The sequence below is a fragment of the Corvus cornix genome, chromosome 1A (genome assembly GCF_000738735.6).
Source record: "Corvus cornix cornix isolate S_Up_H32 chromosome 1A, ASM73873v5, whole genome shotgun sequence".
NCBI lineage: Eukaryota > Metazoa > Chordata > Aves > Passeriformes > Corvidae > Corvus > Corvus cornix.
In genome coordinates, this window is record NC_047057.1 from 54,517,612 (window position 1) to 54,661,790 (window position 144,179).

The 144,179-nt window shown below is 42.7% G+C and overlaps 3 protein-coding genes across 4 annotated transcripts; 2 read left to right on the forward strand and 1 right to left on the reverse strand.

The window, feature by feature from the left end:
* Positions 1–15,639: 15,639 nt before the first annotated feature.
* On the reverse strand, positions 15,640–18,270 carry ASCL1 (achaete-scute family bHLH transcription factor 1). Of its 2 annotated transcripts, none has more exons than XM_039570160.1 (2): positions 17,199–18,270; positions 15,640–16,885 (listed from the first exon to the last, which is right to left on the reverse strand). In XM_039570160.1, exon 1 carries the CDS (start codon positions 17,875–17,877, stop codon positions 17,221–17,223), a length of 657 nt encoding a protein of 218 aa, XP_039426094.1. In that variant the 5' UTR covers positions 17,878–18,270; the 3' UTR covers positions 15,640–16,885; positions 17,199–17,220. The 2 variants fall into 2 exon arrangements, with proteins under 2 accessions (XP_039426094.1, XP_039426093.1); XM_039570159.1 differs by having other exon boundaries at positions 15,640–16,982.
* An 8,515-nt stretch (positions 18,271–26,785) lies between these two features.
* On the forward strand, positions 26,786–62,447 carry PAH (phenylalanine hydroxylase). Its single transcript, XM_010410456.4, has 13 exons — positions 26,786–26,931; positions 31,064–31,171; positions 41,432–41,615; positions 47,034–47,122; positions 49,287–49,354; positions 51,594–51,790; positions 52,167–52,302; positions 53,247–53,316; positions 55,463–55,519; positions 56,527–56,622; positions 56,943–57,076; positions 59,170–59,285; positions 59,867–62,447. The coding sequence occupies exons 1-13, from the start codon at positions 26,890–26,892 to the stop codon at positions 59,908–59,910; spliced, it is 1,341 nt and encodes a 446-aa protein (XP_010408758.1). The 5' UTR covers positions 26,786–26,889; the 3' UTR covers positions 59,911–62,447.
* A 2,248-nt stretch (positions 62,448–64,695) lies between these two features.
* LOC104696496 (tyrosine 3-monooxygenase-like) lies at positions 64,696–99,490 on the forward strand. Its single transcript, XM_010410877.4, has 12 exons — positions 64,696–64,884; positions 65,772–65,946; positions 67,860–67,948; positions 70,075–70,142; positions 71,349–71,399; positions 74,976–75,121; positions 80,148–80,283; positions 80,916–80,985; positions 82,674–82,730; positions 85,724–85,819; positions 91,095–91,228; positions 92,813–99,490. Exons 1-12 carry the CDS (start codon positions 64,696–64,698, stop codon positions 92,970–92,972), a joined length of 1,371 nt encoding a protein of 456 aa, XP_010409179.1. The 3' UTR covers positions 92,973–99,490.
* The last annotated feature ends 44,689 nt before the right edge of the window (positions 99,491–144,179 follow it).

The window sequence follows — 144,179 nt, forward strand, 5'->3', positions numbered from 1 at the left end:
CCCGTGAAAATGGTGTTTGCAGCTGTCAGCCACTGTTTGCTAACAGCCAGTGTGATTGTCTCTTACACCCATTTTGAATAAATGATCTATTAGCTGAGAGAGTCACTGCGTGTTAGTTTGGTGACTACTCATTGACAGATATGCCAGTGCTTGAAGTGATTTTGGGTGATTCTGGGGCAGATTTTCAGCTTCTGATGAAATTCAGTTTTCTCATCTCACTGCCATGTGTAAAATTACACATCTGTCCACATTCTTGGGGGTACAAAATTTACTTTCACCGAAGGAGAAGTATGACTTAAGTCATTCTCATATCCCAAAACATGTTAGTTTGTGCCTTGCAGGCACCTGTAAAAGTCTCTAACTTCCTTAAGACTTGAATTCCAGCACTTGAACTCTGGCCCTCCAGAAATGCTGAGCCATCACTGAAGACCACAGTCTTTCCCCCTGAAACACCTGGACTATGAAAAGTTGCCATGAGCAAAGCTGGAGTGATTCTTATTTCTCTTGTGTCCATATGCAAGTCATTCTTGGAATATAAACTGTGTCTCTTGCATACCCAGACACCATGGTCTTCAGCCACCCAAGATCTCTGGAAATCTCTCTCCGGTTCACCTTTAAGCAACAGTTCAGACTAAGCTAGCTAAAGAGACAGAGGGTGAGAGGTGTGAAATAAGGCTGAGCTGATCACACTGCCCAGCAGGCAGCTGGCTGTCTCACAGGAAGCACGTCCCACCTGTAACAGCTGGTTCCAGTAGAAAAGCCAAGGACATGGCTGTGGTGGAGTCTCTGTGTCCCTCTTAGTGCCATCCTATACAGAGGGTGGTGGAGGTCTGATGCAGTGGGGACCCTTCCCTTGCTCCCATCCAAGTTATTATCCATATGGATGTGAATGTGCGGAGGAACTTTCACACATAGGAAGCAACTAAAGATGCTTTTAAATTAGCATTAATTTTTTGTTGACTTTTTCATCTTTCTCAGAATCACCTGTGGGCTCCCAAACAAAATATTTCCTCTGTAAAGGTGTGCTCTGATTCTATTTTTATTGTGAGGAAATTGCATACTTTTGTTGCTTCCTGACTCCAGTGAAGTCAAAGGAGTCCCAAGCAGACTTGGAGACACCATCTACCTGAGAAGACAGTCACTGATTTTCAGAGGCATAGGCAAGGCTGGCAGCCAGAGGCCATGGCATGCTGAGAGTGGAAGGGCTCCCTGCTGCTGCCTTTGCTTCACCCCCTGACTCAGGAAAGTGTTTGTCTCGCTCAGGCCAATGATCCCACTGCAGCAGCAGGTTTCTGCCTCTCTGAGGCAGTATCTTCCAGCTACCAATGGTCTCTGTCTGTCCTGCCTAACCCCTACTTTGGTGCTGATAACCACAGGCTAGAAGAGCATCACTGAAAGGCTGTTGACCCTCGTCTAGTCCAATCCTTTGCCCTGAAGGCAGTGTCAGCTACACAACCATTCATAGATTAATAGACTTATATGCACAGCAACACTATCATGGCTGTACAGCAATCTGCTCACAGCTGATTTTATTTATTTATGTACATATTTGAGGCAAAGATTAGTTTAAAACCTATAAAACAGTAGGATATCCACAGTGCATAGCTGTGGGTTGACTCTTGGCATAAGGCTGAAAGCCTACAGGGTAAATGCTGCTTTGCTTGTTTGTGGTCCTAACCGGATTTTTCTTACTCCTGTTCCCTGCAAGTAGGAAAGGAGTAGGAAACTGTGACTGCTCTGAGTCTTCAAGTTGCATATTGTATTTTTCCTATTTGTGTTATAGCATAAAAAATGTTTCTTTAAACAGGTGCTCTCTAACGCAACGGGCTCTGAGGCTTGATGTTGCCTACAGTGGAATCAGAAAGGCCTTCTTCCCAAAGGCTTGGAGACATCTGTGTCTTCACTCTGGACACAGGCTAAACTGTGATGTATTTGCTTAAGCCTGGATGCAGAGAATCACTTGTACTTAAATCTAGGACCATGAAGGCTTTTTACAATCAGGGTCTCAGGGCATTATGTACAGGACTAGGAGATATCTTTCTTCAAGAGAACTCAATGTTATTATGAGGATTCAGTATCAGCACAGTGTTTAAAGCTCCCAAGCACTTTAATAATAATAATAATAACAACGATAACATAGACATGGATGTACATGGGTGCAGGGACATGCTATATGCGCTTCTAGTTCGCATCTCCTCTTGCCTACAAAAAAGGCAGAAACTAAAACTAGATGAATTATTAACCTAAATGTGACTGCAACCCAGCTAATATGAGAACTCTTTTTGGTCATGGTGGAATTATTTGAGCTTCAGCTAATAATTAATAATGGAAACAGGGACATATATATATATCATTCTAAAATTATTTTGCTTATGATAACTTTTGTCTGAAAGACAGACTCCATTGGTAGCTGTCTTCACTTTTCCTTTTCACGTTTACTTTTATTGAAAACAACCTTATAAACAGAATCTGGATTTTCCAAGATCACCCTCATCTAGGCCTATGCTTTAAAAAAAAGTTTATGAACTAGTTTTCTACGGACAGTTTTTATCTGGATACAGGTCCAGTTGCATTCTACAAATAAATCCTACAACCTATTTCTGTATAGAAACTGAAATGGAGACAAAGCTTTCATTTCAAAATCTGCTTGGATTTTCAGATTGCATTTATGGCATGGGTTTCCAAAGATTAACTTTTTTGCTTTCAAACTGCATTAATAGCATTAGGCCTCAATTAATCAGATTCAAAATTTGGAAACAAAGAAAGTATTTTGTCTGTATAATCACTGAGAGGCCATATACCAGGATCTTTTCTTACCAGCCTTTTTAATGATTATTTCAGTCCAGATTTATTTTTTTTTTTAAGGAACCGCTAAAATGTAGGCTTTGAATTTTGTAAAGGAGCCTGCTGCCCAACGCACTTCTCAGCAAGATAAGAGCAGAATGGCATTTGCAGAAATGTTTAGCTATCTCTCTAACAATCCTGCTTGGTTGTGGGCCCCTTGGTAACAGCTTGGCAAATCTGCAAAAGGAATGCGACTATATAGTTTGTGTGTGGATTGTTGAGTCATTATAGCCTCCAAATTGCACAGCAGATCATTAATCATAGGCCAAGATAGGCAATCACTGCAGAAACCTGATGAAAAGGCTCCAGAATAATGCCTGCTAAATCATGTTTAACATGCAGACCTTGCCTGTGCAGATATGGAAAGGGGGAGGTAAGGAAAAAAATTATTCCCCTTTTAGGAAAGAAAACTTCTACTTATCTTTGATTTGCATTCAGCCCTCCCTCAATAGTCCTTAAGCCTGTTATTTAATTCATTTTGGTGCCAGGTCCCATCACAAAGCGAAAACCCTAACCAGGACCTATGCAGTCTATGACCTCCAAACCCCCTGTCTTTTCTTGTCAGTTCTATGTCATTTGTGCAGTTGAACTCCACCAATTTGAAATGCTGACCTCTTCCATAGACAACCTTATTCTCCTTGAGTGAAAGAAAGGGCCAAGGCCTACAAACCACTCAAGCGAGAGATGGCAAGAAAAGAGAAAAGTGGTTGACTCGTAAATCAATTTCCACAGCCCACCCAAAACCCACACGAACAATAACGATGGTATTTTTTAAAAGTTGTGCTGTTGTGGTTTTCTTAATTGAGCTTATTCTTTTTAGAAAAAGTTTTGAGCAAAGCAAAATTGTTTGTTCAGGGTGTAAAATTAGACCAGATCCTGCTCCAAATCCACTTCAGACCAGGGTATATTTATATCAAACCTCCATTCCCACCTGTCATCTGCACAGAACAGGAGCATAGCCTCACAACAGGTCTTTGTCTGCACTGGAAGAGGTGGCAATACCTAAAGAAAGGGAAATGTTTGGGGTATGAATGTGAGCTCAGTCTGTGCAGTACCAGTATGCAGGCAGAGCGATGGTACCTGTCTTTGTGCCGCACAGCCTGCCCATATGGAGGTAGTTGTGCAGCTCTGTCTTTGGGCCCTGCCAGGCTCACGTGTGTGTCTGTGGCCTGTCTGAAGCCCCTGGTGTCCTGTGAACAGTGGAAGAACATGCACACATAAGGGCTGCATCAAGCGAAGCACATGCACCACGCAGTACGGACACGCGAGCGGGCGCGCAGGCAAAGAAGCCAGCGAGAAACCTGCCACCACACAGTGAGGCAAATTTTTAAAGACCTATATTACACTCCCTGGGGGTCTGATCCTGCCTGTGTTGCTCTCTCAGGAAGGTTTCCTACTCCTCAGGTGGTCTCATTGGATTCAATAGCTGTGTCTTTGAAGAGCAGATGCAGAAATTGCCTGGAGCACACCATGCCCCAGGCCCCCATCCACATTAACATCTTTCTGCTTTTCAGGGGCCTGGATCTGGCTGTGCTATTTCTTACTGCATAGTCACATCTCTTGGTTTAAGTCTAGGACATCCTTAAAGAGCATTACCCATCTTCTCAGATGGAAAGAGCCCCTCTTCCCTGCCAGACTGGTGTTTCTCAGTCCTGCTCTCCCAAGATCTTCTGCCAGTTATGACTAGTTAGTCTCTGTCAGCAGAGGCAGGTCCAACCCTTAGGTTGAACACAGCAAATTAATCTTTTAAATTTCCTCAGTGACTGGGTATAGTTCTATATCCACCCAAAGCTTAGAGTCACTTACAACATATTTATACAAACCCACGGCAGAAAAAAATCTCCGGGAGCAATTAAATACAATGTCGCTGCCTTGGCTACTCACATCCTTGGAGCCACTGAAGGTAGTATCACCATGTGCTTCTCTTTTGTTATTTTTTTCCCTCTACCTCTGACATTGGCCCTTTCTGAACTACTCAAACCTTCCCTCCAGCCTCACTTTCTTGAAACAGAATGATGGTACTTTGTGATCTGAAAATTCTCAATACCTTACAAGCAAAATACGATGTGATGTGCTGTTATGAAGGTAGGAAAGTTACTCCATCAGAAAAGAAATACCTACAATGGCAGACTAACTCCTCCAAGGAACCTGGCCTATTGCATGGGATTTTCTCTAAATTTCTGTGAAAATGCTGGTAGGATATGGTCAATGGGAGGGGTTCCTCATCTGGGAGAACAGATGCTCCAAAGGAATCTGCCTGTGGAGCCTGCTTAGCCACCATGCCCCCATCAGGTCTGTGCCTGCTTGCTGTGGGGCTTACCAGCTCCGAGCCCTTGGGCAGAAGGGAGATTTGGAGCTGTTTATCCCACTTGACCCTCCATACAGATGACCTTCCATCATCTGGGGCCAGCTGATGCTAAGCAGTAAATTAAATTCAGTGGCATGCTGTCTCAGTTCTCAATGGTGTTTTAGTGCGAGTGTCGGAGCCCGTAGAGCAGGGCTCATTACACGCTGCTGCAGCAGCTGGAGCTGGGGGGAGTGTCAAGCTCATTACCTTTTATAATATGCCCACTGATGGAGCTAGGTGTGCTCTAGATGGATTTGTCAGAGGCCAGCACTTTTGTCTGGGGGTGAAGCATTGCGTTAATCTGACAGGCAAGTCTCCACATTATGCAAAAGGAAGAATTCAACAGGAAACAGATGCGTGGGGATAAAAATTAATCAATGTTTTTGCAACCTGCACCTCTGAATGCAGCGTCTGTAGCAGTAGAAAGAATATATCCTCTCCTTCCTCATCTCTTTTCCTCAGCAAATGAAAGCTTATGGTAAGCAGTTTGCAAAGTTTGAGTCCAGTTCAGTGAAATCCTCATGTGTTACTGAAGTTTCCAGCAATAATTTTGTTGGCTTTCTTGGTCAGGTCTGTGTACATCATTGTCAAGCAGCCCAACAATTCAGAGATGATTTTGCTCCTGAATTTGTGAAGTAATGTGCCAAAACCTTTATCTGATTGCTCTTCTTACTATTCTTGCATACACTTCCATGCAAAGCTAACCTTCTAACACTGTTTTGTTTTGAATGCATTGCAACATGTTTCAATAGTCAATATGCATTCACCTAATTAGTTGTACTCCAGAAAAAAATGTGACGTGCCTGTAAGGAAGACACAATGGCAAAATTAGAGAAGAAAACTGGTGGTGGCCAGACTTCCTGGATAGATAAGGCATATCTTGGATCCATTCATTAAAATCTAGATCTTTGGTGAAAAAATACCTCAAATGTATAATGATGAAGTCAGAAGAACAGGGCCTGCAGAGAGTCCCTTGCTGGCTACTGTCTATACACCACAGCAGTGGACAGCTGAACTGGAAAATTCAAGAATAACTCATTTGTCATTGCAGACTGTATTCCTGGGGGCTTTGTTTCTTAAGACTTCTAAGGATAAAAACCTCTTTCTGTAATTCTCAGCTCATTAGTACTTACTGTTTGCAGCCACTGGGTTACTGATGGTGTACAATGTCCCTGCTAGAGGAGCAAGAAAAGTTTACAGAGGTAGGAGGAGGTGAGCTCAAGGGAATGCACTGACATTGTACACCTTGTCCTTCCAGTGCCCCTTGATTCACATTTCTCACATCCCTGTTAGAAGAAGTAGGCTGCTGTATCAGGTGGGAACCTTACACAGGCCCATCACTGGGGCAGACAATTTTAATTTCCTGTTTTCTTAGAAAGGGAGATGGCAAGGATACCTGTGAGTGGTCTGAATTACAGCAGCAGCAGCTAGCAGGCATGCATTTAACAGTGGTGTTAATAAGGCTCATGCTCCTGGTCGTGTCTCACAGAAGTAGCTGTCCAGCCCCTGCTTCCTTTCATGCTGTGGTGTCATCTGGCACAGCTAGATCCTTGTTTGGGTTATTTAATTGCTTCTTTGCCTGCCTAACGCAAACTCCATTTGTAGCTGGGCTTTTGGGCACTCGGACCCATGACTGCAGTGCATTTAGTAAGCACTCTGCTCTGTCTGTAGGCAGTATTTCACACAGTAACCCAGTGACTTTATTCAGTTTGCTGGTCCCCAACATTATTGTCACTCTGCATCATTTACCAATACAATTTTCACAAACAAAATTAGTCATTGCAATGTAGGTGTATGGAAGCTGTCCCACTCTGGAAGGATTCATTAAAATTCCCATAATAGTCTCCTTGTCAGGACTCTTGCCTGCTGTCTGGGAAGTATTTCAACAAGTCTGTCCTACTGTTGTGTTAATTAAACATTGTTCTATTTATGAATGCTCCATTGGTCAGTAGCAGTTCCCCACACAGAGAGAGAGGAGTAGTGGTAACTAGAAGTGAAGTGCCAAGAAGATGGGGGTTGGCCATGCAGAGAAGCCAAGGGACAACCCAGACTGAGTAAAGTGCCCCTCTTGGATCTGTCATTGTCCTCATCACCTGCCCGGGGGCTGCAGTGGTCTTCTGAGGTTAAACTTTGGAGCAGGGGAGGAGGGAAGGAGGTTTGCTCACTGCTTTCTCCAGCAGCTATTTTATTTCTGTTTGTCTGTACATTGTAATCTCCTCACAGTGATAGCCACAGGGTGTTGGAGAAGATGAAAATATATCTGAAAATACATCTGCCTTCAGAAAGAGAACAAAAAGGTGAATTAAGGACAAAGCCATCATCCCCCTTTGTTTATTTCACACTCCTGCCAGCCTTCTCCACAAGATTCTTGATTTGCACTAACACATCTTTTCTGACATGTGCATGAACACAAGGAGAGGGACCTGCAGGAGCCCTGGGGTGCTGCTGACTGCTACAGAATAGTCTCCTGGGGCTGGCACTGCCAGGGTGTCAGGAGTATCTGCTCAGCATTGCTCTTTCTGTACACTCCCATCTTACTCATCAGAGCCCTGCTCTGTGCTGTACATGGCACTGCTGTTTGCTAAGACCCCCTAAGACCCCCTCTCCCTGTCATGATATCTGTGACTTTCTGCCACAGCCTCTTGCACTGCATCCTGACACTGCAGGTCCATTCCATCCTCCTTTCCTTGCACATGAAGAGAGAATTGCCAGCATTTTTACCCAGCATTATTTTCTACAGGCTTGCTGGTCTCAGAGGCAGAAGAAGTTGGCCACCATCCTCACCCACAAGACCCTAAGGGGCAGAACCCAAACATTTGGTGAAGACCAGGGGGATTTGGGATTCCTGTAGGTAGTACCTGCTTATTAGATCCTTCTGAAGGCTTCATCTGTGCTTTCTTCTTGGTTTTCTGGTCTCCTTCCAACCCACACTTATTCTCAATATGCTGTGCTAGTGAGAGATGTGAGAATGTCTACATGAAGATGTTTGCAAATGGATATTTACCCTGGAAGCTGGTTCAGGCATAACTCTCAAGTTGGTGCAGCCCCAGATATGAAAAGCAGGAGGCCAAAGAGGTAGAGGAGAAGGAAACAAAAAACTGAGAGCAGAAATTATAAAGTGCTGCCAGGCTCATCCATGGACATACATCTGTCTAGAACCTTAATTGGCTACTGAATTCCAACTTCAAATCATCGAGCGTGCAAAATCTGTGAGAACCACATGAAACTCTGGAGTTCATCTGAGCAGCAACACAGCCAGGAAGAGATGGAAGTGATACTCTGGCAGTATGGAAGTTGTGCCTCCTTCTTTTTTCATAGGCACTGTAAATGTCCTTGCTAAGTCAGGGGTCATAACTAGGTAGGCCCACGTGGTGTGCATCAGAGTAACCTAAAATGTGCTTTGCTATGAAACTTAAGGTGAAGTAAAGTATGTCCCACTGCCTGTATTTCAGACTTTTCGATCAGCTGCTCCAAATGGAGTCTGTATGGCATGGAGGAATTTATACACATACATATATGTGCAAGTAAAAGAAACTGCAAGTAAACTCTTGGGTCTTTAAACAATGCCTTTCATCTGAAAGTTTCAAAGGGCTGGTTATTAATGGTTAAAGTGACCCTTTGCTTGTAGACCAACAGTCTGCTATTATTCCATTTATTGTCTTAAATCTACTGCTATCCCACAGAGACACAGTAGTGGATGTAAGCAGGACTGTGGGTTTTGTATCAGCTGGTTCTACCATCATTTGCTGCTGTATCCCCTGAGATGCAAAAGCAAAGATCTCCAGTACAGAGACACTAAAGTATGTGCTTAAATGTGACTGCCGTTTAAGAGGCAGGCTGCCTTCCTGCCTTGCTCACAGAAACCTCCGTCACCCTCTTGCAGGCCCTTGGCAAAGCAGGGTGGGGAACCTCCCTGTGCTGTTGCCCAGGCTGTGTTTGTCCTGGATGCGACGCAGGACTTTGCGCTCCCGCACTGTCAGTCAGGTGCCTTTCAGGAGCACTGTGTTCACATCTACAAGTGCACACATGAATTATTGTTTACTCAATAACCAATCAAACAAATTCTCTCCTATTCAGAGCAAACCACAATGATAAAAGAGAGCTGATTTCCACTATTATGAGCACCGATTGATGTCTTCCCTTCTCTTGACTGTCTTTATTTCACAAACAGGTGGCTTTTTTTTTTCTTTTTATCTTTTTCATTTGGAAATGTCATCACCACTTAATTAGCAATGTGTTGTTACCTGAAAGTAAGAACAAACCTATCTTAGGCCATATGGCAGGGTTTTAATCTGCACTGTCACGGTATAATCATGTCGAAATGGCTTCCCTTTTCAGTCAAAACTGCATTTCACACTTTACTAATATGGGGCTTTTCCTTTCCTGTTCCAGAGTAATATCATCCTGCCAGTCCAGCAAGTGCAAATTAAAAGAGCTCCAAGCTGTGACCAGCAGCAGGAGGGGAGAGTGAGCAAAAGAATGGTGTGACTGGTGGGGAGGGAGGAGGACCCCATCCCAAAACTGGAACCTGTGGTCTTTCTGTGATCTGCTTCTGTGAAACTAGACCAAATGAGTTTGGGCTCCATTTCAGAAGAAAGTTCCCCGCCCCTTTAGCAGAGGCCTGGATTATGCCACTGGGGCTGGTTATAGGGTGTCTTTGGGAAGTTTACCTTTCCTTCCCCAGTGCTATTGGGACTATATAGAAGCAGAAAGCAAGAAAGCTACATGTTTGTGTAAAGCAGGAGTGACCAGTGGAAAACTTTGCAACTTGACTGCTGCAGTTGTTTACAGGGTCTAAGAGAAGATCGAAACACATTTTTTGTTGGGTGACATTTTCAAAGGAATTTTGCTCTGAAGCAACTTGCAGGTAACATATTGGGCAACATACAGATGTTTACTCTGATGTTCTAGGATATGTAACTGTCATTTTCTGGGTAGTAGGTGAAGATGAAAAACTGGCTTGAACTGTGTTTGCAGTGGGATAAAAGGAAACATGGGTTGTCTGTCCCCCAGCAAAATAAGGCAGACTATTAGCATGCACTGGCTCTTCCCACAGCACCTTGCACAAAGCAGAGTCTGGATCAGAGATCCCCTCGATCTTGCCAGTTTTCTCATGTTCGTCCAATGCTGCATATCCCCAGGCACCTGTGAGAAACTACTTGTGGTGTCTGTTTAGCACTTGTGGATCTCGGGCTAAAATGCATTGAGTTAGGACAAAGTCACAGCCAGCAATGAATCTAGATAGCTTCAGTCCAGGATCAATGCCCTTAGTTTACCATCCCTGCATTTTTGTCCATCTTACCCCTCTGCAATTAGAATAATAAGTACCAGGTAGCCAGATAGAGGGAGAAAAAGTATCTCTTGAGACTTCTCCCCTCTCCTAATGGCTGCCTGTGTTTCTCCAGGACAGAGGACTCAGAGCCAGTGAAAGTCCCCGTGCTCAGCGAGGCTTTTCTTTCGCTTACATCCTTCAAGGGACATATCTGGCTCCAAAGCCACAGGAAATCCCTGCCTTCTCTGAAGGAGAGCAGCAAGTACCATTTTGCCTGGATGTGCTGTGCTGCTCCAGGGTGTGCGTGGGATGGAGGGCTGGGGCTCCTGTCCCCAAGGTTAGTTTCTTCCCCACAGGATATTTAGGAATCACACAGCTCTCTAACCATGGGCAAAGTCTGATGTCTTTCACATTCTGTCTGAACTGTGTTGCTGTATCCCTTTACAGATATAACCCCTAGAACACCTCAGATTGGAGCGTTGGAGATACTCCTTTCCTTCAGTCACTTTGTATTTTGCTGGAATTACATTTTTTCAATCCACGTATCAATGCTACACTGCACAGCAGTAATCTCTTCCACACTTTCCCACCCAGCAGAAGGCTGAGTATAGAAGCTGCAGAGTACTGATCTGCTCCTTATCAGTTATTAACATATGCACGTATTTGCAATGAGACAACAAAGGCAACAAGGGCAAAAGAAAAAAAAAGAATTTAAGTGATGGTCTGAGGTTTTGCTCACAGTAAGAGAAGAACCAGAGCTCTCTTGTTATTTAAATGACTGGTAAAAATCTGTGCTTTGGCCAGGAAAGTCAAAGTCTAACTGTTCACTTACAGCAATGAACATCAGTGCAGGGGAAGCTTTAAATATTTTAGTATCCTTGTCAATAGGTATTTAACTAGGGAAAAGGACTCAAGCATATGGGTTGTTGATCTGGCTAGCTAAAGCTGTACATTTAAAACACATTTTCCTAAAAATTTCTAAAGAGTAAGATGGCTCTGGTGCTATACATGAGCACATCTTCTCTGACATGAGGTCCTTCAGCCCAGCTGCAGGCTGGCCACACTGGACATCTGCATGGCCACACTGGACATCTGCATGGCCACAGACATGGAAACTTAGAAATGCCGTGCTGCTATTTCACCAGGTACCTCATGTGTTTTGCAGGGCTGGTGCAGGAAAATGTTGAAGGTGCAGAGGGACAGTGTGAGTGCATGTGTGTGTGTGTGTGTGTGTATGTGTGTGATGGTCCTGAGAGCAAATATAATTCTGGAACATGAAACAGAAAGATGAATATCAAGTTAGAGCATCCAGCTGCAGGTCCTTTCCCCTTCTTTTTTCAGCTTTTGGATGAACTGCAAAGCTGAGGGGGACTGTTAACTGCCCGGGCCTGTCCATTTGTATCTCTCTCTTTACTTCTCTGTCCCTAACCCAAGCCCCCCCCCCCACCCCCCCCCTCCCTCCTGCAGCTCCGGAGGGTGGAGGTGCGATTCGCTATGCCCGTTTTTTATTTCCAGCACGCTTGACAGGCTGGGCGAGGAAGGCGTTAATGTTTTCTGACAGGCCCCCTCTAATTGTTGGAGCTTTTCTTCTCTGCCTTTTCTGTGAAATTCTGACTTAGGCGAGCAGCATAACAAAATGCTCTGGCATTGAAATGTGCGCTTGCACTACACTGGGCTCGGGGAAACAGCATTATTCATGAAGATTTTCAGCTGTTTTTGTCTTTTAACTAACCTTTGAGTTTGATCAGAGGCTAGCCGGGCTCCCTTTCTCAAAAGGCGGTCTTGGCAACCCGACAATGGAGCCAAACTGTTTTCCCTGTTAAAGAGATAACTATGCCGTTGAGTTGGTACATGGGGGAAATTAATCTTCAGGCGCATACAAATGATAGCTTTACCTCGGTCTGCAATCGCCTGCATGGGATTATTAATAGGACGGGGGTAAGGAGCAGGAGAAATTCAGACTGGGGCAGGGAACTTTAAAAAAAAAATATTCGCAACCCTAAGCCCATCATCCCTTTTGATTGTGTAAAGCCTGCGATTGATTCTTCACCACTTGCCTTTTGCAGCAGGAATTAGCCCCGCATTGTGCGGCCTGACACGCTAAGAGCTCGCTCGCTTGGGAGCTCGAAGTTGCTGCGCACTGGGACGGACCAGGGGGGTGGGGGGCGACCGGGGGGCCGCTTCTCCCCTCTCCCCTTTCCAAGAGGCGAGAAGCAGGGAGACGCAGAATCGCCCCACACTTCAAGCCGGGCTAATCCCTGAATGCACTGAGTAATACGCGCTGCATTATGGAGCGGTGAGCCAGGGCGTCCCGTGTGTGTCCCCCCCGCCCCCGCCCGGCCGCGCCCGCCTCGCCTTGGGCAGGTGCCCGCTCCCCTCGCGTGCTGCCGGCCCCGGCCGCCGCTCGGCCCGGGCAGCGCGGAGCGGAGCGGGGCGGGGAGAGCGGGCGGGCGGCAGCTGCGGCGGGCGCACGCCGCCCCCGAGCCCGGCGGGCCCCCGCCGCGCCGCCGCCGCCGGGATAAAGGCTGAGGCACGACACGCGCGGGGACAGCGCTGCCCGCTGCCTGCCCGGCCCCCGCCGCCCCCCCGCCTGCCCCTGCGAGCCCGCACACAAAAGGCAGGACCTGCGCCGCGGGGAGGGGCAGGAAAGAAAAAGGAAGAAGGAGGGGGAACAAACAAACAAACAAACAAATAAAAAAAAAAAAAAAAAAGGGAAAAAGAGAGGGGGAAAAGAAAGATTTTTAAAGCAGGGAAAGAATCCCCGGGCTCCCCAAAACCCAGTGCTAGCGGGGCTGGGTGCGGGTCGGCGCCTCTCTCTGAGGGGAAGGTGAGAGGAGGGCTGGGGGCAAGAGGAGGCTCATAGGGGTGCCCACAGGCCTTCCCGGGGACCGGACCTAGGGGGCTTCCCCCTCCATTCTTACCTGTGCGGGAGGGGTGGAGGGCGCGGAGGCTCCGCGGGGCCGGCGCTGCTCCCGCGTGCGTAAAAAAGTTTGGGCATAATATAGCATCACAGGGGAGGCTGTGGGGAGAGGGCAGCGGAGGAGCAGGAATGGGGAGTGAGGGGAAATTCCACGCCGCGGGGAGGCTCCCCCCGACTCCCACCCGGCTCCGCGGGCGCGGATCTCGCGGGCCGTGGTGTGGGGAGGCGGGGCAGCGCTGCCTGCCTCCGCGGGCCTCGCTGTGCTACCTCGCCGCTGCCCGAGGGTCTTGGCTTGGGGGAGGGCACACACCCCGGGATTGGCATGTGTTAACGGGACACTTTTCCTGCATTACGATAAATAAACACACAGATAAATTAATAAATCCGTGGCAAAGCAACCTTCATCTGCACACACATCCCCTCTCCGCTCCTCTTCCCCCCCACCAAATCCTGAGTAGTTCTAAAACTTATACTGCGCCCAAAGAAGTCCCTGATTTATGGAGTTTACTAATGCTAACTGAATACTGTCTGTCAGGCAGCGCTGAAAGGCTCTCCGCGCTAATACAAGAAAAGGCTTTGTGTTGCTAAGCGATTAGAGCAGATGTAATGAGATTTACCCCAATCCTGCTTTGCCCTTTCCCTATCTTGAGTAAAATTGTGTGTGTGTGTTTTCTTTCTTTCTTTCTTTCTGTCTTTCTTTCTGGAGGGGGCTGAGGGGAAAAGGGAGGGAGGAGGTGGTGAATTTCTGAGCCTGTCTTATACATTGTAGCGAACAACAGCGTAACTTTGCCTTTAGTTTAATGAGTCTGGATATTTACTATTCAGAAGTGAGCAAAAAAGAACACCTGTCTACACAAGGAAGAGAAATTTCGCCTTTGTAACAGAATGAAACATTATCCTAATGTTATATTCATAGCTATAAATTACTCGCTACACTTTCTTTGCATACCTTATCTGTGCACTTGCAAAAGTGGGTAAATAAAAAGGGAGATGCTGTAAAGGGAGAGCGGATGGCGGCATATAACGGTTATTATTTTCATAACTAAACATTAGTTCCACGAGCGGTTAAAACAATGAGTGTTTGTGCTAAAGTAATGAGGGATTTCGTGACCCCACCGTGTCCCGTCCTTCCGTCCCGTCCTCCCCCCTCTCTTCCTCCCCCCCCCCCCCCCCCCGCGATTAAATCACGTATTGATCATTTCAGGGCATGGGGGGAGGAGGCGAAGGGGCAAATATATGTATACTTTTAAAGCAATGCAGGAAGGACATTGACATACACACGTATAAACATCCATGTGTGCATATGCGTCCTTGCACATATCTATCTCTATCTCTATCTCTAATCTATAGTTACACATACGCACACACACAGAGGAAAGGAAAATTCCGGGCTCCTTCACCAAAGTTTTTCCCTCTTCTTTTTTAAAAATAGCTCATCCCTCACAACTCGACGGCACATTTGTAGCGGAGCAGGCTAGATTTTTTTTTTTCTTTTTAACTCCGTACGACACACTGGCTCTCCCCTGTCTTTGTTGGTTTTTTTTTCTTTTTCTTTTTTTTTTTCTTTTTTTTTTTTTTTTTTTCTGTAAGATGCATTTTGCGCTTTGCTTTCCGCTTGGCTTGGTGCACGCAAACTGAATTTGCAAGTGATGCAGGAGCCAGGCGAAAAGAAGGGGAATTCTGGTCACGTCCTTACTAACTGACAACAAGCGGGCTAGCCAAAAAAAAAAAAAAAAAAAAAAAAAAAAAAAAAAAAAAAAAAAAGCGGGGAATGGGGGGAAGAGTACAATTTCTTTTTGAGTCTTGGTAATGGGATACTTTTACAGGCAGATCACGCTATTTGGGCAGAATAACAAGTTTGGAAAGACCGATATCTCTACGCTGCCACCTATTTCTACTAGTCAATTTATTTATTTAATTTTATCTCCCTTCGCCTCGCTTCCCTTCTTTCCCGCGACGGTTTTATTTACCCAGCCACTGCCTCCGCAGAGGCAACACAGCGCCCCATGTTTTGGGTGGCGGCGGCTGTGCCATCCCCCGTATTTTTCTGTCCCGTTGGGTCAGAGCCGCGGAGGAGGACAGGGTCACACCGCCGAAACGCGGCATGGAGCGCCCTCTTTTTTTAAGAGTTGGGCTTTGGGGAGAATTCTGTAATGTGCAGTGATTTCAGGAAGGACAATGCAAGCATTAATCATCCCCTCGCCTTTTGATTTGGATACACATTTGCAACACAGAAGGGCAAGAAAACAATGGTGATAGCGCTACATCTTTGCATATTTATATAGAGATAGATAAAGATATATATGTTACATCCATCAGATACAAACACTTCATATGCAACTTAGCTCCGGTATAACATCAATTAACATTCTGTCCTTACATTCATCGTTGTCAACAGCAGAAAGAAAAAAAAAACTGCATGCGGTAGGCAGCTGATCATTTTAATTTTAAAAAAGTTTTATTACGAAACTAGTTGGTATAAAATAGGGTTATACAGGACCTTTGTAAGTTTTTAATAAAACAGTAAGAAAAGGCAGTGGTGTCGGGGTTTTTTTTTGTTTGTTTGTTTGCTTCTCTGGTTTTTCTTTTTTTTCCTTTTTTTTTTTTTCCCCAAAAGGCAGCATATGAAAACAAATGGCTACCGTTTTGCGTTTGGACAATAGCTGCATAAACTTTGTTCACTTTGAACATTGTTTAATGACATTATTAATACATTAACAAAGTTTCTATAAAGTAAGACACATTGGTGCTAAAGTACATCTGGAGGAAATCCAAGTCCTTTACAAAACCACATACAAAAATGGCAGTTGTAAGGTAACGTTGACTACGAGTCTAAACATGAAGAGGTAATAAGCATTACATATTAAAAAAAGTATCAAGATATACACATTTTAAACCATTTGTACAAAACCTCTATAAATCTCTCTCTCTCTTATGTACAAAAATAGCTTAATATATCCCCAACGGGGTTAGGATAGATACAAATAGATTTTCTTATCATAAAAAAATTCACCAAAAAAAAAAAAAAGATTGGAAGCATTCTATGGTGGAAACGAGAGGAAAAGCTTGGATCGAGGGGAGGGAGAGGCACGGGTACATGGCGGGTAGACGGGGCTCCAGGGACTTCTTTGAGTACAGCATAGCTTAACTTCAGCATCTCCACAGACATCGGGAAACTAACTTTGTCCGCAGACGATGAACGCCAGTCTCTGAAGGGCCGCGGTGGCGGCGAGGTGCGGAGAGGGCCGCCTTTCTGCTGAGGAGGAGGAAGAGGAAGAAGAGCTCCTCCGCCGGCCGAGGAGCGCAGCGCCCTTTCCCGCGGCCCGGGGCTCCCCCGTCGGACACCCGCTCCGCCGGGGCGCAGTCCGTGGCAGTACGACGGAGTGCAAAGGCCGGCCGGTCTCCAGGGCGGGGGGCGACCGCCCCGACCACCCCCGCGGCGCGCAGCGCTGTGCCCACTCGCCGAGAGACGTGCCCGCACCGCCCTCCGACGGCAAGGGAGCTGGAAATGCAACAGGTGGATTTTTGTCACTCTGTGTGTGATCTGGTTTTGCGTGGTTTTTTTTTGGTTTTTATTTTTTTTCCCTTTTGCAACTGTCCTGTAACAATAAAAGAGAGAGGAGATGAGAGCCGCGCCGGGACCGGTGCAGCTCCGGGCCGCAGAGCCGCTCGTAAGTACCGCGGGACACGCGGTGCCCGCCCGCGGGGGCAGCCCCAGCTGCGCCCCTCCCCAGGGGGCTGCGACCCCGCCGCCCCGCGTCCGTCCCCCCGCTATCCCCCCGGCATCCCCCGGCCCTCGGCGGGCGCCTACCCACCTGCCGAGAGGGCGGCCGGCGTTCAGAACCAGCTGGTGAAGTCAAGAAGCTCCTGCTCCTCGGGGCTGAGTGGGTCGTAGGAGCCCTCGTCGGAGGAGTAGGAGGAGACGGGGGAGCCCGCCATGGAGTTCATGTCATGGGAGTAACTGGGCGAGATGGTGGGCGAGAGGACGCCTGCCTGGAAGGCGGCGCTGACGGCGTCATGCTCGTCGAGCAGCTGCTGCAGGGCGCGGATGTACTCGACGGCGGAGCGGAGCGTCTCCACCTTGCTCATCTTCTTGTTGGCAGCGCCGTTGGGGACGTGCTCCCGCAGCGTGGCGAAGCCCAGGTTCACCAGCTTCACCCGGTTGCGCTCCCGCTCGTTGCGCCGCGCCACGGCGGCCGGCTGCTGCTGCGGCAGGCTGTACCCAAACCCGCTGAAGTTGAGCCTCCTCTTGCAGCGCATCAGCTCCGGCGAGGCCGAGCGCTGCCGCTTGGCCGCCCGCGGCGCCGAGGGCTTGCCGCCCGGGGAGGGCTGCCCGCCCGCCGGGCTGAGCTGCGGCGGCGGCGCCCCCGGGGGCGGCCCCGGAGGGGCGGCGGCGGCGGCGGCGGCCACCGCCGCGGCGAAGAAGCACGCCGGCTGCAGGAAGGGCGGCTGCCCGGTGGCGCTGGACATCCTGGCGGGGCTGCCGCTGGCCATGGGCGCGGGGGCGTCCTGCGAGGCGGGGGCGCCCGAGTGACGGCCGGTCCCCGTCCCCCCACCACCACCACAAAAAAAAGGAAAAAAAAAAATCAAAAAGAGAAAAAGGAAAAACTTGCGACGTTCGGTTTAAAATTAAAAAAAAAAAAAAAAAGAGCTAGGAGACAGACGGCAGGGGAAAAGGACAGCGGCGACCGACGGGAGCGGACGGCGGAGCCGGGCGGGCAGCGGGGACGGCGGGCGGCTCTGCCCGCCCCCCTCCCTCTCGCCCTCCGTGCGGCGGCCGCGGGGAGGCTCGTGGCGCTCGCGTGTGCGCAGGCTGCTTTGCAAAGCCCCTTTTGCAAAAAAGTGGCTGAGGATTGTGTCTCTTATAAGGGGCGGACGGGGCTCGCCCCCCCCCCCTTCTCCTACACGCACACACACACACACACACACACGCACTCTCCCCCCGCCACCCCCGCGCTCACACACACGCACACCCTGCACCTTGCGCCTTCCACGCTCCCCCGGCTTTACCGGCCGCGATGCGCGGAGCGCCGCCGCCTTTTCAGCGCGGGACACACAGACACACACACACCCAGAGACAGACAGACAGACGGACACACGGACGCACACACACGAGCCCCCGCGCCCCCCGCCGCACACGCGCTGGCGGCCGCGCCGCCCCGCCCCCCCACCGCCCCCCGGCGCCGCTCCCCCGCCCCGCGCGCCGCCCCCGCCGCTCGCGGGTTTGTTGTCGCAAGTGCGTGCGCCCGGCGCGTGCCGCGCTCCCGGCCCTGAGCAAACACCCGCGCCGGGGCGCCGCGCGGGCCGGGGGCGGGGCGGGGGCGGCGCGCGTGGGCGGCGCGGGGGGGGGCGGGAGGGCGGCGCGGGGGCGGGAGAGCGTGAGGGAGAAAGGGAAAGGGGGGAGCCCTGCCCGCCCGCCGAGGGGTGTCCGAGATGGGGTGCGGGCCGGAGCGCTGCGGCGGCGGGCTGAGGGAGAGGCAGCGGGTGACTCCCGGCGGAGCCCCAGCGTGGGCAGGGCATTCTCTACTGGGGCCACCTCAGCGGCATCTGCCGGGGTTTGGAGGGGGGCAGAGCGGCGGTGCGGGATGCGTAGGCACGGGGGCGTCCCGCGGCGTGAACAGGCAGAGCGGTGCGCCCCCGTGGGAGAAGCGCCCTTGCCGTTGCGGGACGCGGCGCGTTCAGGGGCCGCCGGGAAGGGAAACTTCGTGTGCGGGACCTCGGTTTCCCGTTGTGCCTAGAGAGCACCGGGACGCCTGGTATCGCTCCCTTCGCTCACCGAGCGCTGCCAGGCTGAGCTCCGTGAGTGTCCCAGACCCACCGCCGGGGGCTGTCGTCCCCCCCCGCCCGCTTCCAGCGGCCGACGCCGCGTGTGCCCGGCCCCGCACACGCCCCGCGGACGGCCTGATGGCTCTATTAGCCAGCGACAACGGCGGGTGAGCCGGGCTGGGTGATAGGAGGAGGACGGCTGAGAGCAGGGCAGGGTAAAGATTTCTCGGGTGAAGTCACCTCGAATTACCCCTCTGGAATGCTGAGCACCATGGGGTGAGCCTGTCAGGAGAGGAAAAACAAACCAGTCTTGAGCACGTCCCATAAGGTCCAGCACAGGGAGAGAGGAGGTTTGTCTCATAAATTATGGGTGTGCTGGGCAGAGCCGGCAGGTGTGCAGCCAGCCCGCCCTTCGCTGCCAGATCCCATTTCCCAGGCCACACAGTCTGCTTGCTGGTCCCGGGGAACCCACTGATCCCCTGCTCCTCCCACTGCACCCCACAATGTGGAAGTAGGTCACCAGCTTTCCAAGCAGGCAATGGCATTGGCTTGTAACTGGGGAGTCAGGATGGACCCGGCCTATGCAGGGGAAATTATTGCTCCTCCCAGGTGGAGTCTCACTTGTGGTTCAGGACCAAATGAGGAAAAGCAGCACTGAGGTGCTGAGAGTTTGAGGCTGGTGTGCCTTGGGGGTCACACTGACCCTTGGGGCTGCAGGGGTGTAGGCAGCCTGGGAGACATGACCAGGCTCAGCACCGGAAAATGATGATCTTGGCATTCTCTCCCTGCCCTCCTGCCTTTCACATATCCGTGTTTTTCTGAAACCTTTAACACATTTTCTTCAGCTCTGTCTCATTTCCACTTCTCTCTGCACCTTTCTATTCTGCAAACTCATATGTGTGCTCTCTAACCCACTAAAAAGAGCAGAGCCATGGTATGACAGTCTTGCCATGGTCATATTAGAGCTCTAGGAAGTCCCTGGCAGGTGGCTTTAATCCCTGGTTACTCACAGCAGCTCCAAAGCATGGAAGGAGGGGACCTGGAGGGTCCATGTTCAGGTTTCGGTGGAAACTACTGCAAAAGTAAGCCCTGTGCTGTTGTTGACCTCAATTACAGCAGCCTGGAGCTGCAGGAATCACTTCTCATCTGCCACTGGATCCCTGACCCTGGCTGTGTGTGTGAGTTTAAACAGTGATAACCAGAAACATAGCACAGGAGAACCTTAATGTGCACCTGCTAACTAGTGTTTTAGTAGTTTTTTAACATGTTGGCTTTTAATGCAGGTGTGATGAAAAATGTAAAGTAGTTCTGTGTGGTAATATTTATTTGGGGCCTCTTCACTGATCACAGACCAGTTTCTGACTTCTAGCCTACTGTCTCATCACATGTGAAATGTTTTAACTTATTTTATCTGCTCTTGGGCAGGCCAACCAGACCTTAGCAGGATAACGTATTTGCTTGTATTTCCTGTTTGGCCAGCTCTCCCTTTTCCAGGCAGTTCCAAGTCTTCTGGATGGTTTGTTCAACATCCCTTGTCTGATGTCAGAACTGACTGCACTGGAAGCAGTTGTTGCATCGCCAGCTCCACATTGTGACTTTGGGAAGTGCTAACAGAAATATCAAATTAATTGCAGCCCTGTAAACTATAAATATATTTAAACAGACTAATTCTTCTGGAGCAGCCCATTTCTAGAACTGGTGTAGAAACAGCACATAGGGACAGCCCTGCCCTTTTTCCTGGAAGTGGCAGTATGAGACTGGAATTTCCGGGTCCCTTCTTCTCCAGTCTCAGAGGGCTCTTAAAAAGGCAAAACCTATGAGTCCCAGAGGTCACCAAGTGTAACTCATGTAATTGTGCCTCCGTGGCCCTGTACCCATTTGGCTACCCTGGGTCAGGGTATGTGTGTGTGGGGGGGATGGATGAGGGGGGCCGAGCCTTTTCCTCCCTTGTCTCATCATTGTCCTTTTCCACTCACTGCCACCTGGGAACAAACTCACCCCTCATGTCTGAGATGATTCCAATCTCATCAGCTCCTCTGTGTGCTCACTGCGCAGGGTAAGGGCTCTGGGGCTCTGCTCACTGTGCAGAGTAAGGGACCAGATTCCTAAATAATAAATATTGTTCCAAGGTCCCCTGCCTCCATCCAGTCCTATGCACAGTCCTGCACCTGCACCTTAAAATTCTTAATTCTAATATAATGATAAATAGCCCTTGCCCTTTTCATGTGGCACTTTTATTTTGGTCTTATTTATTTATTTGTTTATTTATTTATTAAATCTTGAACTTTCCTTATGTTATAGTGACTTTCTTGTGTGCCTAAATTGTAGCCACACTCATAAGGTCTTTTGAAGTCCTTGCCTTTTTTAAAAAATACCTACTCTGGTATGCTTTTTTTTTTTTCTTCCCACTTCTTTTCTTTTTTAAAGGCCATTTACGTTATGATTAAATGCTGTCTTGGAAAAGCAGAACGAAAGTCGTTAATCTATATAGATCTTCAAAGAATCGATACATTAGGGACTTCTGTAGGATTTGTTACACTCCATTTTGTTACAGTAGGCAGCTCGTCTGGATTTGGGCACATGTGTTTCTCTCCCTCCCCTCGCCCTCCCCCTCTCCTTTCCAGCTTCCCCCCCAAGAGTGAAAATAAAGTAAAAGGTCTTTCATGGTAAACAAAACCAGCTTATTCTCCACATAGAACACATGAATAGCTGGAAAAAAACTTACAATAAATGGTGCATTTTTTTCTCTGCTGGGTATAGCATTCAAGATCAGTCCAGTATTCAAGAAGCAGTCCATTTTTTGCTCAGCAAGAGAGTTTAGAAAAGAAGCGTGGGGTCTATTCAAGGATCTTTTCCCCCTTCACAATTGCTGGGCTTTATGAAACCTATCTTCCATGCCTTGTCAGAGTATTTCTGGGGACCAATTAGTGCTTTGTTGCAAGGCTTCTTTGCTGAATCTTTGAGCAGCAAGAAAAAGCTCTCTTGAGTCTCCCCTTATTTTGACTATTTCAGTCATTACTCAGTGTAATAATTAATATGACAACTGGACGCTGAAGTTTGTATAGAAACACCTCGGCTGCAGGAGAGAGCGTGCAGTGGGTGGTAACAAGCTACAGATCAGACCGAGAAGCCACACACACAAGGAAGGGGGGAAAAAAGAGAGGGAGAGCGAATAATGAATGAAAAGAAAGACAGAAAGAATAAAGATAAATAAATAGTTGGTGCTGCCCGAAGAAACATAATACAGACTTGGAAGGAAAAAAAAAAGAGGCACTTAGAAGGGAGTGTGGGGGGGTCAACCCCAGAGAGGTAAACTTATTTTGAAACAGTTTCCACGTGAATATAATTTTCAAAATTTGCTACTTTTAGAAGTCAGGAAAGTGATTTTCTCCTGAAAAGGCGAGATGTTCTTTTGGGTAAGTAATTTTGAAGGACCGTTTTTTTGCACTTTTGTATACTTGATAAAATTTAATGCCTCTTCCCAAGCATCCCTTTATGGAAATAAGAACTTTAGCGTTAAACCTTATTCTTGAGTAATTGTTGCCCATCCTGCCCAGAGTGGAGGAGGCTGTTTATCGGGATAGCAAGTTCGAGTTTTCTTGGTGTTGCATCATCTACAAGAGCAATAAAGCCTGTGCCCCAATGAAGAACTAAAAATGACGTTTGACCAGGGACACTGCTGAATTCTCCTCAAAAGGCGTCTTGGGATGAACACTCATCACTTCGCAGACATTTTTTGGGCTGCCAATTAGCGCATAATAAATAATTAGAGGTTTTAAGCATATTAGATACAGCTCATGCTAATGAGCTACATCAGGTCTTGCGCTAACCTGAAGTGACAGTTTGCATATAGGGCTGCAAAAAAAAAACCCCAAAAAAAACAGAGAAAAACCCCCCCAAACCAAGCCAGCCGCCGAGGCAGCTTTTCCTCCCGCGGCCCCGTCCCGCTCTCTCCTCCGCAGCTCCCGCGGGTCCCGCCGCTGCTCCCCTGCCTTCCGCGCCCGCGGAGCGGGGTCCTTCGCTGCCGGCTCTGCCGGGTGGCCCCATTGTGCGGCCACGAGTTGTACGTCCGTCACAGCCCCGGGGTATAAATCAAACCGGACTGCCCCCCCGCATACCCCCATCGCCCCTTTTTGGAGAGCTGAATTTTTTGGGTGGGGGGTAGTTTGTTCCCCTCTCCTCCGAAGCAGTGGTCCCCTGGCAGGAAGGGTAGGAGAGGGTTTGGGTGATGCCTGCGCAGGCTGGGAAGAGGATCCCCCCCTATTCCCGGGGAGGCCAGGCAGCGGGGACAGCCGGGGTCCCCCGCGCCCGCCAGCCGTCTCTGCCGCGAGGACACAGTGCCACCTCCCGGCCACCCGTGCCCCGGCGGCAAGGAGTCAGGGAAATCCACCGGGGACGGGATGGATGGGGTGCAGCCAAAAAAGCCTTGAGGTCTCGGGGAGCCCGGCTCTGCAGTGAGAGGGGATATGGCTGGGCGGCTTTGCCACCACGAAGCAGAGGGAGGTGTGAGGAAATCCTGCGTGTCTGGGGTGTAAAGGAGAGCTACAGCACCCTGAGACCTCTGGTAAATGCATTCACGATACTGATAAGCAGGATGGCCCCCTGCCGTGCACACACGCACACAAACCACCTGAAACATTCATGGAATCCTCATTTGGGAATTTTTCCCGCCAGCTTCTGTTTTCACTAGAAAATTCCTCTTCCACTGCTCACTGCTCCCTCACATTCACTGGGACATCCTGAACCAGGAGGGAAGGCAGGGAACTGCAGGCCAAGGATAGGCCCAGTGTCCTGGCACAGGAAGGGACATCCTTGCCCAGACACGAAGACTCACAGCTCCAGGGAAGCTGCCAGTCTGCAAATACTGGCTAAAGGCAAGGGCGGCAAAGAGCAGTCTGAAAAGCAGCCAAAGTCCGTGGCCCCTTGAACTCGCATCGTGCTGGCCAGGAGAGCCTGCCAACTTCAGCGCGAAGAGCCCTGTGAGCTGTGGCTGAGAGCACAGCCAGAAAGGGATGCATGTGACACGTGCGTGTGTGTGTGTACCCAAAGAAATTGTGTTTCTGAGGAAGAACGTATTTTTAGGCAAACGCAAGGTGGGACATCAGTGCATATCTGCATATGGTTGAAAGGAGAGGGGCTGAACAGCGCTGCAGCAAAAGCCCAGAGCAGGACAAACAGACTTAAAGCTCAGGTGCTCACACGGGCTGGAGAATCAGGCACATGAGGAAACTTGAAACCCAAGTGGGAAAACCTGGTTGGCAGTGTCACTGCAGGGGGATGAACTGATGCTTGGTATGCTGAACTAGTACTTCAAAGAGGACAGGGAAGCTCCAGCAATTTGGACTCCGAAATGGCCCAAGGTAACAGACACTGATGCAATTGCATATTCCTAGAGTAAGGTCACTGAGCACACACACACTCACACACCCCCACACACCACTTTGCTCCAAAACAGGAGAATTTTGGAATTCCTCCTGGCAAGATGGAGCTTTGCTTCCTCCAGCCAGTGCCTTTTGCTACCAGGCAACCTCTGACAGTGCAGACTGAGTGAACTGGTGGCAATACACCGGCAATATTATTATGGTTGTATAACAATGAGGGTAAGAGAGAAACTTGCAAAATAAATACAAAAAAAAAAGCAGGGGGTAGGAGGAGGCAAAATACATAATTACAGTGATTTGGCATGAGCATTATTTTGGGTATTTGATATTTTACTTTGTCTTGCCATTACCGTTAGCTAGAGTGAACATACATAAGAAAAGGGATGGAAAAAGAGAAAAACAAAGAGCATGTAAAAGCCACAAAGAAGTAAAAGAGAGAGATAAAAGTTTAGTGAAAAGAGAAGGGATAAGGAAAGAAAGAGGAAGGCACAAACAGATGAAAGAATAGTTTATCTCACTGGAAAATACACCAGGTGGCAAGGCATGGTGGGTGGGGAAAGTAAACAAGACTAGTTGCTGGAGTCTGTCTTGTCCTGCACAGGGACTATAATCAGTGTTGTCACCATCCTCATCTCACTGTTATTTTTTTCCAAGGTGGCCTTCAGTGTCCCTATCGTGGATAGGGCTATGCCTTGTGCTGCACAAACACAGGATACAAAATACTGGCTACTTTAATGAAGTTACTGGCTGAGTAGTTAAACAGTAGTTTATATGCTGCTGGCAATTACCGGGGATATTTTCCCCTACTGCTCCATCTTTCCTTGCCCTGTGCTACTGCCATGTCAGCAGGGTCCAGTGTATTTAGTGTGCATCACATTTGGCTGTCTATCTTTGACCTGCCAGCCCATACCACAGGCTTGCTGATCACTTCAGAAATTAACTTTCTATCCCTACATGCAGTTTCAGGATGCACAAAGAAGCAGCTCTTCTGAAAAATGTATGTATTTGCACCCAAAACTCTGAGTTACTTCAGGTGCATGTTATATAGTTGATCATTTCAGTGGGATGGATGCTGGCTCCACAGTCATGGGGTTCAACATGGATTTGGACCGAGAACCATGAAAATGGCTCCACTCAGTTTCCCCACTGTAAGGCTACTGGATTTTACATGTATGAACAATTCACAGTAAGTCTTTGCTAGTGTTCACCAATCTGAGTTTCCACAGGTGTGTGTAGTAGATCTTCCTTCAAGGATAAAAGAACTGTAAAGACAATTTGTCTTCATCAGGAAAATATAGCAAGATCACCTGCCTTGACACAGTTTGTCTAAGACTTCATCTTCCCAAAGAGCAAGAGAGATACTTGCCTAGTTGCTTCATTTTTTCACCTGCCCTCTGATATCAGGCTACAGCTTTCCAATTTCTCTTACCCCATTTCGTGACTCTTATTAAACCAAATCTGGGCTCTTTTGTATCACTACTTTACTAACCTTCCCTGAAATCATTTATGTGCCCCACCCTCTTCCCCTTGTGCTTTCCATGGCTGACACTATATGCAGGCACACACACACCATCTGCAGTTCTACATCCTCCTACCCTAGAGCTCTGACCTACTCTTGCCTGCTCCTTTCCTTCCTTTACCTTCTTCCCTTTCCCCATGTTCTGGCTCATATCCCAGTGTGTGAAACTCCTGTTTCATGCTTCCCTCGCACTGCGTCTCTCTCCAATGTCTGGTGAGTGGAGTGATGTCTCCTGCTCTCTGACCTCTTTGGAAGCAGACCCAGAGACCCTGCTAAAGGACAAAACCCTCAGCTGTGTTTTGCCAGAGCCTTCCACGCCTGGCGTTTGACATCCAAAGAGCAGATCCTGGAGAACGTCTGATGTCTGTTCAAGGGGAGTGACCCCGAAGGGAATCCCACCTGAGGCTGAGCACGCAGCTGCAGCGGGAAGAAATGGGCAGGAGGCTGAACTGAAAACGATGTGTTGATGTGAAGAAATGAAAACAGCTGATGTTGATCAGGAGGAGGAACGCTGTTAATTCAGAGCATGCTGCTCATCCACGTTGAGTGCAGATAGAAACAATCTGCTGGAGAGTCTCTCCACGCAGGCGTGGGACTTGTAGGGGATGGCCGACGTGGAGCGGCTGGTTCGTGTGCCAGGGGTGGGTGTGGTGGGCATGCAGGGAGAACGCCCCCTTGGCATGCCGTCCAGGGGAGGGAGCTGGGGAAGGGGATGGCTTTGCCTTGCTTGCTCCACTTTAAATACCTTTGCACAGATCTCTGGCCACTGCAGTTAGGTCAGAAGGCTTTACCTGCTGTAGTGAAAGGGCCTCCCTGTGTGGGCATTGCTGCCTCTGCAACATGGACTCACAGCACTGCAAAATGAGTGGTGACCCTTTCCAGGTAAGTGATGGGATCTGTGCCTGCTTTTTGCAGAGGTGGAGGGGTGTCCTGCCTCACTCCTGTGCTCCTGTTCTTGTCCTCCACTCTCTGAGATGCAGTGTGACCCAAGAAGGGAAGAATCAAGGTGGCCTGTCTTGATGCTTTTCAGTACCTGAACACTTTTGGCAGCCCCTGTACTTGTCTGCTGTTAACTGTGCTCACCAGAGTGCAGTGAGAATGCAAAGAAACATTGCAACAGTATCCTTGCATACATGGCAAAGAGAAAGAATCAGAAGCTTATTAAAGGTCTTAAATGTATGTGATGAAAGAAATCTGTCTTCTTTTCTTAAAGGAAAACAGATGAAGTTATGTTCTTTTCTGGCGGGGCTTTTTGTTAAATTTTGGGGCTCTGATGTCCTCTTTTTTAATGTTTACTGATTGACTTTGAACTCTTTGCTTTGGGAAATACAGGAAAGTCTGAAGTTCGTGCCTTCTGAATACAGGCACTGATGTTACTGCAGGGGCAAGTGATGTAACCTAAGGCCAGCATGGTTAATTATTAGGACCAAATTCTGCACTTATGTGTCCTATGCAATGCTGCTGAAGCCAGAGACAAGCTGCATAAGATGTGCAAAAAAAGGGGCTTCTATTTTTTTAAGAGCAGAGATGCCAAGGAAGCCTCTATTCCTACTGCTTTGTGTGCTGCGGTTGAACTCCCACAACATTTCTCTAGGGTCTCACCTTGCTGCTTATCATACTTGTGTAATTGCTTGGTTCCAATGATAACTGTGGTGATCAGCATTTAAATGCCTTAAGAAATCTGCCTTGGAAGCTAGTTCTATTTTCACAAATAACTTAGAAATCTTCTAATTTGAAATACTTTTCCCCTTTTTTTCCCCTACTATTTTGCATATCTAGTAAGTTTGAACTTTACAACGCAGAGGTGAAAATTTTATGTCCCTGAAATTGCAAGGAAAACTTTCTCTGGCTTTAACAGTGTTGGAATTCACTCTGAAGGGCTTTAGCTAAATGTCTCAGCAACAGATTAGAAACCTGACAGGATTATGTTATTGACTCCTAATACTGTCACCTGTGTCAGAAAGGCAATATCAATGTATGTGCAAAGTGGTTAACTAAAAATGCAGATTTGTGCTCAGGTAAGCCTATTCTTGCATCTACATGACTTTCTTTGAGATTGTATTAGGTCCAGGAATGGTTTTTCATGCTCATCAACTGGTTCTTATTTTACTTCCTAGAAAAAAACCAGAGCTGGAAGAAAAATAGAGCTGAATTAATTGCACAATATATTTATAAATCACATATACATATCATAGAGACAAAATTTCAACACACAATTTTATTTTCAATGAAATTATTTCTTCAACTCTGAATCATAATCACAATAGTAACACGAAAGTCAAACTACCCTAAAGCTGCAATTCCTTCATGTATGTTGAGGAATGAGAAGTTAAAGTCCAAATTGAATGGGAAATTGAGAATGGGAATGGGAAAGCTGTTTAACAGTTAAAAGTATGCATAAGTAGTAGAAAAAGCTCAACAATAATGTTGTGTTTGTGCTGCTGTGTATCACCTCCAGTGCATGTGTTGAGGTTTGCCTGCAGTGTACTGTATTGATGCACACTGCCCCCATATATACTGATAAGAACTGGGTATCAAGAAAGCAGTAATTTTAGTCTTCTCCCGCTTTGCAATTAAAGATGTCACCTCTCAGAGATGTGACATCACCTCTCAGGTGTGAACTGATGGTTGTTAAAAGACCTTCCAGTGAACTGAGTGCATATGCAGATGTGCAAGAAGTTAAGCGATTACGAGGCTGTTTATGGCATTAGTGCCTGCTCCCTACTGCAATGTGTCTTTCTCTTAAGCACCAGTATAAATCAATTTGCAAGAGTGGGAAAATGATTGTGGACAGATTTAAAGCAGCTGATCTCAACAAATCAAGGCTAGAGACCAATGAGTTTGGAAAAGTTTTTTAAGGCTTTTTCATGTAATCTCGTTGTACAAAGGGATCAATTATTATTATCAGAATTACCTTGCAGGACTTCAACTTTGCATTATATCCCCTGCAAGTATCCAAACCACAAATTCTTCATTTGTCACGCACATTCAAGTCAATCTGTCATATAAGTTGCTCCTCACGGCATGACTTGGCAAGAATATTTAAAAGATATAACTGCATGCCTTTTAGAGCAGTTTCATTGCAGACAGTGAAAACCAAAATCTCAATCCATTGGACAGACAGTGGTGGAGCCAGTTCTGTCCTTAAGATCAGTTTTGGCTGTGGTGGGTGAAAACAGAAGGAAAAAGCAATGCATGGACAGTATTTGAGATGACAGTTTTGGTCACACTATCATAAAATTTCAGTAGTACAGACATTTGTTTTGACTTTTGCCAGACTCCTGTCATGTTTTCCCTTGTGGTTGCTGAGGTGTAAATGGGTTTCATTAGCCAGCTGACACATCACTTCCAGCTGCTTTTCCTCTTGGTCCTCACCATGTAAGAGCTGGGCTGACTCCCTGGCTGGATGAGGACTCAGGAGACACAGAGATGCTGCAGGAAGTGTCACAAGTGAACAGGTGGCAATCTTCCTTCTGGTACATAAAGCCAGCACTTCTACTACAGCTCCCACTAGAGGTCCCTCATAAAGCTGGAAGTCATTTGGAAAACACCACAGCCTCTGGAAACAGAGCCAGATAGAAAAATGTGTGGCCAGTCTGTTAGCAGCAGCCTTGGAGACAACTCGAAGCATCAGCAATTATTTACTTTACAAAAGAAGGCAGCTCTTCATAGCTCTGCCTCAGGACATGTAGGCCCACCAAGAACTTTATGGCTTCAGGGCAGCTGGATTAGATCATTAATTTGTCTTCTACAAAGGCTGTCTTTACTGAGGACAATATTTGGGAACTGGGACTCTTTAAAATCTGATTTATATGTTCAATTGAGCAGTAGCCATAATGAGGACAGACTCTGAGTGAAAATACAGATGTTTATAAAGAATTTTTGAATGGGTATCTTGAACATAGCTTTAGCCCAGCACTTGTTACACCAGGACCCATCTGTGTTGCAGATGTCTGTGTGATCCTTGAAATACCAACCACAGGCAATTTGTCTGAGGCCAGTAGATGGTCAAAAAATAAACAAGCAAATATGACACTAATGTGACCTCCAAAAGTTTGTGATGGTTGTGCATCAAATTTACTCTGATATCAGAAAAATTAAGTGATTCTTGAAATCTCAGCAGCATTTACCTGCCATGCCAAGTACCCAGATTGCTTTTAAGATCTGCTTCCACTCCAGGGCTCAGTTTCCTGTTTCTGAAGTGGTGAAATAGTTCTTCCCTGCTTAACAGGGCTTTTGTGAAAAGAAACACGTGTAGAGACATGCAAAGACATTCTAGTAATGAGGACCATGAAGATAATGAAAATAAACCTTTGAGAGTACTGGAATTTGCAGAGCAGAAAATCAATGAGAGAAAGGGAACAAACAAACAAAACCACATTTTGCCGTGAGTCTACTCATGGTGGGATTTAGGGAAGATCTAAATGTTTGCTCCAACATTTTCTTTTTTTTTTTTCCGCCTTTTATTTTCTTTCCTTGATGTTGTTATTTTGTTTTAAAATCACCTTCCATATCCTTCCTGTGAATACTACTTTGCTCCTGGGGATGCCTGGAAGGTACAAGCAGAACTGAAGGGAAACATAGACCATGGTCTGCACCTCTGCACAGAGCTCATCTACATTGCTCTGCTTAACCCTGAGTGTTGATGAAAAGGAAGCCTGAGGGAAGGAATTTGCACTATAGCTGAAACCAAAGTGGGGTAATATTTCCGGTCATCCCTGAGAGGTGAAGCAAGGCAAAGATAATATTAGGCTATTTGCATGTCCTTTTTGACTACCTTGCTCTCACAAGGGCTCTAGTTTGAGGGAAGGGATTTGTATCTCTACCATCATAAATCAGAGCAACCTGAGATCTGCTCTGCTTCTGGCAGCAGTGGTTGCCCTGATTCCCACTTAGAGCTATTTTATACCCTCTTTGCATTGCTGGTGCTGTGCAAAAGGGGAATGGAGAAAGGCAAAACTCACTAGGGTGAATGTTAATCATTTTTATTTGTGTGTTTTTTCTTTCCTTTCAGGAATCTAGGTACATTGAAGACTCCCCCAATAAAAATGGTGTGATTTCTTTGATTTTCTCTCTGAAAGAAGAAGTTGGGGCATTGGCTAAAGTCCTGCGCACATTTGAGGTAAATATTTTCCTTCAGGTCTTTACAATTTTGTATTGCAGCAACATTTTCTTGGGGTCTTTGAGATTGTGTTTGTGGTTCTATTTCATTGCTGTTGCAGGAGAAAGCAGCCTGCATTTCTTTTCTGGGCTTAAAATCCCTTAAAGTCTTGGAGCAGAAGTAGCTTTTTAAAATGAAAACCTCTATCTTTAACTGACACAAGGGTGGGAAAAATGCATTTTTCCAACTTATGAGGGAAATACTTCATCATAACTGCTTTAGTAACAGGTGGGAGTGAGTTGGGCTGTGATGTGAGATTGACTTTTAACCAAATAATTTGCCTTATAACTTGTAAGGCAAATATACCCTGCATGTGAGCCATGTGACTGACAGTGCATGTTGCATGAGGTATTTCTGCTGGGGGCACCTCTTAGCTCTTGTCCTCCTCAACAAATCTGATATAAAAAATTCTATCAGCTCCCACCTGCAGCACTTCTACAGAGTGGGTAGAGGGTACCTACAGAACAGCATAAAAATGACAGGACTTTTTTTTACACCAAAGGGACTCAGTAACTTATGCTGAGTGATTTGGAAAGCTTTTGGGGAAACAAGGAGCCATTTACCTTTCAGGACATTGTGTGCCTCTTTATTCTTGCAGAAATATTTCCCAGATGTCATGAATGTTGTTTGAAAAGCACAAAATCCTTGAAATGCAGGATGGTTGTGTTGCAACACACACAGCTGTGTTCTCTGTGCTCCCGAGCAAATACACTGTTATATTGGTTCTGTGGCTTTTTGTTTTCATGTAATAGTTGTGCCTGAAAACAGTGATTTCTTTAGAACACTCTAAGAAGTTGTGGCCTGCATATTTTCCATTCATAAATTGAATTTACTGGGAAATGAAAGGTTGTGTGTTATTGGTAAAGGAAAAATAATTATGAGTTACAGGACATATTTGATTCATTAGGATAAAAGGACACTCACACCAACAACAGCAGAGCAAGCCTAAATCTGTGAACTGACCACTGTGATACAGTCCTGGAAAATGTCCATATGTCAGTGATGTGCATGTCTGTAAGTGAATTAAGGAGGCTGTTGATATTATCTCATTAAATGCATTGCTGTCTACTAACTAAAGTGCTATCAGCTCTAAAGAGAAAGTTTTGGGGGAACTAGTATAGGAAAGAGAGAAATATCCAGTTCTTTGGATGTGATTGTTCTTGCCCCAAAGCAGATACTGCAGCTAGACCATCTGAATCATGGTTTTACCCTGTGATCCTGAGGGCCTCTGAGGGGTTGGTTGGTTTCCCAAACTCACTTGGTTTTCCATCCCAACAAAGCCAATGCTTTCTGTGCTAATTTTCAGTCTCCTCCAGCACCAAGGCTTGACAAGAGACCTGGCATAGGTGCTCTTTTATCAGTTTTACATCTGGCATTGTAGTGGGGAGGTGAATGGATGGGATTTAATAGTACAAGAAGCTGTTAGTGAATTCCTGGTGTAAGCCAGAGCAGTCTGTGGGCTGTTCTAACTCCGTTCCAAGAGCTGCACAGAGGTGTAAGTCGTATGTACATGCACAGCTGAGATAACCTCCCCCCTTTTCCACTTGAGCCATAGCCATGGTGCCCCAGAGACACAGACTTTGTGCTCATCCACAGCATAGACAGGGAAAATATGTGCTATGCAGGTGAATAGGAACAAACAGGAAGAGCCTGAGAGAATTTTTTCATCTTGTACTCCTTCACTGCCTAATAACATCAACTGTGAGGTGCTACAGGAGTTAGCTCAGACTCTGTGGGTGGGCTCCTTGGGCAGGGAGATACCCAGCCTTGTCCCCAGGTTTGTGTCACCAACTTGTTGCTGGCCTGTGGAAATGCGGTGGGTTTGTCTCAGAGGGGCATCACAAGAGGAGATATGAGGATGGCTGCTCTGGCTGTTATGGCCTCATGCAACTGCATGAAGTAGGAAAAGAGAAAACTGACAAACCACAGAATGGGATCAGGCTGTTCCCAGGAGCAGATATGGCGCTGCAATTGTTGACCTCATGGAAAGGGTCCACACCTTGTGCAGCTGCTGGTGCTGATGGCCACGTGTTGCATGTCTGTAAACTCTCTGCTCCTTGCTGAGGCTGGGAGCTGCCCAGACTCCTGGAATCTCTCTGGGGCACTCGTGAATGAGAATGCAGGCAGAGAGCACAGCTCAACCCTCTCCTCCCAGCTCGGATTTGGGAGTGGTTTAAGGGACGGTGCCTCCAGCACTGGCTTTGAGGATTTTGCCTCTTGTCTAGACAGTCTGTAAAACTACTCTGGGACATGAAGGGGGGAGGAAGAGGGCTGAGTGAGCTGCAAATATGAAAGAATTGAAAATAAACCCTTTCTACCAGGGAAGCAAGCATGGATGAAAGATCCAGAGTGAGACGCAGGGAACTGAGGGGATGCCTAAAGAAAGGAGAGATCTTGAGGTGCCATGAGCACACAGGATGCCTTTCTGTAGAGGAGGTGTCCATGTTGACCTGGGAAGGTTCGTCCTCTCCTTGGTTTAAGAACTGAAAAAAAATGTTGTTACTCTGGCAGGATTGTTCAGCCACTCTTGAGACCCTCCCTGCTATGCGCTCCCAGGTTCACATCCTGCCCATGTCCTACTCCTGTGCTGGGGTGAAACTTGCCGGACTTTAGCCCCTATCACAGCTTGTTGTGCAAGAGCCCAAAGGGAGCTCTGGTGTGCTCTAGCCTGGGTCTGCACCTCTATATCATGAGGTCTAGGACTTCTGGCTCAACAAGCATCATGGCAGATGGAATCTGTACTCACCCACGGGGCACACCAACCAGGAAAGGAATTAGTGTCCAAACACAGCCCAGATGGAAGGGGTGAGCCCCCATTATGGGAGCCAGGATGGACTGAAGGTAGGGGAAGGCACAAGGCTAAGGGCTGTGAAGTGCTCATGGCACAGAATTCCATCCTCTGAGACACCAAGTTTAAGAGAATTCCAATGTGTTTTGTGGAAACAGTAATGTTTGTCCTACTCAAGCATCCTTCAGGGCTGCTCATGCAGTTGACAGAGTACTGCACGCTCTCACATTTGGTTTTTTGCTCAAAGATCCAAACTCTAGTTTTCTGTTCAGGTCCCAGTGCATACAAGTATGTGGCTACAGTGACAACTGTTGATTTTCCTATGTGGCTTGAAGGTTTTTTCCCTGAGGAATCTCCTCAATGTACTCAGCTCTTTATGTCTGCTGGCTTTATGCCCAAAACATACTTGATTGTTTCCACTTTTTTGTTATGTTTACTCAGGAAGATCCATCTGAACACCAGACCTCAGCAGGCTTCTAAGCTTTTCTGATCCCTGGCTCTTGTCTCTTCTCTCCTTGTGAATCCTCTCCTGACTGCATGAATCTGTTCCTCCTGGAGTGCTCTATGCCACTGCTGGCAGTACAGCTCCTGCAGTTCTTCTTCATCTGTCCTGTGGAGAGATGTGTCTGTAGGGCCAGACTCACACTCTGATGTGCTGTAAAGTGATAGCAGCTCAATCATCCTCACCAATAAGCAGATTGTTAAAACTGAATCCACTTTGCTTCCACCCTACCTGCTCTGTTTGTATATTGGGATGTGGCAGACATTTACTTTTTGCTTGTCCAACCCAATTGTTTTGCACTTGAAAAGCCCATTTGCCACCTCTGTCCCTGTGGCAGGTTTGAGGGTGGCTGTAGAGACAGCACAAACCTACCAGCAGGGTCTTTACACCAACTTCATTTTAATGGGATCTGCTGTACAGTGCGGTACTCCTTGGTGCAGCCATGTGCTGTTTATTTGTGTTGTAGAAGATGACAGCTAGGCAGCCAAAACTTGAATAAATACCTTCATCTGAAACAGAATAGCACACATGAGTAAAATATCATGCTTAAAATCAGGAAGACAGAACAGTCATCATGAAATTGTGTTTCTTTTTTGATTCACTGGACACATCAAAAATGTACTGAGCAGAAGTTGAGGCCAAGAAAAGAGAAATCTTCCAGGTTTCTAATCAAAACTGAAAAAGCAAAGCTGAGCACTTTGGGTTGACCCAAGTGTTACACTTGGTAGAAATACTTATTTGTCTGTAGTGATAAAAGCCTATTGAAATTGAGGTAACTTTTTTAAACAACAAAGTTCATTCTGAAAGGAAAAAAAAGTGAAGAAAAACCCCCACATTGTTCCCCCTCAAAGACTGGCTTTTCTGTAGTTAAATTCATCATTAAAAATACCAGAAATAAGAATTTCCATATACAAAAAGGATTGCCTTCAGTTTCAATTGCCAATTTTCCACATGAATTTGTGAACACATTAATCTTCTCTGAAGTTCTTTTTCTGATGGATTTACAAGTAGCAGACCATCAGATATTTTAAGTGGCAAACATTGGAATACATTACAAATTTGCTCAACCCATTCTCAGAGAGGACCGTTCTATTTTTTTCTTCCCTGATGGGACTTTCTCAGATACAGAGCAGGACTTCAGTACAAGGTAAAGCCATCAGTGGGTGGGGGTCTAGCTCAAAAGCAAAAAAAAAAAAAAAAAAAAAAATTGATTTGCACTGAATACTCCTGCTCCCAGAGTAAGTTACTGCTCCATGGGGGTAAATTACTGCTCCATGGAAGGATGGGATGGGAGTAAGAGGCTGTACTAAATGAAACCTGGCACTTTCAGAGTCAGCAGAGGTAACTGGGCTCTGTTTCTGTTTAGGAACTTCATTCCACAGAAAGTCCTATGTGACTGTCCTCTCTTTGTCCCCCGGGAAGGTATTGGCTCTGCGGTGGTTTGGGTTGTTTCCAAATCAGGGGAATAAAACAGTCACTTTGGCCAGGGGGTGCATTGGAAGTGTCCACAGCAATAGGTGAACAGGCCAGGCTTGCCCCTACCAAGATTGTTTTTTCATTATACTGTACATACGCACAGCTACGATCACTTCATTACAGTGCTCCAAATCTCCATCCTTGGTCTTATCCCTCCTCTTCCTAGGGCCACAAGAGCAGGACTTCTACTAAACCAATGTGGATTTAAAGAGAAGAATAGCCTCTTCACAGGTGCTTGTGCAATGCCACATGCTGTCACATGTTTTTGGTTTGTCTTGCTTCACGTTTTGTAGCCAGACTGTGCTGCAAGTGTCACACCAAATTTTAGGGTTGGAGGAGAAGTGTCGAATGATGGACACCAGGGGCTGCTCCAGGGCCAGCTGCCTTCTGGAGCTGTTTGCTGGCAGGGACCTGCTCTGGGACACTTTTCTTCCATGAGCTTGGAAGGAAGACCCTGACAGATGTGAAGGAGAAGATGGGGAAGCACTGTCTTTAGCTGAGAAGTAGACAGGCCCTTGGCCAGTAAAGCTGATGGTTGCCTTTGCCTTGGGAATCCGTGGCTGTAACTTCCTGTAACTTCCTAAGTCATCTCATCTATGAATATTAAGCACTGAGCTTATACTTGTGCTTTTGAAAGTGTCCTCCTTCAGGAAACCCTGAACTAGCTCATGGCAAGGGTTAAAAAACATCTCACCTTTTATTTTTGGTATCAGGAAGTACAACTAAAATCCTTATTCTTGGATATTTTACCCAGATTCTCACTAAATGTTGATTAGTGGCACCACAGTGTTGTCAAAAGTTGTTCATCTGGTAACAGTGTGGGGTCTCCTGATGAAGCCAAACTTAATGACAACAGTCATGAAAACAAGCTGCAGCTGGATTTCACAGCTGTACTTAGTTTTAGAGCCATGCATAGGAACATTTAGTAATAAGTAAACAGAAGGATGTGTGTGTCATGGGAAGTAGTAACCCATAACATTTCCAGAAAGGATCCATCCTTACTGAAAGCTTCCCTGTGTAGCTTTGAACACACAACTTTCCTTTCCCAGTGGCCAGGCCATTAAACAGAGGGTGGCACTAAGTTCTCTTGGCAGGGATCACTGCAAGACTGCTGGTGTAGTGTAACACCAGTCTGATTACTGATGTGGGGCAGCTGCAGCCTAAGTGGCGCTCAGTCAGGATGGGATAACTGGAATAACCTGGGCAAGGGGCTGGAGCTTCTTCACAGACTCTGAGAGGCAGCCAAGGCTGAGATCCAGCACTGTGAGGTAAGGCAGGGAGGAGCATGGGCAATCTCCGCCCTGTATCCACTACTGTCTGTGCTTTAAGTTGATATTTGTATTGCTACCCCCTTCTGACTTGGTTAGGACTAATTCTAGCTTGATTTTTGAGCTCTGAGAACATGTCTTGAGACTTCCTTCTCTAATGGGCAGTGATAGAGGTACTGTTAAATTGGGTATTAAAATAATGAAAGTTGAGTTCTTCTACCCCTAGGAGTGCGGGTTTTAAGAAAAAAGGCAAGAAATTGGGAGTGACTAACTTCAAGGGATCTGTCAGTACTATACTCCTGTAATTTCTATTAGTTGTTATGCCTAATGCTACCCTCAATCCTCAGTGCAAAATCTGTTCAGAATTGCTAACACTTGCAAAATTTATGTTAGAAATGGCCTAGTAGACTGCTTTGAAACAGAGCAAGGTGAACAGCTACCCCTCCTCTCTACTGACACAGAATCACTGCAGCAGACACGTGGTTGTATGACAGGATGTGTCCACAGAGGAGAGACTCCACCTCTCTATTGGTCATAAACCTGAAGAGAAGGAGCAAAGTACCAGTCTGCTCTCAAAGCTCTTTGCAGCTGCAATGGATGATGGGGTGAATTCAGCAAAGACACATCTAATCTCAACCTATGGGCTCATCTGATTCCTACCAGCTCTGAAATGGGAAGGGCAGAAGAGATCAATATTAATAGTTCAAGTGTGAATCCAGCCACAAACATATGACAGTTGAGATCTTCCAAAGGTGTTAGGCTGGGATTTAGGTTCCATAAACAAAAAATAGCTCATAAAACTGAAATAACTTTTATTAGCTGACTTTTGAAGGCATCCATTGTCAAGATTTCAAACTCTACTAAAAAAACAGATAGAGATTGATAACTGTTCCAAATGTACAACTAAACCAAAAAAATGCCCCCATTCTCCTTTGTTAGGTAACTGTCTGTCTTCAGAAGTTGGAGTTTTAAATAAAACATCAACTATTGTGAGAAAATGGATGTAATTCCAAGCTTTGGCAACATCAAGGCTACAGAAAAGTGAACAATGTGAAACTATGAAGATTAAACACTAGATGGAGTAGTTGGCCTAGAATGAAATTGTGATTTGTAAAGCAACTCTAGTAACAGAGCCACTGTAAATATTTTGAAATCAAGGGCTTAGTAGCAAGGCACAGCACACAAGAACATATTCTTCCAGGAGCGTCAGTTCAGGGAGCTGGACATATGCTGCTGGATTCTTGCTCTAAAAACAGTCACCAGAAGGGTTCTCCCTTCAGCTTCTCTGTTGTGAGGTCCTGAAGCCATGGCACAAAGAAGTAACAGGTTGGCTCTGCACGTTGCTGAGTGGCAGATATCCCTCAAATAAACAGCAAAGCAGCTTGATGCTCTGTGGGCAGCTGTTGTGCTGCTTCTCTCAGGTGTAAGAAAGGAGGTCACTCTCTCCATGAGCTCCTTCCTCCATCTTCTTTTTTTCCCCCATTTTTCTCACTGTCCTAGGTTGTGATAGTTTGAGAGGTACTGATACTCCTGCTGCCTTAAGCATGCCTCACGCCCACCCTGCAGCTTATCTCTTCATTCCCAACCCCTCCATCATTCCATTCATTTTGGGGACACTGCCATCTGTGCAGCTGCTCACTGAGCCTGACTGGAGAGCTGGTACAGCAGAAAGGTCACCTGATCAAAAAACAAAGGGATGAAGTTAAGGAGCCTTCTCTTCCCGAGAAGATAAGGTGCTGGGGTGATCTTATTGTGGCCCTCCAGTACTCAGAGAGGTCCTACAAGAAAGAAAGATGGGGACAGCGTTTTTAGCAAGGCCTTTTGTGATGGTGCATGGGGTAATGGTTTTAAACTAAAAGAGTGTAGATACAAACAAGGCATAAGGATGAAAACTTTTATGATGAGGATGATGAGACACAGCAAAGGCACAGCAGCTCCCTTGCCTGCTCTCTGTCAGGAGCTCCCAGTGCCTCACCATGCAGAGGATACAATGTGCAGTCTGTTTGGGAAACAGGCTTTGCAGGCCTAAAACAAACTGTCCCCAGCGCCAAGGACAGTGGTGGTCATTCTCTCCCGCAGACGGCTCTGCGAGGACGGCATCTCTCGAGAGCAGCAGTTGGTGAATGTGCTTTTGACCTCTTCAACTCATTGTATTGGTATCTAGCCAAACAATTTGAGTTCATCTGTAGTGTGCAGTGCTCAGGAAACAGAGGAATGACATATACATTTCCTACCAAGGAATGAACTGCCTTTTGTGGAGGAGTAAATTAGGCCTTTGCTGCTGATGGCCAGATGCCCTCCTGCACTGTGCAAGAACTGAGAGGAGCAAAGAAAACCCTAAAGAGGCTCAGAAAGAGGGATTTACAGATAAAAAAAATCTTCCCTTTTTCTTCCTTGTAGGTCAAAAGTAGATCCTCACAGTGTTACTTCATGGATGAAATCCTGACCCCACTGTAGCAGGGGGTTTGACATTGACACCAGCAGGGCCAATACTTCACCCCATGTAGTTTGGGGTCTTCTTTAGCTTGAAAGAAGAAAAGCAAAAGTTTCTCTAGGGTTGCTGAGCACCATGTGTCAACCCCTCTAACTCTTCTGTGGGTAATGATTCTATGATTCTGTGATCTTCAGGCCCAGATGTCCTCCAGGGATTTGTATATTCCTCCCAGGCGACAAAAGCCCAGACCTGGCCGTGGCATGCAGTGTCCACTGAAACCTGTTTATAAGGTTTTTCTCAAAAAGGAAAAAAAACCCCAAACAAACCAAGCAGCATTTTTATATTCAAATTATAGTGCTCAAGAAAATATTTGAGTTCAGTTAACTGGGGAAGATGTTGCTGGACTTTTCTTTTGGACTTTCTGTTTTGTTTTTTTCCTGGTCTTTTTTGTTTTCCTGGACTTTTTTTGTGTTACAGTGGGGAATACTGCAACACGTGTATCAGACAACGAGGCCCGTGGAAAGAAATATCTATGGACTGATTCTTGGTAGATGTTTCAGAGATGTTTATTTCTCCAGCTGCATGGCCGGGGCTCTGCTGGGGAACTCCTCAATCAGGGGACCCGAGGGTCCTTTGCCCATGCCGGGAAACACAAAACAACCAATGGGGAACGAGGCTGAGCAGGCGCAGGGAAACCCCGTGCCTCCCCCCAGGGCCCCTCTCCCAGGACCACATGGCAGGAGGGGGAGACCCCAACATTTTTGTTTACTTTTTTGTTGGAAAAATAGGATTTTTAGCTACTTGTTGCTTACACATCAACACAACAGCATGTCTGAGGTCGGGTTCCCACTGGCTGTAGTTATGAGTGCTATAGTTGCCAATCTCTTTCTTCAGAGCTAAGAGACTGCTGATGGTCAGCAGAGATATTTGGCGAGACAGAACTTGAATTTCTGCACTAAAGAAAATAATTCTTCTCTGTGAGGGTGATTAAACTTGTGAGCTGTTGCCCAGAGAGACTGAGGAGTCTCAAAACTTGACTGGACATAGCCCTGGCCAATCTGCTCAGGCAACCTGAGCAGATTATTGTACTTGCTGCTCTACAGAGGTCCTGTTCAACCTCAGCAACTCTGTGGTTTGAATCACCCATCTTTTTATTTGCACAAACCTGGGCTGCCTTTTTTGGTGCAGATCCATGTTTCCCATTGGATCTCTGCCCAACAGCTGCTCACAGCCCTGGAAACTGTGCAGGTGGCTTTGCAGAAGCTTATCTCACAGGGTGCCCAGCTGCTTGCTCGTCCAATCTTCTTTCAAGATGCCCATCAATACAGCATTCAGTTTCCCATGAGAGGGTACTCTACAGGTGGAATGCCTACTTCCTGTGTTGATCCTGGGGAAAAGTCTTTGTCAACACAGACAAGCTCTCATTATGTACTTGAGGAACTGGAGTTGCTGTTTACAATACAAAGCCTGTTTACAATTTGTATCCTGCTTCCACCTTTCTCTAAGCCTTAACTAGTGCATATTCTTTGTGATAGTGCTCTGGACAAGGGTGAATCCCACATATTTCTCATTCTTCCTTTCTGGTTCTCTCTCTGCTGTGAAGGTCCTCAAGTCCAGTGGCCACAAGAGGTGAGTGTGTACTTTTATTTGGATTGTACAGTATGGTTTGTTGACTGACACATGTATTTATCCAGTCTTTATGTCATATTCCTTCCCCCAAAAACCATGGGACCAAATTTTCTCTTTCTTGTAGGAAAAAGGCATAAACTTGACCCACATTGAGTCCCGACCTTCCCGTCTCAACAAAGATGAGTATGAATTCTTCATTAACTTGGAAGGCAAGAATGTCCCAGCACTGGATGCGATCATCAAGTCCTTGAGAAGTGATATTGGAGCAACAGTCCATGAGCTTTCACGGACAAAGAAGAAGGACACTGGTAAGGATGCGCTGACAAGGTTAACATTGATGTGGACTATTCATGTCACAGACTGAAATTACTTATTTTTCCTGTAGTGATGGAGATCCTCTTGGATCTTTATGGCTACATTTCCCTCTCTGTGCCTAATTTTCCTATACTGTAAACTTTTTCATTTGGAGATTTTCTGTCAGTGTAAACTTTTTGCCATGCTTCTGACTAGGTCTTTTGGGAAGCTAGAGGATGCTCTGCCATCCAGTTTGGTGGGAACAGGACTAACTCTCCATTACTGTAAGAAATCCCAGGGAGGTCAGTTGCAGTTCTGCCTTTGGAGGGAAAAAAGGAAAGATTTTGTGGGTTGTTCATGCTTCTAATTCTCAGAGATTTACTGGAGTTGAGGCTGCTTGGTGCAGTGGTGGCTGCCCAGCAGATAGTCTGAGACTTACTTAAATGCCTCTTCAGATAACAGATGTGATTTTAATAGGATTTCAGACTTTAAATACTTTTGGTCTGGATCTTCCTCTTCCTTCCTAGGAACAACATGAAAGGACATTAATACCTTCTTGAGATCAATGCTGGTAATCCTTTTACTGTTTCCTTTGTGTCCTACCCATGACATTACATTTGAAGATGAAAAAGAAGAAGGCAGATTCTCTTTGGAGTCAGTTTTCTCTGTTCGTGAGACAAGGGGACAAAAGGTTGATTAGGTGATTTATGATCGTGTCAGATTGAAGAGGTTCACTTTTGGGGGCTTTTTTATCTCCAGAGGAAAGCTACAGCACCTACCAGGGCTTAACATTAATTTTTCCAGTTACTATGAAGAAGTTCATATTAAATTTTATTAAATAATAAAGTTTTCTATAAACATATGCGAGAGTCAGAGATACAGCTCTAAATATCATCCAAGAAAGTCTTGCATGTGAAATTCTGACCTCACAGAAGTCAAAACTTCTGTGGTCAGCTGTAGGATTAGGATTTCACTGCATGTTACTGTGTTGATCAAAGGAGTTTTTGAGCTAGATTATCCTGTCAGTGCTTCAAAAAGGGACTTGATCCCCTTCTGTTTGAGAGGATAACTTGTATTTGTTTGTTAGTTTCAGTAATTCAGAAATAGTATGAAATGGGAACAATTTATTGCTGTGGAGAGAGAGGAAGAGTGATATTTCTTTTTGCCCTTTCTCTCTTTTTTTTTTTTGATTGCAGCTCCTCTCATGAGTAATAAGGGTCCAGTCAAACTGAAATCCCCAAAGGACCATATTTTGAAAGGTCAAACAAGCCCTGCTTAGGGGATGAACTGTGGGTGGCAAATCCTGGGCAGAGGCAGCTACAAGGGCAGAGTGAGATGGGGACAGCCCGAGCTGTAGGAAGTGTGGTAAGATGCTCTCCTTTATCAGTGATGGCATTACAAATAACAGGCCTTGTGGTGCATTTTAGGCCAGCTTGTCTTTCAAACGTATCCTTCTGGCAAATCTGGTCCTAGTCCACAGATGTGCCTGTGTGAAATCGTATTCCCAAAACACAGAACAAGAGCACTGTGCCTGCAGGGAGCAAAATCTCAGACATATGGTTTGTGGGGCTATTGCCACACTTGTCTCAGTGGGCAGGTAAAGGCTGGGAAGGTTTTCTTCCAGAGGAAGTCTGGGATCCCGTGGGACTGATTCTTTTACCACTGCCTACGATGCTCTTATTTCTTCCCTGCTAAGGATTCATTTTGCTCATGCTCTTGATTTGAGAAAGAAAAACCTTATTTTTCTGTTTCCTGTGGGAAGCACACAGTCCCATTCTTGGGGCACTGCTTTGTGGGCACTCAGAGGAAATTTCTGTATTCTGTCCCTTCTGTATAGCTCAGTGTTAAACACTGTGTATATGTGCTTTATTGGGCAAGGGATAAATGAATGGCTTTTTCTTTTTTCTTTCTCTTTTTTTTTTTTTTTTGGGTCCCTGTAACTGCTTTTAATATCTTTTAGTAACTAAATGCAAAATTTAACTGACACATTTAAATAGTTACAAATATCAGATTTGGATCAACAGTGTAATTTTAGGTGAGAGCAGGCCAGCATAATGCTCTAAACCCAAATGTAGCTTTAGAGTTTCAGATGAGAAGGGCTGGCAGTTGCTGGGCCCAAAGCTCTTTGTGTAGATGGAAAGATGTGTTGTAAAAACACAGTGCATCTCTTAATGACTCTTTTTGGAAACAAGATGGGTATCTTGTTTCCAAAAACTTGGAGCCCATAAATAAAAATAATTAAATATTATTCTGTTGCAGCATTAGGGAAATGCAGACAATTTATTGCATTTCTGAAACAAGCTGGGAGTTGAGGATCTGTAGGGGCCTTGTTTGCTAGACCCTGAGGCTGGCCCGGAGCATTTGAGACTGTTTAAAAAAGGGCTAAACCTGGGCCTTGAACTGCTATAAATTGCATAGACCTGTCTTTGACCCTCCTCACTATGGTCCAAATGGAGGATTCTGCAGAAGTCCTCGTTGCCCCTGCTTCGCTGCCTCTCATATAAATGGCTTATTAGCATTCTGCTCAGCATTTGACCCCACGGTAATTTGGTCACCACTTGGGTGTCCAGCACCATCTCATAAATGCTGCTGTTTCACTTACAGACAAATCAATATTTATTACTGATCAGCCCACGTTTGCTCCTCAGACCTTCACAGAGGCCCACTGTTGCAAGAGCTCGCCCTGACAATTCATTAATGGCTGTGCAGACAGACAGCGAGTCTGGTGAACGGGCTGGAGGAGGATGTTGCAAACAAAATATGGGATAGATTCAGCCGGGGGGTAATCTGATTTGGTCTTTTCAATAGTTTCTGGGAGGCCTGGGGACAGCATCCTGGCACATCATATCTAGGCAGAAGACCCACCAGTAGCCTTTTTTCACCCTGGCCCTCGATGTGAAGGCTCTATGGACTTAGCGCAGTGTTTGCCCCAGGACTCTGCTCAGAATCTTTGGTTCTTGTTTCCATGAGAGCTGAGAAGGCTCTTTCCAGCACTTTCCAGGACCCAACTTAACACCAGTTATGCCGGTGCAAACAGCATGAGGTATCCTTGGGATTTCCCTTTCACAGCCTGCCACTTTCACCCAACTCTGCAAGCTCAGAGCTGCTCTCATTTGGCTGCTGCTGGTGTTTGGGTAGGCAGGATCAGTACTACATGCCAGGAAGACAAATTGCTGCGCCTGTGTAGGGAAAAAGGAAGTCAGCTATCTCCACAGCCAGGACCGACACCACATCAGCCTAGAGTCAGTTTTTCCTCGAGTTTATCATGAGCTCTGCTCCAAGTACTAAGGCAATCTTGAGAATAAAACGTTTAATGAAAGTAAGTCAGCGTGGAAACTAAGTCAGCAATGATTCAAACCCTGCCCAGTGAGACCTTCCAGATTCAGGCCAGCAAAGCCCTACAGACATCACTGCTGAAATGCAGTGCAGACTTCAGCCCCCACCAGCAATTTTTCTGCACAGCCTCGACCCTTCAGGTCATGGTGCATCCTTGAGAAGAGTGGTTATTCTCTCTCACACTGACAAATCCTTTGCTGTGGGACTGCCAGGCAGCTTTCTTTCCTAGCGCCTAATACAAAACCATTCACCAGTGTGCCTCACCTCAGGTTGGTAGTGGGGAGTCTGAAGCACAGACCAGTGAAGCAATTCCCCACCATCACAGAAAACTCAGTGATACAGCCAGGAGATAAAGCCATATAGAAAATGGGCAGGATGGCTGCGTGTGCTCACCTTACACTTGGTCTAAGTAGTGACCCCTCCCTATGGATCAAACACACCTTTTTCTACTCCCCCCTATGACCAGTTTACGTGAAGGAGTTGGAGGTGCCGGAAAGTTTCTAACAGCGAGGGGGAAGAGTGTTTCTGGAGCAACTAGAAGAACCAGCGGTACATCCAGCAGCGAAGAAACCCATTTGGGGACTTTCCTGGGTCTGCTGCTGCCATCTAGTGACTTGCTCAAGTCTGGTTTTCATGGCAAAGAGAGGCGTGCGCATCCTGGAGAGGGGCGGAGCAAATCGCACTTCTGCTAGGCGGGAGAAGGGGAGGCACGGCCGGGGGTACCGCTGAGCGCCGCGGCGGGTCTCTGCATCCCGGGAAGCCCGGGCAGCCCAGGATCTTCCTGGCCAGCAGCCGCCAGCTGCCTGCTCCTCCTGGCCTGTCGGAAACTGATGTGAAGGCTCCCAGCGGGAGCGCTGCACGGAGCCAGGCTGGCGGTGGGACAGCAGTCAGGGGAGCGGGCGCTCTCTCTGCGGCCAAAGTGTGCCCTGAAAGGCTGCTGCAGCGCCTCTGCGCAGGTGCCTCGCAGAAACCCAGTGCCACCAGTGCCTTCCGTGCTGTGAGGCTCAGCACAAAGCACGGCTGAATAGTCCCGGAGACAGAGAGATCCTCCGATCCCGTAGGTGGTCCATCAGGCGTGGTATGAGCCCCATCACCAAGGCACTGCAGGGAACTCGTTCAGCAGCTGCTGGCCGAGGATCGGGTTCACTTGGCACAACCCCCCCACATAAGATGGGGAGGTATGGCCGAGCAGCAGGGCTCCCAGCTGAGCAGAGAGCCACAGAGGGGGATCAGATGTTTTCCAAGCACTGGCTGAGCAAGCAACACCCATTTGTGCAAGAAAGTGTCTCAATGAATTGCAAACTTTTACTGATACAGGCTGCCCCTGTTCAGTCCTTGTACTGAATTGCCATGAACACACTCGACTTACTCTTTTTTCTATCGCAACACATCACATCTGGATGTCCCTGTGCTTCTCCTTTGTCCTTCACCTTATGTCCTTCGGTAAAGAGAGGGTTGCATGGGCATTACACGCTGTGTAGTCAACATGGTCCTTCTCTCCTGCTGGCTGGGCCATAGACAGCGTGTATAGAATATGAGTTACAAGGCAATAGAGAACCAGGCCAGGAAAGTTAATCAAGTTAATGCATTATTGCGTAACGACTGCAGTGATCCAATGCTAGTCTGAGGTATTAGAATGCCATTGATAGTTTTGTTTCAGAATCCTAGCTCAAGTGGGGCCACCGAGTAGGTCTTAGAAAGAGAGTTTCTGAGAGCACAAAAATTCTGTATCCTTGTTGTGGGGTTTCTTGTTGTTCCTTTGAAAGGGGTGATTCTGGCTTATTGTGAAAATTTTCTACATTTTGACAAGCCAAGAGAGCAGAAGTAATAAACAGAAAATCACAAACGTTACAAGCAGTCTCTGCACCAAGGGTCAGACACTCTTGATGCTCTGTATTCTTCCAACAGTGCAAAACAACTACAAATTCAAGGCAACTTGCTTGGTTTGTTCTTGTCTCCTACTACAGGGAAAAGGATTGAAAGAATTCAGCACATGTTTCTTTATATTTATGATGAAAAGATGAAAATATCAGAAGAAGGCCCAAAACCATGTAACAAAGAAATACACCAGTCTCTATTTCTTTTCTGTTTTGCAGTGCCGTGGTTCCCGAGAAGTATCCAGGAGCTGGACAGGTTTGCCAATCAGATCCTAAGCTATGGAGCAGAACTGGATGCTGATCATCCTGTAAGAATTTTTTTTAGCATTTTTTTCTATTTATTGGCACAGATGTTTCTCTCATTTACATTTGCTCTGCTTTAGTACAGATCTAGTAGACTAAATCTCACATGGTACAGGACAAGAAGGTTACCACATTTCTAGGGTTAGAATCAGCCCAATCCCTGATTATGGAGTAAATCAAACCAAAGGTTGCTATCATTGAGCAAATGCCAGGAGATCTTAAAAGTCGTAGTGGTTTTCAGAGCACAGGGCCACCACAAGGACACCTCTAGTTTTCCCAAGAGGCTCTGATGTAGTGATTTCAGGCTCACTTTGTGTGTCACTAACAAGAAAAAGAAGCAACATATTATAGCCCAGAGATAGAAAGTTTTTCATCCTTGATTACATACACATGATTTAGCTCAGTGTATTGTTATGTGCTTGTTAACTCTGACATGGTACTTTTGTGGTGAGACATGACAAAAGAAGAGGTTCTTGGTTCAAAAAGTGTGTGGTTTAAATGGTAGCATCAGAAAGTTTTGTTCATTGACTTAGCGATAAAAAAATTTGTTTTGCAGTTTTTCAGTTTTGTTCACATACAAGAATATTTTCTGCCTCTATTCCCTCTCCAAGCAAACAACAACTCACTTTCATTTGTCAAAACACACTGAGTTCCATGCAATGCACCAGAAATTGCTGCTATTAGTTTAATTGAGACAGGATGATTATAAATAAATTACATGCAGTGCAACAAAAATTGCTGCTATTAGTTTAATTGAGATGGGGTGATTAGTCATTCACTACCTATTGCTTAATTCGAGACGTGTTATGTACCATGTACAATGATTCATGATGTTCACTGTGGTCACATGAAAGGCAGAATGAAAGGAGGTACACTGAGCCAATGGCCCCCTTGTGTGTCACGCAGGAATAGACCAAGATTGTATTTGAAAAAAAAGAATCCAAAAAAGAAAAGAAAAATATATAAAAAGAAAAATATGTATAAAGGAATGAAGCGTCTCTCCTCCAGTTCCTAGAATTAGTTAGTGAGCACTTGTGCCTTGAAAAAGAAATCCAGCTGCTGGGGTAAATAGGTGTGACAGTCCACAGAGTGCAGAACAAGAGACATTAAAGGAGCCTGTGTTTTTGTAGTTAAGTGATGCACGGAATTTAATCACAACGACCTCCATGAAAGGTTAATCTTGGACAGTGCATTTTTTTGGCCATTGGCTACATCTTTTTGATCCACACTCTTGAATTTACACTCCACTTCAGCTACCTCCTGTTCTTGGTTGTGTTTTGTGGCCTCTCAGTCCAGTTGTGCTATTCACCACTAAGGGATGCAGTGCCCAGGGAGCTGTTCCTATTTGCTTTGCAGAAAGGCATCCTAGCTTGGAAGGAGGATGTTTCTACACTCCAGGTCATGAAGGCACTCCTGGTCCTGGGGATCTTTTAGTCTAAACAGCAGGCACACTGGGGTAGAAGAATGATTATCCCAGATGAAGATTTAGAGGTTTTATTTCTTATCCTTGGTTTTATTGGTAATTAGCTGCAAAGGTCAAGCTCCCAACCACAAGGTCTATTAGACATTCTTTGTAGTCATTAATTCCCTTCAAATGGTTGAATTTGTACTACAAATAGGGGGTTTTTGGCCTGCTAAATGGCTACTGATCCTCTACCAGTTTGAAAATGAGCGCTTTTAAGTGTGGTTCATGCTGAAAATCTGCCTAAGAAGTCTGACTGAGTTGATGAATGTGTTTCTAATGTGTTTTGATTCTGCTCCTCTAGAGCATCCCAGCTGTGCCAGGGACAGCGGCAAGCTTCAAGGGAAACAAGAAGGGCAGGGTTATCCAAGTACTGATAATTCTGTGCTGCTCTTGCCAGGAGCACCTTGTTGTTGCTGTAAAGGAGCAAGTTTCTCTATGTTATAGGAAGGGGAAATGAGAAAACAAAAGGACTTGGGTGGCGAGGGGTGGTGAGGGACTGTGGCTGAGTGGCTGCTCCGGGGGCTCTGCAGCCCGAGAAGGAGCGGTGCCCTGTGTGAGTGGAGCCAGGCGGAACAGAGGCAGCTTTCCCACTGATCTTGCTGCACTTCTTGGACTGCACCAGCCGTACCTGAGGGTGCTCACTGGGAGGAAGGCTCTTCACCTTTTCCCTTATGCATGCAGTGACCGTGGCTGTTTCTCTTCAGGGGTTCAAAGATCCTGTGTACCGGGCCCGGAGGAAGGAGTTCGCGGATATCGCCTACAACTACAGACAGTGAGTACCCACTGCATGGGCAGAAAGCAAGCCCTCATCTCTTGCCCTCTCCTAGGGTGCTCATCCTGCTGGCAATCCCTGCTTTTCCACAAGCATCTGTTGGCTTTTCTCTGCCATGTGTTTAGATCTTCCTGTTCGTGCATTTATCCCCAAATCGCAGCAAAACAAAAGTAAATTGTTCCAGGCACACGTTCAGAAGAGACATCATCTCCCTTCCCTCCCCACAACACCCCTCTCTCCCAGCTTTGTTGTCTAATTGAGCAGCAGACTGTTGCTACTACAAAGACCTGAGCATTGAATAAATCTGGTGTTCCCCATTAAACCAGGGCTGGGGGAGGAGTGCCTATCATTAACATTAAAGCAGGATCTGCATAGACTATTAAAATAATGAATAACTTATGGTTCTGATGCTAATTCAGTGTCTGATACTCTACTTTTATCATGTCTAATCCAGCTGCAATCAGCAATTTATGCTTTCATTTCCCAAGAAAAATAAATTAATAGAGATGATAAATTCAGTTAGAACAGGCTTGATTGATTGCTTTCAATGATCAGATCTGGAGGAGAAAAAATTCTGTTCTCAGAGACACTTGTGTATAGATCAGTACTACTGGGCCTGATTCTTGCTGGGACTGATAAAAACTGTGATTGCAAAGAGAAAATTAACATATATTGTAAATTTTGTGCTACACTTTGCACAGGATGAAAAGATAGCCCCTGAGCCAAAGAGCTAATAATGTAATCACAAAATGAGAGACAAAATTGGACTGGTTGATGAAAAGTACAGAATGTCAGGTGAAAAAAGGCAGAAGCCCAGTTTGTAGCTAGAAAATTTGGATAAGATTTTCTGTCCAGGTGTGAACAGATCTAGTGTCCGTTCATAGATATCCCACAGAAGATTTACCTTTCCTGCGTAATGGATCACAAATTCTAGTTTCTAGTTTGCAGAGTTTCACCAAGTCCTACAAAAAATTAAAAATATTAACTACCCCTTCCCCCTGAGATTCAAACTGAAACCAGTATATTCCAAGATGTGACTTTTTAATATTCAGTCTGTTATCCAGATCCTCAGACACATTGGAAACAGTCTGTACAGACCTGGACTGAAGTCCCAAATGCACCTTTAATGTGAAGTTCTTGGACTTCCTTTGCTTTTAGCTTGCCTCTTTCCTCTGCCTTCCTTTGCTTCTGGCCCCATTGATCCCCAGATTTTTTTTTTTTTTAGTTGAAATTTGAAAGGTTTTTAAGCCATAGCTTCCCCCTGTAGCCCTGGAAGGTGGTTGAGGATTATTTAGGAGTGCTATAGGAACAAAAATCCCCCTGCAATCCTCATAATTCAACCTGATGTTTAAAGCTCCACAGATCAAGGAGAGCTAATACAGAGAGGCAGAAAATGATCATTCTCCAGAGGAGCTGCCCTGAGGCTCAAGAAAAAAATGAGGGAGTGGGAGATGGTGGGGTGTCATCAAGAGTTTCACAGTGGGTCTTTGGGGCTTGGAAAACTCTAGCATTATTCCAGCAGTGATGTTAACCCTATTAAGTTACTTAAAACCCTTTGATTTTTCAAAGCTGCTGGATTCACCTATGGCCCTAACACTATTGCAAAGGAATTGGTTATTCACAGGAGGCCGAACTGCATTGCTTGGGATTGTATAACTCCTGTTAGCTTCAGCATGAGCTAAGCATGTGGAGGCCTGAGGGTGGGATTTAACTCATAATTACTCCTTACAATTACAAAAAGTCAAACTGGCTGGAGTCCGAGTCTTTTATGGCACAGTTTTATGGAGCTGATGGTTTCCCTGGTTTTTTTTGAAAAAATATAATGCTCTTTAGAGCAAGAAATAAAATGGCTCCTTCATATCTAGAAGGAAAAATAAGTTGAAACCAACAGCCAGCAAGTGTTTTTAGAAGAACACCTTTAGAAGACAAATAAACACTGATTTATTTTTAGCACAATAATGCAAGGAGCTGTCTGAAGGCCATTGTCTCAGCCAAGGTCAGTAGATTCCTTTCCAGCCAGTGCCTAGGGACAAGTGAGGCTCCTTTTGCACCTGTATGTCAGGCCAAAGGCATCTCCCCTCCTGCAGCAGCAGCTCCTGGCCAGTCCTAGTAAAGCTGCAATATGAAGCACAATGCAATATGCTTCAAAAATGGCAGATGGGAAAGGACAAAGAGCATGATGTTGGTGGCATAGGACATTTTCAGTTGCTGCTATTGAGGGTATCAATTTTCTGTCTAGTGGCCAACCTATTCCTCGTGTCACCTATACGGAAGAGGAAAAGAAAACCTGGGGCACTGTCTTCAGGGAGCTGAAGACTCTGTATCCAACTCATGCTTGCTATGAACACAACCACGTGTTCCCACTTCTGGAGAAGTACTGTGGCTACCGGGAGGACAATATTCCCCAGCTTGAAGATATTTCAAATTTCTTGCAGAGTAAGTTTGAAGCACCTTAAAGAACCAAATGAAATGAAAGGCCTCAGCTATCAGTGGGGATGGTGCTTCCAGAGAAGGAAAAACAATCCCCGATTTATCAAAGGCTTCCTATAATATTTGGGCACATCACTTATCCTGTGTCCCAGGTCCTTCTCTAATGCTTCCAGGGGTATAATGGGACAGATGCTCAGATGCTGTGCTGGTGGCATACATGGGCAGAAAATTGCCTGCTGTGACACAATTAAACTCTATTTAACATAAGGAGATTCAAAACAACCAACCAACCAACAGACTTTTCCCACTGTGAGGAGTCTGGATAAAGATAAGTCAAACACATCAGCTGTTTTTAAGATGACGTCTTTTTGTCTCCCTTCAGGCTGCACTGGGTTCCGCCTGCGTCCTGTTGCAGGCTTGCTCTCCTCTCGGGATTTCCTGGCCGGGCTGGCATTTCGGGTGTTCCACTCGACGCAGTACATCCGCCACGCCTCCAAGCCCATGTACACCCCAGAGCCGTAAGTACTCTGGCACGAGAAGTGTGTAAAGCTGCAGCACTCCAACAGCAGGTCCAACTTGGAATAACCATGTGGGACTCTGGAGCACTCCTGGGAACAGAGCTAATGGAGAGCAGCCAAGGGACTGCTCTTTCTGAAAACATTTACAGAGCATTTCTACTCTGTTTAGCAATCTGCATCCATTTCTGCAAGTTCTCCTGGGGCAGATGAGACAGTTTTGCTACTGAAGGCCTCTTCGTGTGGTGGCTGGGATGCAAGAGAGCAGTGTACAATGGCATTTAGCTAAGCTATTAGCACCCAAATAGTGGTATGAAATCTAGCACAGGGAGGACTCGATATATTGCAAGCAATACTTACTTCTGGCAGTAAGATAGGAGAAACCCAGACCATTGAACCCATCCCTTTTTCATTTCAGTTTCTCTCTGTCCCCATCCATTGCCCTTTTCCACTTGCCATTTTTAAAAGAGATTTCTTATTCTGCTTCATGTAGTTGCAATTCTTCCTTGATTTTTTGCTTTCTACTTTCCACAAAATCTTTTCCCTTTCTTTTTTCTATTTTTGATTCTTGTGATTTTCCTTCCTGCTTTTCTTTACCCTATTGTCATCATGCACAAAGCCAGCCTGTAATGTCTTCCATAGACTTTGCCTTTTTTGGATGTCTTATCCCTTTCCCCTTTCCATCTCACCAAATCACTTCTCTGTATTTGAAAAATCCAACAGTCCATGCTGAGTGATGTATGATGCAAAAACACAGAAAACCCTGGGGTTTGCAAGCACTTCCATCACAAGAATAATTTTAGAGCAAAATGTTTTCCTGTGAATGATAGCTGCTGGTAGGAGCAAATTCACTGGGCTCTTGACTATGTGCTGGCTCTAGGGCATTATTCCAGCATTGCTGGACTTTTCCTGAATCACAGTTATTCACATGTAATGTTTTCCTGCAGTGATATTTGTCATGAGCTGCTAGGACATGTTCCTCTTTTTGCTGATCCCAGTTTTGCTCAGTTTTCCCAGGTAAGTTACTCAGTGGTTATATTATTTATATAATTAAACACACAGTAATTTAGAGGATGATCCAAGACCGGTGAAGGTTGGTGCAGATTCATCTTAAACATACTGTTTAAGAGTTGCTGAGATGATTTATTTATTGCTTGAAATCTGGACACAATTCACATAGGTGAAATCATGAAGTCCAACTCCAAACATGATCTTGTGTGAGTTGCCTGTGACAGGCCCTGTGAAGCCATCATCTTAAAACCTTTCTGCAGATGTTGATCCTTCTGAGTGAAGTCACATAGCTCATGAATCAGATGGGTTATTACCTCACCATGATGTTCAAATGTTAGGGGAAGTGGAGATTTTGTTTTGTTTTCTATTGGAGCAACATTGGAGGCTGAGTAAAGTGAGGAACTGTCCCAGCTCTAAGCATGGGAGAAGCCTGGAGAGGAGCTTTCGTTTTGGTAGTGCTAATGTCTCTGGAAAAGAAGCCAAACCTCGGTGAAGCAGTAAAATTTTGGCTGCATTGTACCAGAAAACAGGAAAATACATGAAGAGAGAAAGGCATAAAGACAGAAAGACTGAAAGAGAGAAAAAAAAAAGAGACAAGGAGAGAGAAAGAAAGAGAAAAAGAAAGAGAAAAAGAGAAAGTAAGAGAGAGAGAAAAATGAATAAGGAAGAGAGAAAAATGAAAAAGGAAAAGAAAGAGAGAGAAAAAAAGAAGGAAAGAAAAAGAGAAAGAAAAGTGAAAAAAAGAGAAAGAAAAATAGAGAAAAAGAAAGTGAGAAAGAAAAAAGAGAGAAAGAAAAGAGAAAAAGAGAAAGATGAAAAGAGAAAAGAGAGGAAAAGAAAGGGAGAAAGAAAAAAGACAAGAAAGAAAGGGAAAAAGAACAAAAAAGAGAAAAGAAAGAGAGAAAGAAAAGAGAGAAAACAAGTACAAAAAGAGTGAAGGGAAAGGGAGAAGGGAAAGAGAAAGAGAGAAAAGAATGAGAGAAGGGAAAGGGGGAAGAAGGGAACGAGAGCAATGAATGAGTGAAGGGAAAGGGGGAAGAAGGGAAGGAGAAAGGGAGAGCAACGAATGAGAGAAGGGAAATGGGGGAAGAAGGGAACGAGAGAGAGAGCAGCGAATGAGAGGTGGGGAACGGGGGAAGAAGGGAATAAAAAAAGAAAAGAAAGAAAGAAAAGAGAGAAAAGGAGAACAAAAAGAAAGAGAAAGATTGAAAAAGGGAACGAAAGAGAGAAAAGAGAGAAAGGAAAGAGAAAAAAGGGAACAAAAAAGAGAAAAGAAAGAAAGGAAAGAGTGAAAAAAGAACGAAAAAAGAGAGAAAAAGAGGAATGCGGAAGAGGGAATGAGGAAAACAAGGAAGGCAGGAAGGCTGGCTTGATGTAACATCTCAAAATTTTAAAGTCAGTTTGATCTTAGTAAGGTCTCAGTATCATATTCAGGCTTTGTCCTTTCCCAGAACTGGTTTTTCCTTCTAGACAACTTGCTACTGTACCTTGGCTTAGTAGGATTTGACATGGTGACAGCTGCTCCAATGTCTTTTCCGTGTGTGGGGGGAGCCCTCTGATTTTTGCACTATGCAGTCCTCCCTAGAGCAAATCAAGAAAGGAACCTGGTTATATGTAGTCTCTCGTGTCTGTCTTTTGAATCCAGCTAGTGCATGCCTCCCAGAAAAATCTCCTTTATCTTCCAAGGTATGAATAAACTCTTTCAAATCATGCCCTGTCATTCAGAAAAAATAGCTCATTCAAGGCTCCAGGAAAACTCCTTTAATCAGGACCCATCAAAACAAAGAGAAATATATAAGGTATGTAGGTGTGATTGATTTGCCTCCTTTTACCCCTATCATTCTCTCAGATGTTCATTGTAGACTTGATCAAAAGCCTGTCAATGCAAGAGGAAAATTTTATTTGACTTCAATGGGCTTTGTACCAGGCACAAAGGATCATGCCTTGTAAATGACATTTGGACAAGACCCTTTGTTCATTTTTGGCGAGATTTCTGGTTTAAAATTGTTCTTGCATGATAGGAACGTGTCCTGTAAACATTTGTGTGTGGTAGTAAGCAATGGTAACATTTAAAATGTGAGCAATGACATAAGAGGGGGCAGGAAGAATGTTTGCAATAAACAGCTTGAAGAATAGTGGTTTATTGTTACAGGAAATTGGACTGGCATCTCTGGGAGCTCCAGATGATTTCATCGAGAAACTTGCTACGGTAATTTAATAAATGAGGGCTCAATTTTCCAATGCACCCTGTGTTGCCTTAATTCTGCTGCCACTGAAGTCACTGATAGAACTCCCATAGAGCTGAATGGGATCAGAGGGAAGAGCACGATTGGAAAACCCCACCCTGAAACAGTTGCATTAAAGGAAAATAGCTTTGGCACCCCTTATTCAAAGTGACAGTTGTGATTAAACACAGAAGCCCAAACTAGATTTCCTCCAGCACAAACATATTGGGCAAGAAAAGATTGTATGTTACTACATCCCCACAGGAAATTTCAAGAGACAGCTTCTGTAGTTGTTTTACCTTCAAGCATCTCTTGCACTTTGCCAGGCAGATCATGTCCTCTGCAGTCAACATAGCTCACCTGGATGCTACCTCTGAGACTACTGAGACACAGAACTGCAAACTTCGAATAAAAACGAGGGTGTTCCTCTGAGATTAGCGCCCCAATGCCAACTGGGGGCCACCTGGACAAAGAATTTCACCAGCTTTGACGTGTCTGATAGATGGGGTAGTTTTCCTGAACCAGGGCAGGTATCTCTCCAAAAGGACAGACCCAGGAGTCAAATTGGGCCACACACCATCTTCCTTCCCTATTGCACCAACAGCCTGTTAAGCCCCTGCTGCAGTCAGATGCCCCGTGTGAAGCAGGACTCAAACTTTTCTAAACTAATGTTCAAACTTCCCCTGGGTTGGCCAGCCAAAGTAAAGCTTTATTACTATAGTTTCATTGCCCCTGCTGGCAAAGATAAGCACAGTAAAACACAGCTTTGTTTGTCAGGGAACTGAACTGATTCCCAGGCACACAGAATCTAGTGCTGTGCTTGTCCCAGGAAAATTTCAATCTGAAGGAACATTTATTGCATTTATACACTTGGATTTGACACGACAACATTTTATATAGAAATGAAAACTCCAAATGTCTTCAAATAAATGGTGTACACATATTACTTTTGACCAAGGAATTGTAAGTCTCTGTCTCATTTTCTTTCCAGGTTTATTGGTTTACAGTTGAGTTTGGACTGTGTAAGGAAGGAGATTCCCTCAAGGCATATGGTGCGGGGCTGCTGTCTTCATTTGGGGAGCTGCAGGTGTGTTCTAGAAAATATTTCAAATATCTTTAGAATTATTCAAATTTATTTTCTGAATGTCTTCAGATCTTTGGTGTCGCTTCATACTTTGTGCATAGAAGTATCATGAAATGTGGTGCTTCATTGTAGAGCTCTGATAAATGTGTAAGTGTATGGATACACAGGGAACTCACACCTGCTTCTTTCCCAATAAATCACATTATCATTTTATGCCACAGGAGCAACTCTTCCCTGTCTGAAATGGGGCGGCTCTTTATTTCTTTCACAGCACATTCAAACCCTCTTAAACTGAAATAAATTTCTTGCCTTTTTGTTCATAGTATTGTTTATCAAGTAAGCCTGAGATTCAGCCTCTAATCCTGGAGAAGACTTCCGTGCAGAAATACCCCGTAACTGAGTTCCAGCCTATCTACTATGTTGCTGAAAGTTTTAAAGATGCAAAAGAAAAGCTGAGGTAATCCAGTCATTCCAGAGAAGAACCCATTCTTATCTGTTGCAAATACATTGGATCCCATTGCCATAAGGGGTCTTGGGTTTACAATCATGTTTTGAGAGGCATTAGAAAAAATTCTGCAATGCCTAAAGATGATAAACATTTTACATTTTCAGAATCTTGGGCAAAAATGAGCAATAACAGGAATATACCTTACATATGAAGCCAAGAATTGTGCTTAGTGTAACTAAGAGTTTCATCTCTCTAACCAAAATGCAACAAAAAAATTATCAGTTCAATTGCAATTACACCAACATTTAAGGTTAAATCTGTCTAATTAATGCAAACCAAGTAAATTTACCATTACTAGAATTATCAGTTCTTGTAAAAAATTCTCGTGGCATCCACTCCTTTTCCTCTGAACTTATGTCCAGGTTCAGTTCTGGTTCTTGTAACAGGGATATCTCAGCCCGTGTTTGGGCTTCAGCTTGGTTTTCACCTTGACAGAATTTCTATTCCTGTTGAAACACACCACACCACACCATATTTCTGGATGTTAGTCAAGCCACTGGGAGTTAGCCTTGGTTCACACTCACCTGCAGTCCCTTATCTTTGTACCATTCACAGATAAACTATGTTGCATCCCAAGATATTCTGCTACCTCAGGCTCCCCAGCTCTGAGGCCTTCCTAGCTCTCTCCCCTGCTGCTTCCTTAGTTGTCATAAGCCTGCAGCTTCTCCTTGTGCCCTTTTCTCTGGGGAAATACCTGGGAAAAATGGCCTTCTCTTCTGGTCTGTGCTATTAATATCCTGCACACAGCTTCTATCTTCTCTGTATACATCTCCAACTGAGTAGCAAATTCCTTGAGGAAGATGCTGCCTTACCTAGCAGCAACAGAATATCTTGGAGATTTTTTTACTTGTTTCAGTGGCCAAATTACAAAAGTGGTTAAATTGAGATAGAGGTTTTGGGGCTTGGCCCAATGCCTGTGTTAGTGGCTTGCATCTGGACATGCGTGTTTGTGTGTAACAGAATACCTTTCTGAAGAATTATTCTTATACTGACCTAAAAGATCTCAGCTTAAGGCATTCATCTTCTAACAGGCATCTTACCTTCAGCTGAGATTTAGGAAAGCTATCTTCTAATGTGATCTCTCCTCTTAGAAAAACTATACCAATGCTGCTAAATTCATCATAGTCAACGTAATACTTTTTCACTGTCACACCTTGTGGCCTTTTCACACTGAATTCTGCTGGAGACAATGTCCTTAGCTGATAATAATTAGGTTTAAACTGAAGAAGCATTATGGGGGTGGTATCCAGCATATTCCACTGTTCTGGGTGTAGGGGATTTACCCTGCTGAGTGACAGTCTGTGTAGTGGGGCTCCATAATCAGCTCCTGCGTGCTTCCCTTGCTCTTTCAGCAATAACTTCAGTAATACAAAGCAGATATATAAGCCAGTATCCTGCTGGGGTCTACAAGGAGCCTGGAACAATAGCTCTGACCATCTCATCTCATCTCATCTCATTCAGAGTCCTTCTTTCCACAGTTCTGTGATTATGCAAATTAATATTTTTCCAAGATACCAAAATCTTAATGCTTCTGACATGGAATTAACTATTTTGCAACAGAGAATGCTGCTTCACTCCATTAACCATCTTCTAGCTCTTAAATTACCTGGCAGCTATTACAAACCATGCCTGAAGGTAGGTCTCTGCTTGCACCTTGGCACACCAGGATGGCATAGAGACTTGACCTTATTTTCCCAGAAACTCAGACTTGGATTAGAACTCCTACATTTTGCACTACTGAAAGGAAAATAGGTTTTCAAGCTTGGCAGATCCTGGTTGCTACATAGTTGGCCTATACCAGGAGTGGTGTTGCCATGTCAATGGCTTAATTAGTGCTGTTCAGGAAAAACAGAGGTGATAAGGACAAATGCAGTTTCAAGTGTGTTGCAGAACGTTACAGGTCTCAGATCACTCAGCAGGAATTTCAGTTATTTCCTCCCATAGATTTTCTTATCCCCACAATCAACAAATGCACACACCGAGAAAAGAGTTAGTGGAAAAAAAAATTCAACTGTACATTTGTTTATGGCTTTTTTCATCAGGAAATTTGCTCAAACAATCCCTCGTCCTTTCTCTGTTCGGTATAATCCCTACACCCAAAGGATTGAAGTCTTGGACAATGCAAAGCAGCTGAAGAACTTAGCTGACACCATCAATAGTAAGAAATTACAGATTTTTTACCTTGAATTCCTCAAAACTTGGGTCAGAAATAGGAACCACAAGGCAGATTCCATCTGGTTGCATTTAATGCTCTGAGCCTATCCCAAGATAAGGCAGCACACATCTCCTTTCTCATGAAAAAATAACTTCCCAATTCTAACCAAGCTTCAACAAGCATTTTCACTTGACTGTAGCTTCTTAAATCTGAAAGACCCAGTTTTGAGGGAGATGCTAGGGAAGGTCAGATGGCCTTGAGGTGGATCCTGATGTGTGGGTCTAGCTGGTTTTGGTAAGGAAGAGAAGGAGAAACGTGGGTTTAATCACATTTTCCCCCTCACATTGGCTAGCCTGCAGAGAGCCAGCTCCTCTGATCCTGTGAGCCAACCTTGTATGGCTGATGAAGCCAAAAGGCTGACTCTGCAGACCTGACTCCAGTAATACCCTAATAAATATGTCCAATTCAGCACTTCTCTGCCCACCCTATTCTTTAAGAGAATGGAGATAAAGGGTAAAAAATATACAGGAGTGTTAGAAATGGGCTAGCTATGGAATTAACTGCTCTGATTATTTCCTTTGCAGGTGAGATTGGGATCCTTTGCAACGCCCTCCAGAAGATAAAATGAAGATTTGCTGTAACTTGCTAGTGACTAGAAGCTACCATGTGCAAGTGCCAGTATTTGTCTAGCCTCAATCTTTTATCTTGTAGGGTAGTGCAGGAATGCTTATGCTATATATCTTAATTATTAGAGATTATCAATGAAACAGACATCTGCAGGTGACCCTCAACTCTTCTGGCCTTCAGCCACTAATCCATTTTTTTCTCACTAATGTATAAAAATTACCTTATTTCTGGGAATCTGGGGGAAGCCTATATATGTTTTGTGCCAAAGGTTAGCAGAAGGAGGAGATCTTCACCATGCAGAGCAATAATCTGCTGCACCTGTGAGGTCTGGGACCAGGAATGGGATGTCAATGATGAACAGAGTAATCCCCTTTGCCTTCTGTCACAGTCACTCTCCCCTCAGTCCCTCCCAGTTGTCCAAGGTTTCCACGGAGTCTGAAACTCTTCACTTTTCATCTTATATCTTGAAAGGGAGATCTTTCAGGGTATAGTGGGAGATTTCTCTTAATAGACATACTCAGCTACTCACTGTGGAAGGCTGATGTGTGAAGGCTACATTTTTTTGTGCGTCCTTCCCTGAGAGTGCCTTATTCAATACTGCTGCGAGGTGTCTCCTAACTTTCTGCTCTCACAACCTAGAAGGTAGAAACCAGCACCTTTGAAATGGAGAGGAAGTGCTTGTTGCAACGCAGCTGAAGACATCAGAGCCTTCCAACCCCTAACTCACCCACTATCTGTAGCTAGAGGCCCCACCAAAGCTGTGGAAGACCTGGGTCAGCTATGTCCCATCTAACTGCATTCAAATCCAAACATGTTATCTTTCAAGACAGGCCCTAAGTGATGACACCTTTTTGAATCTCCACTGCCCATTTGAGTTTTAATCTCCCTTTTTTTGGTGAAAGCAGTTTTATTTTTCCTGGAGTATATCTCAGCTGAGTCAGCAAATGGAACCAAAGGTGATTCCAGCTTAACTCAATGGCTGAGCATGGAGAGAGAAGAGTTTTGCCGTTCAGGAAGCTGTTTCTGTGTTTATCCAATAAATTTCACTCAAATCAGCTAAATGCCCTCTAAGACTGGTCTGCATTGTATAATACCTCCTGGCTGAAGGAGGGAATCAGCACTTGAACATTGGAGCAGAAGGGAGGAAAGCAAAGCTGAACAGTATTTCCGGCCTGAAACAATTTTGCATCATGACACTAACATGACTCAGGGGTCACATTTCTGTTAGGACAGTCAGAGAGGCATTTGAAAGTCCATGAGTCTCATACCTGCTGTAGTATTGATTTCGTATTTATAGTTTGAAAATCAATACTGCTTTAATGTAAGCATCATCTTTTAGGAAGATAGAAAGTGCATCTGTTTTCATTATATATATGGTAGGTAATAACATTAATCTAAGGATACCAGCTGGAACTCTTTTTAATATACATATGCAAAATGGTATCATTTTGATGCTTTGAAGTAATCCTTTTTATCTCTATCTTTTTTATTCCTTTTTTTTCTCATCACAATGTCCCTCTAGATCTTTCAATCCCACTTGACATGTATTTTCAGTGAGAAAGTAGCCCATCTTTTTCTCTCTTAATATAATAGGACCCATGCGGTAACTGTATGCTACAAAGAGACCATTTCATCCCAAGGGTAAAGTCTTTCAAACTAATCCTCAGACAGCTTTCCAAGCTCCTCTGCTTCTGGTTGTTGCTATGAATGACAGTAGTTACATGGTGATATTGAGAACCCAGGATTCATGATTTTCTTTTATGTGCAAGTGGAATAGTTAGAGAATATTGATGCCACATGTCTCATTCTCTGTCCCTTAATGCAGGTTTAAATGAGCAATAGCTCCAGCCAAAGCAGCATAGCATGGCTGCTCAGCAAGACAGAGATGAGAAAAAGTTAAATGTTCAGCATTTTAAAAGCAGAGGAAATGTATGGAAAGTAGATTTTCTTGCAGAACAAATAGCTTGTACATAAGTACTCCAAATACTGCAAATAAATCACATTTTAAATAGTACTCCTTAATGGGTGACTTCTTATTTCCATGCTTAAAGAAAGCTACAGCTGTGTAGGAAAATGCTTTTTGCATTATCTGAACAGTGTAATTCCTCCTGTATGGTAATCACACAAGTCAACCAGAACTAGATACCCAGGTAGGAGGGCATGCCCGTCTGAGGTGTTCCCCAACACAAAAAAAGGCTCTCTTGCACTAGCTGATTGTCACTCATCCAGACAAGATTATGAGACTGATACATGTGGAGATACAGCTAGAAAGCAGAAGTGAGAGCACTGCTAAACTCATGTCAGAAGCAGACGCGCTAACGCTGCTAGGCCGCAAACCATGGCAGGCACTAAGGCCTATAATGAAACAGCATAAAAGGCATGCTGGGTATGGACCTGTGATAGTTAGCGCTAGCTTCTGGTTTTGCAATGTTATTAAGAAACATAGATATGGTTGTTATAGTGTTTGCTGCTTATATAACTGCAAAAAAGGTATAAATGCTCAGCTCTGTATCAATAAAATCGGATTATTGCATCCAAGCAATCTGCCCCATCTCTTTCATCGCCGACCGTCTCACAACAGATACAAACAAAAAACCTTCTTAATGTGTATCATTACCTAGAAATGCACAACAAAGCCCAGCTTTCTCTGCATTTGCACACTCCATAAATCTTTGAGTGCTACTCTGACTAAGCTATCCCAAGCTAATCTTTTGAGTAGCCTTCATCTCTTCTATCCCACAATAATTTCTTGGTGTCCTCACCTCCAACTCAGTTTCAGGTGATCGAAGAAGCCCTTTAATAAAGCTCTTTCCTTTACAGTGACCTTGGCCCGGGTCAATGATTGTAATGGAGGGAGGGCTTGTCAACACTAGTGGACTCCTGTGGGTGTCTTAAGATGCCTAGATCTGACACCAGCCTTGGAGAGGGGACATTTTATTCCCCAAAGAATGCAGAAATTGTTGAAAAAGGGATTAAGCACAGGAGCAGTCCACAGGAGTGCATTCTTTTTGAACGTCCCTCTGCTGCTTCAAGCCACGCCAGCAGCTGTCAGAGAATTTTGATGTTCAGATGTAACCATCTAAATTAACCTAAATAAACTAAAAATATTAATGCTGCATCCATCTCAAATGAGTGGCACTCTGCTCATACAGGGTGGAGATATCTGCAGTGGTAGCACAGTAAAAAAGGGCAGGTTGGTTATGGTGATCAGACATGGCCTTCTTCTCCTGTGCCCAGCCTTGCCACCACTGCTGGGGAATGTGGGAGTAGGAAGAGCCTTTTCCCCTTTTAAAGCCCACTTCTCCACCCAATTAATTCAGTTGCAGCTGCCATTCACCACCTCTCAGATGCCCCCTTGCCATCCTGGAGTCACCTGGGACACAAGCCAGGCCTGGAGGGTGCTGCAGTGGGCAACAGGGCTGCGTTCTGCATGGCAGACTGTAGCCTGTCTCATGAGCCCTGGGCCCAGGCTGGGCATGGCTGGGAGATGCCTCTTCCTAGGCTGGCACTCACCACACCCTGCAAAGCCCACTGTGCCTGAGGTCTGGTGGAGCCAACATTCCTCAGGATGCTGAGACCTGCCTCCTGGGCATGGTGCTGTGAAATTCACCATGGGTTTGTCTGTCAGCAATGTAGATGAGGAAATTGAGACCTTCCCAGTACTCTGTCTTGGCCCAAGGGAACCCATGGTGCTGTCACGATCCTTATAGAAAAAAATTTTGTTTCTCTTCCCTGGCCAGGGAAGAGGCAAGAGCACTATAGCACTTGGGGGTGTGATCGAGCCAGGATAAGCTAAGGGGGACATAAAAAATGACTCTATCTCCAAAGGGAGGCCAGAGGGGTGGTCTTATCTCTGGACCTGCAGGATGACCTTCACAGGGGGTCTGGCCCACTGTAACTTGGGGTATGAAGATATAGATGCTCATATCCAAAACCAGGTTTGTTGATGTCAAGTAAAAGGGAAGGGAAGATGTGCCTGCCCTGTCAGGAGCAGAGCTGAATTCCGCTGGACCTTGTCCTGCCACCCGTGAAAAAGGTGCGACCCTGTTTTTTTTTAAGAGCCTATTTCGCTGGAGATAAAATCATGAAACAAGTTCCAACTGAGGAATGTAGCCTGGAGGAAGCACTCGTCTCTTGGAGGGGTAGGGTAGAAAAGGTTCAGGTCCTGTGAGCAGGAAAAGCTCAGAAGTAGGCAATGAGTTCTGACTCTGGCTGAGATGTCTCTGGCACTCCCAGAATTGTGTCTGTGCAGGGAAGACAATACTTGGATTGGGCTGTGATTTGGGAGAAGACCCCATTGGTTCACTGGGGCTGTAGACAATACCGAGAGGGCCCCAGTGAGGTGAGAGAGTGGGGAGGCAGGACAGTCTCAGACACTGTGCAGGTCAGTCCAGACTGGGAGATGTAAATGAAGTTCAGGCTAATTGATTGTCTCTCCACAAAGGAATCCCCATCCAGGGCTGAACAGCTTGCAGACACCTTCAAACAGAGCAGAAGGATAGCACTTTGAAGGCACCAAGGGGAGGAGGGCCATCTTTGGGTCTTGCACACATCCCATACAGGCGGCTTCCCTTGATGCGTCTGGCACGACCAACATAAACATCCCTACGCCTGACACACAGCAACAGACTTGTCTCCCTGCTTCTGGCAGCTCTGAGCTCACCGCCCACACAGACACCCTGCATCTCCAGTCCCACCAATTCCCTGGGCCATTTCTCCCTCACCCTCAGGCAGTTTCCACTCAACACCTGGCTATTGCAATCCCCACCCCTATCTCCCAATGAAGATGGATTTGGTGGGGATCTCAGGCCCAAAAGAAGAGGCCAACAAGGAGAAGATGTGTGGCTTACAGTCATTGAACAGCCAAGGCAGCCTGGACTCCAACAGGGAAGATGACAGAGGTTCTCTCATTCTGACCCTCACCCTCTACAACGTGAGGAAGATTGAGCTCTCTAAGGCAGCTGAAGTCTTTGAGGTACAGACCTCAATATTCCCTTCCTTTGCTGAGCCCTCTCTTCTGCCCCTACTGCCTTCATGTCTCCCAGTCTGCATCTCTCCCTCTCTCACCCTTCTCCTGCTCCCTGCCTGACTTGCACCTTGTGCTGCCTTCCCCCTTTCTCACTGTCCTGGTTTTGCTCCAGCTGCTCAGAGAGGCGGTCTGGTCTCAGGGCAAAGAGGGAGAGTGCTCTGGGGGAAGGGAGCATCTAGGCACAGTCTCTTAGAAGAATCAACATTTTATGCAAGGGTTGTTTAGAGCAGATACCAATCTGTTGTTTCTTTCTAGCAGTTGTGGTGGCCAGCATTTCAAGCACTCAGACTGTGGAGATGTTAGAAGCCAGTGAATTTTCTCTGCGTATTTGGCAGGAGATACAAAGACTGTAAGAGCTGTGAGCCACACAGGCATTATGTAGTCTGGGCACTTGAAGTACCCCCACCAGGTGCTCACTCTCATCTGGGAAAATGAATAACTCTAAAGAAAAGCATTGTACTTGTTATTTATTTTCCCAATTTTTTAACGATTATGGTGCTATTAGACATCAATAGATCTGCTTTCGTTCTGGCAGGGTTTTAAGTTACCCGGCCATTCATTTACTGTTTCTGCACAGATGAAATTCTACAGTCAACAGTATTCATCATTCATCTCATTCTCTCTCTACCCATTTCTACAGTGTTTAATCTTTAGCTCTGTCTGTATTTTAGCTCTTTCTAAACCAGACATTATTGGTCTTCATTGCTTAACATGCACTTCTAATTAATACTTCTTTTAGTCACCTTTTAAAGACACTGTGGAAGTGTATCTAGACTTACCTGGATTTTCAGTCTTTGGAGAAGCTTCATCATATGAACACTTGACTCTTGCAGATGTTTGAAACTCAAATCTATCACTTTGAAACCCGTCGAACCAAAAAGCCCAAGAACTCTGCTGATGATCTTGACATTTTTGTTGAATGTGAAGTTCACAGTGCTGATGTTGGTATCCTCATCACCACCTTAAAGAGAGTAGCAAAGGATGTGAAAGCCAGCAGAGAAGACAAAGGTAAGCAATGTATGCATCTATTAGTGCTGTTCTTTCGGAGTAACTTTTTTAGTTTTAGCTTCAGCTTCATGATAGTAATTTAATTTGTCTGGAAAGCCAGTGACTGTGCATTCATTATTTGTCTCTGCATGGCTGCTTTCCATTGCCATTAGTTCAGAAAGAGAAGCACTTCATCATAGCCAGCAGAACTGAGGTGAGAAAAGTGTTCCAGCAAAGAGGGAGATGAGAAAGGGCAGCAGAACAAAAAGCTGAGGAGAAACTAGAAACTCCTCAATGACAGGAAGATTGTGTGCTGAGAGCTGTGCAGAGAACTGGTTGCTTCAAGAAAAACACAGGAGCAGACAGGTATTTTTCCTGTTTGCAGGCAGGAATGGGTGAATACAGCCGTTAGAGACTAATACAATCCTGAGGATGACAGAAGAGAAGGCTGAGGGTCCAGCTCACAGGCTGAGTTCTCTGAATACAGAATTGCCATGGGGTTTCCCTCCCTTGACAAGGCCAGACAGACATTCCCAGAGCACTTTTAACTAATACAGACCCATTTGGGCACCTTTGGGTATTGTTTGAAATTCACTGTCAGGCTAACTACGAGATGCAGTCCACGCCAAGCTGTTCTCAGGAGCCGTGGGGATATCAAGAGGGCATCACTATTATCAGGGAAACTGGAGAGCCAAAGAGGGTTTAGGAGCTGGAGAAGCATTTCTTTAGGATTTCCTTGGGACTTGGGAGGTTTCAGATGTGCCAGGATGTGGAACTACAATAAAAACAAGGCACTGTCGAAAGAGGGCGTGTTTACATTCAATTCTGCAAGGAACAGGCAAGATGTGTGTGGGGACATACCCGGGGGCAGCTGTGATCAGGTACAGGTTTTGAGCGGATATGGTAATAGATGGCTGGAAAGGTACCTTGCATGCAGAACCACTGGTACAGCCAGAGACAAAGGCTCAGAAAAAAGTTCTGGGTGCACATAAGACATCTGTCAAACAGGTATTTCTTCTGTTGTATCACAGAATTGGTTGTAAGACATGAAAAAAATGGAGTTTCCCCAATATCTGAGTATTTTTAGGTTTGTACTTTTCTAAACTTGATGTGCCTGGATATAATATAATACAGCAAAAGTTAAATTTAACATTCAGTACAGAGATGTCTGATGTCTTGTCCAGTATGAGATTAAGGGTGACCCCAAATGGACCTGAGTTGTACCACAGAAAGTTTGATTACAGCATCAGTCTGACCTCCGAAAGCAAAATCAACTTTGTGTTTTTCCAACACTTCTTTTTAAATTAATTTCTCATAAATACTGACATTTAAATTAAAATGTTCACACTTTATTTTAATTTTAGTCACTGGAAAAGCTTCCCACTTCATGAGAAGGAAGCTGTTTGGAAGTTTAGCTAAAGAATAATGTTGCTGGAAAAAAAAAATGAGCCAGAAGAAAAAAACTTGAAGATGCTTCTTCACCTGTTCAGTTTCTAGAAATTTTAGAAATTTCACGTTTTCCTTTTAAAATATTGTTTCACTTTTAAAGGTATGAAAATGTAAGACTGCTTTTTAGACAAGATCAAAATATACTCTTAAATCCAGAATGTTGAAATAAATTTGCTGTCCTGTGTCAAACAGAACAGCACATTTGATCTAAAAGATATTTTTGCCTTTAAAAATTGTTTCTACTAATTAAAACTGAGAGATTATCACAGCAAGTTAATTTCAGATAATTTTTCATCCAATCTGCCAGTTTGGCCTGGAAACAAGTCAACTTGGCATGTATGATGACAATTATGGTAACATGTAGATATGAATATTCTTAGATATTGATAAAAAGAAAGCTTTTAATCTTCATCACAGCTTTTATTTACTCTGTCTTCTAAAATGTATTTGATACTCTTTTGTTTAACTCTCTGCTTTCTCTCCAGTGCCCTGGTTCCCTAGAAAAATCCAAGATCTGGACAACTGCCACCATCTGATCATGAAGTATGATCCCAGTTTGGACCATGGCCAGCCTGTAAGTTTAACATTACTGTTATTTCATCTTTAAAAGAGAAACTCTCTGTAGGGAGATTGTTGTAAGGGAAACTTCAAGAGTAAACAAATACTCTAGAACGAAGAGCAAAAACAAAGGGGCAGATAAAAACTCATCTTCAGTGGAATTAAGGACTGCATGAGTCCCTGCAGGAGTGGACCACAAAAAGGGTTTTACTGTAAGAGCTTTATATGTGTATTCTTAGCCATGCCCTAAGCACAAACTCTAAGAGATGGAAGGGGAAAATGCACTGTGGAGTCCTGCTCTAGTGATAATATTAAGGCAAAGTACTGGGAACAAACAAACAAACACTCATTTCTCATCAAAGTTTCCCAGCTTTAGTACAGATGAGGTGTGAGTTAGACACAGACACAAAAGGGACTCCAAAGGGCCGTTTGCCAATCGACAAGGCAGGTCACAGCAGCATTGTGTCCTGTCAAGCATCACACAGAAGGGATGCATGGAAAGGAAAGAAAAAGGACATACTTTGCACTGAGAAATGCAGTGCAGGTGTAGATATGTGTGAACAGAATCTACAAGAAAGTTTTTGTCATTCCCTTCTCTACATGTCTGAATTCTATTTAGTCCCTTTCATTAACCTTAAACCATATTTTGTTGTGAGCTATGTACAGTCCTGTGTAATATGAAATAGGCCTTTCCAAGTCTATAAGTCTGTCTTCTGTTTTGAGGATCACTTATTCAACTATAATGCTCTAGGAGAGCTTCATATCTTCAATAATCAGGGCATATTTAATTCTTCCTAATTTCTTTCTGATGCAAACAGTCCAAGTATTTGTAATTTTCCTGAGCTCTTAGGCTGTTTCTCATTAGACAAATTAACATGTATTGGGAATTCTTTGAACTGGACCAAATTCCCCTCATCTTTGCCAAATAGAAGGTGTGAGCACTGAAGAAGTTGAGAGAAAGCAGCAGTGGTGCAGAGTAACCAAAGTATTGAGCGGGGATAAATTTAAATTGCAGAATGTAGTGCAATTTAGAAATCCCTAACAAGTTGAAAACAAGTTACCTCAGGCACTGAACACCGCTTGTCTGTGGCAGGAGAGAGCACAGCATGGGCTTGTTTATCATGCTTCTGAGCAGGGCTCAAAAAATGGAGAGGCTGGGGGAAAGCACAGAAGAAGCTGATGTACAGGTAGCTCAAGGTAGCTCAAGAAAGATTTTGCATAAACATTTCCTACCAAGTAGACAGTTTGGGTTGTTTATCTCCACACCTTCAGTTTGTTCTTTACTTTCTCTTTACTGGCCAAAACCAATCAAACTGATGTCATTGTGACACCAGTTTCTGGGCCACCCTGTCACTGGCTGCAGGTCCCCCAGGGAGGCTCCTGCTGCTCAGAGGGTGGGTGCAGAGCCCTCAGAACAGCAGGGGCAAAGCTGAGAGGTCACAGCATCTATGTAAACCTGGCCCAACAGTTCTTCGTGTTTTTTCATGTAAATGGACTTGTTACAGCCACTGACAAGCAAGGGTGGCGTCTGAATGAACATATTATCCACAGCACATGACAAAATAAACATGTTCCCAGGATCCAGCCCTTTCCTCAGATTCACGCACACAACACTCATTAACTGCAGGCTTACTGGTATTATTGCTACACTAAAAATTGTGCGAATAAACCTAAGGGACAAATTTGGCTTGTAGTATACCAAGTGGTTCCAGTAAGTTCTGAATATTTTAGAATAATAAATATTTGAACAGTGATGCTGATCAACTCTGTTTTATGAGTTATATTAGCACACAGTTTCAGATTTCAGTTTTAATTCCTATTATGAATGATGTAAAATTAAAAGGAATGTGATTCCATGTCAGTATGCATATTCAATAGCTGGCAAAGCCTGCTTGAAGTTTAAATTCTAGTAAACACAGAAGGAGAAGAAGGAAAATTCTGGTATTCAGTAGGTAAACTTCCCCTTTAAACAGATACCGCTGAGTCTGTTTTTCACAACATAGTAATAAATGCACAGGGGAGATTGGGTGGGGAGCCCGTACTTCCTACAGATCCAGTGCTGGTTCTGTTGATTTCTACTTATGCCCACAGATCTCTCATAATGTAAGGCTTTTTTTTCCCCCAAATTATTTTCTAACCCAGGGATACGCTGACCTGGAGTATAACAAACGGAGGGCGTTCTTTGCTGACCTGGCCTTTAATTACAGAGTGTAAGTACAAGGCTGCTGAAGGGAGAGTTCAGTGCTCCTCATGTACTTTCAGACTTCATGTGCAAGAAATGTCAGAGATGTAATATTTTGTTAATGTATCAGTGGGGCCACTTTTGAGAGAACAAAATTCAGGCACAAAAGCTTTCACTCCATACAAAATTGGCGTTTGTGACAACACAGCAAATACATTTTAAGGCAAAAATCTTAAGATTGCGTTCACATATCCCAGCTCAGTGCCGGATTTTGTTTTAGCAGAATTATTTCAATATGCCTCTTTATTTCAATTTTCTAGTTCCTTTTAGGACTCGGTCCTGAGCTGAGGCTAATCTTTTTCAGGGAAATTTAAGGAACACTATTTACTAACATATATATATTTAACAGTGGAAAGCAATTTATTATTTTTGTTATTTCCTTTTTTAAATGTCTCCATCTATGCACATTAACTACCTAAAAATATACAAAGCTCTCAGTTCTTGTGTAAGAGAATAAAAATGTTTCCACCTTTATGTGCAAGCCTTCACCAGAATTACCCTGCTTTCTGATAAGGTAAATCAAAGGTATAGGTAAAACTGATCGTGGATTATCAGCCTCATGGCATCCAGGAACTGGTGGGGTCTCCAAAGTCTTGTGAGATTTCTGAGTACAGTTTTCTCTCTGCCATCAAATACCAGAGTCAGACCAGCTCAGAACAGCCCAAGAGCAGAACTGAACTGACTCAGAGCTACAAAAGAAGCAACAGTGAGGAAGAGGAGAAAAAAACACCCATCAGAGAAGTCAGTGCTAACCATGCAGTGAATGCCTGGGCAGCTCTCTGCTCACGGCTTTATGAAAGTTCTCTGTGACAGTACTGTGCTGATCACATCCTCCGGGAGGGGACTCTCCAGGCACACACTGTGTTTTGCTTGCTAGATTGCCTTCAGCAGAGGTGATGGCAAGCCTGAAGGTCTCTTATTCCATCTGTAAACCTTCTGAACACAGATCTCTTTCTTACATATCCCTCTGTTTCCTCCTCACATTGTAACAGAGCAGAGAATGCCAACATCAGAGCTGACCAAGACAAAAAAATAGTTCCTTATTTACTATTTTACTGTTTCTATTTTCATTCCAGCAAATATTCATGGTGCAGGCAAAACAAAAATATAGTACTTGGAAACTGAACTTGAAACTTTCTTGAGACACATGTCATATTTCTTCTCTTCGTTACAGAGGAGACCCTTTACCTCACATCGAGTACACAGCACAGGAAACAGCAACTTGGTGAGTTTGGTACTTTTGCTCCAATTCCTGTGCCATTCCACAACAGTCCCAGGAAAGACTGGCAGTGTGAGACAGCTATAACCTTTTTAAAACTGTATTCATCCACCCCACATTTTACTCTTTGGTTAAATGTCATCTTCTGGACATTTGTTTTGCAGAATGCCATTCTCTGGGCTGGTCTTAACTATTCACATCCTAGAGCAAAAGGCATTTTCCTGACCATCTCCCTTCCTGCTGATCCCCAGAAAACACCTGGAGCCTATAGAATAACTTCTAACTGACCTCTAATTTACCATAGCCATGGTGCTGGCAAAAATACCACCTTTTCAAACCTGTTCCCAGGAGAAAAATGCTCACTCATGGGATGGAAATTCACTCAGAGGATATGGCTAACTCAATATTCACAGAATAGCTTGCTCTCCTACAAGTATTCATTGCTTTTAATGTGAATACATATCATTTTCTCAAACTGAAAGTAGAGGAAATTTTGAAATACCCTTCCAGGGTACATTATTTAAACTGTAAAAGGGCCTTAGATATCATATGAAATGATGGTAAGTTACTTTTACAAGGGTACAGCATTTCTTCACTGGGGCTTTGTTTTTCCTGAAGGTTTGCCACTCAAAAAAAACCAAACCAAACCAAAACAATAACAACAACAAAAAAAAACCAACACCAAAAAAACCCAAAAAAACCCCAACACAACAAAAAAATCAACCAATGAATTAAACAAAATTAAAATTCAAAGTATATTTTTAAACATTATGTGAAGTATGTGGCAGATTTGAAATACCCCTGTTTCCACTTTCTCCCACTGACTTTAAAATATATCAGTAAGCAGCAGGAATTACACATTTGCATGTTACTACAAAGCATTAATATGTCCACATGCCTCAAGTAAGAGCAGAGTCCTGGGATTGTGCAAGGTGCCACATGTGTGCATAGGAGAGTCTTTGTTCTCAAAAGTTTACGATATAAATGGAAAGAAGGCCTTAGGTGGGAGAAAGGAAGAATGAAGACCACATTTTCTAACTGCGCAACTGAAAACTTGAGAACTTCAGTAATTTGCCCTAAATCACATGCAAAGTTTATTCCAATGCCAGAATTTAAATCCATAGACTAGCTGTGTCATGCCAGAACCTCAACCACACTGCCATCCCATCTCTTTCAATACTTACTTTATTTAAAATAAAATCTACTGTGCCACAGAAAGCCATGACCACATAAAAACCTTGCATCCAACTCATCCAGGAGGACACATTTTTATTAAGCTCAAATAGGTTTTTATAGCATCTTTCAATAGTCAAAGATTGATGGTCAGTGTCATGCTCATGATTACTACCACCAGCCAACAATCTTGGCATGGGATGGCGTGTGGGAATGTCACATTTAAGAAAATTTAATTTTGTGTTCTTTCCTGTTTTTCTCTTTTGTTGCCAACCTTCGTCATTCCAGCTCTTCTCCACCTAGAATTAGACCCATTGTGGCAACAGAATAGACTTTTAAAGGAGTATCTGCCCATTTCCCTAAACAGCCAACCCCAGCAACCCAGGTTGCCTTGTTAAGTAAAGCTGTTTCCAAAATTAGCCTTCCCAATTGTTATCTCAGCCCCCTGAGGCCGTACCCTGATGTCAGCTGCATTACAGCACAACTTAATTGAGCACTGTGCAATTGCAGGCAAAATTTGTAGCACAGACTAAATTCCCTTGGTGTCACTCTGAAGAGTTGCTGGATGCCTTCAGTTTGAAGCAACATGGTTATAAAAATGAAAACCAAGCCAGTGAAGAAATATGACTTTCAGAAAACAGAGGGTACAGATGATCTGAGCTTTTGTTTTCAAAACAACTTCTTGGAAGGCCCTGAATCTAAGCAGTCAGAGATGCCATATGGGTAAAAGCTGTGTAAGAAAAACAGAGAATTCAGGACAAAATTATGAGGATGCACCTGTCACATCTTCATAATGAAGTTGAATAGTGCCACTTTTTTTTTTCCTGAACAATAAGGAAATTATGTAAAATAAGGTTATTGCCTTCAAAGTCTTTCAAGCATCTGGCTCCATCTTTTGTTAGGAGTCTCCTTTCTAGAGTGTTCCATAGACTCTGCTTCCAGCAGTTCTTTCATACCTGCTATTCCCTTGACTTTGGAGAATACTCAGATGATTGTCTTAGAGGTACATTTAGCTTTGGATAGTTCATCACTGGTCTCTGGGACCGCCTGCATTTCTGTGGTAGCCAATGTTTGGACACACAGCAGAATGACACTTTGATAAAAGAGACCATATGTGCAGAAGTGTAAACAAGCCTGCTCTCTCTAGACTCCAGTCTGGGCATGAGCCATGCGCTGGTTCAAATCCCATGCAACCCCACTGAAGTCAGTGGTATTCTATGAGGAAATAAGCCAGGGCAACACTTGAACTCTAGTCCTCCTCATTTTTTCCTAATTCTTCCATGGAAATGGCCCAGTCTCCTGTGGCTTTTGCAATAGTGACAGCAGCCACTGTTTCCCTCTGTTCTTTTAACTTTTTTTCCTCCTAAGGTTTTCCTCCCCGCTTCATTCTGGTTCATTACTCCCATGCTGCGCAAGACATTCGTAAAAATGAAGAGCCTTTACCAAGGACTGGCTATCACCTCCATAGCAACAATAGCATCACAAAAAAAGAGAGTAATAATAATAATAGTAAAAAAAAAAGAAAAATTACAAAACCAACCAAAGGTCATTTCCCGTACCCAGCATTTCCAAGAATGATCTCAATTTTCATAAAACAATGTTTATAAAGTTGTTAACACCCTAGGGCCACGTCTGAACAAAAATAACCATTTCTATAAGGTTCTTTGCCATCCTATTATTACTTGCTTATTTTGCAACAGCTAAATATATTCCAAACCACAACTCTAAATCCAAGCACCATCAAGTTTGTGAGAAGCTTAAAACCTGTGCCCAAATCAGGTTACATATATTATTTTCAGCTCGTCTCTTTCTGTTTAATGGGATAAATATTTCAAGAAGCTGGCATATCTTTCAAACACATAGCCCGTGCCGGGCATTTCGAACTGCAAAAATACAAACCTCTTCACCTGTCCAGATATTACTCTTCAGTATCAGAAAAGGTGCTTTTTCTGAGGTTTTTAAGAGGCAAATCTAGGCTAGGCTTCAGCATGGAAAAGGAAGGACCAGCATTCCAAGTTCTTCCCCAGTATTGAAAGGGAAGAATACCCGATTCATTCCGTTCCTAAACTGAACAACAGAGTATCCCAGATTCAGCTCTCTCCCTGGGATTTCCCTGATGCCTCCAACACTGTAAGGAAGAAGGTGCCTAATCAAGAAACACTTCTGTATGAGTATTAGAGTCCTTAAAGGTGTCCTTAAAGGACACCTTCTGAAGGAAAAGTGAAGCAAAAAGCCCTTCTGGTTTGCTACACCCAACCAGCACCAGCTTTCAAGCACCAGGTGTCCTGAGCTCATATTTTCAGACCACGATGTCTGCTGGGGGTTTACATCTCTCTGTGGATCTGTAGATAGGACAGATAAGGACTCATTTATTAAGGGGTCTCATGCTGTACAGTTTTTGATTTTCAGGGGAGAAGTCTACAGGAAGCTGAGGAGCCTTTACCCTACTCACGCCTGTACACAGTACCTGGATGCTTTCCAGCAGCTTGAGAAACACTGTGGCTACCGAGAGGATAACATACCTCAACTTCAGGATGTCTCCAGATTTTTAAAAGGTCAGGTCACTAAAAACCGTGGCTTATTCTAGGGTTTCCTGCACAAATTTGTGCACCACAAACCATTTCCTAGGAAACAGGCTGGTGAGCAGAGCTGATGAGCTGTAGCGTTCCCTCAGGCACAGGGAGCTGTAGCACAGGACATTCACACCAGGCACACTGAGGGACCAGGCTGTAAGTTTGTGCCTGTTCTGTGAGTGGCAGCAGTTGTGTGGCACTAACCAGCTAATCCCAGGGCTAGCAGCACTACAGTCACAGCAGACACTGCTCAGCATGACTTCTTCACAGCCTTTTTGCTGTTTTATGCTTCTATAGCCATGCTGACAGTAAGACCCAAACACAAGTACAGGTACATACCTCTCAAGTACACTTTGTTCCTGGTGCATGAGGCAGGATGGGAATGTGTGCTGGAGAAAAATATTTCCAGGAGATTCTTCTAGTCAATCAGCAGCTGCTTTGAAACAATTCTGCTTCTCCGTAGCACCATTTGCCACACTAAACTTGTTGGTGCCTACCATGTGGCTGACAGGAGAGCGCAAAGGCTGTGGTGCTAGTCCATAAAGGCATGAAGATGCGACCTTGGAAAAAGAACACACGTTTGCTAGGCTGACCTGTTAGCTGGGGGCTGACTAGCAAAGAGCAGGAGAGCAAGGGAGCCTGCATTATCTTTATGAGGCCACAGGCTGCACCCAAGGCCAGGTGCTTTTGTGTAAACCACCTGATTATCAAGAATTAGTAAAGAAAGGTGAACTTTAAAGCTGCCTTCTTCCTCCTCAGTGAAAAGATGTGCCAGAGAGAAGACAGCTTATCACTATGATGAAATAAACAATAAAAAATATGGCTTAACTTTAAATAAATTATATTTAAATACAATACTCAGAAAAGCAAGAGACCTGCTCTGTATAAGAGTAGGGGATACAAGTTAGCTTGAATAAGCTTTCTGTTGCTGAAGAGTTTTTAAGACATTAGCATTTCTAATGAAGACTAAGCTGTTTGATGACAAGGCCTTTATTGCATGTTTAGTGTAAGGGAAGGGAGGGTTGCTATGTGAAAAGCATCTTCCACGAACACCATTGCACCCAGCTGTGGGAATTTTTCTGTGTAGGCATTATGTACTTTCTCATGTATTCTCCCTTCTATTCAACTACCCACCTTACTTCCCTCTTACAATAATTGGGCTGATAAATATTTTTCTCTTGAAGTATTGATCTCATTTAATTTACACAGTAACTGACAGGAGGGAGCTCCAGGAATTGTGATTCTGACTTGATTACCACAGATATTCATACCCTTGAAGTGTATCAGGTGATATCAAAGTGGGAGAATTTAGAATACTGTGAGACTGTCCTGTCATAAACCTATTTGTATTGTTCATGTTGGTTGACAGGATTTGATTGCATGGAGTCTGCTCACTTCTTGTACAGGCTCTGGTTCTAAATTTTCTCTGTGTCATAACCAAAAAAAACCAAAAAAACCAAACAGCAATGCTGAAAAATCTGCCAATAATATTTGGAAAGGTGTTCTCAGTGAGTTTCAACTCATTTACTATAAACACAAGGTGTCTACTGTAAGCTAATTGTGTGAACTAACTGGGAGTGAGAATCAAGCATTTCAGAGGCATTTTATTCCATTCTGGAATGGATGGCTAAGGATAATGGAAAGAATGGTTCTTGTAACCACTGGTCCTACCCTCATTAAACTGTAGATTAAAACTGGATTACTTTAGCCTACGGGTTATGCACGAATGAAACAAAATATTTTCAGAAGAGCTGTGTTAACAGCTGGACAATTAGGAGGCAAAAGAGAGGAAACTATTTTTGTCCCATTATAGCAGGCTTTGAATGGATGTCCTACCTTGCTTTCCTCTAACTATGTCATTTCACTAGGCAGAATACTTTCTAGAATAGCAGGAAGATTGACATCATTGGACAGCTAACACAGTGTTAGGGTGCTCAAGGCACAGACTCTGGCATGCCCCAGGTCAGAGACAGTCCAGCTGCGCTACTTCTGTGTGTCGCTGAAGCAACTTCGGCATCAGGAAAAGAGCTGCTGGCTGGGCTGGCTAGCTAGCTGGCTTCTGTGCAGAGGGAACATGGCAGGAGCCGATGGCATTGGCTCACGTTAGCTCAGAGATAAAGGAAGAGAGAGGCTGTTCGGGTCTGGCTTCCAACAGGTTTAATTCGATGGGATGGGATGGCTCCGCCCGAGCTCGTCCTCAGTTTTATAGGGAATTTGAAAACCCCGGTGAAAGGAGAAAACAACCAATGAGTTACAAGCCAGGGGGAGGATACAATTTAACAAGAACCACTGGGGGAAACTGAGAAGCGGGAGTGACAACAGAGAACCAGTGAACAACCGAGTAACCGAGAATTTTCCTGAACCGGGGGAGGTGGCTTGGACCCGGGCACGGCCCCGGGGATGCGGCTTAGGCTTCTGAGCTGCCCCTCGACCTCTGAGTCTGCCTCTTGGGGAACTCCATCCAGGGGATGGGCTGGGATTGATTGGCATCTCGCTGCCCCAGCCCCGCAGGGGGCTGGGTCACACCAACACACGACCGAGACTTAGTCTGAGTCAGAAGCAACTGCAAGGTCTAAAATCTGACCAAAAGTTAAAGCATGTTGTTAAGGGCATTGTCCAAACTCCTCTTAAATGCTGTCAGACTTGGGGCATTGACCAGTTCGCTAGGGAGCCTATTCCAGTGTTCGACCACCCTCTCAGTAAAGAAAAGCTTCTGAATGTCCATTCTGAACCTCCCCTTGGACAGCTTTGAAAACAATAAACTATAGGAGGCAGAGAGAGAGAGAGGGGGATAACCTGGAAAGAAAGTGATCGTGTTAAAACCAGCCCATACAGCCAGATAAACTTTCATCTTCTCTTTAACTTAGCAATATCTGTAACCTTAAGAAATCAATTCCTTTTGATTCAGCACGAGAGCTGTCTGTTATTACCTATTAGTGAGGCTGGTTTGAAGAGAAATGAACTGTACTTCACAAATATTTCATAATTACTTAAAGGGAATTAAGTGGTTAACAGTGTGATTATTTACACATGGCAAGTGTTTTTCCAAAGGGTTAACTAGATGAACCTAGGCACATCTTTCTTTCTAGGAAAGATGTTTGGATGTAGGCAGTCATTGTGCTCCACAGCTGGAAGAAATTACAGCCAGTGAACTCAAGCAAGCTCACACTACAATGCACAGGCCGCCTGTATACACCAGTTTTTAGGCCAAGAATTAAGCCTTGCAGATCACTTTAGGTCAACTGCTCCAGACCTTCTCTTCAATGCATTTTGATTTCCCAGATCTTCGGGCAGCAGGTCCAACCAGCCACACCCCCAATTCTCTACTGATTGCTGGTTTTATTGTGCAGTCATGAACTAGAAGTTCAGATTTTGCAGATATTACCTTCAGCAGATAACTTTTTCCTGGGGCTTTTCAAGGCAGCTGGCCAAGTCTCTTCCATCAGCAGACTGTCTGATTCACTGGCCTATATTTAAAAGGACATCTCAGGGAGCACAAGCCGTAATTTTCATTTTCTCTCCTTCTCCTCCAGCATGGATGCTAAAGCTGTATAAATTTCCCTAGACTCTTTCACAGTCCTTCCAAAATTGAGTTACTAAGGTCTTGGTTTTCATACAATATATTTTTCAGCCAGTGCACTTTTCACTTCACTCAGAATTCAGCCCAAAGATTACCAGATTCTGAAATTTTCACATTCCTCTGGATTGGACTAGCATATAGACAAAGATAGATACATAATCTCCATAGGGTATTCTTTATATTGCTCACTTCTGAGGTAGTTCTGTACTGATTACCTTTGAATTGAGTGGAGCAGTAGAAGATAACTTTGACAAATGCCCACCACCTAGTCCATCTCAATGTCAGGTAGAAGCACTCCTTGCTGTCCTCTCATTCCTATATTTCTTCATATATTTTGTCACTTCTTTGGTTTTTTCCCTTTTTTTTTTCTCTGTGTGCTTTTTTTGCTTTGTTTTGTTGTTTCTTTTTTTTTTTAATGGGAAAAGTACTAATAGCCTGACAGAGTAAGACAAGAAATTCTGGAAGAAACATGAAAAAACAAATGAAAACAAATCTTGAAAATGGCTTGGTTTCTGGGTGGGATTTTTTTTCTTTGTTTACACACACACACACAAAAAAAAAAGGTTACAGGATTCCTGACACATTAGAATATGGATAAAGAATTGAGAATAAAGCCATTTCTAATTTTTTTAAAATGTAGTTTTATGCTTTAAAGAAGATGACATGTCATTTATGGGAGCTGAGAATGCAGCACAGATTTTGAATATAGGACTTCAGAAAGATTATTGTTGGCTCACTTTGAAAGCAGTGATTTTCAATTTTCTTAGCTTTGCAGACCACCAACATGTTTCCCATGGAGATGTAGATTGTGTGTTCTATTGACCACCAGACTGGTTATTTTTTCTAGTTGTCTCTCACAGTCCTTTCATGGTAATGCAGGGTGCTCTGGGGTAACACTGGATGTACAAGCTGAAATCACAGTGCAGAAATGTTGCATTCCTCTGTCCTGTTCTGTAGACACGTGCAAAGCAAAACACCTATGATCACATCACTGGGAGGCTGTGTAGTGACTTCTAGACAAACATAATGGCAAAAAAAGAAAAAAAAAGAAAAAAAAAATCCAGATGCAGATTCTGTTCCCTGCTTGACTGTAGGGACCATGTGTGATCTCAGACACAGCACTGTCATGTGGAACATAGGTAAATGTGTGTAAATGTGCAAAAAATGTGAACTGGGGTGGGCAGTACTGCCACACCTCATCTCATTGCTGTGTGAATACACACAGGCTGGATGGGTAGGTGATTCCATGCTGCAGGAGCTGGCCCCATAACAGTACAAGGGCACATTAATGATAAGCCAGGGTGTGCCTGCTATGCTTGGTGGAGGGAACTATTGCAACAGAGCAGGAAGGATCCCTGAATCTATAGCTAAAGTAAATGTGCTGTGTAGTTAACCCTAGAAACAGCTAAATTTGGTGTCCCTTTGCAGAGAGAACAGGTTTCCAGCTGACACCAGCTGCAGGACTGCTGTCTGCTCGTGACTTCCTTGCCAGCCTGGCATTTCGTGTCTTCCAGTGCACACAGTATATTAGGCATTTCTCTTCTCCCATGTATTCCCCAGAACCGTAAGTTTGATGCCCTGGCATAATTCCATCCTTCTGAATGTGTTTGGGATCATTCTCTTGGGACTGGCTCTGGAGTTCTATCCAGTAGTCCACAGAATGAAACAATTTGAGAAACTGGTAGCCGGAGAGTTAGAAGGGGAAGTCATGCATGAGAGGGTGTGGTTCTCTGTCTCTCTTGCAAAGTTGTCTGGGGAAGGAAAAGACTGAAGAATATGTGGTTTAATCTTTTCATCCTGCCTTCAGTTACCATCTGTTGGGGTTTGATTTCCTGCTGTGAAACTCTCCCAGTAAGTGCTGGCCAGACAACAGGAATTACATTTCATGAAAAATTACAAGTCCACACAGATGCTTTTGTTGTATGCTGGGACAAAACAGGGACCTTTCAAAGATGTTGTGACATAGAAGGTTAGTGCCCATGCCATCCCAAGCAGACAATAGACAAGGTGGCAGGGGGCAGCTGGCTGCCTGTGGCAGGAGGGAATGCTCTGATCCTTGCAGAATCAGGCCAGGTATGGAGGCAGCCACTAACATCAGCTCCCTTTGGGGTCTGTTGGCTAAAGTCCTTCACGGGGAATTCATGAAGGGCAGAAAAAGGAAGCCTTTAATAAACAAGAAGGTCACTTATTTTCCAGAGACTGCTGCCATGAGTTGTTGGGTCATGTTCCCATGCTGGCTGACAAGGAGTTTGCCCAGTTCTCACAGGTAAGAACATTTTCTGCTGGCTTTTTAACCAACTGCTCTGGATAGCAGGCCAGAGGTGCCTTAAATACATGCAGCTCATCACGAAATGCAATTTTAAGACTGGATTCTGCCTGAGTCATGGCCTCCAGGCGTGGTGGGCTAGCAGTGCCCTGGGAGACATTTACTCCAAGGGAGTGGTAGCACTGCTCCCTACAGACACGGTGTGGAAGGAAGGGCAGAGCAGGCAGAGCTTGTGGGATTTCTCTGTGGGAGGGCTGTGTCAGTCTGGAGAAGGCTGTCTCTGTAGGGCTGGAGTCTGAGCTCTACTGACTGAGCTGCTCCCCTGGCTTCCTGTCCTACACCACATGAACCTACACAGCAACAGCTGCCAAGCCTCCAAGCTGGTTCTGTCTCTGGATGTACATTCTTGTCTCACATGAGACTTTAATTGTGTCCATCACTATGTCATTCATCAGAATTGGTTTTCCCTTTACAGCTCACCAGATTCTCACAGCATTGCTCACACTGGTGAGGAGGCTCCAAAAAGCAAACAGAGCTTCTTTGTACAATAAGGGGCTATTTAGTATGAGCAGTCAGTGTCAGACCCGAGTGAACTCAATAACTTCTCATAATTAAAGACTTCAGAACTATGAGTGTTCCTCAAAACCACGGCAGAGGGAAGAAGATATCTCATTGTCCAGGCTTATCAATCAGTGGCCAGTGTGGAAACTGGGAATAAGATCAGAGGGGTAACATGATGTAGGTCCCAACATGATCTCTGAAGATCTCTGAAGAAATATCTGTGAAAGAAAAGCAGTTCACCTCATATGATGTGATTTCCGGTCATATCAACTTGAATACATGCCAGTTGCCATTTTGATCATAAATATTGGTTATTATCAGAATCAGAAGAGTATTACTTTAAGTATCCTAGTCGTCTTTAATTTCTTCTGGAAGAAACCTCTTCAGTTCAATACTGCAACTTAAGACACATTAGAAATAAGAGATTATAGCAATTTCAAAGCTTTCAGTTTTCTTCTTTTCCTATCAATAACTCAGACTATACAACATGGGATAACATTCATTGAATTTTCACATTTCACTTTTTTTTTTCCCCTCAAAGTATTTTCATAGTTGAAATTCACCCCATGAAAGCTCTTTTTTGTTCCATTCAATATGAGACGATGAATGGTGAGAATGCCCTAATTTTGTTTGTTTGTTGCATGATATGGCTCCTGGGATAGCAAAAAAGAGACATCTACAGATTCCTATTGTGAAAATAACATTTAACAGGGAGCACAGATGAAAGTAAACAGAATCATCGCTCCACAGATCTGACCCACTCATAAGGGCTGTCAGAAAGAGTGAGGGATAGAAAGGTAATGGCAAAGATAAAACCCTTCTCATGCCTCCCTGTAAATTTTTGCCCGCGGTAGATAGTCCAGCATTAAGACAAGAGGTGGTTAATTTTACACAAAGAACACTGAGGATTAAACACTCATCTAATGCGACTCCCAGTGGTATGTAGCTGGGGGCCAGGGAGAGGTAGGCATCCTGGAAGCCATGGAAGGTCATTTTGGGTGACAAAAACAATGAATAGTTCATGCTATTCATGCTAGAAATTATGTGGCCCTCCCTTCCCCTCTTTCTCTCCCTTGGGCTGAATAATCACACTAGTGTAACACTGTCTGCTCGCTTACTTGCTTTAGGATATTGGACTGGCTTCTCTTGGATCATCTGAAGAGGAGATTGAGAAACTGGCCACAGTAAGTACAGATGGTAGTTTAATATTGGAGGCAAACCCCAAATGATTCACTGGATATCCCTTACTGTGCAGGGAAGGCTCTTTTTGTGTCTCAGATTAACTACAAAAATGGGAGCATCAGCAGGATTGTCTCTTCTCCTCCACAGGTTAGTAAAGTGCTGGAGTAGGGACTGGTGTCCCTCTGGGGGTGCCCAGAATCATGTGATTCCATCTGAGGAAATGCTTTCTCTTCTTGATTTTATAAGAAATAAAATTTCTTCTTACAAGTTTTCACAATTTCAGCCATATGATGGTCCCAACTCACTTTCCAGATTCATCTAAAAGACTAAATACCCAGTGTGATACCTATATCTTCTCCTACACAAGGTGCAGAAAACCATCAGAATTTGGTTCACCCCCTATTCATTAACCTCACCAAACAGGTGAGCACTTAAAAACAATTTGAGAGCAGGTACTGCCATTCAGTTCTGAGTCACTAGGCTGTCTACAACTGTCAAAACGATTTGTACAGCCCCTTACTGCCATCTAAACTTATTATGAAAGTCATCTGGAGGCCAGGTGACTTTTTTTTTTTCTGATAATTGAAGCCATTTACCAGTCCTGATGATTTTTTCAGGGGAGGAGAAGAGTCTTACCCTTACCCAGCTGTGTGAGACTCATTTAGTACAGGTAGTGAATGACAGGAGAATGTCACTCCTGAAATTCCTTACCCAGTCCACAGTCCCACTCAGGAAGGAGATTGTGGCTCACCTAAAATCCATCTGCAGATATCCATCCTTGGGTTAGGATTAAGTAACGCTACCATTATTTTTGAAGTTTGGAGGGCAAAAGGTACGAGTGCTGAATTCTTTGTAACATCATCCAGATCCTGGGCTAGTGATGGGAGGAGACTATGACAGTGGCAGTCCACATTTCCTCTTCCACTGTCTGGGTCTAGAGAGGTTAGAGTGAGATTAAGATCCATGCCTTTGCTAGGGTGAAAAAATTCTAAGTCCTAGAGAGCCATTTTGCATCATTCCCCAGGTCTTGGTGAAATTGGGTTAAGGCCCATGGCTTATAAAGCATTCCTCTGCAAGCACCTCTTCCTGATTCTGAACTGAGTAGGACTAGAAAAGAGATAGGGTTAAGATTAGAAGAATAATGGGTCTTGTGTCTGAAACTTTCATAGTGTCATCCAGGGTTTGGCCATGTAGAATAAGGGCACCTTTTTGAAAGGGCTACCTGTGGTTCAGGGACTGTGAGAATAAAATTTTATAAGTGCCATCAAGTATTCTGAACAGTAAACCTATTCTGGATTAACATCTCAGTATTAAAACGTTTAAAATTTATATACCTAATCAAGACTTACTGTTTGAGTTCCTTTTCTAGAAAGTGAAGATAGAGAGGAACTTGAAGTGTATATATTATCCTGACATGAAAGTCTAACATGAATTCCATCATTATCTCTGGAAGTTCCTGTCATTCCCTGTTCTTTATAAAGAGAATGTTAGCAATTAGTTTAGAAGTTTCTTTAAAGAATCTCAAAATTGTTTGTTGCTATGGTCTACAACATTTGTAAGACAAATTTTGAAATGCCATTATTTCATTCAGGCCCGTGACTTCTCTAAGCAGGTGGATCCATGCACCAGAGATGGGAAACTGCCAGTGTCCTTGTCATCCAGAGTGCCACTAATACATTTTTTGTACTCTGTTAAAACAGTGAGAGCTTGAAGGAACCTCACTAACCAAAAGCCAAATACAGGATATCTTAAGAAGCACTAAAAAAATTCCTCCTCCTCCCATGTCTCATTCTGCGGCCAAAAAAGCCTCCTGCACAATGAGGAGATACTCAAAAGACTTTTCACTGTGAAATAATAAGAATCAAGATCATTAACAGAATATAAATGCTGAATTATTTGCTGAACTGTAGAGAAAGCAACTCAGGATCCTGCAAAAAGAAAGATCCTGGCCTGTTGTTTCTTCAGTGATAAATTTGAAGGCTAAAACCAAGTCATCAGAATGAAAAGGTGTATGAGAGAGGGTGGGAGAAAGAAAGAGAATGTATGAAAGAGGCAGAATAGACAGAATAATACAGAGCTTCACACTGTTTTACAAATTGTCTGCAGTTCTTTAAGCAGGGTCCTGAAACACCATACTTGTGAAGCCAAGCTCTCCTGCTGTGTCTGAGGCAGCAAAGTGCTCTCTGTCTCTAAAGGAACCTTGAAGAGTTGTGGCATGAAACCATATTCTGGAAATGCTTCATTTACCATGTTTTCCCTTTGCACAATGCCTATCCAGCTTCTCAGGGCATCAGGCTGCGTCCAGAACTGGTTCTCCAATGTCCATTTCCTTGGAGTTTTTGATAAGGGAAGGACTAAAAGTTTGGCAGAGCCAAGAGTTGCTTTCATCCCACTACTGTCCAGCAGGCAAAGGAATTATGGTGTTAAGTATGCTTTATCACAAGAAAAGCCCAGAGAAATGTATCATTATTTTCTTCTGGAGCATGACTAAGATATAACTGGCACAATATGGAAAAAAGCATTCTTCAATTCTTCTGAATGAGATCACATGGACAAAGAAGGAGGGAAACTCTCCTTTCAAGTACCTTTCCAAAGGTCTTAAACCCTCTGTCAGGATCTACCTGTCCTTCTGGGGACTGTGGGTGGAAATCTGTCAGCTTCCACTGGCTATGAAGAGGCTCAGGGCTAAGAGGTTGCAGGGTAATTTGTAACATCTTCCAAAGAAAGAAAAGGATATGACTTTATCTACCCATGTATTGTCATTCAAAATTTTTAACTTTCTTTTTTTGAGTGGGACAGCAAGTTTTTAAAAAATACATGTTATATTTAGTGTGTGTTATATGTTGAGGGGAAAAAAAAAATTTCTTAAAATATGCAACTATAAAATTTGAAGACACAAAGATATTAAGGAATGAAGATAAAAGAAAATTAAAGGAAAGATGAGAAGCTTAAAAGCCTTTTCAGACTGTTTTTCACAAGTTGTTCTTATTCCCAGCTTTATTGGTTCACTGTGGAGTTTGGCCTCTGCAAGCAAAACGGATTGATCAAAGCTTACGGGGCAGGACTGCTTTCATCCTATGGGGAGCTGATGGTATGTGTCAAATACATAGTATAGAAAGATTTCTATAATCCAGTTTCCTGAACTCTGGTAAAAGCAAACTATGTTTTTCTACAAAAAATCAATATGATTTGAAATTCAGGTTTTTCTTCCACAAAGAAATTAATTCTCCCTTCCCAGAAGTTACTGAGTAGGGAAAAATACTGTGGTATTCTACCTGTCTTCCATCTAAAGAGATGAAATGCAATGAAAGCAACCATCCTATAAAATATTAGATTTGTTTCTTCCTGCTCCTGCCAGTAGTAATGCAGCTGACTTTGACATAAAACTCACGTTCCCTTCTGAATTACTCACTAGAGGGCAATATTATGCCTATTATGAGCTTGGCTTTTTTGTCCATGCCATTGACATTCACACACATATGAACTGGAAATGCACTGACTGATTGGACCAAATGAAGTGCAAAGAAACTGGAGATAGCATGGACACTGACAAAAAGAAAATGCTTTAGTATTTTTCATTCCTAAACAAATTTCAAAATTAATTTCAGCTCTAGTTTTACATAGATCAAAGTCTGTGTGCACAGGTTTCATACTGCCTTGCTCAGTTAAATTAACTGTAGAAAGAGGACTTGTATACATTTTTTCAGAAAGCTTATGGATTTCCCCTCCTTTGACCAAACAGCTGATAGGAGAGATATTAATTTCTCCTTAGTTTTGAAGAACACTGAAGCAGTTGATCACTTTTTAATTGCAAAAACCCTAAGCTGTTATCAGTAGGGCTCAAAGGCTTCAAGCTGTGCAGATACTGGATGATTTTTTTTAGTTGGTAAGAGCCAAAGGAAAATAAATACCACTCTTTTCAAGCATTTTTATGAACCAGAAACCTTTTTCTCTTTTTTCATGGGAGATATATTTTAAGCTTAATACATAAATTCAGCAGCCTAACAGCCAGATACATGATACATTCACATGGAATTGTGGCTGAATTAGCATAGCTTGGACTCCCAGAACTGGAGATGGTTGGGTTGTTATGACAGTAAACATTTTACAAAACTCTCCCAATGGCGTACAGGTCAACCCACTTCCCAGTCAATTGACAGGAGGAAAAAACAACATTTTCATGTATCTCAAGACATTTCAAGTAGGAGTCCCCACAGAAGAGCAGCTGAAATTAACACAAAGAAAGGGAAACCGTCCCAGACATCAACCTTAATTCTACCACTTGCTGAGTTCAGCACTGTTTTTCCTCATGACACTTGCAATTTGAAGATTTTTGTGAGGAAAATCTGTGGAGAGCTTTCTCTCTTGATAAGCTGAAAGATCTGCTTGTTCATTAGCCCTCTAGAGGAACAGACGTGACTTCCTTTCTACATAGAAGCCTGAGCTTGGCCTGACTGCTCATCAACTTCAGCAGAAGCGTGCTTACACTATGTACTGCTGAAGCTCCTGTTTATCTGGTAATCCTTCAGTACTTGCTATATTCACAGACAACAAACAGAAAATAGAAACTTGCTTTTATTTACCCAGTAAAATCAGAAATGTCCAATCAAAGCACAATTCAAGGCAATGTTTATTCTACTCTGCCTGGCTTAATACTTTATGGTTTTAAATCAAAGTCATGTACATGTTAAACAGGGTACTAAAGAGCAGAGGTAATGATATTGATGGCATTTATGTAGCTTTCATAGCAATATGCATGACAAAATCTATCTGCATGTGGTTACCTCCTTTTTCTGTTTAAGTTTGACTCAAAAGAAGGTAAAGATCTCATCAGAAATGCTCCGCTTTGGTGTCTGGAGTCAAATGCACCAGCCTTGTGCTCTCTCTCCTCTATTTCCACCCTTTTCTTCCCCAGACACCAATAAGCTCTTCTGCTTTTGCTTAAAACTGCAGGTGAGGACTGCTTGTGCACAAAACCGTGTGATATAGAACATGAAAGCACAACTGCATCTCAAACTCCCTACCTCTGAAGCTGACAATGGAAGTCCTAACTGTCCTTGAGCTGATAAATGGCAGTTTTTTGTTGCTTTTATCACTGGTAGTTGTTGGGTAAAGCTACTGGATAAACTTTTGATAGAGATGGGTCTACCTGTGTCTTCATCTATCATATTACTGAAAATGCATGCAGGGATGATAGCATTTGTATTTAACAGGTAATGAATAAGGATTATCCCCCTTGCAGCATGTCCCTCTCATAAATAACACCTAAATCTGAAGATGGGCAAGCAGTTAACCAGCAATGTCTCTAATGCACCCTGCACAATCCCTTTGTGAGCTCTGCAAGTTCCTCACTGTGCACCTTCCGGGACAATGGCTTAGTGGTTCTGTGCGTTCCACCTCGAGCTCCTGAAACTTGTTGTACACAAGATAATAATACACATGAACTTAAGTGCTGAAATTTCCTTCTTTAGCTGATTTCATCTCGTAGATTTTTATTATATAGAAATATTTCCATTTATTCATTCTAGTCTGCCTGAGCATCTGATTCTAAGTCCAGTACAGACACTGGCAGTGGGAGTAAAGCAGTGAGGTCCAATGCCTAAGCACCTGCTAGCAAATTGCAAACGTGTACCAACTGCTTCTTTTACAGCTGAAGAGAGAAGATATGTGTAGTGCAGTACCTATTTCACAGGAGGGATTTTTTTAGAAGTAAAGCAGTGTCTAGACAGATCTGTTAGAGAAGATGAAGATTGGAAGATAGTGAGGCTCGTGATAGACTTCATTTTATTGCTCTAGATAAGTTTAGTTGCTGCTTGTCAGAAAGCCATAATCCAACCTAATAATTATCTGCCAGTCTTCTCAGTGGGCCCAGACACAGACTTCTGCATGGAGGTCCCAGACTTGATTCCCTATCATTTAGCTGATCAACTTATTTGGCAGAGGCGATGAAGTTTTGGCACTTTGTTGGCAGTGAATATAGCAAGTACTGTAGGATTCGCACTGCAGTTCGTGTGTTGAAGGAGACACACTGCAGCAGTCTGTGCAAGGGAGGGGTTTCCTTGTCCCTGAAGGCTTCTAGGCCAGGAATAGCAGAATGATTCAGTCACCAAGGAGGGAATAAGGGCATGAGTTACTACGGTTAGATGGTTGGCTACAAGAAGATAACAACTAACCAGCGGGAGAGGGCAACCAGCTCATGTTATATGAGAGCTTAGCATCAGCAAGAAGCCTGGGAACATCCCTGAACTGCAGCCTGGACTGACTCTCTGTGGGTGTGTGACTGTAACCAAGGGAACCACATCCTGACTGTGAAATCTTCAAAACATTTCCCTTTCCTCCACAGCACCCACTCTTACCAGTTCGAACTCAGCTTCAGGTAGATACTTTCTCTGGATGAGTTGGTCCTGCCCAAACTCAGGGCCTCCTAATTTGGGGGAAAGGCAGAAGATGAGAGGTAGAGCTAGACACTCTCTGCATGAGTCTTGCACTTGAATCCCTGTTATCTAATGAAGCATTTAGTAACAGCAGCTAGGTATCAGAAGGATAACCATCCCTGAGTCTAAATGGAGCAGTTGTAATGGGTCTGACTGCTGGCCAAACTTGCCTCCTCTGAACTGTAAGAATTCCTCCCCAACAGCTCTCAGCATTGCACTATTTATTTCACTATATTCTGTCAGCTGTTCTACATTATCCAAAATGCTTCTTCTGTTAACACTCACATGGACTCTGTCCTACATACTGTAAAATCTTATGGCTCATACCACACTTCTGGCAACACTCAGTGCTACATATGCTTTTCTTGCAGCACAACCAGTACTTAACTTGTAGAGGCCTTTAAGGCCATCCGGTTTCGAGCTGAACTTCCACTGAAATCAATGGGATTTCAGTTCTGCTTCAACACTGACAGTACAGTGGGACCCCTGTCAGGTTTTGAGTTACTGAAATCTTTTCCCTTTAGTTCCCCAGAGCTTCTAAGATTCTAAGAGCAGCCTCATGTTTGTGTATACCAACCATCTTAGATTGTATGAGTGCTATCCAAGGTTTATTCTTCAATTACACACTGCAAATTAAGAGCAAGAAAAACACCATCTTTTATTTATTCTTGGGGGTTTTTTGGGCTTTGTGTTTTTTTAGGGTTTTTTTTTTTAAAGCCTGGTATTTATTTCTGCACCAGTTCAGTGAAATGTCTAAATATGTGCTTAGGAGTACTGTCTGAATTTTTCCAGCTAGCAGATTGAACTAAAAGTCTTGTGCAGCATCTTACCAGTTATTTACAAGTAGTACCCTGGGAGTTGAAATTTGGATTATAAAATGGTGAAGGGAGCCTTCTGAAGTCTGGGGAAGAAGAGAGAAAGGCAAAGAGGCAGATGTCAGAGAAGGGTGGGTACTAAAAGACTGTCCCCAGGTGGGTGGGACCCACTGTTCAGTCGGAAGGTGGAAAAAAAGGTCTCAGCATTGATGGGATGAGTTGCCTTTTTCCTTTTGGTTTGTACCCAGGACACTTCACCAACCTGGCCAGCTGGAGGCCAGTCAGCTTTTAGGCACATCTGTGGTGCAGCTCAAATGTCACTGGGGCTGAGCTAGGTTTAAAGTTCATCACTTGGGTTTCACGGGCAGACAAGGTGTTTGGGAACTCACTTTAAGCCTAAGCAGAGCTGCCTTCCCAGGACTCTGTGCAGGTGGCTGGTTTAAAAGGCATTTCCAGTAAATATAAACAAACGGTACAGAGATACCTATGGACTGCACTGTGGACAGAAGTGGCTTCCATAAGCCTCCTGTTGGCTTGGGGAGACAATGTACAAGAACTTGAGAAGAACATATAGAAGAACCTCTGTGGGTCCAAAAATATATCTTGGATTTCGGGGAAGATTTTAGGCTTCTATACTGGCCTGGAAGCTGTGCATTAAATACCAGACACATTCTGTCATCTGTTCTTCAGTGCACCAGGAACTGTGAAATTTGTGACACGGGCTAGGGGACTTTAAAGTAATGCTGGATAGGACTGCAAATATTCTACAATGCTATTCGAAAAGTAGCAGCATGATATTATTTTTTTCTTCTAGATATTTGTATTTTGGGGGGTGCCATAGACCTTCCCCTCCCTGTCTGAGAACATGGCTATGCTATCCAATTTTACATCATGCTAAACATATATTTCTTTTTTTTCTTTTTTTTTTCCCCCTCTTAAAAAATATTTATTATTTGGTTTATTAACTGCTAATTATGAAAACCAGCTTTGACCTATGAAAGTACAGGACTTTATATTGCCTCTAACTATTCCCTAGAGAGAATTTCACAGACCAGCAGGGACTAATTCTTTCTCTATTCATTCACCTGCTCTAACCTGTGTTGCTGCTGCTACAAAGTATGCCTTGTCAAACGAGCCAGAGTACAAGCCTTTTGATCCAGAAGTGACTGCAGTTCACCCCTATCAGGATCAAGCCTTCCAGCCTGTCTATTTCATAGCAGAAAATTTGGAAGATGCCAAAGTCAAGCTTCAGTAAGTAAAGTGTTTGTGGGTGTTTTCATTGAGGGGGGCACACTGGGTTGATTCTTAATCTCAAATACATCTACTACTTTTGCAACAACCATGTCAGGCTATCTCATTGCATCTGCATAGTGGCTTTTGTACAACAAAGTTGAGCATGAGCTTGTTTATCTCAGAAAAGGTTCATAGGAATTCAGAATTATATTCTGCTATGCTGTGCTCCATGCTTCATCTTAACAATGCTTCATTTTAGCAGCTTCTGAAGTAAATTCTGTAACTGAACTGCAAGAGTGCAATCCCACCCTATGTGCTAGTCCATACAAACAGGAGGTCGTGAAGAGTTGATTTACCCAGGGTCACATGGAAATTTTATAGCAGTCTCTGGAATTAACATGGATCAGCAGGGGGCTTAAAAACAAGATTGCCTTTCTCCTCTGATTATATCTGCACAAGAATGCAGAATCGGCATTCACAGGCAATCTAATTTCAACAAAGTAGCTGTCTGCAACCTAGATAACATTATTTCAAATTAGCTTGAGGTGTTTCTAAACACATTTCCTTAACTGTGATGTTGTGCAGTAAGGATGGATGGTTTTTTCTTTTTCTTTGTGTTTTTAAGTAAGCAGGGTTTAAATTCTGGCCTTCATCTCCAACAGTTAGAACAACAGGACCAATTCTGGCTGGAGGCAGTATGTTGGTTGTGGAGCTACTGGGGAGCATGTAGGAGCTGAAATGAGGAATTTATTAGAGGAAGAGAACCTGAGCCAGACTTCTTCCCTACTCTCTCTCCCTCTTCCCCAGAAGCACTGTTTGCTGGGGCTATAGACATGGCTAATTAGGCTCCTCATCTTAAATCTGAATGTTCACATTGAATTTTAAGTATGTGTAAAAACGTGGGTGAGTACTCACTGGTAGAAGAGAGAGGACTTGCAGAGTATTTGACTCAGGCAAACCTGAAAAGAACGTATGAGGACAAGGAATACACCACTCTCAGACATGAAGCTTTTTCATACATTTTTTTCAAGGCAGTTGCACAGCCAAGGCTGCTCAAAATGACTGAAGGCACAAGAATCTGTCAGCACAGAAAACATAAGGCAACATCAGCACAGGGGGTTCCTACCAGCATGTACTTAATGGAAATATTGTCAAAAAATGGCAAGCAATCATGGTTTTTTCTTTTAATAGAGACAGAAAAATAGCCCAGGATGCCTAGTATCAACAGGTTTTTAGAAAATTACACAGAAAGAGCTGCTCCAGGTTATTTCTTGGAAGTGAAGGCGGCAGACATGCTGTGCTCCTGCATTCCTCAGCTTGTGGTTGTAATAACTCTGAATTGTGTGAACGCGGAGCTGTGAGAGCGCAGATGGGTTTAAGCCAGCCAGGCTGAGATGAGGCACTGCAGATCTTTGGGGCTGCATGTGGCTGTGGGCAGGATGTACTGCACCAGGCAAAGCTCAGGAGATGCAGTGAGGAGGTGTCACAGCAGCCTCGGCTCCCCAGTAAGGCCATGACTACAAACTGAGAAATTAGGTCCTGCAGGTTTTGCACTTAAGGAAATGCCTCTTGCACTAGAAGCTCTGTCCTGTCTCCCCACAGGAACTACACAATGAAGATCAAGAAGCCTTTTGCTCTGCACTATGACCCCTTCACCAGCCGCATAGAGGTTCTGAACACACCACAGAAAGTCAAGAGGGCACTCCACCAGATTAAAGAGGAACTGAAAAACCTCTGCTTGTCCCTTGAAAACCTCTCTTAAAACTGCAGCAATACATCTCACCTGTCACTGAGATACTTGTAGGTGGTGCTAGCTCTTGAAGGCTTAGTGATGAAGAGGTACTCACAGGCAGAAATCTTAAATGCACAAACCAGCTCAGTTCAGATAATCTTTTCACTATATTTTAGGCTGCTGACTTAGACAAAATAATGGGCTCCTGCTTAGAATGTTTCAACAACAAACAAGATCAGCTTACTCCAATTTTTGGTAGGTGATATGAGCTACATCTGTTTGTAGTGTTACGGGACTCTTACAGGTTTTTTTCCTTCCCCTGCCACCTTTTCAAGTTATCTGTCACAAAATAGCAGGGTAACTTTCCATCCCCACAGTGTTTTACTTGCTGCCTTAATGACATGATCACAACCTCTTAGGCTGGCTAGCTGCCTACAGTCAGCAGTCCTTGCAGCTAACTCCTTTCTGCTAGCAATTAGCATCAGCTATTGCCCACACACTATGAACGGTCCCCTTAAAATATGCAAATAGAAGAGCTTGTAAGAGCAGCACTTCTGCTCACTATTTAAGTACTCATCTCATTCAGTAGCCTGCAAATATGACAAAATAATTTCTTGTCACACTTAAGATCACAGAATAGTTGTATCTTGATTAAAAAGAAGGCAGAAAATAAAAGGCTCAAGATGCTCTGGCTCTGTCACATACAAGGATGCTTACTTTGAATGGGAAATTTAAATTTTGGGAAGGAAATTCTTGTGTAAGGAAAGATTTGCAAAGAGGCCTTTAGCAAATAGGCTTGCATTGCTTTTTTCATGGCATTCAGATTCTCCTGGATACCTTCAGAAATCTTTGCTTCTTATTAGTATCATGATGACTGTAGTAATAATCAAAAGGCCAAATCTATGGAACACCTAGTGGAAAACCTAAGATCAGCCGCTAGCAGCTGTATAGCGTTGCTATGGAAAAAATATCTGATATGTTCTCCAACCCATCTTGTCTCCCCCTCCAACCCCTCTCTGAGATGTGCCTGAAATTTATTTATACTCCACAGGTCTTGTTTCCCAGAATCAGTCTCCTCTTCCAGACTTCCATGCTGTTCATATCCCCTTCCTTCCTCTACTGTGCACAAATAGAGGGTAGTTCAGGAAAAGAAGATGATGCCCAAGACCAGAAGGGGTCCCTCTGCTCTTAGCAGCAGTGCGAGCCCATGGGGTCAATGCAGGTTACAGGCAAGGCATAAGCAGGGAAAATGTGGATCTCATGGCCCAGGCTGGGTGATAGTTATCCACAAATGTAAGGTAGATTTATCCCGTGCCGCTTGGAAGCTCTGTTTATTTATTCAAAATTGTGTTTAGCATGTGGCTGCCTTGTCCACTGCTACCCACTAGCTGCCAGTGTACAGGGTCTGAGCTCTGAGGAAAGTGTGAGGTGGTTTGGCTCTTGATGGAAAAGGAGTTATGGGAAAAGGACTCACCAACTCTGCCTGAGCTGCTCACTGTGGGATAGGAAAATGTACACAGTCACCACAGAGAAAGCCACAGGCTGTTATTTCATACAGCCCTTATCTCACTGTAATTTTTCCACTTGTCAGGCTCTATAGAAACTGTCTTATTGAAAGTCAAAAGAATGCTGTCTCTTAAACCTTCATGTCTACAGCACTTCAGAAAATTTTCCCATGGGCAGTAATATTCAGGATCTGGGGACCTGCTGCAACTGCTCCATTTTATTAAAATGTGGTGATGCCTGAAAAATTTGGAAGTATCTTGGCAAAAGTGGCTGTGAGACCCCCTTCCTCTCAACAGCAGGAACATTCCAAGCTCCTTTTTTATTTTAATTTTTTAAAAAATTCTACTCCAGGAGAACACTTGCATATCATAAGCCCTGTTTTGCTAGAAATTCAGCCAGAGACAGAGCTGAAGTGAGTTCCTTTGCTTCCAGTATATTTCTGCTGTGATGGAGGATGATCTCTCAGCATGCTTTTATGGGTTTAATTCTACTTATCCTGCTCATAAACACACACACACAAATACCATTCCTCCTCAGAGCAATTTGTTTCCTTACATATTGTAATAATTTATCTGTCTGCTTCCTGCCAATTGGTGCATAGGCAAAAATATTTGATAGCTCACAACAGATTGTTTTCAGAAGTATTATTTTCATCAATCAGTTCTTTTACGGTGCAAATTGAATCATGTGCTCCAATTCTGTGTGTTTTCCTTTTCTTTCTTTTTAAGTGGAAGATAACACCAGAGCGGAAGAGCTATCAAAATATTTTCTATAGACGGACTCTCTGGGCCATAGGGTCTTTTTCAAGTATTCCCTCTGAAATGGTTGAATGTGGAATTTAGACTTGAGTTTGGCTATTACTCAGAACAGACCTATATTTGGAAGAAATCAGAGACCTGATGGATTTGTTTTGCCCAAGGCCTCACACTTTCTTTGGAGGGACTCCAGGCCCGCCCACACACCCTTGTCTTTTCCAGTTCCTGTAGCAAGGAGAGAAAAAGAAACCATTTTGGAGCCAGATTCTCCCACCCTTACACATGCTGAGTAGTACCCAGCCTCTCAAGCAATCTCAAGCAACAGCTCTGAGCCTGTTTAAGGTGCTGCACATAGGCAATAAGAGCAAGATTATCAAAACCACAGTGGGTGTACTTTCTTTTTCCTTGTCTTAGTGATAGTCAGCTGGCATACATGGCTAGGGTAGGCTGCAGTGAAACTTGGTGAAGCTACAAAAGTAATGGATTTGGCTACCTGAACTTTTAAGGTGTGTAGATATTTTTCCAAAGGAGGTAAATCTTCCCTCCTTACTCAGGCAGAACCTACCCCAGGCTAGCCATGTTTGATGCTCCCCTCTGAAAAGGTCCACATTCTTTTCTTTTGATTCAGTGCAGTGACAAAACAAAAGCCTTCAGGGTTACATCCTTATGAGTTACACTGGTCATTCTGCTCTTCCAATAGTCATTCTTTCATTTCCTCACAGAAGCCAACAAATACCTCATCCTCCTGTCAGTCTAAGGCAGCAGTGATGGGAAAGGCAGCAATGGGGCCTCCCAATTAAAATAATGGCACAGAGGAAAAAGCACCAACCAGTAAAAATATGCCTTTTTGTCAGTTTGCATTTCAGCAGTTTCATATTAATCTTGCACAAGAAGGTTCCAAAGCCAAGTAAAACACATCTTGTGACTTGAAACTGAACTGATGAACTCCCCATGGGCCCTTTGCTTATCCCGATAAACTTATTTTTCCTAGATGGAGTGCATTTAGAACAAAATAGTGTATGTTATTAAATCTGTATTGTGCTGTTCTGTTATAGATGGGAGAGTTAGTAAATTCAGTTTGTGGGTTTGGGTTTGTTTTGTTTTTTGGCTAACCAAGTCTGTCCTCTACCAATTTTGGTCCACCTTCAAGCCTCCAGCTGCTTCACTGCTTCCCTGCAGATTTGCTAGGGATGCCAAGGGTACCACTGTGTAAGGAGAATACACAGTTATGCAATTTGGGGAATTTGGCAGGACAGGAAGAGGAAATTTAGGCTGGCCTCCCACCCACTCCCATGAGAAATAGTATTGTATTACAAGGCAGAGCTGTCATCCTCAGAAAGACCTTCTCCATCACTTCCCTCTGGTTCCCTTAACATTTTGATCTTTGTACTACCTGGTGAATATAAACCTTTCTTAACCCCTTCAAGAAAGGCTGGGGTGGGGGTGAGGGGAAGGAGGGGTGAGCAGAGAAAGAAAAAAAAAAAAAAGAAAAAAGAAAATGACCTTCCAAGAAGGGAAACTTCATTACCCTCAGTCTTCTTTATCTCTGCTGATCCATGAAGAAAGAAGAAAGCATATCAAGCTTCCATGGAATAGATAGTGTATTCCCAAAGAAACCTGCATTGTATTCTTCCAGTGTGTACAATCCACACATGAAGATCTCCTTATGCCCATGACTGAAATGCCATCATTCCCCAAGTAAATCACGACCACTAATTAACCGTGCACAGAAGTGTTACACGACTTCTTGAGTCAGGAAGTGAAGCTACCAGGAAAAACCCTGCAGCAGCTTTGCCTTCCGCACCTACTGCAAAAACAGAAGGTTCTCTGGAGTCTGCTTCCGTACATATCCTACAGTATGGAGAAATTCCAGTTGGCATAGAAGCAGAGGGGTATATACACACATCCCCAGTAATCTCACCCACCCCTAATCAGGAGTTTATACGTGGGCTTTGAGATTTAGTCAGAACACATTACTTCGCAGCATTCTTCAGCTGGCACATGATCAGAAGCTGGCAGAAAGGGTTATTGGCTGTATCATATTAAATATACATTAGGTTTGGGTAAAGCTGGTGGCTGAGGCCCAAAGTGAAAGCAAATCTCTGGCACCCTCTGCCACCACACATATTCCCCAGGGGAAAGAAAGACAGACTGGAAAAGAAGCAGAAAGGCTGACAACTGGCGGAGCAAAGGGATGAGGAACAGAAAGGACCAGTAGATACGCCTGAAACATGCTTGCTTTGCATATGCTGCTTCATTATATTAGAGAAACATTTCTGTCTGAACGGGAGCTTTTTAGCATAAATGAGGAAATTTTGTACCTGTGAGAGTGTGGAGGAGTCAAGGTCACTTAAGACTTTTTAACCATGCCTGAGGAGTGTTAGCTTTATCTAAGGCATTTACTTTCGACATGGGATACAAAAGCTGGAGAGCAGAAAGAGGTCTTTAGAAAAGAGTTGTGGTGTGTAGAAACAACACACCAGAGAAGGGCAAAAAGTCTTGTGAAGGGTTTAGAAAATGTCTTATGAGTAACAGCTGAGGGAGATGGGTTTGTTTAGTCTCAAGAATAAGAGTTTTGGGGGACCTTGTCACTCTCTACAACTCCCTGGAAGGAGGGTGTAGGGAGGGAGGGTCAGTCTCTTCTGCTGTACCTGCAGTGAGAGGACAAGAGGAAGTGGCCTTCATCTGAGACAGGGGAGATTCAGGTGAGATATCTGAAAAATTTGTTCCCTGCTAGGGTGGTCAGGCATTGGAATAGGTTGCCCAGGAAGGTGATGGAGTTACCATTCCTGGAGGTGGTCAAGAGGTATCTGGATCTGGCACTAGGGGACGTGGTTTAATCATTCAGGAGTTACAATGGTAGTTCTGGGTGGACAGTGGGACTGGATGATCCTGAAAGTCTCTTCCAACCTTGACAATTCTGTGATTCTACAATTCTGTGAAAGATGAAGGTGACAAGGCCTTACTGCCTTGCAAGACAGAGTAGTCCTAAATTTTAAGTGAAGGCTGCCTTCGGAAGGAAAAGTGAGCAGCTGGCCAAGCACTGCCCTCTCAGCAGAAGACTGTAAAATTATTGTTTCTATAACTATATGCTAGGTGCTGTCTTTTACCCTGTTTAACTATTTTGTCAAGAGCTTTCTTATTTCCATTAGTTTAAAATATTATTTATCGATCCTTTTGATTTGTGCTTGCAAATGGGGAAAACCAGCTCTTTGAACACAAGAAAGTTCAAGATTATTTTCCCAGGGTTTTGGGTGGAACTTGACCAACACATGGACACTCTTAAACTTAAACCTGGCCCTTGATGAAGGCAATTAAGACCTGGCAAAATGGTTACACTTGGGTAAAGAAAGTGACAGCTACCCTCTGATGTATCCAAAACAAATCTCTGCTCCCATCCATAACCAGTGGTGCTAATCTTCAAGGTACGTCTTTCACAACATTAACCGTGATAGATTTAAACATAAACATCTAAATATAAACCATAGCAGCTAACACTTGTCAGGTACAGTACAGGTACAGTAACTAGAAGAATCCTGCTTAATAAAAATTTGGATACCATTTACTGTGATGTGGTCTATTTCAGCTGTTGCTGAAGTTGTAGAGTTCAGGCATGGTGTGCAATAAAACTGGTTTTAGTGAAGCCAGTTTGACTGATCTGACTTGCAGACTCAGAATCAACAGCTAAATTTCTGTTGAGTAGGCTAATGGCTACAATGTGGAAGTAAAAATAAAGGATCCATTTACAGTCATACCACTGTGCATCATTTAGTACTTTCCTCTTATATTTACTGACAGAGAAAAAAAACCCCCACTGTTAGTATTATTCAATATTTCTTGAAGTGGTAGACTGGCACACTTTGGATACTCTGATATAAATAGACAATTAAAATGAATTAATAGAAGGAAAATATCTATTAATCTATTAATTAACAAATGCTGTCTTTCAATAACATCTCACAAGATGACAGAGATGATCAACATTGTGTTTTGTACAAGTCTGTTAGGAGCAGCCTCAATAGAACCTGTAAAATAAAAAAAAATTTTAAAAAGTTATTTAAAAAAAAAAAAGGAAAGAAAAAGAAAAAAGGGAAAAAAGGCCTGTTTTTAAGTATTTCCTGAATGAATCCCAAAACTGATGGGTTAGAAATGGAATGTGTGCTGGATGATGATATGAATTTTGTTGTGTTTAATTCTTGTACTTCAGACATTTCAATTTGGTTCTGACTCTTGAATTAGTTCATATTTCTTGGTTTAAATCTGAGCAAATAAAATGATATAACTTGATTGCTGTGTCTAGTGTCCTACAAAGGCAAACTTTGCAACTGAATCTGAGGTTTAGCCCCTTCGTGAAATACTGTGTGAGCTGCAGGGAGGTTGAGGAGGATGGAGTGTTGTAAATGAAATGTGCTAGCCACTGTTGCTTAGTAACTTTCCTCCAATTATAATCTTTATCCCTGGTCAGGAAACAAATTAAAGGTTACCAGAGGGGGTTTTCTGTTACAAATGTATCATCCAATATTGCTATCATGTGCATACACACTTTGGGAATAATTCCACGCCATCACTAATGAGGTACTGGCTTTCTGATGATATTGCCTGTCTGTGGTATGGGCAAGCCATACAAGAACAATTTCTCTGTACTTTGTGATACATCATTAGTTTCTGTATTGCTATATTACTCGGTTAAATGGAGCTAAAGATAGATTTAAAAAAAAAAAATGCATGGAGAAAATTGATTTCCGACTGCCTTGACATCTCTATTTGTCCAAGAGCCAGACTGAAAACGTGAAGCAAAGAAGCAATGATGTCATTATACAGAAACCTAGAGAACACATCACTCTTTACTACTTAAATGGAAAAGATGGGCTGTATGAAGACTTTCCTCACTTTCTGAAAATTCTTCCTCACATTCAAGAAGTTTACCAAAGACTTTGAGTGTTGACTAACAGTTGAAGACACTAAAATTGTTACAGAGGACTGCAGGGCCCCATGTGATTCCCACAGATGGCTTAGTTCTATATCTAAGCTGATAAAAAGTGGTATTAGAACAGAATTTCAGAAGAGCTGTCTTAGGCTATGCTCTATGGTGTACTATGTTGCCTGAGAATTCAGGAAAGGAAGTTCAGGTTGCTTTCTAATGTAACAGCTTTGAGATTGTGAAATCCTGTTTATATTTGTGTACAACACAAAGCAAGATAAATTGTATCATTTAGGAAACATGGAGCAAGAAGAAGTTTTTTTTTACATATGGAGCCCCACTCATATGAGTGAGGAAGAATGTACTCCTGTGGCTGAGGGGACCAACAAAAAACAGCAAGAACTGTTTTACCCTGAATTCCTCCTACAACACCATCACAGTCTTCTGCTAGCAATTTTCTCTCCAGAGAAACAGGTTCAGCATTTGTCACATTAACAGACTTCCACCCTCAGCAAAGGAGTTATTTCAAGCATGACATGAAAATCTTTCACTAACAAGATCTTGGTAGATGAAATTAGCACATCTTCAAGATTAAGAGCTGTAGTACACAACCTGTTACTCCACAGCAGCTATGCTATTTCACACTGTTGGACAGTGGAAGAGAGAAGCAAAAGGACAGCAGGTGTGAAAAAATGGGAGAGTCCTGGATACATGGTAGTTCTGAGCAGCAATTTTGCCATGCTTGAGGCAGAGTAAGGGGTGAGTGATCTACTCCTGAGTTAAAGGACCACTCTCACACAGAGCTGGAGTGGACGAGTGCCTGCAGAGCACATACTGTTCTACCTGCCTCAAGCATGTCCTGTGCTTACACCACATGAAAAGATAATATATACTTGGGTCTTTTCCATGTCCTTGTAAGACAGAAGCTGGGGCTAGAGGTGAGCTGTGATGCTTCAGTAAGTTTCCTTGGGCAACAGGAGAAGTAGGGCAGGGAAAACTGCTGAAGACAGCACATAGGACTCATGTCCCACAATAACTGTGAGTTGAATGTTATCCTGAAAGCAGAAATCAAAAGATAGAAATGTTTTTCATCTCTCTGCCAAAAAGGGAAAAAGAAGTTTTACAAAGAGGCATCAGTCCTATCAGAACTGTGCCTGGAATAATAAATGTGTTACTGTACAGAATCACTGAGTTTGGAAGGGACCTCTGGAGATTGTCTTCTCCAGCACTCTACCCAGAGACATCAGCTAGACCATGTTGGTCAGTATCATGTCTAGTCAGGTTTTGAACATCTCCTAGGATAGAGACTACACAAACTCTCTGGGAAGCCTGTTTTAGCATTTGACCATTCACAATAATTTTAAAAAAAGCTTTTAAAATTTGAATTTCATATATTTGATTTTGTGCCCATTGTCTTGATTCTTTTCACAGGATATTGCTTCTTTACTGTCTCCATCAGGTATTTATACAGATTGTTCAGATCCCACTGAGCCTTCTTTCCAAGGCTGAAAACCATTCCAGCTTTCTCAGTGTCTTCCTGTATGTCACATGCTCCAATCCATGGATAATCTTCATGTTCCTTCATTAGACTTGCCCGTGTATATTTGTCCTTATCCTTGTAGCTGCAGCACTCCAGACGTTGTTTCAGCAGTGGTGAGCACAAAGGAAGGTTCACCCAACCCCATCTGCCTGCAATGGCCTTCTTAATGCCATCCAGGATGCTGCTGGCCATCTTTGTTTCAAGGGCAGATTCCTGGCTTATGGTCAATTGGTTGTCCACCAGCACTCTCAGGCCATCAGGCCCTTTCTGCCAAGCTGCTTTGCAGCTGGTGGATCTCCCTGGTCTGCACTGGTGCCTGGGGCTAATCATCATAAGGTGCAGTGTTTCACCAAGATTTTGGTTGTCCCATATCTCCAGCCAAGAATTCAGTGAGTTCATCAGGCTTTTCCATGGTCTCATTCAGCAGCAAGCCTACATTTCACAGTCCCCCCCCTTTTTTTTTTTCTTTTCCTGTAAATACACTCGTAGAAGCCCTTCCTGTTTTCCTTTATATCCCTCACCAGATTCAACTCCAGCTGGGCTTTCGTTTTCCTAACCTCATCCTTGTGTGATATAATGTGTCTATATTCCTTATGGGAGATCTGAAACTAATTCCACCTCTTGCATGTTGCTTTTTTTGTGTTTGAGCTTTTTCTGGAGCTTCTGTTTCATCCATGCAGGCCTCCTGCCATCTTTCCTTGGCTTCCTGTCTGTCAGGATGGATCATTCTTGAGCTTGGAAGAGGCAATCCTGGACAAAATGCTCAAACTGTCTTATGAAAATGTAGAGATGGGGGAGGTGAGACAGAAGGAAAGCAGAAAGAATTCTACTGCTTTCTACTAAGACAACCTGTAGTCATGTTAGAGACCCAAGTTTATGTGCTTACTCCAGCAGACACCTCATTTACGATGTGGACTGCTCTAAATGAAGAGCAACTGAGAAAGGTTTGTTCTGTAATATCAAATTAACTGGGCTTGTTGGACAGGTTCTCTGGATGTGGAAATCCTCAGTAAGATTTTGCATAACATCCCATCCCAGAATTGGGCATTGGTGTAAATCTGGAACTCTGACCTGTTGGCAAACAGGAGTCGCAGTTCCTCAAATGCTTTCACCTTCAGCCAATCTCAGAGCCATGGAATCTTTAGCTTGGTAAAAACCTCCAAGATCTAACCTTTGACCAGCTGTCACCGTATCAATTAAATCACAGCACTAAGTGCCAGGCCAAGTCATTCCTTGAACAATTCCAGGGAAGTCTTTGGCATGTAACAGATGTCAGAGAAACACTTGTATTTTAAATCCCTCTGTAGTTGTGTGTGAGGAGGCACATCAGACACTACATCTGATTGTGCAGAGTCTCAGATGTGCAGGGGAATTTAAGGAAAAAGAAGATGATGTTTTGAATACATCTTCTCTTGGAATCTGTTAAGTGCCATGGGGTACTAAATCCTGATGGGATGAAGAGGCTACCAGTAATACTCTTATTACTAACATATTCAATAACTTGACTTTTAGGTGGCTTTCTTATTTCTATTCTTCCCTGAAGCACGGCACTGAAATTCAAGAGAGCTGTAGTAATCCTGGAATGTGGAGAGAACACCATGGAGGTGTTGGTACTCCAAGGCAACACACTGCCAAGAGACTTGTCGCTGGAGTTAGCAGGTGGAAGCCAGTCAAGGAACTTGTAAGTAGCTCTGAGGATTGTGGTTAAGAGCAAGCAGATCAGAAGTGTTACTTATATAAAGGCACTGGTACTCTAGCATAATAGGAACATGATTTCATCCTACTTGCTTCTCTTTATATCCTACAGGAATACCAGGCTGTCACAACCCTTTGAAGGGTACCCTTCACCTGCTATCACACTTCAGAGCTCCAGCAGATTTTCACAATCTGCTCGGCTTCTCTTGGCTGCCCAGATCCCAAACTGCCTCAGCCTGGAGGATTCAGACTGTGCTGTCCTTATCAAGCAGACCACCCACCGTCGCCTGCCCATACACTGCCGTGTTTGTTCCCAGGACCCTGTCCCTGCGCGTCGAGCAGCTCAGCGCTATTTACCTTTTGCCCACAAGGTGGTAGCGCAGCATCAGATTAATGTAAACACGGGGCTTGGCTGAGCTCCTGCCCTGTTGCTTGACGCGCTCCTACTACTGAAAAAATGTGGGCAATATTCTTCCTTTTCACTGACTTTCTAAAGAACAGCATGATGTATTACGCCAAAGGCCTAATATATCTGTGAGAATAAATATTTGAGAATAAAGAAGAGATATCTATTCCATGCCCCAAAGGGCCGTGTGGAAAGAATGAGTGATAGGGATAAAATCATGTAATCCAGCTTTGGGATTTTGACTTGTTTCCAGAACTGGGGAGGCCAGATATTATCAAATGCTGCTCCAGGGGGATGAAGCAGTCTGGGCTGCAGCGGTCCCTATCATCACACTCAAGTGGCTACAGAGTGTGACAGATTGTCCTTTCAAGGCCCACCAGAATCCATGTCTAGCAGCTTGTAGGACAACACACTGGGCATCTCTCTAGTGAAATATTTGAGCTCTTTTCTAAAACTACTTTAAGTTTTGTCCTTGGCACTGCTACTACTACTGGTTTCAGACAGTCCCATCTAAAACCTTCTCTGCCTTTCTACACTCATTGCTACACACCACACCTGGCAGCACAACTATGACAGATCAGGAAACTCTTTTGCCATTATTATTCCCTCCATTATACAAACTGTTTTTCCTTAACCAAATTCCAGCAGTCCAACGCAGGTTCATGAACTGCTGTGCCATCATAAACAAGCAGACATTCTACTTACAGCAGAGGGTTGGGAGGGGGGAGAAACACATTAAACCAGAGCTAACCCCATGAACCCTTTTTAGCATGGATATATGCTTAGTTTCTGCTGTTGAACAAGCTCTCCTGCCAGGATTTGTGTCTTATTTTTCAGTCTATTGTACTAAATGAGGTAAAATTTCCTTTAAACCATGTAATTCACCTTAATGTTACAGAGATAACTACTTAAAAAGTTACTTAATAACAAAATATCTATTCATTTTTGTACCATTATTAAAATACAGCCAAGCTAATGAACACCTCATGAGGATTCATACATGCTCAAATCATCTTCAAAGAATTAGGTCACAAAATAAAAGTGAATTTTAAGAGTGATTTTTAGTAGTCAGTCTTCTGTTCAATAGAAAATCAGAGCAAAACCCTTTGAGGTGACATCCTACCCTCAGTGAATTGTGCTCAATTCTGGGATATGTAACTTAATCAAATAGTGATTTTTGCTGGAGAGGAAAAGGTAAAAAGAGAGCTTTCTCTCCTAATTAGTGTGGTCTCTACCATCATATCATGTAATACTTAGGGCTGATTACTCTCTAGACTGCCTAAATTGCTCTCTCTTTCAACAGGTCACTAAGCAAAGTGTCTCTAGCCTCAAAGCCAGGCTGCTGGGCTTCCTACACAGGGTTGAGAGGACATGGTGTGTTAGTGCCAAAGAGATCAAAAGAAGGTTTTCAACCTGGCTGGTACCAGAACCTAGTACTGGAACAAAATTCCCTTGTTTGGGTTTATTTAGCAGTGATTCTAGGTGGTCTCCCACCAAAGTGCTGGAAAGCCCTCCTCAGTGTCATAGTGACTGCCCACAATCCTTACAACCAAGACAAAGTGTTGCACAAACTACGCAGGCTCTTTGTTCCCCAGGGCATCACTACATACCATGGGGCTGACTGCAATCCTTCATCTCTTACTGTAACTGTAGTAGGAGGCCTTTATTTATGTCAGAGTACCCTTATAGTGTGCTGATAAAGTATTGCAAAGTATTCCAAGGAATGGACATAGCTGTCTCCAAGAAATGGAACTGCTGTTCCAGTCTAGTGAAACTATCCAGTTGAGTGAAAATACTTGTACTGATAAAAACAGTTTTGCCAGTATGCTCATGCCACTGTTGGGGATCTCACACTCCTGACAGACAGAGCCTGGCAGGAATTTGGAGCATAGATGGGGCCTAGATCAAATGAACAATTTGGAGTTAGAATCATATAGCAATGATCCTTTCAAAATGCTTTTATTTACAGAAACCCTCAACTGAAATGAAGTCTCTTAACAGGAGGTCTTGATTACTTTTCCATTTCCAAACCACATATCATAATGGGGATGGAATGTGGTTACCATAAATTGTTGGTTTACAAATCATCACTGACTTGTTAGCAACAGCTAGGATGTTAGAGTTAGAGCAACAGTTTGGATGTGATAAAATAGCAAGAGCCCATTTTTCATGGCATTGTTGGAATGAATATAAATGAATTCTTCCCAGAGATTCATTGTGGTGGTTGTGGTAAATAACAAACTGCATATTTCCTGGTGATGTTGAAATCAATGGGAGTTTTATTATTGGCATCAGGAGAAGCAGGATTTGACCTTAATAGAAAAGAGAAGAGGAAAAGAGAAAAAGATGAGGAAAAGAGAAGAATGAGATTGAGAGTTCTAAAATGACTAGTGCTTCAGTTGTCTGGGTGGAGGCACTTCAAAAGAAGAGTCTGAGAAGCAGAAAACTGGGGCCCCTTTTCATTTGGATTTTCTTCCAAATTTTCCTTTGAATTCTCTGTTTGTGAACTTTGAGACTGAGGAATAACTGGTAATAGTCACTGCTGAAAATGCAGATTTTCAAATTTTCCTTTTTCTTGGAAATGTTTCTGCCTCTCTAACAGCACTGAAGAGTTCTCTTATTGAGTTTTGGATGAATCCTATAAAAATCAGCAAAGGCATTCTTTCAGGGAAGGCAGCACAAACTTCCTTCCATACCTGTATTTGTGTCATGACACAGATCACTATCAGTCATTTAACCCTGCTCAAGTAAAATCCATATTTGTTAATAGGCAGAATTAGCAACCTTGCCTCTGTCATAAAGGAAAACCTTTATGAGAGAAATTCTGCATTAGAAATAGAGAAACTAAGAACTAGCCAAAAAGAGGTCACTACACTCACTTGACTTAAAGACTAAACTATACAAATTTATGCATTTCTCCCCAAGTACTCTATAAAAATAGATTAAACTAAACAAAATATCAGTGTATGCATTCTCACCACATGGAGCAACAAATTACAAACTTTCTTTATCAAATGAATTCAAAGCACTCACCAGCATAACAATTCCTAAATATAGTTGTTTGAACATTTGAAAGAGCAAAAACTGGTCCTCTAAAGTTGACAGGAGAATTTCCAATTACTTCATAGACAACAGAAGAGATAATTAGCTGAGTAAATTTAATATTAGTGGTGTTATGTTAATCTCTATTAGCTGAACATTTAGTACTTGCCCACTTAGATTTTAACACAACAAACATATAAGCATCCTTTGCAAAGTGTAAGTGTCCTTAAAATAGCTAATGAGGGTTGCCAATAAATACACAAAGAGCAAATTCAAAGAATAATTCTTCTGCTCAAAAGAAATCCATTTGATTGATGTTTTATCCTTCAAACCCCACAAACCACATCTCCTGAAATACAAGTCTATATCCAAGGACTCTGGTCCTTAAAGTTCACCAAACTACTTGTCATACAGTAATGCAAGGCCAGATGAATTTAACCTTTGCTAAAACCCCCTGAAATTGCAGTATAAAATAAATGGATTCTAACACATGGAGAGAGAGAAACCAAGTCCAAAATCACTTTTTTTTTTTCTAATGGTAAAGGGCTAATGGAGTTCATTATTTCCCATCTGACATCATTTTTTGGTTATCTATGCAAAATTCTCATTAGTTGCAGGACAGACCTTTAAATAGCATGTGTTGTCCCAGTCAGATGAGGAAGGTTTGTAAAAGAAAGTTGTGTCTAATAAATGTCATATTTCCTTAACAGATTCAGACATTGTGAACTCTAGCATGTAGGAGCAGATGATCCAACTGAGATTATCACAGGAAATCCAAGAGGAATTTAATCCAATCCTTTGAACTTTCAGTAACATTACTTAACTGTGAAGTACAAAAGGAACTATGTTGACTATTGTCGTATTTGGCTAGAGACCCTTTGTTTTACCAAAGCATTCTCTAGAAAATTATCCTTTATCCCCAAAGTGTTTCTGTTGTTGTTTGAAACACACAGCAAACACAGTGGAGACTGATTTTGAAGGAGGTGTTCTTCATGAAGGAAATATTGTGTTCTAGAAAATCCTAACCAGTCAAAATTTCCCCCTCCCAGGGCAAAAGGTAGCTCATGCTTCTCAGAAGATGCACTTAAATTTATTAGCTCCATTTTTCTTTTGCCTGGACAACTTATCCCAAATCTAATCACTGGAGTACACAAGGTCTCTACTGAAGAGGCAGCCATTGCCCCTTTCACTAATGTAATAAATTTGTTTCTCATTCCTCCAGAGTGGAACAGAGGTCTTGGGTCCAAAATAGCAAAATGCATGCATTTCACAACAGGACGACTTTTCCTTGTTGGTGCACTGCTCTATGGAAGATTTTAGAATGGAGCATTTCAGCTTCACTACTTTCCCCTGACCCCTGGGATGTTCGAAAGAGAAGCATTCAAACCGCTATCTTGGAGGTGTGTGGTCTCCTTTTTTTGGAAATGGATTTGATCGCACTAGTTTGAATTAATTACTGGGACTATTTGCACACTGAATAAGTCTGGACTATGGTTTTACTAGGTGGTACAATTTCCCAGACTCATAATGAATAAAGGTACTGCTATTAGAGGAATTTCAAAATGTTTCAACATTTCTCTACGTGGCAGATGGAATGGTTTTGCAATGTAAACTTATCTAACCTAAGCTGCCTTGCTTGCACACCGGTAGCTGACTCACTGTGCCAGCAAGGAGCTTAGTAAGGGCTAATTTGCCCATCTTGGGAGAGTTTTGCAGCCTCTGCTGAATTTCCTGCTCCCATGACCAGAATTGTCCTGCTGGCACTCATCCGCAGCTGGAGGCCAAGTCTGCCACCTCCACGTTTCAGTGGAATCACAGCTCACTCAAAACTCACTCCTAAGATGTCCTAGTATGTGCCATAGTAAGACCAGTTAATAAAGTACTTGCCTGACCTACATCAGTTTTATTGAGAGCAGAAGAACACAAAAAGCAGGCTTGGGACTCCAGGAAATATGGACCAGAATATTTAGAGGCTGTGCAGTCCTTCCATGGCAGAACAAGTTGTCTTTGAATGTACTAAAATTCAGGCATAACAAAATCATTTTCTCTATAAGGATGTTTAGGTCCAGTTTGCCCTAATTCTGTGCTTTTCATATGTTTATTTGCCAGTACCTGAGCAGTTTGAGTAATGACATAATTTCAGGATTATCCTTTTATCCACAAGTACTTCCACATCCCCTTTCAACTACTCTTTTTTTCCTTGGACTCAATTCTAGGTTAGAGAATGTCCTTATTTCAGCATTCTGGGGCTTAAGAGAAATGTTTAAGTGCTTCCTAAAAGCCACAGTTAATGCAGAGAACTACTCCCAGTCAAGCAGTGGGCTAGGAGGAGGGTTCATTGAGACCTCACGTTTGGGAGGCACTGAGAGGTCTTCTCAGCCAGCACAATCCTAAGGATGCCCAAGAAGTTGACAGACTCTGTAGAAACTCCTGTGGAGATCAGAAGATGCTTCAAACTGAGTGCTTCTTACATCCTGCTCAATGGATATAATAGCAACTGTTCAGGCATCTGGTAGCCTTTGGCTATGTGCTTCCAAAGGAGTGTGTAGTGCTGCACGCTGGTCAAACAGCACAAAGGCTCCTGGGTCGGTGGTTTATAAACAATGCACAAGCCAGAATGTGGTATTTGGAGAGCTGATGTGTTTCTAATGTATGTGGATGTTGTTGCAAGTAATATCTAAATTATAAACACTCCCCCCCACACCTTCCAAACCAAGTCCAAAGTACCAATCCTTGCCAGGGACAATAAAGTAACCTAAGTTTGGAGTTTCTCGGTCAAGATAGCTTTGAGTCATGACATTTCTTTAAAATAAACATCAGGAAATCATCCAAAAAGTGAGATCACCCCACTTTGTAAAATATCTTTGTATCTCCCAAATATTTTGCCTAGTATCAGTCACGTTTTCCTGGAAAATTGTAGTCTGACATAGAAGTTTCCCTGTGCAATTTCAGGTGGATTAATTTCAGCTTGACAAAGTCAGGGTGGGGTTCAAAATCAACCTTAAAATGGAAGATCTCACATCAAACTAAATTATGGAAGAGCTTCTCCATCTTGTATTTTCTCTCGGCCAGCTCACAGTAACTGTGCCTCTACTACCGTACATCTGAGCCAAAAAACCAGAAAGACAAAAGCCAAACCAAAAGACAAGAAGCAGAGACAGCAAAGAAGGCAGAGAAAGAAAAAAACACAAAACTACCTCTCATACAGACCTTACTCTGAAAGCTCAAAGATAAAAAAAACCAGCCTCTGTAAAAGTCAGTTTCAACATTAGGAGATGACAGAAGCAGCAGAGGTGGCAAAGCACCTAACCTGACCTGTCAAGAAAAGCTAATAAAAAAAAGATGGGAAAAATATGGGAAGCTTCTCATTTTAAAAGGAAAAAGTAATTTTTAACACTGAGTGTATGCAAACCAACAAAATACTCAGAAGCTGGACCAGATCCATATCAAAGTAACTCAGCCTATAATTACGTGAGAATCAAAAAATGCCAAAACGCATAATAAAGATACTGTGGAGTACTTTGTCTTTTGTGGAGGAAGCTCATTCATACCACCAAATAAGGAAAAAAAATTAAGAGGAGTTGAGCATAAAAATTGCCAAAAGGGAAGCCTAATGGATGGGAATGGGCAGAACTGGGAAGGAGAGAAGAAAATGGGCTGAAATTAAGAGCAGCAGAAATTAGTGAAAAAAATGAGGCAGCTGTGTATGACACTGACACCTGAGAAAAAGCTGTAACAATCACATATTGAAGAAATCCCCGTATCTAAGTTTGCAGAGAAAGATAGTATCTCACATCAGTACAACTAATACCATTAGGAAAAAAATAAACATGCCTTCAGAAAAATAGATCAACCTTCAGGTATAAAATGGGAAAAGGATTTGAAATGCCCTGACGGTTGTTGGAACTTCCAACAATATAAGTGGGAGTAACAACCATACCACCGCTTCCCACAAAATTAATTTCTCCTGTTTACTTAACCTGTCATAGTTATATCAATAAGTCACTAGGAATTCCCAGAACAAATGGTCAGATATAAATTAACTCAGCTACACTGAGTAAAGTGTACGCACATCTAATTTCATCAGCTGATAAATCACTTCAGGATCTGCCCAGCAGCGATGCTTAGTCCTAATTTCTTGACAGGGAATGCTCCCAAATATGCTCATAATGCATATTTGCTCCTATTGAAGAGAAAGGAAACCTTAACCTGTCATTTCGGTGGGAGCAGGATGAGGCCAGCTTTGAAAAATCTTACCTATTTCAAAGAAAAAATTCTGTGCCTTATAGATATATATACCATCTTTTAAAAATCAAACACCAGAGTGCATGAATTAACTCTTTTTTTGTGTATACGGCATCAAATATTTTTCACATTTCTTCATCAGACTTTGAACTGTATATCAAAAGAAAAGAAATGGAGAACAGGAAAGCAAAGTTATCACTAGCTATTCTACCCAATGGCAAACGGAAGGATCAAACCCTTGACCAGGTAAAACCTACTATTGCACTCCAGATTGCACATTTATACTAAAGGGACAGCAACCTTCTGTCCCCAGAGGCTGGTTCTTTTTCTTCTTGTAGACACCTCATTTAATCTTGGAACATAAATAATAATCCTGAGCTAGATCTACTACTCCCATCAATGGGAGTATTGAAAGTGCAAGGAATAGGCAGTGGGCTAAAGCTTTAGGCTAAAAGATCTAAGTCCAAGTCTATGCTACTTTCTATGTCTGAAAAGTGCCCACAATTTTATGGGCAACCTATAAAAAAAATTGAAGTGATTGTGGTGGTCTTACATTGTTTAGGTTGTTTTCTTTCCACTCCCCAGCCTCGTCATGTGAACAGAGCCATTACAATGATCTATTAGAGCTGGGGTCGGACTTGCTACAGAAAACTTAATACAAGCTGAGAACCAAAATGCAGTCACAGCCCCAAAGAGCTCAGGGATGAGATGAATTCTTTGTCTATCCTGCATCCTAAATGCATCCAAATTATTCCAGTATCCGTATATCTACGTGGACCACTTAACTCCCTCTTGAACTCTCCTTAGTGCTTTAAATTGCTTGTCAGCCACATGTGAAAATGTCTAGCTCATCTAAAATTTACATCCCAGAGTTTTCTATCACTGATTTCTCTCAGCAGTAAGGTTTCTTCTGATCTCGGTGCCACTGAAATTCTGGGACTAAATTTTGCACAGAGACTCAAAACTGTGTGTGGACCAGAAATGTAATGAGCCCTGGGTCAGAATTTCAGCAGTCCCTTATTTAGGGCATCAGCATGGGGGAGGACTAGCTGAGATAACAAGGTAATATGATTGCTGCTGCTGGCAAGACGACAGATGTCAACATTGCCTCTCCTTTTCACGGAAACATACCTGGCTTTATGAAGAATAGGTTAGCAAATATTTTAATACAAATAGCAACCTCAGCAGAGCTGCCAAAGCAGGCTCCAAAGAGACTGACTTGTTTACAGTCTGGACCTGTGCCTTAAAACCTGACGTGCTTATTCAACAGAAAATTAACCCCAAAACGGGTATCATCATTACTGTAGGGACAAGCTCCAGAAAGATAATATCCTAACTCACTCCAGCTGAACTCAGGACATTGTCCACTTTTTATCACATCCAGTGCCCTTGTAGTCATTCAGAATAAACAAGCAAATAAAGAAGTGAGGTATATCACGTGATAGTTTGGGTCACTGGGACTGCATAGATGTTTGGATCTGGCCCAACCTCCTGCCTTCACTTGAATTACTACTGGAATCTAACTTCTTGCATTGTTTTAAGAGACTAAATTGTTCTCTCCATGTACTTTGGTCATCCCAACTCAGATGTTATCTTTTTCTTTCCCACTCTAGTTTTTGGCTACAAAAAATATACATGAAGAAGAGTGCTGAGAAGAGCTTTTTTCCCAGCTGCAGAGTGTGTGTGTATGTGTCTATGGCACTGCTCTCCCTGAAAAGCCTTTGACAAAAAGTGTCATTTATGAGGTCATTTGTTTAAGAGGTTACTAGTGATCCTCATGAAAATGAGTACTGCTATAGATTTGACCTTGGAAACAACATTACTAATACCAAACTGGTGTAGGTAAAAAAGGAGAGAAGAAATTGTTTCCAAAGTTACTGTAAACGCAGTGACAGAAGAAACTTTCATAGGGAATGGTCAGTGCTCTGGAAAAGTCACTCTGCAGTGGTGTCATAATCTTTAACTATCAAATTTCTGGGAAGATGGAGAGAAAGACCGATCCTGGAACTATTATGCAAAGGCCTGTAATACTGGATTTACCAACAGAGACCTCGGTCAGCTTTCATTGCATAAGTCAGTTCATTTTGAGCAACCCCATGGGGGAAAAAGAGAGACAGCTGAAGAGGGACAGCTATGAGCCAGGGCTTTCCTATATGACCCAGTGCCAGAGCTCTGTGTGAGACCACACATTGCCCTGCATCCCAGTTCTTTGTGAGAAGCTGACCTCAGACCTCCATATAACCTGGAAACTAAAGTAACTGGATTTGGATTCCATGCAAGTTTTCATGGGTCACAAAACTTTTCCTGAAACTAGAAAAAAAGAGGGTTTTTTCTATCCCAGACTATTGCTATCCCAGACTACTGGGATACTACCACTAACATTAAGAGACAGCAGTTGTGATCTAGAAGGAAGGGTGAACATAGGGAGTTATTGCTTGGGGTGGCCAAAGGTGATAATAATTTGTGATGGCCACCCTTGATCACCAGCATGGAGGGACATGACTTACTTCCTTATTCAACTACTCTTTCAGTGAATATGTAGCTGGACACTCAGGCTTTCTGGGGCTGCAGCAGCATGCCGTTTCTTGTAGGGATGGAATAACAATCCCTGTCAAAGTGGTGAACTCTTTAAGAATGCAAAACTGAAGCAACCTGCAGTTACCAGGTCACATGAAGTTTTGTGGATTAAACACATGATCCAGCTGGGATTTGGTGAGAACTGAATGCACATACTCACTTCCACTGAAAATACCTGCCAGCGCCTCCTTGTACTGAAAGCAGAACAGAATGCAATGAAAACTGAAAGGTTTCTCACAGTAACCTATAAAGCTTTTTAAAAGAATTGTATCCCTTTTGTAGAATTCTGTAACTGTTTAAAAACAAAACCGGAAAAACCCAACACTGCTTCCTCTTGTGTCTGTATTTTTAGAGTACTATCCACAGAAACTTATTAGAGCCAACCCCACTAAATTCCTTACAATTGTCCCACAAGGGTGGTTCTCAAAGTGAAAAAGGAGAAAAATGCTGGCAGTTTATGTAAAGTCTTTTTCACTTATACAATCTGAGAAGATATCGAAGAATTTTAATGGTGTACAAGTCTCTGGTGACAAGAATCAGTCTGGAGAGCCTTCTCTACAAACTCAGCCTTGTTTATCTGCCTGTCCTCTTGTACACCACTGTCCCATCTCTCTCTTTGCTCCTGAGAAGACAAAGAAAAAAATACATTCTCTTGAAAATCAACAGACTGAACTAGAATGCAGTATTTGGACAAGGAAAAAAAACCTTATACATTTTATAAGAGCTGCTTCAGAGTCTGTTTTGCTTGAAACAAATATTTGCCTACCAAAAAGTTCGGTTGGGTTCAAGTGGTATAGTAAACTGTTCCCTAAATAATCCTTACTCAATTCCCTGCCTTTCCTATAAGAGGCCCAGTTTCGTTAACCTTTTCTATCAAAACTCAGAAAGGAGCATAGTCCCCTCCTCTCTCCCATGCACCATACATAATCTGGAATTCTGGACCTCGAAATGCTCAACTTGTACCCTTCTTGCCATTCAGCACATTAATGACTCTACCCCTGTGCTATTTTTCTTCCTCACATGTCTGATACAAAATGCTAAGCATCCTTGTGACCTTTAAACGTCCTGCACAGTTCTCCAGCTCCTCTTTACATGATCCAGACTCATCTCCACCTCCTGTTAGAAAATCCTGTGCATGCACCTGGCTTGATTACATCAGCATATATGCACACAGCTGAGCTAACACATTTCAGTGAATCTACTGCAGAAGCAAAAGGAAATGAATACCTCTCTTTCTGTCTGCAATCCAACAGTTGCTCCACCATGGCATCAATTTGGCATTAAATGAGAGTTATCTGTAAATCCATTTCACTGCTACCTGAATGCCGTGATGTGGAGCTGGAAAAGAACCAGACTGACAAGATTTTGATGGTGGCCACTGAAAACTAAAGCTATTTCATTTCCCTGTGCTTGAAACATCACCTCCTATTGGTGTTATTTATTTTCTTTCTTTTCTACTAGATGAAGTAGCCACATATTCCAGGAGTAATATGTGAGTAAAGCAAAAATTGTATGAGAGACACATACCACACACTGAAAGATGCTACACAATTCACCTTACATGCAGGCAACCCAGCAGTTGTATTTCTCAACATCACTGCTACACAGATGGCATTTTTCAATGTTATTTTACTGTGCATGAGTAAGTGATGCCTCTTTCTTTAACCTGGACAACGAGCATGCAGGAAACACCAGAAAGAGCCACAAGGGTCATAAAAATGTACATGCACAGCAACACATTTGATCTGTAATCCTGAGTTTCGCTGTGCATACACAGACCTTTTTTCTTCAAGGGTAGAGGGCTAATGGATTGCAGGGTTCTGTAAATAACTTCTGACTTCTGCTGAGCAGGACGAACCAGTGAACAGAAACACGTGTTCATCACAGGCACCGGTTAGCTGAAGGAGAGCAACACTGTAGGAAAACAAGTGTTACTAGGAATAAAAAGTCTGCTCCAGATTCTTGTTCTGAACTTGACACCAGAGTACCAGGAAAGTCTCTGTGGGAGAGTTTGGAAGACTTCAGTTCATGTCTGGTGGAGCAAACAGCAGTTGTAAAATCTCAAGAGATGAGGGCCACCCAGAGTGTGTCAGTTTATCAACTGGACAGCTGCGGTGTGTCTACAAATGCCAAACCATAAGCACATTGGCAGGGGAAGCAGGAATTGTGGCCAGCACGCAGAGAAGTGGCTCCTGAGTTTCTGAATTGCCTGCCTCTCAGAACACCCTTATGGTCCAGGCCAGCCTGCCAGCTCCGGCAAGACTACTGTGCAGCAACCCAGGGACGTAAACACGCCTCACACCTGGCTCCACAGGCTTTGAAAAGGGCTCTGGGTTATGGAGGATGGCAGTTTGGGAATACTGCAGCACTCAGCTCAAGTCCCAGCGTTGGGTAAGGCAGCAAGATAACAGTGTAAGTGGAAAGACCTTATAACCTTATTACTCTAGCTCAAGAAACAGCCCTTTGGGAGCTAAGGGCAGCATAAGGAAGGGACCTTCTGGTGGCAGAGAAACCACTGAGAGCCTTGATCAAATGCTTTGGGATCACAGGATTTGGAACAGAGCAGTAAAGCTGCTTTTACGCACCAAAGTAGTCTTACCAAAAAAAAAAAAGAGAGCCCCGTATCTTCAATGCAAAAGAATCACTTGTTGCTGATGGCCATATTTTCCACCCACTGGAAAAGAAACTGGAAATCAAAACAAATTGCTCAAGAGAAGAAGGCAGAGAATTATGCCTTGAAAAGCAATTTGGGCTACAGTGACAAGGTAACCAGTGTCAACAGCAAATGCCTAAGGAAAGTAAACATAAAGTAGATTAAAAATTGAATTGTTATCCAAAATATACATGGTATTTTATATCAGTTTTAGGTGTCCTTCAGATACCTGTATATCTGGTACAAGATAACCTGTAATATTTATGATTATTGGTGTTTATAGTAGTAGCAGTAGCAGTATTAATGTATCAATAGGCTGTGAAGAGATAAACTCTATTCCTAGCGTATTCCCAATGGAGTTCTAGTAAATCCTAGAGCATTCCACCTAATCCATTCTGAAGACATTGACTAGGGCTTAGTTTGTCAGGATTTTAAGCTCCTAACACTGGAAGCAGGGGCAGAGGATTATCCAGGCTTCTTAAAATCCTCTAACAAGTTAAGAGTTAGGCAAAGGCAAGGAAAAAGAGATGCTGTTGTTGCTGATCCTCTGCTATCTACAGGCCTGGCTTCGTGGGCTGTTAGCTGTTCTGGCCAGAAGCTTCCTCTTGCTTTTCTATACTTTCTTTGGAGAAGAATACAAACCAGTAGAGATTTGGGATGCGCCCTGGAAATGCCTGCAGCTATTCTGAGGTTAAGGGAGAGAGAAGGGGGTCTTTAGAGACTAACAAAAGATCCAGTTAACAAAAGATCTGCCTCTCCACTGACTTTTCTTTCCTTGTGAAGAACCAATGTCCCAAGAATCCTTGAAATAACATGGAGGCTTCTTCCCTAAAAATCTGGGGAAACAGCCTTGGGGCATTATATCAACCAGGAATCAAGGACTGGTGGTGCTGGATCCTATTGATAAGAGTTTGCAGCAACTACTCAAATGTCCCAGACTCCACCTTATGGTGACTGTCATGACCACAACACAGAGAACAACAGAGACTGATTTAAATTTGTTTCCTAGAGAGAAGACGAATCAACATGTGGTCCACATCAGGTGGCTTGAATGAAATGACCATTAAAGGTCCCTTCCAATCCAAACCATTATATGATTCTATGATCTCTGCAGTTGCATAGGCATTATGAAACTAAGAATTTGAGAGGTGGCATTGGGGCCCATTAGGAAGCAGATGGTGATTTGGGATATAAGGGAACACCAAAGTGTGTTCTACTGAGAGAATGAGGGGACCCCTGACTGTTGTTCTGCTTTTCTGTTCCCCCACGCCTGTGAGAGTTTGTGTGTATTTCTCAATAACTGACCCCTGCTCCAGGCAGCTCCTTCAGGCTGGTATGAGGGAAGGCAGGCAGGGCTAAGCAGCCTCCAACTCTGGCCATGAGCACAGCTGCCAAATGGCACTGTCTAGGAAAATGTCAGTCACCTAAATAATGTGGTCCTGCTACTCAGCCGGTGAATCCTTTCCCTCTGTGAATCAAGAAGATGTGGGACCATCTGACACAGGCTGACTCTGCTCATCTGAACCTCTGGATCTTTCATCATAATCACACCGAAGCATGAAAAAGGGGAAAAAACAGCCACAAACCAACCTCACTTGTTAAATTTTACCTGCAAATGCCACACCTATTAAAATAATCTTTTGGCTACTGAGATCAGAATGAGCAGTGAATTTTTCCTAAAAAGTGTGAACAGAATGAACTTCTCTTTTGAAAGTTTTATGGCAATGTCCAAGCACTGCCTTGCAAAAAACCCCAAACCTATCTTACTAGTTACATTGCGCAGCTACAGATCTTAGGACAGCACAAACAGGACAGAAGGGGGGAAAGGGCTGATGATTAGTCATTAATGAAATGCAGCCACAAAGAAGATGACAGCTATGACTCTAGCGTGTCTTGCTAAAGAAAGGGAAGCGTTATTGTCATTCCAGAAAGCTTTGGCAAGCCTCCACTCTGAATACAATACAATTCTGACCACCCACGTGTGGCAAAGATGTAGAAAATGAAGCAGGTACAGAGAATGGCCACACAGCTGATCAGAACCTGCCTTATAGAAGAAGACCGAAACCAATTGGTTGTTCAGCCCAACAAGTCAAAGGCTGCTGAATGTCCCAATGATTGTAAGCTCAGCAGACATAAGGAAAAGTATAAACTAGATAGAGAGAAGAAATTTGAAAATCTAGACGATAACAGTGTCAGTGGTTGCACATTGTCTAGGACTAAAGTTGGGCTGGAAACTAAAAGGTTTCAAATTTCTGGAAGAATAAGTGGAGCTTTGATGCTCCTCTCCCTGCATTCCCCACTCTGTTGTTCATGGTCTCGTTGAGTGGCTATTGGTATTTCTCCTATGTAAGTATGAGCCAAGAGCACAAACTGGCTATCAGACTGAATGGGGCCTCCAGCTTCCATGGTTCCCGGGAGATTACAGTCAGTGAGTAGCAGCTGTCCTTCTGTGCACTAGGAGTGAGCAGGTTTTTCCCTATCTGTTAATCCATGGTAAAGTCACATTCCATCCCATTCTTTAGCATGGCATTCAGATTTAGAGAGCAGAACAGCACCTTTTTTTTCCTGAAAAAGAAACACCACAACTCTTAATGGAAAAAACACAACGTTTTTCTCTATAACAATGAAAGAGACATAAGGAAAATGTGATTTTTAATAAGGATATATAATTCAACAGAAGCACTAAAGATAAGGCTGGGTGTTTCAAGATTATCCGCCATCCAGTACAAAATGTGTTTCTTACTAACTGCTCCATACAAACTACTGAAATATCATTCATCCATTCCATGCACTGCTTTCATCTCTGCCACACATTACAAAATGTAATACCAAAGATAAGAAACCATCAACAGCAGGTCCACTGCTTTCAATAAATCTCCTTTCTACTCCTCTAAGAAACAACACCAACATCTGGGTTAATCTTTAGTTATTTGCAGTAGCAAACCCTTATCTTTAGTCTGAATTCTGGAATAAACTCATATAAACAAAGACTAGTTTAATAATATTGAAATGCATTTTATTTATCTGCATGGGAACATGCTATTTTGCCCATAAACAAGGGAACTGTCATATTTAAATATTTCTCCAGTACAGTTGTAAATCTCTCATAAATGAATGTCTGAGCTCTCTCTTTGAACTTCATCTTGCCCTTATAGAAATGTATTGTCTATGGTTTGGTCTTTTGGTTTCTGATTTTTTTTAGTTGTTTGCTTGCAGTTTCGTCTCCTGTCTCTCTTACAGTTATCTGTGACTTTTGAGTAATCTTATGTTACAAATAAAGACACTGTGGCTACAAACATAGGTATATAGGAGGATTTACACTGGAAATACTGTATACTCATCATCTTTATCCCAGGTCCAGTGAAATAAGAAGCAGTTTTTACCCACTCTGTTTATTATTAATTAAGCCTTCTAAAAGAGACTGGCTTTTTTTTCCCCCCCCTCACATCTATAGAGCTGATGTGTAATGTAAGACTCAGGAAAGTTGTTAGAATGTGTTCCATAGGTCTGGTGAAATGCTTGTCTCCATAGTTTAATACTATAGAAAAGAAAAATATAGAAAAAGGAATTTCACTAGAATCTACTGGGTCTTCAAAAAGCTAGTACTGGAATCCAAGATTTTCACTCATTAGGCTGTGGTACTATTCAAAATACAGCAGCAAAAAGTTAAATGGTGATATAGTACCATTTATTATATACTGCATCAATAAGAAGAGCCTGGAAAGCCAGCCATTTCTGCAGGAAGGTTCTCCTCTAATCTGTATTTTCCATATATCCCCCCTGAAATCTCTAAAATTTCTATAGGGAGGTTACATTTTCACTTTCTGTTCTGCTGTCCATGATCAAATGTTCTAGTGCCAGACGTCATTGTTGGCCGTGAAGGATCATAAAAGCATTCATATGTTCATAAAATGAATGGATAGTATTACTATGAGACAAAAAGCTGAAGGAGGAAAAAAACAACTCTATTAACAGCACCAGAGAAATCGAATTCTCAATAGCCAGTATCACTGTAAACCCTATTTCACCACAGCTTTTAAAAGGACTCTATCACAAGACACTGAGACAATCCCCTTCATTATCCAAGGCAAAGCCTGCAGGGAAAGGTTGGATAGACTCTGCTGGCTTACTGAGGTAAGTGCCTTGTTATCCATTCTGACATAAAGGAAGTGGGAGTGATCCCCCAGAGAAGGGCTCCAGAAGACAGGCAGAAAAATCTGGCAGAAGGAACCCTACAACCAGACAAGCCTGGGGAATTGGCAGAATATATGTGAAATTATTGCTAATGCATGGATAAACAACAAAAGCCCAGAACAGATGGACTCTTGGGATCCAGCTTCTGATCCAATAGGAGTACCATTCTCCATCCTCTAATCCCATGCCACCCATCCCAGGCACTTTGAGGGCCAATAGGGTTCTCTTCCGATGTACTTGAAGCACATCCAGCCATTGTGGCTTTCAATACCTCTTTGTAATGTCTGCAGCCTTAAAGTCGCCCTGTAGGAAGCAGCTGCTGTATGAAAAGGGAATGAGCTTCCACTGGAAAAAAAAAAATCAGTTATTGAAAATAGTCATTACTTCACCACTCAGCATGCTAAAACATTAAATACAGGAAATTGCCTCTCTCAAATCTAGTATTGCTAGACATATCAAAAAATACACAGTATTTGCAGAACTCCATCTTTGCTACTCTCAGTTTAAAAATCAACTTGGGCTCCCTGTGGAGGAAACAAGCAGCTCTGAGCACACCTAATGACATGGACACTAGCAGCAAGGCCAGTAGTCTGCTATGAAGAAAATTATGAAGGCCAGAAAAGCTTCATTAAGGAGCAGGTCATTTCAATGGTGACAATCATGCCTTCTATGGAAGACCAGAGCCCAAGACAACTTTCATGCACCCATCTGAGTGGGTCATCAGAAAAAAATGGAATGATGCAACAGAAAAACTAGCAGATCTCATAGATCATCTCAAATGAACATTGTTTCTACAGTAAGTATTACCAGCACCTTATCACGACATGGAGATCTTTCCAGTCATGCTCTCTAAGGAGTATTTACCTCAAAATGGTTATTGCAAACTACCGCAAAGCCCAAGCCAAAAACTGTGAAAAAATGTCAAAAAGAATTTTCTTCAAAAGGCACTAAAGCCTGAGTAAGAAATCCTTGCAGTTTTCTTTTCATCCTTTTCTTTTGGCCATGTTTTTATGTCTTTTCCCTGGACATGTACTATCCTAACTCAAGGCCAAAGAATAAATAAACGTATGCACACATATGTAGTAGGGTTCCTGAACGTTGAGGAGACGAAGGAAAACTTACCAAGTCAAGTTTTCAAATCAGAACAAGATCTCCTTCTAAAAGATACCATAGCAATCAAAATGAAGAAATATGCTAAATAAAGCAATTTCTAGGGAATAACTTGTGGCTGGGATGATACAGGAGGGCTTGAAATGAAAGAGGAAGGTTCAATATAGGTCAGTAAAGGGGGATACAAAATAATTTTTCTCTCAAGCAGAGAAGAATCCATCCCCATAGGAGTTGGGGCATATGGTAAACTTTGAATTCAGCTGGATCCAAGAGCCAATACCACTAAGTCGGGATATGGCCTCTGTCCTGAGGCAGCTGCTCCAGACCCCCAGATTCCTCTGAGGCCTCTGTCCCAGGAGAGAGGCAGCCAAGCTGCTCCATGCCATACATGCAGCAGCTCTACTTTTGGCCTCATGGGGTTTGAGGTGATTTTGCCATAAAGGAAAGCAGTAACTGGGCCTCACCTGAGTGTGCTAATAAACACAAGCACAGGGTCAGAGAAGCTCTGCCAAACCCAGTAGTCTGTCTCTGACAATAAATGCCTAGTTAACTCTTTAAACTGAAGGGAAAGTACATTCTATCAAACTCCCAGAGCGCCTTTCAAGCTCAGCATTTGGCAAAAGATATTCTGATCAGTGTTGCTCCACCAAAAATACAGAACAGCATGCATGAGAGAAGTAGCATCTCTGAGCCAGCATGTGTCATTTCCTCTGTATGGGTCTTATTGTGAGTAATCATTGAATCATTGACTTTCTGGGGTACTGCAAAAAAGAGATATCTCAAAAGATAATACACTTGCATTTAAAAATAAAAGGAAACCAAAACACACCACAAACTCCACAAACTTCCATATTCCCTTGAAATACTTGCTGTGGGAAATCTGATTAAATGAACAGCAGTTGTTCTTTCTGCTCTTCTGGCATTAAAATCTGTGAATTTCTATTATTTATTCACCTTTTCATCATAAAATGCGTAGAGGGGCTTAAACCTCAGAAACCTCAGGAACATTTTTTATCAAGAGACAAAGAATGGTTTCCATTTCTTTACATATAACACAGTAACTCATCTCACTCTTTCTTGCATCTGATCTCTATCACTTCTAAGTCAAGAGCCAAGTCTGTAGTAGGAAAAATAGAAATCACTTTAATCTATACTGGAAGAAATGAATATTTGTTCTAGTTGACAGGCTGGCAGGAACTCAGTAGAACAATATAAGAGACAAATCTCAGAGAAGGTTATTTATTCTCATTCAACCACAGTACAAATTTCCTGATGAAGCTGGAGTTCTGGAATGCTTGACCAGATCTCTGTGAACCTGATTACCAAGGTTGAAATTATCATGAATTACTGTTGCACTCATTAGTGGAAGTTCTTAGAGACACTAAGTCACCTACTAGCTGATCTTTTGAAGTAGTAGATTTACATTACCCAAGACTCAAAAAATACCAATATCAGCATTTAATCACTGAAGATTTTTATTCTAAAGCTTGCCAAGTTAAATCACAGGATTGAATATATCAGTCTAAGAGACCACTATTCACACCTGCCCAAAAACCTCATTATTGATTAAATTTTTGTAGCTGGGTTTCCTTTTAATATATTTATGCCAGGTTAAAGGTGACAGAAATCCCTGATGGTATAATACAACTTCAATCACTTTTTAAAATACAGTTCATTTTTGCATGCAGGCAGATGGCCAAAAAGAGCATTCGAGTAGGGACTGGAAGCATTTGAAATATCAGTGGCTAATTCTTGTTTACATCTAAGAAAATGACAGTATAGGAAAGTTGAAGAATGCCAAGGGTAAAATCTCAGCCATACTAAGGTTAAATGACACCAGAACTTCTACCCTGAAGAAGTATTTTCAGCAAAAACGCTCCCAAAGTTTTGTAAAAATTTAAGTTGTGTGGTTATGACAGTTACGTACATCTTAACAGGCAAGGAGTTTGCATAAATGTTTGAGGTTTTGGGTTAGATTCATTTGAAAGTAAATAACAAAATTGGAACTATTAGTCCCTTTTCTTCCAGATCTCAAAAGCTCAGGCAGTAGTTGCAGAAGATTGGATCTTACCCTTATTTCCACCTTCACAGCATAAGTTCTAAGTGTACCAAAGAAAACAGCACCGCACTTCATTATGGTGTCTCAACAGATCCTTTCAATAACTAATTACATAGATTTCCTAGTGATTTTCCTTTCTTTTCCTCAAAATGCCTGATGTAACTTTGTCTTTAACTTACCCATAATAAACATGACTCCTCTTCCCTGCTGTTCGTTTTTTAAATTCTGCAGCTTCAATCTCATACAATTCTCTGGCTTTCAAGCTATCAGCTGAATTTCCCTAGATGTGTACAGCTCCAGCTCCAGTATATTTTGTTCTTCATTTGTGTTGGACATGAAATTTTAGTTTGGTGTTATGCATTATGGAGAGTCTGGAAGGGAAGGTTGTTCTCTTTGCACTTGGCCCTGAGGGTTGGCAGCAACACTGCAAAATGACTTTATCCCCAAACCAGATGTTCAAGTTGTTTTAATAATATCTTATGTTTCCTTCACAAAATAAAACAAAAACTCACTGTATCAGAATGTTCCAGTGTTACAGCAATGGGATATTTGTTGTCTGCATTTTGCCCACCAGATGGTAGCACTGAAATGAAATCAGAAATTTTCTTATCTAAGCACTTATCTCTCTCTCATAAGTTGGACAAAATTCTTCCTTTGTAGCAATGGTAGGATTTAATTGCAGGTAATTCCCTGGGGCATCTGTATCCTACAAGCTTCTGTAATATCTGACAGCACAATACAAACAGAAGTACAATGGTGAAAGATGGGCCCTCTTCTTTCATAGATTAGGTGTTATCTAATTCACTTGCAGTTTATATCCTCCTTATTTTTTTCTCCTCCATTTCAATTTTGTTTCTCATCATTATAAAAGAGACTAGCAGAAGGAATGTTATTCACATAATGTGACTGCTAACATTAGCAAACTTTAAATTTAGTAAAGGTGAAAAGAGCATTTATTTTCTATGGAAATCTTGTTCTTGGTTCAGAGAAGGCTAAAGGCAGCCTGGGGGCTGCTGAAAACACACAGAGTGTAAGGTGTTGTCTTACAGAGAAGTTACTTTTTATCTCTGTGTTATCTGCTTTTGTGTCTTATTCATGGACTAAATATGCTATCCTGATTCACATTTGTGATAAGAACATTGCTCAAATGCTATGAAGAGTAGTTTTTCTCAGCTCACAATGGATAACAGGCAGCATCAGAACCAGAGGTAACAAAACTTCTACCTGAGATCCTTCAATAATGTCTGTGCATACAACCTTTCAGTTAGAAAAGATTTAATGAATTCAAATTCTTTTTTTTTAATGCTTCATTCAAATGTCATCATTAGTAGATTTTCCCAAGAAGAAAGGCTTTATTGAAATCACAGTGATTTTTTTTTCACCTGACTTAATTCCAAGCTAGTGACTATCTAGTTCAGCGTTAAGCCCAGTACTCAGATTCTATGAGGAAAGCAATGCAAATATTTGCAGTGAGATTTGAATCAGGACCGTTTCCTCTTAAGAGGTTTTTTCTTTTCCAGGCTTTTGCTCTATGTAAGTGGCCAATATATCATTGTTTGCAGACCCTTATCTAACGCCGTGAAGTTTTAGCAAACACATTTTTAGTCCACAGGAAGGATTATTGTCTCACATTTCACCATGACAAAAAGGCTCTCACATACTTCTGAAGATGAAGCTGACAACTGTCAACTGCTGGAAGAACAAACATTCGTGAGCTCTAGCTCTACCAAAACTACTGATTTACTGCATTCCTGTAGTCTTGTCTTTTTACAGGCACTGTAGGCTGATGGTGTATCATTAAGGAGAACTCTTGGATTGTATTTAGTTTAGACCTTAGCATTATGTCTCCTTTGCTTGGGTGGACCTGTCTGAAATCAAAATTCTTGAGAGTAAAACTCCAAGGAACATGAGAAGCCATGAGTTTTCTGGGAGGATCAACATGAGTCCCTGAGGTTTAAATGTAAATGTCAAAAAAAAACCAAAAAAACAAAAAAACAAAAAAAACCAAAAAACTAAAAAAGCTTAGCAAATGGTTTGGTGGAGAAGACTACAAATCTACAAATGTCTGGTAAGTATCTTGGTACTATACCATTTGAGGTAGCTACTGGATTTCTGCCAAGCTTTGAAAGCGAAATGAACCTAGAGTACAGCAGGTTTAAAATATTTTGAATCTGTGCCATCAATCTGGAACTTGAGCAGTATTACTCAATTTTCCATACTTTCTTTCTGAACCTGGCTGCACAGTAAGAAAATTTGAAGTGGTTTTCTATAAACCTGGGTGGCTTCATGTTTTTTTATATAGAAACCATCTGAAGTGTTGTTTTCCCTAGGTTTTGACCCCAAACCAGGCAAAAGTTGGTCATTTCAGCTGAATTTCCTTTTGAGGTTTTGGATTTCTTCCAACCTTAAGCTCTCATTCAGGCTGTAGAAGGTTCATATGTGCCTTCTTTGTGAACCTGCTGGGTTTACTCATCTCGCACAGTCAGAACTCAGAGGTTCTACTAAGAGATGAAGGGGAAAGATTTACAAGGAACAAACAGACCAAGCCTGTAGTCCCTCAACATAAACAGCTTCCATCAATTTTGTGGAGAGAACCATACATGGAGCAGATCTAATCACCCCACCCCTTTGTCAGGAAGGGCGATGTCACAGGATGAGGACTCAGAGTTCAATTCCTGTCTCTGATGCAGATTTCCCCTAGAGTTTTGCACAAATCAGCCAGGGTAGAAATCCAGGTCACATGGAAATGAATGACAAAACTCTTAGTGACATGAGGGCAGGATTTCATCTTAGTCTACTTGCATTGGAGCTCTTGATCTTCCACCTGAAGCTCTTTATTTCATCCTTTTCTTTTTGTCCCAGCCATTTGTGCTATAAACTAAGTATGAGTGTCTGCACAATATCTAGAATCGGCAGGAGCTGATCTCAGGTGGGGCCTCTCAGTATTCCTGTCATGCAGATGACAGACAGTAATAAATGAGAAGCACGTGCACTTGACCTGAATGGAAACAGATGGAGAATACGAGGCCAGAGGATTTCACTTGACAAGATCACAGCACCGCGCTCCATTGTTAAACTCTCCAATGTCCTGCAAACATGCAGGATCTTCCTGTAGACTCTCCTTGCTAACAGAGCAAAGCGACACTTCTGGCACACCAGAAGATTGTATTCATTGTCAGGGTATTCACATTAAAAGCTGTTTGTAATCAGTAATTTCTTTTAGCTGACTGGATGGATCTAGGTACAAAGGCACAATTTACGCAAGCCAGTAAAACAATACCATTTTTAAATACATTAATTATAATTTTATAAAACATTTTTCATCAACATGTGGACTTTAACTAATTCTAGCAGGAAGTGAAGAATGACCTGAAAACTGTGTACATACTTCCAGATCTAGTTGTACCTAACATCCAAGTATCTCCATCCGATCATCTGCCAGTTTGCAAGTTCAGCATTTTCACATATCCCACTAGATTCACGTTGCTTCTGGACTGCATGTTCTGCCTACAGCAGCATAATTCACTACATTTGCTTTCATGAGCACAGCCTTTACAGAGGATGATAAACAAGTGACACTGTCCCCTCCCATGTCTGATACTCTGTCCTAGTGCTTGTAAGCACAGAAAAGACCTCACATGTACACCTGTACAAATACAGCACTGATATTTTCATCAGGGTAGGCAATGGTTTCAGCATATCCAGATACAGCTCTAGCTTCAGTTTGGATCCCCTCCCCACCCAAGATTTATACAGGCACTTCTAGTTTTGTAGTTTCCCATTCTTCCATTGCCTGGAGATGCTTCTACTCTTTTGTGTGTACCTTGTCTCTTCCTTTTCACGTGTTTCTTCCAGAAGCTTTCTAACTCTTTACCTTTTCTATCTAAAGGAAGGTGACCTTGTTCTAAGCTAAGGAGCAACTGCATCCTCTCTTTTAAAGAGAGGAAACAATGCACTCTTTGGCTGCATCCATGCTAGTAAACTAAATGTACTAAGGAATGTTCCCTGGCCCACAGCAACATCTGGCACAGAACAGGCTGCCTCAATCCCATTCACGTCCTTTACCTGCCAAACTGGGGCGAGTGCATCCAAACTGCCTACTGGGAGCTGCCCTTGGCATGCAGTAACTCCTGAGCAATATTTGGGAATCATCTAGGACAGTGCTATCTGACCTGGGTCAGAGTGTTGCCAGCATCCATGCTAAAAATGTAGTGGCAAAAAGTGGTCTTCAGCTCTCAGGAACATTCCCTGGCATTGTTTAATTTGCTAGAGTCAGTCTAGCCTCGATTCCTGTGCTGTTAGCTAAGCACACACAATTGACACTATGCACAGTCATATCCTTCTAGTTTTTGCACACCAAATCCTCGTGATAGGGATGGCTATCACACCAGCAAAGCCAGAGATACAAGAGCATGGACAGGGAGAGAAAGATCACATTGTCTGCAGTGGAATAAACAAACAACAGAGAAAAAAAAAAAGAGGGGAAAAAAAAAATTGTTTCTTTGTATGCCTTTCACCCCAAAATACTCCTCCTCACAATTCATTGTTATATTTCTCTGAGCTCCTGACACTTTTCACATCTCCATGTGTTTTCTGCAGCCCCTACCACTTCCTCTGTGAGCTTTTTTCTTCCCTTCACACCTACTCAAACTATTATTTCTGAATCAAATTTGACACACATTTCTCAAATCATTATTTTTCTTTCCAATGTTAAGTTTCTCTGCTTTAAATTCTCCTCTCCTACATATTTTTCCTCCTTCCTCAAAACTACCAAATGCTCTTCTGTTTGATTCACTTACTCCTTTGAATTGTTTTCTTTCATACACTTGGTCCTATATTGTTTAAAATCTAGAATAATTCTTGGACTTCTTCCTAATCTCACAGTTACTCGTTGCCTTCTCTTGACATATTTTTCCTGCACCCATCCTTTAAAATTCAGGGTTCCACAAAAAAATCTTTCCTGTTTCTTTCATAATCATAACCCAGTTCCATTGTTTCTTGTCTCTGTGTCCCTTGACTCTTCTCCCAGGCTTTCCACTACCCATTCTCAAATAAAAACAACAGTAAGGGGGAACACCTAGGTTATTCACAGCCAAGGGGTGTGGAATAGAGTTCTTACACCAATGCCAGTGGGTTCCACCATGATGGGAGCATAGTACTGGTCCTTGCAAACCGGCAGGATAGAAAACTTGGTAAACCTTGAGATTTTGCAGTGAGACCTCAGGGAGAGCCTGACACTTCCACAGCCTGACACCTATTTTCACCCAAGACCAGCAGTTATTTGCTGTCCTTCTTTGGGGGTCTGCTTCAGATGTTTGATTAGCATTCATGTTTCATTTATGTTCAGTCTGTGGCTTATGCTGGTTGATTGTGCTCCCAGAAGCACGGACTCCTCTGACTGATATTTCACATTAACTGAGGTCTAGGGTCGGTAAAATATTTAAGCTTTCCTCTAAAGATATCTCTGTTCAGCAGTGAGAACAGCTGTGCAGAGAGACCTAAGGTGCCTCAGGCAGGAGTTCATCTGCAGCAGACTGAAGCTCAGCACAGACAAAATGTCTAAGCATCCACCTGGGTCCTTGTGCTTGTTTTGCAGTCTTGACTCCTGGTGTCAAACCCAGGCATTTCTAAGGAGCCCAGGCATATCTAGATGGAAATTCAACCATTCCTATGAGTGCATTGTGAGTTTTGAAGAAAATACAGAGCAAGCCTATAGCTCTCCAGTCTTTGCTGCACGGTGGCAAAGTTATCAGTCAAGTTTCAAGTGATAATTGACAGCATCTGCCAACCTTGGAAAGCTCACACACAAAATGGAGGTCCACAAGCAATCCCAGAAGTCCCACATTTGTTGCGCACAGTAACTAAGTTCTAGCAGGAATAACTGGTGCTATGCTATGGCCTTCAATCTACAGAAAACAGAATAATCTGATGGCCTGGAAAAAACATTTTGACATTGCTTGTTCATACGTGGCTTGAACGATGAAGCTTTTGTCAAATTTTAAATTAAATTTCAATTTTTGAGCCCATTCTTTTTCTTTGGACAGCATTAATTTTATTCAGCAGAAAATCTAATCTGCGAATTTTCAAAGCTTTCTCTATTTGTTACATTAAAGTCTTTTCAAAGCTGAGAAATAAACAAACAAAACCCCCTATGAAACAAAGGAAGAAAATCTTAAAGAAAATTTCAGGAGTGAGTAGTCCCTCGACATTAGTCTTTACATCGCATTTAGAGGCAAAAGAAAGAAGGGTGCAGGGAGGAAGGAAAAAAAATATTAATAGAAGCACAAAATCTTTGTTTCCAATTAAAAAAAAAGAAAATTTAGAAGAAACTGAAAGCTTTTCCTGAAAGTTCTGGTTTTGGAAAAAAGCCATTTTATATTGAAATATTTTACTCCAAGTATTTTTTCCGTCAGCTCTAGATTAAACTGTTCGAGTTGAACTTTTGCTTCATTAGCTGTTTAGCAGTTTCAGGGCAAATCAACAAGACACAGACAAGTCTTAGTAAACTTCCCAAGTATTCTTTTGTGGTCCAAACAGCTTAACATTTTTTTCTTTGTAGGATTTTCCCCTCCTCTCAATTTTAAGAGCACTTCATAGATTTCATGTGATCTCTCTTGGTCTTCGGGCTCTCAGAAAAAAAATTTGTTGAAACTATGTGATAGAAAATTGGGGATTTGGCAAGGGAAACAAACAAAACCAACAATTTTGCACAAGGATACTTGCTTTCTGTAGGGGGTTTTTTGTGTTGTCTTTAAAAAAAAATTTTAGAAATGCATCCAATTTTCTGGCTGAGATCTTTAAAGGAAAAGAATTTCCAACAGGGTTACTTAAATTATTTCAATGGTGAGTTCTTCATAACCTTTATAAGTTAAAGAATGTGTATCGGCAATGACAATTCCTGCCATAAGACATGCTTTCTTATTCTTACAAGTCACAGAGTCCCCCAGAGATCTACTGAACACCCTTCATTTCAGCTTAACTGGGGGAGGGTTCTCAGTCGTGCTACAACTCCAGGCATGTACAGTAACAGCTGCTGGCTTAGCACAGACCATGGTTTCTTTGCAAAATAAATGACTTCTGTTGCTGGTAGTGATACAAGCACACAATGGAGGGGTGAGCGATTCTGAGAGATCGTAACTGACTCGGAGCAAACCCACTCGAGATAAAGTGAAACACGACTTTCAGAATCATGCAGGTTATACAAACTATTGACTGCATACTCTGCCAGTCTTCTGTTACATTCACTTTGTCTTGCACTTGCTCTCTACTGTCATTAAAAATTGTGCCAAAGAGAATTTCCAAGGAACCTGGGGATCTGGGGACTGTGTGCATTCTGAGGAATTTCAGGGTGGAGTTAAATAATTTACTTATCAGGACCTACATAACTATATTATGCTTGGCTGGTTATTCTTACAGAAGTGGTCCTCTACAAGGATGGAGGGGCCTGGGGGGGAGGGGGAAAACCTATATCTCTATTTCCTCACTTACTTCCCCCTCAGCCCCAACACACTGTGATTTTGTGTTTATTTATTCTTCTCATACTAGGAAATTTTTGCCCGGAGTTGGATATCACTGTAATACCACTGTAAACTCAGTCTTTCTTCCCAGGTTTTAGACCAACCACAGCCAGGTACTAGTGAACAGACCAAAGCATGAGTCTTCTCCCTCAGAAAAAGTTACAAACCCCTGCTTTTTTTTGCAGATACACAAAAGTTTAAAGAAGTGAGACTTATGTGCCTTTCTTACCTTATCTTCTCATTACAAACACCAAATGCTTATGATCTCTCCCACTTGCTTAAAGCTTCTTTGGGACCATAGCAACCCAGTGATATACTTCAGTACCCAACATGCAAGTCTTTGTGCCTGTGAGAGAGACCTTCTCTCAAAATTTGTATTCTCTTTTTTATCAGGGGCATGGAGTTGCTGAGTTCCATGTTTCTGACTTCTTTGCTTGTAGCTAGAAACCTTTTCTGGCTCCCTACCCAGCCAGCCAGCACTTATTCTCTCAACAGTAATAATCACATCCAAATTAGATTTGCTGTTAAACAACACTGCATTTCTTTCAGAAACAGGAAAAATGAAAACATGCATAGGAAAGCCTTTATTCTTATTCACAGCAACAGGATGTGGGGTTACTGTGTGCCATGCAAGCATACGGTGCAAAAGGTGAATATTTGTTGAGAACCTTTGCTGTTGAGATCAGACTGTAGAAACTGCATTTTATCCATAAGAGTTTGAGCATTCCTACTGGTAATGACTATTTGCTTCAATTCACACAAAAATTTTATTTTGGGCTGACTACAAGTACTTATTTATTTTGGGTTCAACCACTGAACCTTCCCCTTCCAGGCCAAGTAACATTTAAGAAAAAAGGTAACTTCTATAATCCTGATCCAGAATGTACATCCTAGGTCAGAGTTTTGCACTGCTTCATCCTACTAAATTAAGGAGTCCCTGATCCTTTCTTCCTTTTTATACCAAACCACTTTTGCCCTGAAAAACACAGGCCTACCCAGTGAATCGGATAAGAGAATTTGGGTCAGTCTTTGCTGTAGACACTTCTGACAAAAGAGCTTCTGTTACTAAAGCAAGCTCTAGGCAGTGGGAGAAGAGAGGGATTCTGTACAATAACCTTCTCTAATGTACTTCTCTAAGTATCTACTCTCAAACCAAAACCAAAGAACATTACGAAGCCACCATGTGGTTCTGATGACTTCTTCTCAAAAATGCCCCAGCATAAACTAACCAAACCAAGAACTAGAAACAGTATAAAAAAAGATGACAAGAAGTATGAAAAGTGTGGGGTAGCCTATGTTTGAGGAGAAATCTAGACCTCTTCAGCCTTGAAAAAGACAAATGGGAGGTAAAGACATGCAAGAGCTTTTATAAAGTCACTGTTCTCACTGTTCATAATGAAAAAACAAGACGCCATCAAAAGAGTCTTAAGCAACTAATTGAAGTAAATTAAAAGTATTTTAATTAAGAAGGTGCAATTTAACTGTGAAACTGCTTCATCACTTCTATTTACAAGCATAAAATATCACCTGAACTTTTCTATTTTCTAGGAATATTATTGCTGCCGTTCTTCACTAGAATGTTGAGCTTACATTTTATTTAAAAATAAAGGTTTTCATCAAGGGTGAATGTATGCACATAAAGAATGAGATTTCAGTGTTCTGCAGTAGACCATGAAGGCACATTTTAAAAAGGAAGTTTATTGGAAAAGACTGCAGCAGTCTCATTACATTAAAAATACTGATCAATAATCCAGAATAATCAGGAATGTTTGATATGAAATGATTTTGTCCTAATATATCTTGAAAAATATTTTTAAATATTTCTAGGCAAAGTTATTTGCACCTGAGAACTATCACAGACAAAACACCACTGAAGAGTTAAACCTGATTGGCTTTTTTTTTTTCAGATAGGTACATTGCTTCATTGGAAAGGGATGTGATGTGCCAGAGGCATTACTAAGAGTTCATTCACACAAATATTTATGGTTACATGACACCAGTAGTACCCTGTTAGTGGGCACCAGTAGCACTGGGGCAATAATAGATTACCCATCAAAAAAGCCCTATTAGAGTTTGGAAAGTGGGTGAAGATTCTGAGCTGCAAAGTGGGCATCTCAGCTTTTACTGCAGTACATAAAATTACTGCTTGTATGACTTATCTGAGCAGCTGCTGAAGGATTGTTTAATTTAATGAAAGATAACATTCTTTCAGCATTTTAGACCTTGCAATGTAACACAAAGGAGTGCTGGTATTTCCTGGCATTAGCCATAGGATATGGGCTGGGGCCTAAAAGACCCAGCTACTGGATTTAGTAGCTAAATTATATCCTCTTACACTCTAGATATTTCTTAATCTTGGAAAATTAGATAAGAAAAGCAAATGTTTCAACCCAAACTAACAACTACCACAGATGAATTCAAGCAATTAGTAAAGAATAAATCAATAACTATGGAACAGAAGACATGGTAAACTCTCAGAATTCCCCACAGTCATAAGCAGATTCTACTGATGCCTTTGGGATCTCTGTTAGCAGTAAACCCCTCTATTCCTCATGGTTTACCATCACAGTGTCACCATGCACTCTGAAGCTCATGAGGCTGCCAGCCAGCTCTGGAAGTGGGAGCACTTCTGGAAGTATCAACCCTCAGTTCCTGTGGCTTTCCTTTTCTAAGGGCGGCACATTTGTTCTCAAGAAACAGAAAGCCAGTGACTCCTGACATTCTCTTCTGAGAGCTTTTACCATCATGAGTGCTTATAAGAAAGGGCATTGTTAAGATCATCAACTTATTCCCTCAGTGGAAGTCCCATGGATTTGCCTGAAATATGCTCTGAGACATTAATGGCAACTATTGTACATTCTTGGAGTTCATTTTCTGCCCAATTCGTCATTCTTGATGTATAGTACTTCTGGCTAACCACAGTTAACCACCTTCAGTTCAAGAAACCCATTACATTCTGGCACTGAAACCTCTGTTCTTCTGCCCTGAAGTCTCTAACATCATCTCTGTGCAGCGAGATGTATGATGTTTTGCAACAGTGCTCAATGTGAATAAGTTTGTTAAACGCTCCAGAATATATTCTCATAACCAAAATATTTCTGCTAACCCATGCAAATATTCATAAAAGGCTGGCTGAAAAGAGTAGAAATTTATGGACTGCTGAACACAATTGGTTATTAATTCATCTGGAATCCTGTATGTGGGGGAAGGGAGATCATAATACAAATTCATAACTGGTTGCTTTCTGAGATGTAACATACAGCAACTTAAACAAAACCCTTCTCATTAAAAAATAATGTAATCCAAAATGATGAATCAAATTCAGATAAAAGCAAGCAAGATCTTCCTATTGTTTCAGCTTCTTGTTTGTTTATCAGCATTCTGTTTCTTAGAAACCTGTTAATACTTAAACTCTGATAATATACTCAGGTCCTTGGAGCAAAGAAAGCTACACATTATGAAACCTAAGGAGAAGAAAAGATTATTTAAAATTCCATTACCACTTCTCCAACAGTCAGCACAGGGACATTTTGACACTACCTAGTGACACCCTCCCGATCTCAGCATGTTCCATTTCACTTCCAACACCTTTGCAAAAATCTATGCTTAGGCAAGGATCTCCCTGAAAAGAGCCCTCATAGACCACTTCATGCTTCCTCTCATAATCATGGATATTCTAATCATGTCCTTTTCAAATTGAAAGCTTTTTTTTAATCAATTTCATGATAAATGGACACTTTCTGAGGCTAAAAGGGTGATCTGTGAAGTAGTTTCTATCACATAGATTGCCGTGGTAATATGGTCTGTTTTTACCTCAAGTGATTTATAAACATATACATGAAACCACTCATAAGTCAATCCAATAACCAGCAGTTGCATTTCCCAATCTGAGTACAGTTCTATCTCAGTCAAATCTATGTGTTGAAAGGATATGCCCACAGATCATCTTGTTCCCAAAGTGTAGTCTCAATCCACATAAACTTGTCTCATTTTGGACTCTTTTTTAATCAGAGAAAAATTAGTTTCAGCTCCTCTGTGGCTGTCTCCTGAGTCTTTCCCCTTGTAATCACAAGAGCATTCACTATCGTCCCCTAGCAATATGCTCAGTGGAATATTTATAATAAATCAGGGAATAGGTCTGCTTAGAAATAGTAATGAGGCTGTGAATCTCTGGGTGGCCTCTCTCTTTTGAAGTCTTTCCACTTGTCCAGTTACCTTACTCATGTTCAGTCAAATTCCTTTGTCAAGACGCACGAATCATGGTAGGTTTCCTAAATAACCAGTCTTACTCATCCCAATTGGATATTAGTTCTCACTCAATTTAAGGCTTTTTTTTTTTTTTTTTTTTGCTTGGCATGCATTGCATAGATTTTTTATAACACATAATAATTTCTGTCCCAAATAAGCCATCATCAATCATTAATTCCAGTCAAAGAGATTTTGGTACATCTTATGTGTCAGTGGAATCCTGCAGTGAAAGCGCTTCAACTTATCTGCCCAAGGAAAAGATTCTAAGTCAACATGCCAAAACCAAAGACCAGAGAAAAAAAGTCAAAGAATATAATAATTTAAGGAAATAATGTAGGTTTGGCCTTTCCAGCTTTTCTCACAGGCGAAGAGATTATTTGATATCTTTGCCTCCCTTCTAAACGTATACAGTGGCCATACCATCAGTTCACTGACTTCTGACTTCATTTAGCACATTCTAAGTCTGCTAGCCCTTTAACTTTCTTCCCCAGAGCACGGAAAGGTTTATTTCCGTTGTATGTATGTTTTGGCAGTAAACTAGAGTCGCAAAGTTGTGTTACATCCTTGATACATTTCTCACCGTTACACAATAATTATAACCTATACAGTTATAAGACTATCCATGCCCCTCCAGTAGATCTGCTTAACACCTTACAGTTATCAGAATGGCATTCAACTGTTTTAAAAGCTGAGAGCTTGTCATTCAGCTTTACTACATTAGTGTGATTTTTGTCACTCAGGTGCATGAAAATAATTTTACTGTTCTTATACTAAGTAACCACTGCCCTTTCTGTTAACTATTTGACATTTCAATTATATTGTTTTGAAATTGACTCTCCAAGCACTGCTGGTATCACAAAACTATTTTGAAGAAAGCAAATATACCACAACAGAGAACAATCACATCCCACAGCTGCTCCACACCCAAGCTCCCACCACTCTTAGAAACAGAATGTACAGAAATAAATTGCAACTCACCTCTCTTTCCCTCACAGGGACCCTCTCATCCTGGTTCTTGAAAACTTCATCTGGGAAAGCAATTTTCTCTTGTTCCTGGCTTGCCCCAAGAAAGCACATAAACCAGCTCAGCATCTCCTGCTGCCTCACAGAAATGTTCTTTAGTAGGACAGTTATACAGTGGAGACCTAGGAAGACTGGAGGTTTTCAAGACCAGACTAAATAAAGCTCTAAGCAACCTGGTCTGATCTCAGAGCTGGCCCTGCTCAAGAAGAAGAAAAAGAAGAAGTCACCTCCATCCTGAATTCATCCATTATCCTACACTTAAAAATGTGATAAAATTATATCTCCTCCATTACTGACTTTGGAGAAAAAATTATAAATTTAATCATGACAATCCTTCTAAAAACACTCCTAGAAGCCCCATCTTCCTTGAGGTAGTCAGCCTTAATTTTCCTTGAGACCTAGCACTGCAACCAGCTGTGGATATCTGCAATCTGGTCTTTGTTAAGGACGTGCCAACGAAGATGTTATTCACAGATGCATCCCCTTTACACAAGAACCTCAGTCCTCTTCCTCTGATTACTGACCGATTATTATGATCATTCAGACAGCAAATGAGATGGCTATTACTTCCCTTAAATGTTTTTGCATCTTGATTTTAGAGCAGAAGTATGCCAGAAAGCAAGATCTGAAACAAAACACAAGATTATAGGAAAGTTGTCTGAAAGTCCCTAAAGGACACTTAAAAATGTATATGTATTCCTTATGGTTTATATCATGGATATAAATTCATATATCATGGATACCACTGCAAATCCTGACTCTGCTGATACCAATTGAAAGTCAATGAGAAAGTCAGGTTTCCCCTGCCCGGAGAACCTTAGCCTGATAATACTAACATACCTTAAAACTTTTTCAGATATGGTAAAAGTAAATCTGCATTGCTCATTTGCAAGATTAATCCCTAAGATCTAAAACATGCATTTATTTCTGGCCAGACAAAGTAATAAACTGGACCAGAATCTAAAATAAGGCCTAGATCTAATAATTCCATCCTGCAAATTCATAAATACCTGTCCATATCTGAGCAGTTACACAGAACCTATTATATATGTGAGTAACTTTAACTTTTCTACCCCTTTTGGGAAGTTTGACTCCAAATATGCTACTCATTTGGGTTGATGGCTGTCCTAAACAAAATTGACGAAGTTGCACACTGAAGTGTGGCAGAAGAGAGGTCTTACACACTGGAATACAGTTACTTATATGAGAAAAACCACTCACAGATATTGTAGTGTGAAATCAAGATTGTATTTTCCTATGTACTGTTCAATGTCTAAAACTGTAAGCTTTCAACATGAAAAATACTACAATTACAGATCCATAATTTTTGTTTTCATTTAAATATGTTTTTATATTACATTTCTGCTTACAGAAAGGAATCATTTTCCATGTATGTTCACTAGTTCTATGTCACCTAAGTATGTTTGTGTTGGATTTCTTTGTTTTGTATATGGAATGTAAATCCCACAATGACAGGCAGATAACTCAAAAGGGAAACTAAGATAGAAGTTGAGCAAAATATTGTCCCAGAAAAGTCTCTTTAGCAAAGAACAACTTCTAGACCTTAGCTTCCCAAAAAAAGCCAAGAATAATTCCCTCAAACACAGAACCTTGAGGTTAGAAAAGATAAGTCTAAACAGTAATTTCCTACATAAAACTCAAGTCTAGCCTGCCTTATCAGGCTGTGTACTTCTACGCTCTTGAACTATGAAATATTTCCTGAGCATAATTTTTATAATATGTCTTCTATAATCTGTATGTATAAATTCTGATCATTCAGCTCCATCCTCCCTTCTAATTCTTATTTTCACAATCTTAAGACCTTGGTCTGGCTCAGCTCATCATTTTAGACTACTGTTGATGCTTCATTTTGAGCCACTCTCTTAATTCTTAGATGAATTTTATAACCCCTAATATCACTATATGCACTGGCGACAGCAGTGATTTACTGTGACCACCCCGCAAAGCAATAGCCTGTGGTGAATCTTAAAAGAATCATGCCTTGGTTGCCTGTATCTTCCTTTTTTGAGACTTCTGCCAGAATTAATCTCCCTCCACTCCATGCAAGCCCCTCTCTGCTGAATAATCACTCCAGGTGTTTATTTGGCCTTTACCTGACTACCTCGAATATGAGAAATAGCAGCTGGCCTTGCAAACTCTAACCTGTTGTATTAGAGAACCAGCTCCACTGATTCCATTTTAATTTTTCTACTTTTAGAGTAAATCAGAAAATCCACAAGGATGAGCCAGTTCAAACTCTATTTTAAGACAGGACTTACAGGAAAGACTTCTTCAATGTGAATGGAAATTATTATTACTCAGTGTTGATTTAGGGCAACATTTTAGAAGAGCCCATATCCTCCACTCTCACCCCACCATCCAAACCAGACTTTCAGAACACTTCGAGATTTGGGAGAATATTTGCTGAATATCTAGATCTAATTTCTCAAAAAAAAAAAGTCGTCAAGAGGTCCACATTTGCAGGAGAAAATTTTCAGGTTAAAACATAAATGCATTGTACCACCTTAGCAGATAAAATTATACCTTAGCAGATATAATTTTTAAACAAATGTGTTTGTCTTTTTATGGATATTTCTTCTTATCTTCACACAATTAAAAAAGGCTATGGGTCTTATTTCGAATATAGTTACTTAATATGCAACACTAGTATCTTTCTCCTAGACAAGCAGGGGACAAGGAAAAATGGGTGCAGAGAGCAGAGACTAGTTGGTACTGATATAGCACTAGGAAGGTAGCAGGTTGCTAAAGTCTTAATGGGACACAATATAAATTTACAATCATATTCAGGCAAATCTGGCAGCAGGGGTATTAGAGGTAACCACAGCCTCAAGCTCTCCCTTTTCCAGTCCCTAGTGAGAGAAATTCAAGAATGATTTTTTGGTTCCTTTGCTGCCCAGGGCCAAGACCCCAGCCATGGCAGCTTGACTGTCTATTTGTCTGCAAGCATGGTGGATATGTGCACAGCCCAGCTCCCACTTATCTCCAGGGCTTGGTGACATGTGAGTCTTCAGTGTTCTTCTTGAATTCACAGCCACAGATCTTAAATTTTTCCAGTAAACAGTCCATTATTAACAGCTCACTGAACATAATAGGCTACCACTGTCACACTCCTTCCACTGTGGAGTTTCATAATTAGATAATGTTATATTTCAATTTTATTTCCTGTACTCATTACAGTTTTTTTTTTTTTTGTCATATGCTAGACACTTTACATTATTTCTAACTTCTCCTTTTTTCGTCCCTTATGCATGAGCTAAGACAGCTGGATAAGGCAGCACAAGTATTTTGTCACAGTAGTATGATGTTCCACTCTCAAAATCACTCTTTGGAAAGCAGTGGGATTCTGGCAGACACCCTAAATTACCGTTTGGTCACATCCACACCTCTCAAACAGTGTTTGCAAGCACTGCTCGTTACGGTATTTGGCTGAAATGCCCCATCTGTCCTCACAGTCCAAGCTTTTAGAATACCCTAAATTGAGCCAAATCTAGTCTGGTTTTGCTTACAGGTAGTCTTACTCCCAAAACTTTTGCTACTCAGTAGACAGTGCCTTTTTTTTTTTCTGGTATATTTGCACCTCACAATTCTAAAACCACCAACTCTGCCCTGTATCAAAAGTTTGACTCAACCCAGAAGGGCCAGGATCCTTTAATCAAAGAAGTGTCTCTGGTGGATAAGGCAGGTTGGCCATCAAGGCTCATGCCAGACTCTCTGAGGAAGAGAGGTATGTCTGTAAGCTCTGAGGGCAACACACAAAACTTTGACAGGCTCCAAATGAAGACATTTCTTGAGCCCTTCCTTCATAATTTCTGACAAGCACCCTCCTTTCAAACAGTTTGGGACTTGGGTCAACAATGCTCTTAGTCTGGTCTTCTGCCAGATTGTGAATACATACCACTGGTGCCACCTAGTCCTACAGGGGTGACACTAAAATTAGTGGGTTTCCTTGTTTATCCCTGTTCATGGCAGGAAAACTTGCCCCTGCATCTCTTTATTTTGCCTTCCTTCTTCCCTGTGTCTTCACTAAACCTTGCCAGCCAATTAACATCAGGCAAAATGAACTGTTTCTCCATAATTATGTGTAACACATACCCCAACCACATGCTACCTTTGAGACCTTGGAGCCTTGATCTCTGCTGTGCTCTCTCCCGACCCCCTATCACACATCCGGGTCTCAACCAGCCTTTCCAGAGAGGCAACCAAGAGATTTGAAGCAGCAGAGTTTACCAGCATGAGGCACAGAGAGCCCAGGCTGAAAAAGGGAAAAATGGCACCAGACACTTAATATAGGAAAATTATTTGTCCTCACTTGTCTGAGAATTCTCTGGAACTAGTAAGGAGCTTAAAAATCAGGCTTGCTGGGTCCTCAGATAATTGTTCTGGAAAAAAACCTAGAGAAAATAAAGAGAAGCTTCTTCAACTCTAACCCTTACTTGTGCTCTAACATGCAAAATAAATATAAAAACCAAACAGCAATTATGTCTAAAGTGATCTTTCTGTCCTTTGGCCAGGCTCCTTTCATCAGCTCAGCAGGTACTTCTACCCTCACCCTTTGTACCTGTCAGGCATTCTGGATGGTGCCAGAGATGGCCTTGAAGGTGGTTCACAAAGGTCTGGGGACTGTAAAGAATTATTTGTACATAGCCTAAGAGTAAGGACATAGGATGTCTGCCAGCAATTTTTTGCCCTGACTGTTCCAGAAACCTGGCAGAAATCACGTGGCCTCAATTTCTGCTCTGATCAATTGCATCTCGTATAACTTTATGTACTCACCTTCTCCGAGTATTCACTTAATATTTAATCAACCACCCTTTATGTTTCTCCCATGACTAAACAGGGTTTTGGCTCTTGAGTCAACAAATCTCATTCCTCTCATTCACTTTTTCCCTCTCTGTGGTCAACTTACCCTCCTGGCTTCCAAAGTGATGCTGTTCGCTATGCCCCATGCTTCTCTAAATTTCTGTGATCTTTGACTTTCCACAATTCTCTGACCTCCAAATCTGTCATTGTTGCATATTCCTGTTACCAATGTCTCCCTAATTTCTTCTTATTTGCACACAAACATACTTACCTTCGTCACCTCCTGCAATGCATCACCATCACTTTGCCCCAGACTGGTGTTCCATAAAGAGTTGGAAAATTTTGTACTATTGACCAGAACACAGAATCTTAGCCTCCATCAAAGTACTGTCACTTATGAAAGCATTGCAAGGGTTCTCCAAACACCATTAATGTCCATTTTCCCCCAAACGACAAGATTTTTATTTAGAAGTGTTTTATCTAGAGACTTCTTCCAGAGATGAATCATAAGAGATCAATAGAAACATACTCCAGGAATAGAATAACTGAACTCCTTTGCATTTCAAAAGAATGCAGAAAGCCATCTTTTCCTTCCAGCTGAAAAACAATATGAAATAATTTTTTAATCCCACAGAATTAGTGCCATAATCTTTTCCATTTTGACTTCATTATGATCCTGATGACATGTAAAAGAAAGTTTTTGTGATCCAAATTTAAAAGTAGGGCTTTATACTGAGGGACTTGATCAACCTATGAGATAGACTTTGAAACCACAGAATTAAAGTGAAGCAAATGGATTAAACACAGATCATTAACTCAACAGCAGTCAATCAAACTGATGAATCATGGGCTATAAATTCTTTTTTTTTTCTTAAAATCATGCAAGTCCCTGGGGCTTGACCTTATTACAATTTTTTTGATGCAGGAACATAAACATGAACTTAAGTGACTTGTTAAATGGCAAACTTATCTGGAGTGTAGCCTAAGATTTTATTTGCTTGTGTGTTCCTCATCTATATTCTTCCAAGAAAAAAACCCAGACTAATCAGTTAAAACACAGCTTCAGGTACAAAGGCTTTAAAGGAAAAACAGGAATCGCACGGTAGCACAAGTGGAATGCACTTTTAAAGAATTAAGGTGTTGTGTCACTCACACTCGCTTACAGATGCCTTAGGCAAAAAGGTTTAATTTTCCCTCTCTTGGAATGGACACATTCCATAAAATGTTCCTGGGCTTTCATTACCCCTTGAACATTGAAACCTATGAGGCGGAAAATGTCATGCATCATTCCTTTGTCTTGGAACAAGAAGAATGGAGGCGTGCACGAGTAAGACTTTCTAGGGATCAGCTAGAATGACTAATCAGGATGCACAGCAACACCAAGAGGGACTATCCTAGGACCAGAGCAGGGAAAGCAGTATTGGTGCTTCCCATCTCTCTATGAAAGGAAAACATGACTTTGTCCTTTTATGGGAAAAAAAGCCTTACTTTCATCTGTGTACACAGGTGCTGATCCAAAGCCACTGAAATCAACACAAATATTTGCATGGACTTCAGAGGACCCTGAATCAGACCTACAGCCATTTGATCTAGCTGGCATGTGGAGGTGGAGACAGAGTCAGGTTCCTTGCATTCCTCATGGTTCTTTGCCCTCCTGTTCACCCTCACAGGTGAGGAGTCCCTGCACCACCAGCACCCAGGCTGGGGCCACTACCCCAGTAGTAAAAGTGGTCAGGGAAAAACAAGGATGTCAGAGAGAGAAAGGGGGGGAGGGATGATGAACTGCTTGTTTTCCAGTTGTGCTGAGTAAGGACTGTGCTTACTTTTCCCATCTGATCACTACAAAATTATTTATAACTGTCCTTGTGGGAAAATACACAAGATAATAATGAATGCTATACAGCAAACAGCTGAATCACAGTGTCCCAACCTCACATTCTCCAGCCCTTGAGCTCAGCCATCTAGGAAGTGCCAGAAACCAGAATGCATTTTTATAAAAGAAAGTGCTCATATCTTTTAGGCAGCCAATGTTTGCCTGCCATTGGCTGCTGGAGTCATAGCTTTCATCTAAATTAAGAGTGGTCACAAATATTCTCATAAACTCAGTAGTCATCCAACTGTGTGGTGTGAACCGACAGCTGTGTGACACACAAGAGTCAGAACAGAACTGGCAGGTGAGCCAAGGAAGTTTTGGCCGTCTTTTGGAAAGGAAGACTTCTGCAATGTTATTTAAGCCTTCTCTGAAATCAACTACACTGCAGTGACAAAAACAAACAAACAAAAAATGCCTACTTCATAACTCTTATGAGCCAGGAGGAAAACATCCTGGACTTTGCAACTTCAAATGCCAGGTCTGTTTGTTAGCTAAGAGTTAAATTCAATTGTGCAATCAGAAAATATGGCTTAAAACCTGATTTCCAAATCAAACAGCCCTGTTCTCCTGTTTGTAAGTTCTGACAGCCTTTCCTATCTGACTGCCTGCATTTGTTGCCACCTCCGCTTTAATGCTCTGTGCTGCCACTTGGGTGTCCTCCCATTTTGTTACATGACCACCTCTAAAACTGTTTCCAAACAGAGCTGTTAACCAATAACATGGTTCCCATTTATCAGTTAAAAAAGCAACATTTGGTTTAATATTAATAGATTGCCACATGTTTGTCCAGGGAGAAGGGACACAGAAGCACTGGAAGTGAGGTTTGTCATTAAAAACATTTCCCAGCTCATGATTACTGAACTATTTATAATTAGACCTGTAGGACAATTGTAAGGTACTGGTGAAGCAAGATCATCCTGTAGATTAGATGTGCCTTATCCTTGCCCAGAGAATACTTTACTGTGAACGCCATGATGCTTTTTAACCCTATCCTTCCTGCAAAGTAATTTTAGACTGCAGCCTCAAATATCCAGGGACAAACTGTTCCAGCA

What these genes read in the sequence shown, in the direction of transcription:
- ASCL1 (XM_039570160.1), bottom strand. Translation starts at nt 17,877, where the DNA reads ATGGCCAGCGGCAGCCCCGCCAGGATGTCCAGCGCCACCGGGCAGCCG.
- PAH (XM_010410456.4), top strand. Translation starts at nt 26,890, where the DNA reads ATGGACTCACAGCACTGCAAAATGAGTGGTGACCCTTTCCAG. An exon ending in AACTGGATGCTGATCATCCT is followed by an intron (nt 47,123 to 49,286) that starts GTAAGAATTTTT and finishes GTTTCTCTTCAG; the next exon opens with GGGTTCAAAGATCCTGTGTA. An exon ending in GTTTTGCTCAGTTTTCCCAG is followed by an intron (nt 53,317 to 55,462) that starts GTAAGTTACTCA and finishes TTATTGTTACAG; the next exon opens with GAAATTGGACTGGCATCTCT.
- LOC104696496 (XM_010410877.4), top strand. Translation starts at nt 64,696, where the DNA reads ATGGATTTGGTGGGGATCTCAGGCCCAAAAGAAGAGGCCAACAAGGAG. An exon ending in CTGGCCTTTAATTACAGAGT is followed by an intron (nt 70,143 to 71,348) that starts GTAAGTACAAGG and finishes TCTTCGTTACAG; the next exon opens with AGGAGACCCTTTACCTCACA. An exon ending in AGATTGAGAAACTGGCCACA is followed by an intron (nt 82,731 to 85,723) that starts GTAAGTACAGAT and finishes TCTTATTCCCAG; the next exon opens with CTTTATTGGTTCACTGTGGA.